Here is a 138,280-nt window from a genome sequence, read left to right as displayed (position 1 = left end):
TGTTGCTTCTATGAAGGCCATAATAGACGACATCACCAAACAGCTCCATAGTCACATACACAGCAAAGGAGAGATGTTGTTTACACCTAGTGATGTCAGTGGTATTGAGTGACATCACAGCACAGTGCTAAGGCTCCTGGGCCTGGACACAGCAGCGGCTGCAATATCTCAACGGAGAATACGTTTATATATATGTGTGTGTGTGCGCGTATATATATATATATATATATATATATATATATATATATATATATTTCTCCGCCGAAATCACTTTTAAACCCATTTCCACCTTTTTTTCCCTTCTCTTCCTCTTACTTTTTTTTCACGTTTTTTTACGTTTTTCTCCTTTTCGCCTCTTTTCTGGGCGTATTATTCTTCTTTTTCTTCTTTTTTTTCGTCTAATGCATACCCCATCAGTGCAGCAATGCTTATTCAATACCGCCAGCAGATGGAGACACTGGGGGATAATTTTCTAAGGATTTATACTGATTTTTCCTGTCTGAATTTGTCGCACAGAAAGTTGCAGGCCAAATATGTGTGACATTTCTGCGACTTTAGCTTCTAGAGCATTTTTACAACATTATACATAGGTGCTGAATACATAAAAAGCGACTGTTCAGCGACAGACAAGTCGCATCGGCTGAAAGTAGGCCAGAATGTCAGTCCATGTTGGAGCAGGTTTAGATACAGTCTAAAGCATAGATCTCAAAGTCTGTGCACAGAATTTAGCAAGGGCCTCGCACCTTCTGATGCATCAGGTAGGTGCACTATAGCATAGCCTAACCCTCTGTACTTTGGTCTATATTGATGCGGGACATAGACAGCCAGCTGATGACCAATCCATTAGTGCAATGGATGGCTGGAAGCATTTGTCTTTGCCTTTGCAATACCACAGAAGCAATGCATGGTCAATGTACAGCAATGACACACCTGTGTGAACAGCCAGGAGACCCCCCCATGTTATGTTACATAGTTACATAGTTAGTACGGTCGAAAAAAGACATATGTCCATCAAGTTCAACCAGGGAATTAAGGGGTAGGGGTGTGGCGCGATATTGGGGAAGGGATGAGATTTTATATTTCTTCATAAGCATTAATCTTATTTTGTCAATTAGGAACATTCAGCACCCACCCGCTATCAAGGCAGCTGCCTATCATGTCATGCCCTACCTGCACAGGTGTGCTGGCTACTCAAATGATCCAATTAAGGAGGCCATTTAGTCAGCAGCAGCAGAAGTCCTGTGCCTGGACGCTCCAACAGCGGCCAGACACAAGCAGAAGCAGCAGAAGCAGCAGCAGCACCACCTTTTGTTTTTTGGCTGCAGCAGCAGCAGCAGCAGCAGCAAGGCCCACAGGGCTGGCTAGCTGGCTAGCCAGCAAGCAGGTAGCAATGAAAGTAGGAATCTTTCTTTTTAACCCTGTAAGGGGGTGGTGCACTGTACCCGAAGATACTGCCATATCGGGTCAATGCATAGGGCGACGGAAGCAAGCTTCGAAATCGGCCCCCGTTCTCAAAAATCCATTTAATATATGGTCCCCAGATAGGGGACGTATCAGATATTAAACTGATAAGAACAGATACTACACTTGATCTTAGCCAAAAGGCCGAGAAGCGATAACCGTGAAAGGGGCGGGCCCAACAAGGTCCCCTTCATGGGCACTATCACTGCTTGCTGTCAGGGAGGCTGCCAGACAATTTTCCATGCACACTCTGGGCTGGGGGGCAGTCAACCACCAGTACACACAGCAGAACCTAAACCCATACCATTATTGCTAAGCAGCAAGACAGGGGCCCATTGCACTCCCACGGGGCCTTTTTAAATGCAATCCATAACCCGGATTTGCCAGGAACCCTTCTTACTCCTCCTACTTGCATGTGACACTGGGCTTAGGATCTGCATAGGAAACACACACACAAGCACACACCTACCTTTGTTGCCTGCAGATGCCTCCTTGGCTGTCCCCAAACGGTATCAAACCAACACCCACGGGAAGCTGTAAGCATAGAGGACATGCCTGCACCCCATTGGACTTACCTGTGTGGGTTAAATCCGGGTTATTTGACAACCTATGGCGGTGATGGTTCTGCTCAGGCAGAGCAGTGCTGATGCTCCTCATAAAGCTGTCGCTGCTGTGAAGGTTCTAGGTGACATCACAATCCCTATGGTTACATACACGACAAAGCTGGGTTGTTGTTGTTTACACTCTGCAAGGCCTGTGGAAGTGAGTGACATCATAGCACTGTAGTTCTGAGGGTTCTAGATGGATGCAACAATCTCCTGTTGCTTCTATGAAGGCCATAATAGACGACATCACCAAACAGCTCCATAGTCACATACACAGCAAAGGAGAGATGTTGTTTACACCTAGTGATGTCAGTGGTATTGAGTGACATCACAGCACAGTGCTAAGGCTCCTGGGCCTGGACACAGCAGCGGCTGCAATATCTCAACGGAGAATACGTTTATATATATGTGTGTGTGTGCGCGTATATATATATATATATATATATATATATATATATATATATATATTTCTCCGCCGAAATCACTTTTAAACCCATTTCCACCTTTTTTTCCCTTCTCTTCCTCTTACTTTTTTTTCACGTTTTTTTACGTTTTTCTCCTTTTCGCCTCTTTTCTGGGCGTATTATTCTTCTTTTTCTTCTTTTTTTTCGTCTAATGCATACCCCATCAGTGCAGCAATGCTTATTCAATACCGCCAGCAGATGGAGACACTGGGGGATAATTTTCTAAGGATTTATACTGATTTTTCCTGTCTGAATTTGTCGCACAGAAAGTTGCAGGCCAAATATGTGTGACATTTCTGCGACTTTAGCTTCTAGAGCATTTTTACAACATTATACATAGGTGCTGAATACATAAAAAGCGACTGTTCAGCGACAGACAAGTCGCATCGGCTGAAAGTAGGCCAGAATGTCAGTCCATGTTGGAGCAGGTTTAGATACAGTCTAAAGCATAGATCTCAAAGTCTGTGCACAGAATTTAGCAAGGGCCTCGCACCTTCTGATGCATCAGGTAGGTGCACTATAGCATAGCCTAACCCTCTGTACTTTGGTCTATATTGATGCGGGACATAGACAGCCAGCTGATGACCAATCCATTAGTGCAATGGATGGCTGGAAGCATTTGTCTTTGCCTTTGCAATACCACAGAAGCAATGCATGGTCAATGTACAGCAATGACACACCTGTGTGAACAGCCAGGAGACCCCCCCATGTTATGTTACATAGTTACATAGTTAGTACGGTCGAAAAAAGACATATGTCCATCAAGTTCAACCAGGGAATTAAGGGGTAGGGGTGTGGCGCGATATTGGGGAAGGGATGAGATTTTATATTTCTTCATAAGCATTAATCTTATTTTGTCAATTAGGAACATTCAGCACCCACCCGCTATCAAGGCAGCTGCCTATCATGTCATGCCCTACCTGCACAGGTGTGCTGGCTACTCAAATGATCCAATTAAGGAGGCCATTTAGTCAGCAGCAGCAGAAGTCCTGTGCCTGGACGCTCCAACAGCGGCCAGACACAAGCAGAAGCAGCAGAAGCAGCAGCAGCACCACCTTTTGTTTTTTGGCTGCAGCAGCAGCAGCAGCAGCAGCAAGGCCCACAGGGCTGGCTAGCTGGCTAGCCAGCAAGCAGGTAGCAATGAAAGTAGGAATCTTTCTTTTTAACCCTGTAAGGGGGTGGTGCACTGTACCCGAAGATACTGCCATATCGGGTCAATGCATAGGGCGACGGAAGCAAGCTTCGAAATCGGCCCCCGTTCTCAAAAATCCATTTAATATATGGTCCCCAGATAGGGGACGTATCAGATATTAAACTGATAAGAACAGATACTACACTTGATCTTAGCCAAAAGGCCGAGAAGCGATAACCGTGAAAGGGGCGGGCCCAACAAGGTCCCCTTCATGGGCACTATCACTGCTTGCTGTCAGGGAGGCTGCCAGACAATTTTCCATGCACACTCTGGGCTGGGGGGCAGTCAACCACCAGTACACACAGCAGAACCTAAACCCATACCATTATTGCTAAGCAGCAAGACAGGGGCCCATTGCACTCCCACGGGGCCTTTTTAAATGCAATCCATAACCCGGATTTGCCAGGAACCCTTCTTACTCCTCCTACTTGCATGTGACACTGGGCTTAGGATCTGCATAGGAAACACACACACAAGCACACACCTACCTTTGTTGCCTGCAGATGCCTCCTTGGCTGTCCCCAAACGGTATCAAACCAACACCCACGGGAAGCTGTAAGCATAGAGGACATGCCTGCACCCCATTGGACTTACCTGTGTGGGTTAAATCCGGGTTATTTGACAACCTATGGCGGTGATGGTTCTGCTCAGGCAGAGCAGTGCTGATGCTCCTCATAAAGCTGTCGCTGCTGTGAAGGTTCTAGGTGACATCACAATCCCTATGGTTACATACACGACAAAGCTGGGTTGTTGTTGTTTACACTCTGCAAGGCCTGTGGAAGTGAATGACATCATAGCACTGTAGTTCTGAGGGTTCTAGATGGATGCAACAATCTCCTGTTGCTTCTATGAAGGCCATAATAGACGACATCACCAAACAGCTCCATAGTCACATACACAGCAAAGGAGAGATGTTGTTTACACCTAGTGATGTCAGTGGTATTGAGTGACATCACAGCACAGTGCTAAGGCTCCTGGGCCTGGACACAGCAGCGGCTGCAATATCTCAACGGAGAATACGTTTATATATATGTGTGTGTGTGCGCGTATATATATATATATATATATATATATATATATATATATATATTTCTCCGCCGAAATCACTTTTAAACCCATTTCCACCTTTTTTTCCCTTCTCTTCCTCTTACTTTTTTTTCACGTTTTTTTACGTTTTTCTCCTTTTCGCCTCTTTTCTGGGCGTATTATTCTTCTTTTTCTTCTTTTTTTTCGTCTAATGCATACCCCATCAGTGCAGCAATGCTTATTCAATACCGCCAGCAGATGGAGACACTGGGGGATAATTTTCTAAGGATTTATACTGATTTTTCCTGTCTGAATTTGTCGCACAGAAAGTTGCAGGCCAAATATGTGTGACATTTCTGCGACTTTAGCTTCTAGAGCATTTTTACAACATTATACATAGGTGCTGAATACATAAAAAGCGACTGTTAAGCGACAGACAAGTCGCATCGGCTGAAAGTAGGCCAGAATGTCAGTCCATGTTGGAGCAGGTTTAGATACAGTCTAAAGCATAGATCTCAAAGTCTGTGCACAGAATTTAGCAAGGGCCTCGCACCTTCTGATGCATCAGGTAGGTGCACTATAGCATAGCCTAACCCTCTGTACTTTGGTCTATATTGATGCGGGACATAGACAGCCAGCTGATGACCAATCCATTAGTGCAATGGATGGCTGGAAGCATTTGTCTTTGCCTTTGCAATACCACAGAAGCAATGCATGGTCAATGTACAGCAATGACACACCTGTGTGAACAGCCAGGAGACCCCCCCATGTTATGTTACATAGTTACATAGTTAGTACGGTCGAAAAAAGACATATGTCCATCAAGTTCAACCAGGGAATTAAGGGGTAGGGGTGTGGCGCGATATTGGGGAAGGGATGAGATTTTATATTTCTTCATAAGCATTAATCTTATTTTGTCAATTAGGAACATTCAGCACCCACCCGCTATCAAGGCAGCTGCCTATCATGTCATGCCCTACCTGCACAGGTGTGCTGGCTACTCAAATGATCCAATTAAGGAGGCCATTTAGTCAGCAGCAGCAGAAGTCCTGTGCCTGGACGCTCCAACAGCGGCCAGACACAAGCAGAAGCAGCAGAAGCAGCAGCAGCACCACCTTTTGTTTTTTGGCTGCAGCAGCAGCAGCAGCAGCAGCAAGGCCCACAGGGCTGGCTAGCTGGCTAGCCAGCAAGCAGGTAGCAATGAAAGTAGGAATCTTTCTTTTTAACCCTGTAAGGGGGTGGTGCACTGTACCCGAAGATACTGCCATATCGGGTCAATGCATAGGGCGACGGAAGCAAGCTTCGAAATCGGCCCCCGTTCTCAAAAATCCATTTAATATATGGTCCCCAGATAGGGGACGTATCAGATATTAAACTGATAAGAACAGATACTACACTTGATCTTAGCCAAAAGGCCGAGAAGCGATAACCGTGAAAGGGGCGGGCCCAACAAGGTCCCCTTCATGGGCACTATCACTGCTTGCTGTCAGGGAGGCTGCCAGACAATTTTCCATGCACACTCTGGGCTGGGGGGCAGTCAACCACCAGTACACACAGCAGAACCTAAACCCATACCATTATTGCTAAGCAGCAAGACAGGGGCCCATTGCACTCCCACGGGGCCTTTTTAAATGCAATCCATAACCCGGATTTGCCAGGAACCCTTCTTACTCCTCCTACTTGCATGTGACACTGGGCTTAGGATCTGCATAGGAAACACACACACAAGCACACACCTACCTTTGTTGCCTGCAGATGCCTCCTTGGCTGTCCCCAAACGGTATCAAACCAACACCCACGGGAAGCTGTAAGCATAGAGGACATGCCTGCACCCCATTGGACTTACCTGTGTGGGTTAAATCCGGGTTATTTGACAACCTATGGCGGTGATGGTTCTGCTCAGGCAGAGCAGTGCTGATGCTCCTCATAAAGCTGTCGCTGCTGTGAAGGTTCTAGGTGACATCACAATCCCTATGGTTACATACACGACAAAGCTGGGTTGTTGTTGTTTACACTCTGCAAGGCCTGTGGAAGTGAGTGACATCATAGCACTGTAGTTCTGAGGGTTCTAGATGGATGCAACAATCTCCTGTTGCTTCTATGAAGGCCATAATAGACGACATCACCAAACAGCTCCATAGTCACATACACAGCAAAGGAGAGATGTTGTTTACACCTAGTGATGTCAGTGGTATTGAGTGACATCACAGCACAGTGCTAAGGCTCCTGGGCCTGGACACAGCAGCGGCTGCAATATCTCAACGGAGAATACGTTTATATATATGTGTGTGTGTGCGCGTATATATATATATATATATATATATATATATATATTTCTCCGCCGAAATCACTTTTAAACCCATTTCCACCTTTTTTTCCCTTCTCTTCCTCTTACTTTTTTTTCACGTTTTTTTACGTTTTTCTCCTTTTCGCCTCTTTTCTGGGCGTATTATTCTTCTTTTTCTTCTTTTTTTTCGTCTAATGCATACCCCATCAGTGCAGCAATGCTTATTCAATACCGCCAGCAGATGGAGACACTGGGGGATAATTTTCTAAGGATTTATACTGATTTTTCCTGTCTGAATTTGTCGCACAGAAAGTTGCAGGCCAAATATGTGTGACATTTCTGCGACTTTAGCTTCTAGAGCATTTTTACAACATTATACATAGGTGCTGAATACATAAAAAGCGACTGTTCAGCGACAGACAAGTCGCATCGGCTGAAAGTAGGCCAGAATGTCAGTCCATGTTGGAGCAGGTTTAGATACAGTCTAAAGCATAGATCTCAAAGTCTGTGCACAGAATTTAGCAAGGGCCTCGCACCTTCTGATGCATCAGGTAGGTGCACTATAGCATAGCCTAACCCTCTGTACTTTGGTCTATATTGATGCGGGACATAGACAGCCAGCTGATGACCAATCCATTAGTGCAATGGATGGCTGGAAGCATTTGTCTTTGCCTTTGCAATACCACAGAAGCAATGCATGGTCAATGTACAGCAATGACACACCTGTGTGAACAGCCAGGAGACCCCCCCATGTTATGTTACATAGTTACATAGTTAGTACGGTCGAAAAAAGACATATGTCCATCAAGTTCAACCAGGGAATTAAGGGGTAGGGGTGTGGCGCGATATTGGGGAAGGGATGAGATTTTATATTTCTTCATAAGCATTAATCTTATTTTGTCAATTAGGAACATTCAGCACCCACCCGCTATCAAGGCAGCTGCCTATCATGTCATGCCCTACCTGCACAGGTGTGCTGGCTACTCAAATGATCCAATTAAGGAGGCCATTTAGTCAGCAGCAGCAGAAGTCCTGTGCCTGGACGCTCCAACAGCGGCCAGACACAAGCAGAAGCAGCAGAAGCAGCAGCAGCACCACCTTTTGTTTTTTGGCTGCAGCAGCAGCAGCAGCAGCAGCAAGGCCCACAGGGCTGGCTAGCTGGCTAGCCAGCAAGCAGGTAGCAATGAAAGTAGGAATCTTTCTTTTTAACCCTGTAAGGGGGTGGTGCACTGTACCCGAAGATACTGCCATATCGGGTCAATGCATAGGGCGACGGAAGCAAGCTTCGAAATCGGCCCCCGTTCTCAAAAATCCATTTAATATATGGTCCCCAGATAGGGGACGTATCAGATATTAAACTGATAAGAACAGATACTACACTTGATCTTAGCCAAAAGGCCGAGAAGCGATAACCGTGAAAGGGGCGGGCCCAACAAGGTCCCCTTCATGGGCACTATCACTGCTTGCTGTCAGGGAGGCTGCCAGACAATTTTCCATGCACACTCTGGGCTGGGGGGCAGTCAACCACCAGTACACACAGCAGAACCTAAACCCATACCATTATTGCTAAGCAGCAAGACAGGGGCCCATTGCACTCCCACGGGGCCTTTTTAAATGCAATCCATAACCCGGATTTGCCAGGAACCCTTCTTACTCCTCCTACTTGCATGTGACACTGGGCTTAGGATCTGCATAGGAAACACACACACAAGCACACACCTACCTTTGTTGCCTGCAGATGCCTCCTTGGCTGTCCCCAAACGGTATCAAACCAACACCCACGGGAAGCTGTAAGCATAGAGGACATGCCTGCACCCCATTGGACTTACCTGTGTGGGTTAAATCCGGGTTATTTGACAACCTATGGCGGTGATGGTTCTGCTCAGGCAGAGCAGTGCTGATGCTCCTCATAAAGCTGTCGCTGCTGTGAAGGTTCTAGGTGACATCACAATCCCTATGGTTACATACACGACAAAGCTGGGTTGTTGTTGTTTACACTCTGCAAGGCCTGTGGAAGTGAGTGACATCATAGCACTGTAGTTCTGAGGGTTCTAGATGGATGCAACAATCTCCTGTTGCTTCTATGAAGGCCATAATAGACGACATCACCAAACAGCTCCATAGTCACATACACAGCAAAGGAGAGATGTTGTTTACACCTAGTGATGTCAGTGGTATTGAGTGACATCACAGCACAGTGCTAAGGCTCCTGGGCCTGGACACAGCAGCGGCTGCAATATCTCAACGGAGAATACGTTTATATATATGTGTGTGTGTGCGCGTATATATATATATATATATATATATATATATATATTTCTCCGCCGAAATCACTTTTAAACCCATTTCCACCTTTTTTTCCCTTCTCTTCCTCTTACTTTTTTTTCACGTTTTTTTACGTTTTTCTCCTTTTCGCCTCTTTTCTGGGCGTATTATTCTTCTTTTTCTTCTTTTTTTTCGTCTAATGCATACCCCATCAGTGCAGCAATGCTTATTCAATACCGCCAGCAGATGGAGACACTGGGGGATAATTTTCTAAGGATTTATACTGATTTTTCCTGTCTGAATTTGTCGCACAGAAAGTTGCAGGCCAAATATGTGTGACATTTCTGCGACTTTAGCTTCTAGAGCATTTTTACAACATTATACATAGGTGCTGAATACATAAAAAGCGACTGTTCAGCGACAGACAAGTCGCATCGGCTGAAAGTAGGCCAGAATGTCAGTCCATGTTGGAGCAGGTTTAGATACAGTCTAAAGCATAGATCTCAAAGTCTGTGCACAGAATTTAGCAAGGGCCTCGCACCTTCTGATGCATCAGGTAGGTGCACTATAGCATAGCCTAACCCTCTGTACTTTGGTCTATATTGATGCGGGACATAGACAGCCAGCTGATGACCAATCCATTAGTGCAATGGATGGCTGGAAGCATTTGTCTTTGCCTTTGCAATACCACAGAAGCAATGCATGGTCAATGTACAGCAATGACACACCTGTGTGAACAGCCAGGAGACCCCCCCATGTTATGTTACATAGTTACATAGTTAGTACGGTCGAAAAAAGACATATGTCCATCAAGTTCAACCAGGGAATTAAGGGGTAGGGGTGTGGCGCGATATTGGGGAAGGGATGAGATTTTATATTTCTTCATAAGCATTAATCTTATTTTGTCAATTAGGAACATTCAGCACCCACCCGCTATCAAGGCAGCTGCCTATCATGTCATGCCCTACCTGCACAGGTGTGCTGGCTACTCAAATGATCCAATTAAGGAGGCCATTTAGTCAGCAGCAGCAGAAGTCCTGTGCCTGGACGCTCCAACAGCGGCCAGACACAAGCAGAAGCAGCAGAAGCAGCAGCAGCACCACCTTTTGTTTTTTGGCTGCAGCAGCAGCAGCAGCAGCAGCAAGGCCCACAGGGCTGGCTAGCTGGCTAGCCAGCAAGCAGGTAGCAATGAAAGTAGGAATCTTTCTTTTTAACCCTGTAAGGGGGTGGTGCACTGTACCCGAAGATACTGCCATATCGGGTCAATGCATAGGGCGACGGAAGCAAGCTTCGAAATCGGCCCCCGTTCTCAAAAATCCATTTAATATATGGTCCCCAGATAGGGGACGTATCAGATATTAAACTGATAAGAACAGATACTACACTTGATCTTAGCCAAAAGGCCGAGAAGCGATAACCGTGAAAGGGGCGGGCCCAACAAGGTCCCCTTCATGGGCACTATCACTGCTTGCTGTCAGGGAGGCTGCCAGACAATTTTCCATGCACACTCTGGGCTGGGGGGCAGTCAACCACCAGTACACACAGCAGAACCTAAACCCATACCATTATTGCTAAGCAGCAAGACAGGGGCCCATTGCACTCCCACGGGGCCTTTTTAAATGCAATCCATAACCCGGATTTGCCAGGAACCCTTCTTACTCCTCCTACTTGCATGTGACACTGGGCTTAGGATCTGCATAGGAAACACACACACAAGCACACACCTACCTTTGTTGCCTGCAGATGCCTCCTTGGCTGTCCCCAAACGGTATCAAACCAACACCCACGGGAAGCTGTAAGCATAGAGGACATGCCTGCACCCCATTGGACTTACCTGTGTGGGTTAAATCCGGGTTATTTGACAACCTATGGCGGTGATGGTTCTGCTCAGGCAGAGCAGTGCTGATGCTCCTCATAAAGCTGTCGCTGCTGTGAAGGTTCTAGGTGACATCACAATCCCTATGGTTACATACACGACAAAGCTGGGTTGTTGTTGTTTACACTCTGCAAGGCCTGTGGAAGTGAGTGACATCATAGCACTGTAGTTCTGAGGGTTCTAGATGGATGCAACAATCTCCTGTTGCTTCTATGAAGGCCATAATAGACGACATCACCAAACAGCTCCATAGTCACATACACAGCAAAGGAGAGATGTTGTTTACACCTAGTGATGTCAGTGGTATTGAGTGACATCACAGCACAGTGCTAAGGCTCCTGGGCCTGGACACAGCAGCGGCTGCAATATCTCAACGGAGAATACGTTTATATATATGTGTGTGTGTGCGCGTATATATATATATATATATATATATATATATATATATATTTCTCCGCCGAAATCACTTTTAAACCCATTTCCACCTTTTTTTCCCTTCTCTTCCTCTTACTTTTTTTTCACATTTTTTTACGTTTTTCTCCTTTTCGCCTCTTTTCTGGGCGTATTATTCTTCTTTTTCTTCTTTTTTTTCGTCTAATGCATACCCCATCAGTGCAGCAATGCTTATTCAATACCGCCAGCAGATGGAGACACTGGGGGATAATTTTCTAAGGATTTATACTGATTTTTCCTGTCTGAATTTGTCGCACAGAAAGTTGCAGGCCAAATATGTGTGACATTTCTGCGACTTTAGCTTCTAGAGCATTTTTACAACATTATACATAGGTGCTGAATACATAAAAAGCGACTGTTCAGCGACAGACAAGTCGCATCGGCTGAAAGTAGGCCAGAATGTCAGTCCATGTTGGAGCAGGTTTAGATACAGTCTAAAGCATAGATCTCAAAGTCTGTGCACAGAATTTAGCAAGGGCCTCGCACCTTCTGATGCATCAGGTAGGTGCACTATAGCATAGCCTAACCCTCTGTACTTTGGTCTATATTGATGCGGGACATAGACAGCCAGCTGATGACCAATCCATTAGTGCAATGGATGGCTGGAAGCATTTGTCTTTGCCTTTGCAATACCACAGAAGCAATGCATGGTCAATGTACAGCAATGACACACCTGTGTGAACAGCCAGGAGACCCCCCCATGTTATGTTACATAGTTACATAGTTAGTACGGTCGAAAAAAGACATATGTCCATCAAGTTCAACCAGGGAATTAAGGGGTAGGGGTGTGGCGCGATATTGGGGAAGGGATGAGATTTTATATTTCTTCATAAGCATTAATCTTATTTTGTCAATTAGGAACATTCAGCACCCACCCGCTATCAAGGCAGCTGCCTATCATGTCATGCCCTACCTGCACAGGTGTGCTGGCTACTCAAATGATCCAATTAAGGAGGCCATTTAGTCAGCAGCAGCAGAAGTCCTGTGCCTGGACGCTCCAACAGCGGCCAGACACAAGCAGAAGCAGCAGAAGCAGCAGCAGCACCACCTTTTGTTTTTTGGCTGCAGCAGCAGCAGCAGCAGCAGCAAGGCCCACAGGGCTGGCTAGCTGGCTAGCCAGCAAGCAGGTAGCAATGAAAGTAGGAATCTTTCTTTTTAACCCTGTAAGGGGGTGGTGCACTGTACCCGAAGATACTGCCATATCGGGTCAATGCATAGGGCGACGGAAGCAAGCTTCGAAATCGGCCCCCGTTCTCAAAAATCCATTTAATATATGGTCCCCAGATAGGGGACGTATCAGATATTAAACTGATAAGAACAGATACTACACTTGATCTTAGCCAAAAGGCCGAGAAGCGATAACCGTGAAAGGGGCGGGCCCAACAAGGTCCCCTTCATGGGCACTATCACTGCTTGCTGTCAGGGAGGCTGCCAGACAATTTTCCATGCACACTCTGGGCTGGGGGGCAGTCAACCACCACCACCAGTACACACAGCAGAACCTAAACCCATACCATTATTGCTAAGCAGCAAGACAGGGGCCCATTGCACTCCCACGGGGCCTTTTTAAATGCAATCCATAACCCGGATTTGCCAGGAACCCTTCTTACTCCTCCTACTTGCATGTGACACTGGGCTTAGGATCTGCATAGGAAACACACACACAAGCACACACCTACCTTTGTTGCCTGCAGATGCCTCCTTGGCTGTCCCCAAACGGTATCAAACCAACACCCACGGGAAGCTGTAAGCATAGAGGACATGCCTGCACCCCATTGGACTTACCTGTGTGGGTTAAATCCGGGTTATTTGACAACCTATGGCGGTGATGGTTCTGCTCAGGCAGAGCAGTGCTGATGCTCCTCATAAAGCTGTCGCTGCTGTGAAGGTTCTAGGTGACATCACAATCCCTATGGTTACATACACGACAAAGCTGGGTTGTTGTTGTTTACACTCTGCAAGGCCTGTGGAAGTGAGTGACATCATAGCACTGTAGTTCTGAGGGTTCTAGATGGATGCAACAATCTCCTGTTGCTTCTATGAAGGCCATAATAGACGACATCACCAAACAGCTCCATAGTCACATACACAGCAAAGGAGAGATGTTGTTTACACCTAGTGATGTCAGTGGTATTGAGTGACATCACAGCACAGTGCTAAGGCTCCTGGGCCTGGACACAGCAGCGGCTGCAATATCTCAACGGAGAATACGTTTATATATATGTGTGTGTGTGCGCGTATATATATATATATATATATATATATATATATATATATATATATTTCTCCGCCGAAATCACTTTTAAACCCATTTCCACCTTTTTTTCCCTTCTCTTCCTCTTACTTTTTTTTCACGTTTTTTTACGTTTTTCTCCTTTTCGCCTCTTTTCTGGGCGTATTATTCTTCTTTTTCTTCTTTTTTTTCGTCTAATGCATACCCCATCAGTGCAGCAATGCTTATTCAATACCGCCAGCAGATGGAGACACTGGGGGATAATTTTCTAAGGATTTATACTGATTTTTCCTGTCTGAATTTGTCGCACAGAAAGTTGCAGGCCAAATATGTGTGACATTTCTGCGACTTTAGCTTCTAGAGCATTTTTACAACATTATACATAGGTGCTGAATACATAAAAAGCGACTGTTCAGCGACAGACAAGTCGCATCGGCTGAAAGTAGGCCAGAATGTCAGTCCATGTTGGAGCAGGTTTAGATACAGTCTAAAGCATAGATCTCAAAGTCTGTGCACAGAATTTATCAAGGGCCTCGCACCTTCTGATGCATCAGGTAGGTGCACTATAGCATAGCCTAACCCTCTGTACTTTGGTCTATATTGATGCGGGACATAGACAGCCAGCTGATGACCAATCCATTAGTGCAATGGATGGCTGGAAGCATTTGTCTTTGCCTTTGCAATACCACAGAAGCAATGCATGGTCAATGTACAGCAATGACACACCTGTGTGAACAGCCAGGAGACCCCCCCATGTTATGTTACATAGTTACATAGTTAGTACGGTCGAAAAAAGACATATGTCCATCAAGTTCAACCAGGGAATTAAGGGGTAGGGGTGTGGCGCGATATTGGGGAAGGGATGAGATTTTATATTTCTTCATAAGCATTAATCTTATTTTGTCAATTAGGAACATTCAGCACCCACCCGCTATCAAGGCAGCTGCCTATCATGTCATGCCCTACCTGCACAGGTGTGCTGGCTACTCAAATGATCCAATTAAGGAGGCCATTTAGTCAGCAGCAGCAGAAGTCCTGTGCCTGGACGCTCCAACAGCGGCCAGACACAAGCAGAAGCAGCAGAAGCAGCAGCAGCACCACCTTTTGTTTTTTGGCTGCAGCAGCAGCAGCAGCAAGGCCCACAGGGCTGGCTAGCTGGCTAGCCAGCAAGCAGGTAGCAATGAAAGTAGGAATCTTTCTTTTTAACCCTGTAAGGGGGTGGTGCACTGTACCCGAAGATACTGCCATATCGGGTCAATGCATAGGGCGACGGAAGCAAGCTTCGAAATCGGCCCCCGTTCTCAAAAATCCATTTAATATATGGTCCCCAGATAGGGGACGTATCAGATATTAAACTGATAAGAACAGATACTACACTTGATCTTAGCCAAAAGGCCGAGAAGCGATAACCGTGAAAGGGGCGGGCCCAACAAGGTCCCCTTCATGGGCACTATCACTGCTTGCTGTCAGGGAGGCTGCCAGACAATTTTCCATGCACACTCTGGGCTGGGGGGCAGTCAACCACCAGTACACACAGCAGAACCTAAACCCATACCATTATTGCTAAGCAGCAAGACAGGGGCCCATTGCACTCCCACGGGGCCTTTTTAAATGCAATCCATAACCCGGATTTGCCAGGAACCCTTCTTACTCCTCCTACTTGCATGTGACACTGGGCTTAGGATCTGCATAGGAAACACACACACAAGCACACACCTACCTTTGTTGCCTGCAGATGCCTCCTTGGCTGTCCCCAAACGGTATCAAACCAACACCCACGGGAAGCTGTAAGCATAGAGGACATGCCTGCACCCCATTGGACTTACCTGTGTGGGTTAAATCCGGGTTATTTGACAACCTATGGCGGTGATGGTTCTGCTCAGGCAGAGCAGTGCTGATGCTCCTCATAAAGCTGTCGCTGCTGTGAAGGTTCTAGGTGACATCACAATCCCTATGGTTACATACACGACAAAGCTGGGTTGTTGTTGTTTACACTCTGCAAGGCCTGTGGAAGTGAGTGACATCATAGCACTGTAGTTCTGAGGGTTCTAGATGGATGCAACAATCTCCTGTTGCTTCTATGAAGGCCATAATAGACGACATCACCAAACAGCTCCATAGTCACATACACAGCAAAGGAGAGATGTTGTTTACACCTAGTGATGTCAGTGGTATTGAGTGACATCACAGCACAGTGCTAAGGCTCCTGGGCCTGGACACAGCAGCGGCTGCAATATCTCAACGGAGAATACGTTTATATATATGTGTGTGTGTGCGCGTATATATATATATATATATATATATATATATTTCTCCGCCGAAATCACTTTTAAACCCATTTCCACCTTTTTTTCCCTTCTCTTCCTCTTACTTTTTTTTCACGTTTTTTTACGTTTTTCTCCTTTTCGCCTCTTTTCTGGGCGTATTATTCTTCTTTTTCTTCTTTTTTTTCGTCTAATGCATACCCCATCAGTGCAGCAATGCTTATTCAATACCGCCAGCAGATGGAGACACTGGGGGATAATTTTCTAAGGATTTATACTGATTTTTCCTGTCTGAATTTGTCGCACAGAAAGTTGCAGGCCAAATATGTGTGACATTTCTGCGACTTTAGCTTCTAGAGCATTTTTACAACATTATACATAGGTGCTGAATACATAAAAAGCGACTGTTCAGCGACAGACAAGTCGCATCGGCTGAAAGTAGGCCAGAATGTCAGTCCATGTTGGAGCAGGTTTAGATACAGTCTAAAGCATAGATCTCAAAGTCTGTGCACAGAATTTAGCAAGGGCCTCGCACCTTCTGATGCATCAGGTAGGTGCACTATAGCATAGCCTAACCCTCTGTACTTTGGTCTATATTGATGCGGGACATAGACAGCCAGCTGATGACCAATCCATTAGTGCAATGGATGGCTGGAAGCATTTGTCTTTGCCTTTGCAATACCACAGAAGCAATGCATGGTCAATGTACAGCAATGACACACCTGTGTGAACAGCCAGGAGACCCCCCCATGTTATGTTACATAGTTACATAGTTAGTACGGTCGAAAAAAGACATATGTCCATCAAGTTCAACCAGGGAATTAAGGGGTAGGGGTGTGGCGCGATATTGGGGAAGGGATGAGATTTTATATTTCTTCATAAGCATTAATCTTATTTTGTCAATTAGGAACATTCAGCACCCACCCGCTATCAAGGCAGCTGCCTATCATGTCATGCCCTACCTGCACAGGTGTGCTGGCTACTCAAATGATCCAATTAAGGAGGCCATTTAGTCAGCAGCAGCAGAAGTCCTGTGCCTGGACGCTCCAACAGCGGCCAGACACAAGCAGAAGCAGCAGAAGCAGCAGCAGCACCACCTTTTGTTTTTTGGCTGCAGCAGCAGCAGCAGCAGCAGCAAGGCCCACAGGGCTGGCTAGCTGGCTAGCCAGCAAGCAGGTAGCAATGAAAGTAGGAATCTTTCTTTTTAACCCTGTAAGGGGGTGGTGCACTGTACCCGAAGATACTGCCATATCGGGTCAATGCATAGGGCGACGGAAGCAAGCTTCGAAATCGGCCCCCGTTCTCAAAAATCCATTTAATATATGGTCCCCAGATAGGGGACGTATCAGATATTAAACTGATAAGAACAGATACTACACTTGATCTTAGCCAAAAGGCCGAGAAGCGATAACCGTGAAAGGGGCGGGCCCAACAAGGTCCCCTTCATGGGCACTATCACTGCTTGCTGTCAGGGAGGCTGCCAGACAATTTTCCATGCACACTCTGGGCTGGGGGGCAGTCAACCACCAGTACACACAGCAGAACCTAAACCCATACCATTATTGCTAAGCAGCAAGACAGGGGCCCATTGCACTCCCACGGGGCCTTTTTAAATGCAATCCATAACCCGGATTTGCCAGGAACCCTTCTTACTCCTCCTACTTGCATGTGACACTGGGCTTAGGATCTGCATAGGAAACACACACACAAGCACACACCTACCTTTGTTGCCTGCAGATGCCTCCTTGGCTGTCCCCAAACGGTATCAAACCAACACCCACGGGAAGCTGTAAGCATAGAGGACATGCCTGCACCCCATTGGACTTACCTGTGTGGGTTAAATCCGGGTTATTTGACAACCTATGGCGGTGATGGTTCTGCTCAGGCAGAGCAGTGCTGATGCTCCTCATAAAGCTGTCGCTGCTGTGAAGGTTCTAGGTGACATCACAATCCCTATGGTTACATACACGACAAAGCTGGGTTGTTGTTGTTTACACTCTGCAAGGCCTGTGGAAGTGAGTGACATCATAGCACTGTAGTTCTGAGGGTTCTAGATGGATGCAACAATCTCCTGTTGCTTCTATGAAGGCCATAATAGACGACATCACCAAACAGCTCCATAGTCACATACACAGCAAAGGAGAGATGTTGTTTACACCTAGTGATGTCAGTGGTATTGAGTGACATCACAGCACAGTGCTAAGGCTCCTGGGCCTGGACACAGCAGCGGCTGCAATATCTCAACGGAGAATACGTTTATATATATGTGTGTGTGTGCGCGTATATATATATATATATATATATATATATATATATATATATATATTTCTCCGCCGAAATCACTTTTAAACCCATTTCCACCTTTTTTTCCCTTCTCTTCCTCTTACTTTTTTTTCACGTTTTTTTACGTTTTTCTCCTTTTCGCCTCTTTTCTGGGCGTATTATTCTTCTTTTTCTTCTTTTTTTTCGTCTAATGCATACCCCATCAGTGCAGCAATGCTTATTCAATACCGCCAGCAGATGGAGACACTGGGGGATAATTTTCTAAGGATTTATACTGATTTTTCCTGTCTGAATTTGTCGCACAGAAAGTTGCAGGCCAAATATGTGTGACATTTCTGCGACTTTAGCTTCTAGAGCATTTTTACAACATTATACATAGGTGCTGAATACATAAAAAGCGACTGTTCAGCGACAGACAAGTCGCATCGGCTGAAAGTAGGCCAGAATGTCAGTCCATGTTGGAGCAGGTTTAGATACAGTCTAAAGCATAGATCTCAAAGTCTGTGCACAGAATTTATCAAGGGCCTCGCACCTTCTGATGCATCAGGTAGGTGCACTATAGCATAGCCTAACCCTCTGTACTTTGGTCTATATTGATGCGGGACATAGACAGCCAGCTGATGACCAATCCATTAGTGCAATGGATGGCTGGAAGCATTTGTCTTTGCCTTTGCAATACCACAGAAGCAATGCATGGTCAATGTACAGCAATGACACACCTGTGTGAACAGCCAGGAGACCCCCCCATGTTATGTTACATAGTTACATAGTTAGTACGGTCGAAAAAAGACATATGTCCATCAAGTTCAACCAGGGAATTAAGGGGTAGGGGTGTGGCGCGATATTGGGGAAGGGATGAGATTTTATATTTCTTCATAAGCATTAATCTTATTTTGTCAATTAGGAACATTCAGCACCCACCCGCTATCAAGGCAGCTGCCTATCATGTCATGCCCTACCTGCACAGGTGTGCTGGCTACTCAAATGATCCAATTAAGGAGGCCATTTAGTCAGCAGCAGCAGAAGTCCTGTGCCTGGACGCTCCAACAGCGGCCAGACACAAGCAGAAGCAGCAGAAGCAGCAGCAGCACCACCTTTTGTTTTTTGGCTGCAGCAGCAGCAGCAGCAAGGCCCACAGGGCTGGCTAGCTGGCTAGCCAGCAAGCAGGTAGCAATGAAAGTAGGAATCTTTCTTTTTAACCCTGTAAGGGGGTGGTGCACTGTACCCGAAGATACTGCCATATCGGGTCAATGCATAGGGCGACGGAAGCAAGCTTCGAAATCGGCCCCCGTTCTCAAAAATCCATTTAATATATGGTCCCCAGATAGGGGACGTATCAGATATTAAACTGATAAGAACAGATACTACACTTGATCTTAGCCAAAAGGCCGAGAAGCGATAACCGTGAAAGGGGCGGGCCCAACAAGGTCCCCTTCATGGGCACTATCACTGCTTGCTGTCAGGGAGGCTGCCAGACAATTTTCCATGCACACTCTGGGCTGGGGGGCAGTCAACCACCAGTACACACAGCAGAACCTAAACCCATACCATTATTGCTAAGCAGCAAGACAGGGGCCCATTGCACTCCCACGGGGCCTTTTTAAATGCAATCCATAACCCGGATTTGCCAGGAACCCTTCTTACTCCTCCTACTTGCATGTGACACTGGGCTTAGGATCTGCATAGGAAACACACACACAAGCACACACCTACCTTTGTTGCCTGCAGATGCCTCCTTGGCTGTCCCCAAACGGTATCAAACCAACACCCACGGGAAGCTGTAAGCATAGAGGACATGCCTGCACCCCATTGGACTTACCTGTGTGGGTTAAATCCGGGTTATTTGACAACCTATGGCGGTGATGGTTCTGCTCAGGCAGAGCAGTGCTGATGCTCCTCATAAAGCTGTCGCTGCTGTGAAGGTTCTAGGTGACATCACAATCCCTATGGTTACATACACGACAAAGCTGGGTTGTTGTTGTTTACACTCTGCAAGGCCTGTGGAAGTGAGTGACATCATAGCACTGTAGTTCTGAGGGTTCTAGATGGATGCAACAATCTCCTGTTGCTTCTATGAAGGCCATAATAGACGACATCACCAAACAGCTCCATAGTCACATACACAGCAAAGGAGAGATGTTGTTTACACCTAGTGATGTCAGTGGTATTGAGTGACATCACAGCACAGTGCTAAGGCTCCTGGGCCTGGACACAGCAGCGGCTGCAATATCTCAACGGAGAATACGTTTATATATATGTGTGTGTGTGCGCGTATATATATATATATATATATATATATATATATATATATTCTCCGCCGAAATCACTTTTAAACCCATTTCCACCTTTTTTTCCCTTCTCTTCCTCTTACTTTTTTTTCACGTTTTTTTACGTTTTTCTCCTTTTCGCCTCTTTTCTGGGCGTATTATTCTTCTTTTTCTTCTTTTTTTTCGTCTAATGCATACCCCATCAGTGCAGCAATGCTTATTCAATACCGCCAGCAGATGGAGACACTGGGGGATAATTTTCTAAGGATTTATACTGATTTTTCCTGTCTGAATTTGTCGCACAGAAAGTTGCAGGCCAAATATGTGTGACATTTCTGCGACTTTAGCTTCTAGAGCATTTTTACAACATTATACATAGGTGCTGAATACATAAAAAGCGACTGTTCAGCGACAGACAAGTCGCATCGGCTGAAAGTAGGCCAGAATGTCAGTCCATGTTGGAGCAGGTTTAGATACAGTCTAAAGCATAGATCTCAAAGTCTGTGCACAGAATTTAGCAAGGGCCTCGCACCTTCTGATGCATCAGGTAGGTGCACTATAGCATAGCCTAACCCTCTGTACTTTGGTCTATATTGATGCGGGACATAGACAGCCAGCTGATGACCAATCCATTAGTGCAATGGATGGCTGGAAGCATTTGTCTTTGCCTTTGCAATACCACAGAAGCAATGCATGGTCAATGTACAGCAATGACACACCTGTGTGAACAGCCAGGAGACCCCCCCATGTTATGTTACATAGTTACATAGTTAGTACGGTCGAAAAAAGACATATGTCCATCAAGTTCAACCAGGGAATTAAGGGGTAGGGGTGTGGCGCGATATTGGGGAAGGGATGAGATTTTATATTTCTTCATAAGCATTAATCTTATTTTGTCAATTAGGAACATTCAGCACCCACCCGCTATCAAGGCAGCTGCCTATCATGTCATGCCCTACCTGCACAGGTGTGCTGGCTACTCAAATGATCCAATTAAGGAGGCCATTTAGTCAGCAGCAGCAGAAGTCCTGTGCCTGGACGCTCCAACAGCGGCCAGACACAAGCAGAAGCAGCAGAAGCAGCAGCAGCACCACCTTTTGTTTTTTGGCTGCAGCAGCAGCAGCAGCAGCAGCAAGGCCCACAGGGCTGGCTAGCTGGCTAGCCAGCAAGCAGGTAGCAATGAAAGTAGGAATCTTTCTTTTTAACCCTGTAAGGGGGTGGTGCACTGTACCCGAAGATACTGCCATATCGGGTCAATGCATAGGGCGACGGAAGCAAGCTTCGAAATCGGCCCCCGTTCTCAAAAATCCATTTAATATATGGTCCCCAGATAGGGGACGTATCAGATATTAAACTGATAAGAACAGATACTACACTTGATCTTAGCCAAAAGGCCGAGAAGCGATAACCGTGAAAGGGGCGGGCCCAACAAGGTCCCCTTCATGGGCACTATCACTGCTTGCTGTCAGGGAGGCTGCCAGACAATTTTCCATGCACACTCTGGGCTGGGGGGCAGTCAACCACCAGTACACACAGCAGAACCTAAACCCATACCATTATTGCTAAGCAGCAAGACAGGGGCCCATTGCACTCCCACGGGGCCTTTTTAAATGCAATCCATAACCCGGATTTGCCAGGAACCCTTCTTACTCCTCCTACTTGCATGTGACACTGGGCTTAGGATCTGCATAGGAAACACACACACAAGCACACACCTACCTTTGTTGCCTGCAGATGCCTCCTTGGCTGTCCCCAAACGGTATCAAACCAACACCCACGGGAAGCTGTAAGCATAGAGGACATGCCTGCACCCCATTGGACTTACCTGTGTGGGTTAAATCCGGGTTATTTGACAACCTATGGCGGTGATGGTTCTGCTCAGGCAGAGCAGTGCTGATGCTCCTCATAAAGCTGTCGCTGCTGTGAAGGTTCTAGGTGACATCACAATCCCTATGGTTACATACACGACAAAGCTGGGTTGTTGTTGTTTACACTCTGCAAGGCCTGTGGAAGTGAGTGACATCATAGCACTGTAGTTCTGAGGGTTCTAGATGGATGCAACAATCTCCTGTTGCTTCTATGAAGGCCATAATAGACGACATCACCAAACAGCTCCATAGTCACATACACAGCAAAGGAGAGATGTTGTTTACACCTAGTGATGTCAGTGGTATTGAGTGACATCACAGCACAGTGCTAAGGCTCCTGGGCCTGGACACAGCAGCGGCTGCAATATCTCAACGGAGAATACGTTTATATATATGTGTGTGTGTGCGCGTATATATATATATATATATATATATATATATATATATATATATATATATTTCTCCGCCGAAATCACTTTTAAACCCATTTCCACCTTTTTTTCCCTTCTCTTCCTCTTACTTTTTTTTCACGTTTTTTTACGTTTTTCTCCTTTTCGCCTCTTTTCTGGGCGTATTATTCTTCTTTTTCTTCTTTTTTTTCGTCTAATGCATACCCCATCAGTGCAGCAATGCTTATTCAATACCGCCAGCAGATGGAGACACTGGGGGATAATTTTCTAAGGATTTATACTGATTTTTCCTGTCTGAATTTGTCGCACAGAAAGTTGCAGGCCAAATATGTGTGACATTTCTGCGACTTTAGCTTCTAGAGCATTTTTACAACATTATACATAGGTGCTGAATACATAAAAAGCGACTGTTCAGCGACAGACAAGTCGCATCGGCTGAAAGTAGGCCAGAATGTCAGTCCATGTTGGAGCAGGTTTAGATACAGTCTAAAGCATAGATCTCAAAGTCTGTGCACAGAATTTAGCAAGGGCCTCGCACCTTCTGATGCATCAGGTAGGTGCACTATAGCATAGCCTAACCCTCTGTACTTTGGTCTATATTGATGCGGGACATAGACAGCCAGCTGATGACCAATCCATTAGTGCAATGGATGGCTGGAAGCATTTGTCTTTGCCTTTGCAATACCACAGAAGCAATGCATGGTCAATGTACAGCAATGACACACCTGTGTGAACAGCCAGGAGACCCCCCCATGTTATGTTACATAGTTACATAGTTAGTACGGTCGAAAAAAGACATATGTCCATCAAGTTCAACCAGGGAATTAAGGGGTAGGGGTGTGGCGCGATATTGGGGAAGGGATGAGATTTTATATTTCTTCATAAGCATTAATCTTATTTTGTCAATTAGGAACATTCAGCACCCACCCGCTATCAAGGCAGCTGCCTATCATGTCATGCCCTACCTGCACAGGTGTGCTGGCTACTCAAATGATCCAATTAAGGAGGCCATTTAGTCAGCAGCAGCAGAAGTCCTGTGCCTGGACGCTCCAACAGCGGCCAGACACAAGCAGAAGCAGCAGAAGCAGCAGCAGCACCACCTTTTGTTTTTTGGCTGCAGCAGCAGCAGCAGCAGCAGCAAGGCCCACAGGGCTGGCTAGCTGGCTAGCCAGCAAGCAGGTAGCAATGAAAGTAGGAATCTTTCTTTTTAACCCTGTAAGGGGGTGGTGCACTGTACCCGAAGATACTGCCATATCGGGTCAATGCATAGGGCGACGGAAGCAAGCTTCGAAATCGGCCCCCGTTCTCAAAAATCCATTTAATATATGGTCCCCAGATAGGGGACGTATCAGATATTAAACTGATAAGAACAGATACTACACTTGATCTTAGCCAAAAGGCCGAGAAGCGATAACCGTGAAAGGGGCGGGCCCAACAAGGTCCCCTTCATGGGCACTATCACTGCTTGCTGTCAGGGAGGCTGCCAGACAATTTTCCATGCACACTCTGGGCTGGGGGGCAGTCAACCACCAGTACACACAGCAGAACCTAAACCCATACCATTATTGCTAAGCAGCAAGACAGGGGCCCATTGCACTCCCACGGGGCCTTTTTAAATGCAATCCATAACCCGGATTTGCCAGGAACCCTTCTTACTCCTCCTACTTGCATGTGACACTGGGCTTAGGATCTGCATAGGAAACACACACACAAGCACACACCTACCTTTGTTGCCTGCAGATGCCTCCTTGGCTGTCCCCAAACGGTATCAAACCAACACCCACGGGAAGCTGTAAGCATAGAGGACATGCCTGCACCCCATTGGACTTACCTGTGTGGGTTAAATCCGGGTTATTTGACAACCTATGGCGGTGATGGTTCTGCTCAGGCAGAGCAGTGCTGATGCTCCTCATAAAGCTGTCGCTGCTGTGAAGGTTCTAGGTGACATCACAATCCCTATGGTTACATACACGACAAAGCTGGGTTGTTGTTGTTTACACTCTGCAAGGCCTGTGGAAGTGAGTGACATCATAGCACTGTAGTTCTGAGGGTTCTAGATGGATGCAACAATCTCCTGTTGCTTCTATGAAGGCCATAATAGACGACATCACCAAACAGCTCCATAGTCACATACACAGCAAAGGAGAGATGTTGTTTACACCTAGTGATGTCAGTGGTATTGAGTGACATCACAGCACAGTGCTAAGGCTCCTGGGCCTGGACACAGCAGCGGCTGCAATATCTCAACGGAGAATACGTTTATATATATGTGTGTGTGTGCGCGTATATATATATATATATATATATATATATATATATATATTTCTCCGCCGAAATCACTTTTAAACCCATTTCCACCTTTTTTTCCCTTCTCTTCCTCTTACTTTTTTTTCACGTTTTTTTACGTTTTTCTCCTTTTCGCCTCTTTTCTGGGCGTATTATTCTTCTTTTTCTTCTTTTTTTTCGTCTAATGCATACCCCATCAGTGCAGCAATGCTTATTCAATACCGCCAGCAGATGGAGACACTGGGGGATAATTTTCTAAGGATTTATACTGATTTTTCCTGTCTGAATTTGTCGCACAGAAAGTTGCAGGCCAAATATGTGTGACATTTCTGCGACTTTAGCTTCTAGAGCATTTTTACAACATTATACATAGGTGCTGAATACATAAAAAGCGACTGTTCAGCGACAGACAAGTCGCATCGGCTGAAAGTAGGCCAGAATGTCAGTCCATGTTGGAGCAGGTTTAGATACAGTCTAAAGCATAGATCTCAAAGTCTGTGCACAGAATTTAGCAAGGGCCTCGCACCTTCTGATGCATCAGGTAGGTGCACTATAGCATAGCCTAACCCTCTGTACTTTGGTCTATATTGATGCGGGACATAGACAGCCAGCTGATGACCAATCCATTAGTGCAATGGATGGCTGGAAGCATTTGTCTTTGCCTTTGCAATACCACAGAAGCAATGCATGGTCAATGTACAGCAATGACACACCTGTGTGAACAGCCAGGAGACCCCCCCATGTTATGTTACATAGTTACATAGTTAGTACGGTCGAAAAAAGACATATGTCCATCAAGTTCAACCAGGGAATTAAGGGGTAGGGGTGTGGCGCGATATTGGGGAAGGGATGAGATTTTATATTTCTTCATAAGCATTAATCTTATTTTGTCAATTAGGAACATTCAGCACCCACCCGCTATCAAGGCAGCTGCCTATCATGTCATGCCCTACCTGCACAGGTGTGCTGGCTACTCAAATGATCCAATTAAGGAGGCCATTTAGTCAGCAGCAGCAGAAGTCCTGTGCCTGGACGCTCCAACAGCGGCCAGACACAAGCAGAAGCAGCAGAAGCAGCAGCAGCACCACCTTTTGTTTTTTGGCTGCAGCAGCAGCAGCAGCAGCAGCAAGGCCCACAGGGCTGGCTAGCTGGCTAGCCAGCAAGCAGGTAGCAATGAAAGTAGGAATCTTTCTTTTTAACCCTGTAAGGGGGTGGTGCACTGTACCCGAAGATACTGCCATATCGGGTCAATGCATAGGGCGACGGAAGCAAGCTTCGAAATCGGCCCCCGTTCTCAAAAATCCATTTAATATATGGTCCCCAGATAGGGGACGTATCAGATATTAAACTGATAAGAACAGATACTACACTTGATCTTAGCCAAAAGGCCGAGAAGCGATAACCGTGAAAGGGGCGGGCCCAACAAGGTCCCCTTCATGGGCACTATCACTGCTTGCTGTCAGGGAGGCTGCCAGACAATTTTCCATGCACACTCTGGGCTGGGGGGCAGTCAACCACCAGTACACACAGCAGAACCTAAACCCATACCATTATTGCTAAGCAGCAAGACAGGGGCCCATTGCACTCCCACGGGGCCTTTTTAAATGCAATCCATAACCCGGATTTGCCAGGAACCCTTCTTACTCCTCCTACTTGCATGTGACACTGGGCTTAGGATCTGCATAGGAAACACACACACAAGCACACACCTACCTTTGTTGCCTGCAGATGCCTCCTTGGCTGTCCCCAAACGGTATCAAACCAACACCCACGGGAAGCTGTAAGCATAGAGGACATGCCTGCACCCCATTGGACTTACCTGTGTGGGTTAAATCCGGGTTATTTGACAACCTATGGCGGTGATGGTTCTGCTCAGGCAGAGCAGTGCTGATGCTCCTCATAAAGCTGTCGCTGCTGTGAAGGTTCTAGGTGACATCACAATCCCTATGGTTACATACACGACAAAGCTGGGTTGTTGTTGTTTACACTCTGCAAGGCCTGTGGAAGTGAGTGACATCATAGCACTGTAGTTCTGAGGGTTCTAGATGGATGCAACAATCTCCTGTTGCTTCTATGAAGGCCATAATAGACGACATCACCAAACAGCTCCATAGTCACATACACAGCAAAGGAGAGATGTTGTTTACACCTAGTGATGTCAGTGGTATTGAGTGACATCACAGCACAGTGCTAAGGCTCCTGGGCCTGGACACAGCAGCGGCTGCAATATCTCAACGGAGAATACGTTTATATATATGTGTGTGTGTGCGCGTATATATATATATATATATATATATATATATATATATATATATATTTCTCCGCCGAAATCACTTTTAAACCCATTTCCACCTTTTTTTCCCTTCTCTTCCTCTTACTTTTTTTTCACGTTTTTTTACGTTTTTCTCCTTTTCGCCTCTTTTCTGGGCGTATTATTCTTCTTTTTCTTCTTTTTTTTCGTCTAATGCATACCCCATCAGTGCAGCAATGCTTATTCAATACCGCCAGCAGATGGAGACACTGGGGGATAATTTTCTAAGGATTTATACTGATTTTTCCTGTCTGAATTTGTCGCACAGAAAGTTGCAGGCCAAATATGTGTGACATTTCTGCGACTTTAGCTTCTAGAGCATTTTTACAACATTATACATAGGTGCTGAATACATAAAAAGCGACTGTTCAGCGACAGACAAGTCGCATCGGCTGAAAGTAGGCCAGAATGTCAGTCCATGTTGGAGCAGGTTTAGATACAGTCTAAAGCATAGATCTCAAAGTCTGTGCACAGAATTTAGCAAGGGCCTCGCACCTTCTGATGCATCAGGTAGGTGCACTATAGCATAGCCTAACCCTCTGTACTTTGGTCTATATTGATGCGGGACATAGACAGCCAGCTGATGACCAATCCATTAGTGCAATGGATGGCTGGAAGCATTTGTCTTTGCCTTTGCAATACCACAGAAGCAATGCATGGTCAATGTACAGCAATGACACACCTGTGTGAACAGCCAGGAGACCCCCCCATGTTATGTTACATAGTTACATAGTTAGTACGGTCGAAAAAAGACATATGTCCATCAAGTTCAACCAGGGAATTAAGGGGTAGGGGTGTGGCGCGATATTGGGGAAGGGATGAGATTTTATATTTCTTCATAAGCATTAATCTTATTTTGTCAATTAGGAACATTCAGCACCCACCCGCTATCAAGGCAGCTGCCTATCATGTCATGCCCTACCTGCACAGGTGTGCTGGCTACTCAAATGATCCAATTAAGGAGGCCATTTAGTCAGCAGCAGCAGAAGTCCTGTGCCTGGACGCTCCAACAGCGGCCAGACACAAGCAGAAGCAGCAGAAGCAGCAGCAGCACCACCTTTTGTTTTTTGGCTGCAGCAGCAGCAGCAGCAGCAGCAAGGCCCACAGGGCTGGCTAGCTGGCTAGCCAGCAAGCAGGTAGCAATGAAAGTAGGAATCTTTCTTTTTAACCCTGTAAGGGGGTGGTGCACTGTACCCGAAGATACTGCCATATCGGGTCAATGCATAGGGCGACGGAAGCAAGCTTCGAAATCGGCCCCCGTTCTCAAAAATCCATTTAATATATGGTCCCCAGATAGGGGACGTATCAGATATTAAACTGATAAGAACAGATACTACACTTGATCTTAGCCAAAAGGCCGAGAAGCGATAACCGTGAAAGGGGCGGGCCCAACAAGGTCCCCTTCATGGGCACTATCACTGCTTGCTGTCAGGGAGGCTGCCAGACAATTTTCCATGCACACTCTGGGCTGGGGGGCAGTCAACCACCAGTACACACAGCAGAACCTAAACCCATACCATTATTGCTAAGCAGCAAGACAGGGGCCCATTGCACTCCCACGGGGCCTTTTTAAATGCAATCCATAACCCGGATTTGCCAGGAACCCTTCTTACTCCTCCTACTTGCATGTGACACTGGGCTTAGGATCTGCATAGGAAACACACACACAAGCACACACCTACCTTTGTTGCCTGCAGATGCCTCCTTGGCTGTCCCCAAACGGTATCAAACCAACACCCACGGGAAGCTGTAAGCATAGAGGACATGCCTGCACCCCATTGGACTTACCTGTGTGGGTTAAATCCGGGTTATTTGACAACCTATGGCGGTGATGGTTCTGCTCAGGCAGAGCAGTGCTGATGCTCCTCATAAAGCTGTCGCTGCTGTGAAGGTTCTAGGTGACATCACAATCCCTATGGTTACATACACGACAAAGCTGGGTTGTTGTTGTTTACACTCTGCAAGGCCTGTGGAAGTGAGTGACATCATAGCACTGTAGTTCTGAGGGTTCTAGATGGATGCAACAATCTCCTGTTGCTTCTATGAAGGCCATAATAGACGACATCACCAAACAGCTCCATAGTCACATACACAGCAAAGGAGAGATGTTGTTTACACCTAGTGATGTCAGTGGTATTGAGTGACATCACAGCACAGTGCTAAGGCTCCTGGGCCTGGACACAGCAGCGGCTGCAATATCTCAACGGAGAATACGTTTATATATATGTGTGTGTGTGCGCGTATATATATATATATATATATATATATATATATATATATATATATATTTCTCCGCCGAAATCACTTTTAAACCCATTTCCACCTTTTTTTCCCTTCTCTTCCTCTTACTTTTTTTTCACGTTTTTTTACGTTTTTCTCCTTTTCGCCTCTTTTCTGGGCGTATTATTCTTCTTTTTCTTCTTTTTTTTCGTCTAATGCATACCCCATCAGTGCAGCAATGCTTATTCAATACCGCCAGCAGATGGAGACACTGGGGGATAATTTTCTAAGGATTTATACTGATTTTTCCTGTCTGAATTTGTCGCACAGAAAGTTGCAGGCCAAATATGTGTGACATTTCTGCGACTTTAGCTTCTAGAGCATTTTTACAACATTATACATAGGTGCTGAATACATAAAAAGCGACTGTTCAGCGACAGACAAGTCGCATCGGCTGAAAGTAGGCCAGAATGTCAGTCCATGTTGGAGCAGGTTTAGATACAGTCTAAAGCATAGATCTCAAAGTCTGTGCACAGAATTTAGCAAGGGCCTCGCACCTTCTGATGCATCAGGTAGGTGCACTATAGCATAGCCTAACCCTCTGTACTTTGGTCTATATTGATGCGGGACATAGACAGCCAGCTGATGACCAATCCATTAGTGCAATGGATGGCTGGAAGCATTTGTCTTTGCCTTTGCAATACCACAGAAGCAATGCATGGTCAATGTACAGCAATGACACACCTGTGTGAACAGCCAGGAGACCCCCCCATGTTATGTTACATAGTTACATAGTTAGTACGGTCGAAAAAAGACATATGTCCATCAAGTTCAACCAGGGAATTAAGGGGTAGGGGTGTGGCGCGATATTGGGGAAGGGATGAGATTTTATATTTCTTCATAAGCATTAATCTTATTTTGTCAATTAGGAACATTCAGCACCCACCCGCTATCAAGGCAGCTGCCTATCATGTCATGCCCTACCTGCACAGGTGTGCTGGCTACTCAAATGATCCAATTAAGGAGGCCATTTAGTCAGCAGCAGCAGAAGTCCTGTGCCTGGACGCTCCAACAGCGGCCAGACACAAGCAGAAGCAGCAGAAGCAGCAGCAGCACCACCTTTTGTTTTTTGGCTGCAGCAGCAGCAGCAGCAGCAGCAAGGCCCACAGGGCTGGCTAGCTGGCTAGCCAGCAAGCAGGTAGCAATGAAAGTAGGAATCTTTCTTTTTAACCCTGTAAGGGGGTGGTGCACTGTACCCGAAGATACTGCCATATCGGGTCAATGCATAGGGCGACGGAAGCAAGCTTCGAAATCGGCCCCCGTTCTCAAAAATCCATTTAATATATGGTCCCCAGATAGGGGACGTATCAGATATTAAACTGATAAGAACAGATACTACACTTGATCTTAGCCAAAAGGCCGAGAAGCGATAACCGTGAAAGGGGCGGGCCCAACAAGGTCCCCTTCATGGGCACTATCACTGCTTGCTGTCAGGGAGGCTGCCAGACAATTTTCCATGCACACTCTGGGCTGGGGGGCAGTCAACCACCAGTACACACAGCAGAACCTAAACCCATACCATTATTGCTAAGCAGCAAGACAGGGGCCCATTGCACTCCCACGGGGCCTTTTTAAATGCAATCCATAACCCGGATTTGCCAGGAACCCTTCTTACTCCTCCTACTTGCATGTGACACTGGGCTTAGGATCTGCATAGGAAACACACACACAAGCACACACCTACCTTTGTTGCCTGCAGATGCCTCCTTGGCTGTCCCCAAACGGTATCAAACCAACACCCACGGGAAGCTGTAAGCATAGAGGACATGCCTGCACCCCATTGGACTTACCTGTGTGGGTTAAATCCGGGTTATTTGACAACCTATGGCGGTGATGGTTCTGCTCAGGCAGAGCAGTGCTGATGCTCCTCATAAAGCTGTCGCTGCTGTGAAGGTTCTAGGTGACATCACAATCCCTATGGTTACATACACGACAAAGCTGGGTTGTTGTTGTTTACACTCTGCAAGGCCTGTGGAAGTGAGTGACATCATAGCACTGTAGTTCTGAGGGTTCTAGATGGATGCAACAATCTCCTGTTGCTTCTATGAAGGCCATAATAGACGACATCACCAAACAGCTCCATAGTCACATACACAGCAAAGGAGAGATGTTGTTTACACCTAGTGATGTCAGTGGTATTGAGTGACATCACAGCACAGTGCTAAGGCTCCTGGGCCTGGACACAGCAGCGGCTGCAATATCTCAACGGAGAATACGTTTATATATATGTGTGTGTGTGCGCGTATATATATATATATATATATATATATATATATATATATATATATTTCTCCACCGAAATCACTTTTAAACCCATTTCCACCTTTTTTTCCCTTCTCTTCCTCTTACTTTTTTTTCACGTTTTTTTACGTTTTTCTCCTTTTCGCCTCTTTTCTGGGCGTATTATTCTTCTTTTTCTTCTTTTTTTTCGTCTAATGCATACCCCATCAGTGCAGCAATGCTTATTCAATACCGCCAGCAGATGGAGACACTGGGGGATAATTTTCTAAGGATTTATACTGATTTTTCCTGTCTGAATTTGTCGCACAGAAAGTTGCAGGCCAAATATGTGTGACATTTCTGCGACTTTAGCTTCTAGAGCATTTTTACAACATTATACATAGGTGCTGAATACATAAAAAGCGACTGTTCAGCGACAGACAAGTCGCATCGGCTGAAAGTAGGCCAGAATGTCAGTCCATGTTGGAGCAGGTTTAGATACAGTCTAAAGCATAGATCTCAAAGTCTGTGCACAGAATTTAGCAAGGGCCTCGCACCTTCTGATGCATCAGGTAGGTGCACTATAGCATAGCCTAACCCTCTGTACTTTGGTCTATATTGATGCGGGACATAGACAGCCAGCTGATGACCAATCCATTAGTGCAATGGATGGCTGGAAGCATTTGTCTTTGCCTTTGCAATACCACAGAAGCAATGCATGGTCAATGTACAGCAATGACACACCTGTGTGAACAGCCAGGAGACCCCCCCATGTTATGTTACATAGTTACATAGTTAGTACGGTCGAAAAAAGACATATGTCCATCAAGTTCAACCAGGGAATTAAGGGGTAGGGGTGTGGCGCGATATTGGGGAAGGGATGAGATTTTATATTTCTTCATAAGCATTAATCTTATTTTGTCAATTAGGAACATTCAGCACCCACCCGCTATCAAGGCAGCTGCCTATCATGTCATGCCCTACCTGCACAGGTGTGCTGGCTACTCAAATGATCCAATTAAGGAGGCCATTTAGTCAGCAGCAGCAGAAGTCCTGTGCCTGGACGCTCCAACAGCGGCCAGACACAAGCAGAAGCAGCAGAAGCAGCAGCAGCACCACCTTTTGTTTTTTGGCTGCAGCAGCAGCAGCAGCAGCAGCAAGGCCCACAGGGCTGGCTAGCTGGCTAGCCAGCAAGCAGGTAGCAATGAAAGTAGGAATCTTTCTTTTTAACCCTGTAAGGGGGTGGTGCACTGTACCCGAAGATACTGCCATATCGGGTCAATGCATAGGGCGACGGAAGCAAGCTTCGAAATCGGCCCCCGTTCTCAAAAATCCATTTAATATATGGTCCCCAGATAGGGGACGTATCAGATATTAAACTGATAAGAACAGATACTACACTTGATCTTAGCCAAAAGGCCGAGAAGCGATAACCGTGAAAGGGGCGGGCCCAACAAGGTCCCCTTCATGGGCACTATCACTGCTTGCTGTCAGGGAGGCTGCCAGACAATTTTCCATGCACACTCTGGGCTGGGGGGCAGTCAACCACCAGTACACACAGCAGAACCTAAACCCATACCATTATTGCTAAGCAGCAAGACAGGGGCCCATTGCACTCCCACGGGGCCTTTTTAAATGCAATCCATAACCCGGATTTGCCAGGAACCCTTCTTACTCCTCCTACTTGCATGTGACACTGGGCTTAGGAGGATCTGCATAGGAAACACACACACAAGCACACACCTACCTTTGTTGCCTGCAGATGCCTCCTTGGCTGTCCCCAAACGGTATCAAACCAACACCCACGGGAAGCTGTAAGCATAGAGGACATGCCTGCACCCCATTGGACTTACCTGTGTGGGTTAAATCCGGGTTATTTGACAACCTATGGCGGTGATGGTTCTGCTCAGGCAGAGCAGTGCTGATGCTCCTCATAAAGCTGTCGCTGCTGTGAAGGTTCTAGGTGACATCACAATCCCTATGGTTACATACACGACAAAGCTGGGTTGTTGTTGTTTACACTCTGCAAGGCCTGTGGAAGTGAGTGACATCATAGCACTGTAGTTCTGAGGGTTCTAGATGGATGCAACAATCTCCTGTTGCTTCTATGAAGGCCATAATAGACGACATCACCAAACAGCTCCATAGTCACATACACAGCAAAGGAGAGATGTTGTTTACACCTAGTGATGTCAGTGGTATTGAGTGACATCACAGCACAGTGCTAAGGCTCCTGGGCCTGGACACAGCAGCGGCTGCAATATCTCAACGGAGAATACGTTTATATATATGTGTGTGTGTGCGCGTATATATATATATATATATATATATATATATATATATATATATATTTCTCCGCCGAAATCACTTTTAAACCCATTTCCACCTTTTTTTCCCTTCTCTTCCTCTTACTTTTTTTTCACGTTTTTTTACGTTTTTCTCCTTTTCGCCTCTTTTCTGGGCGTATTATTCTTCTTTTTCTTCTTTTTTTTCGTCTAATGCATACCCCATCAGTGCAGCAATGCTTATTCAATACCGCCAGCAGATGGAGACACTGGGGGATAATTTTCTAAGGATTTATACTGATTTTTCCTGTCTGAATTTGTCGCACAGAAAGTTGCAGGCCAAATATGTGTGACATTTCTGCGACTTTAGCTTCTAGAGCATTTTTACAACATTATACATAGGTGCTGAATACATAAAAAGCGACTGTTCAGCGACAGACAAGTCGCATCGGCTGAAAGTAGGCCAGAATGTCAGTCCATGTTGGAGCAGGTTTAGATACAGTCTAAAGCATAGATCTCAAAGTCTGTGCACAGAATTTAGCAAGGGCCTCGCACCTTCTGATGCATCAGGTAGGTGCACTATAGCATAGCCTAACCCTCTGTACTTTGGTCTATATTGATGCGGGACATAGACAGCCAGCTGATGACCAATCCATTAGTGCAATGGATGGCTGGAAGCATTTGTCTTTGCCTTTGCAATACCACAGAAGCAATGCATGGTCAATGTACAGCAATGACACACCTGTGTGAACAGCCAGGAGACCCCCCCATGTTATGTTACATAGTTACATAGTTAGTACGGTCGAAAAAAGACATATGTCCATCAAGTTCAACCAGGGAATTAAGGGGTAGGGGTGTGGCGCGATATTGGGGAAGGGATGAGATTTTATATTTCTTCATAAGCATTAATCTTATTTTGTCAATTAGGAACATTCAGCACCCACCCGCTATCAAGGCAGCTGCCTATCATGTCATGCCCTACCTGCACAGGTGTGCTGGCTACTCAAATGATCCAATTAAGGAGGCCATTTAGTCAGCAGCAGCAGAAGTCCTGTGCCTGGACGCTCCAACAGCGGCCAGACACAAGCAGAAGCAGCAGAAGCAGCAGCAGCACACCACCTTTTGTTTTTTGGCTGCAGCAGCAGCAGCAGCAGCAGCAGCAGCAAGGCCCACAGGGCTGGCTAGCTGGCTAGCCAGCAAGCAGGTAGCAATGAAAGTAGGAATCTTTCTTTTTAACCCTGTAAGGGGGTGGTGCACTGTACCCGAAGATACTGCCATATCGGGTCAATGCATAGGGCGACGGAAGCAAGCTTCGAAATCGGCCCCCGTTCTCAAAAATCCATTTAATATATGGTCCCCAGATAGGGGACGTATCAGATATTAAACTGATAAGAACAGATACTACACTTGATCTTAGAAAGGCCGAGAAGCGATAACCGTGAAAGGGGCGGGCCCAACAAGGTCCCCTTCATGGGCACTATCACTGCTTGCTGTCAGGGAGGCTGCCAGACAATTTTCCATGCACACTCTGGGCTGGGGGGCAGTCAACCACCAGTACACACAGCAGAACCTAAACCCATACCATTATTGCTAAGCAGCAAGACAGGGGCCCATTGCACTCCCACGGGGCCTTTTTAAATGCAATCCATAACCCGGATTTGCCAGGAACCCTTCTTACTCCTCCTACTTGCATGTGACACTGGGCTTAGGATCTGCATAGGAAACACACACACAAGCACACACCTACCTTTGTTGCCTGCAGATGCCTCCTTGGCTGTCCCCAAACGGTATCAAACCAACACCCACGGGAAGCTGTAAGCATAGAGGACATGCCTGCACCCCATTGGACTTACCTGTGTGGGTTAAATCCGGGTTATTTGACAACCTATGGCGGTGATGGTTCTGCTCAGGCAGAGCAGTGCTGATGCTCCTCATAAAGCTGTCGCTGCTGTGAAGGTTCTAGGTGACATCACAATCCCTATGGTTACATACACGACAAAGCTGGGTTGTTGTTGTTTACACTCTGCAAGGCCTGTGGAAGTGAGTGACATCATAGCACTGTAGTTCTGAGGGTTCTAGATGGATGCAACAATCTCCTGTTGCTTCTATGAAGGCCATAATAGACGACATCACCAAACAGCTCCATAGTCACATACACAGCAAAGGAGAGATGTTGTTTACACCTAGTGATGTCAGTGGTATTGAGTGACATCACAGCACAGTGCTAAGGCTCCTGGGCCTGGACACAGCAGCGGCTGCAATATCTCAACGGAGAATACGTTTATATATATGTGTGTGTGTGCGCGTATATATATATATATATATATATATATATATATATATATATATATATATTCTCCGCCGAAATCACTTTTAAACCCATTTCCACCTTTTTTTCCCTTCTCTTCCTCTTACTTTTTTTTCACGTTTTTTTACGTTTTTCTCCTTTTCGCCTCTTTTCTGGGCGTATTATTCTTCTTTTTCTTCTTTTTTTTCGTCTAATGCATACCCCATCAGTGCAGCAATGCTTATTCAATACCGCCAGCAGATGGAGACACTGGGGGATAATTTTCTAAGGATTTATACTGATTTTTCCTGTCTGAATTTGTCGCACAGAAAGTTGCAGGCCAAATATGTGTGACATTTCTGCGACTTTAGCTTCTAGAGCATTTTTACAACATTATACATAGGTGCTGAATACATAAAACAGCGACAGACAAGTCGCATCGGCTGAAAGTAGGCCAGAATGTCAGTCCATGTTGGAGCAGGTTTAGATACAGTCTAAAGCATAGATCTCAAAGTCTGTGCACAGAATTTAGCAAGGGCCTCGCACCTTCTGATGCATCAGGTAGGTGCACTATAGCATAGCCTAACCCTCTGTACTTTGGTCTATATTGATGCGGGACATAGACAGCCAGCTGATGACCAATCCATTAGTGCAATGGATGGCTGGAAGCATTTGTCTTTGCCTTTGCAATACCACAGAAGCAATGCATGGTCAATGTACAGCAATGACACACCTGTGTGAACAGCCAGGAGACCCCCCCATGTTATGTTACATAGTTACATAGTTAGTACGGTCGAAAAAAGACATATGTCCATCAAGTTCAACCAGGGAATTAAGGGGTAGGGGTGTGGCGCGATATTGGGGAAGGGATGAGATTTTATATTTCTTCATAAGCATTAATCTTATTTTGTCAATTAGGAACATTCAGCACCCACCCGCTATCAAGGCAGCTGCCTATCATGTCATGCCCTACCTGCACAGGTGTGCTGGCTACTCAAATGATCCAATTAAGGAGGCCATTTAGTCAGCAGCAGCAGAAGTCCTGTGCCTGGACGCTCCAACAGCGGCCAGACACAAGCAGAAGCAGCAGAAGCAGCAGCAGCACCACCTTTTGTTTTTTGGCTGCAGCAGCAGCAGCAGCAGCAGCAAGGCCCACAGGGCTGGCTAGCTGGCTAGCCAGCAAGCAGGTAGCAATGAAAGTAGGAATCTTTCTTTTTAACCCTGTAAGGGGGTGGTGCACTGTACCCGAAGATACTGCCATATCGGGTCAATGCATAGGGCGACGGAAGCAAGCTTCGAAATCGGCCCCCGTTCTCAAAAATCCATTTAATATATGGTCCCCAGATAGGGGACGTATCAGATATTAAACTGATAAGAACAGATACTACACTTGATCTTAGCCAAAAGGCCGAGAAGCGATAACCGTGAAAGGGGCGGGCCCAACAAGGTCCCCTTCATGGGCACTATCACTGCTTGCTGTCAGGGAGGCTGCCAGACAATTTTCCATGCACACTCTGGGCTGGGGGGCAGTCAACCACCAGTACACACAGCAGAACCTAAACCCATACCATTATTGCTAAGCAGCAAGACAGGGGCCCATTGCACTCCCACGGGGCCTTTTTAAATGCAATCCATAACCCGGATTTGCCAGGAACCCTTCTTACTCCTCCTACTTGCATGTGACACTGGGCTTAGGATCTGCATAGGAAACACACACACAAGCACACACCTACCTTTGTTGCCTGCAGATGCCTCCTTGGCTGTCCCCAAACGGTATCAAACCAACACCCACGGGAAGCTGTAAGCATAGAGGACATGCCTGCACCCCATTGGACTTACCTGTGTGGGTTAAATCCGGGTTATTTGACAACCTATGGCGGTGATGGTTCTGCTCAGGCAGAGCAGTGCTGATGCTCCTCATAAAGCTGTCGCTGCTGTGAAGGTTCTAGGTGACATCACAATCCCTATGGTTACATACACGACAAAGCTGGGTTGTTGTTGTTTACACTCTGCAAGGCCTGTGGAAGTGAGTGACATCATAGCACTGTAGTTCTGAGGGTTCTAGATGGATGCAACAATCTCCTGTTGCTTCTATGAAGGCCATAATAGACGACATCACCAAACAGCTCCATAGTCACATACACAGCAAAGGAGAGATGTTGTTTACACCTAGTGATGTCAGTGGTATTGAGTGACATCACAGCACAGTGCTAAGGCTCCTGGGCCTGGACACAGCAGCGGCTGCAATATCTCAACGGAGAATACGTTTATATATATGTGTGTGTGTGCGCGTATATATATATATATATATATATATATATATATATATATATTTCTCCGCCGAAATCACTTTTAAACCCATTTCCACCTTTTTTTCCCTTCTCTTCCTCTTACTTTTTTTTCACGTTTTTTTACGTTTTTCTCCTTTTCGCCTCTTTTCTGGGCGTATTATTCTTCTTTTTCTTCTTTTTTTTCGTCTAATGCATACCCCATCAGTGCAGCAATGCTTATTCAATACCGCCAGCAGATGGAGACACTGGGGGATAATTTTCTAAGGATTTATACTGATTTTTCCTGTCTGAATTTGTCGCACAGAAAGTTGCAGGCCAAATATGTGTGACATTTCTGCGACTTTAGCTTCTAGAGAGCATTTTTACAACATTATACATAGGTGCTGAATACATAAAAAGCGACTGTTCAGCGACAGACAAGTCGCATCGGCTGAAAGTAGGCCAGAATGTCAGTCCATGTTGGAGCAGGTTTAGATACAGTCTAAAGCATAGATCTCAAAGTCTGTGCACAGAATTTAGCAAGGGCCTCGCACCTTCTGATGCATCAGGTAGGTGCACTATAGCATAGCCTAACCCTCTGTACTTTGGTCTATATTGATGCGGGACATAGACAGCCAGCTGATGACCAATCCATTAGTGCAATGGATGGCTGGAAGCATTTGTCTTTGCCTTTGCAATACCACAGAAGCAATGCATGGTCAATGTACAGCAATGACACACCTGTGTGAACAGCCAGGAGACCCCCCCATGTTATGTTACATAGTTACATAGTTAGTACGGTCGAAAAAAGACATATGTCCATCAAGTTCAACCAGGGAATTAAGGGGTAGGGGTGTGGCGCGATATTGGGGAAGGGATGAGATTTTATATTTCTTCATAAGCATTAATCTTATTTTGTCAATTAGGAACATTCAGCACCCACCCGCTATCAAGGCAGCTGCCTATCATGTCATGCCCTACCTGCACAGGTGTGCTGGCTACTCAAATGATCCAATTAAGGAGGCCATTTAGTCAGCAGCAGCAGAAGTCCTGTGCCTGGACGCTCCAACAGCGGCCAGACACAAGCAGAAGCAGCAGAAGCAGCAGCAGCACCACCTTTTGTTTTTTGGCTGCAGCAGCAGCAGCAGCAGCAGCAAGGCCCACAGGGCTGGCTAGCTGGCTAGCCAGCAAGCAGGTAGCAATGAAAGTAGGAATCTTTCTTTTTAACCCTGTAAGGGGGTGGTGCACTGTACCCGAAGATACTGCCATATCGGGTCAATGCATAGGGCGACGGAAGCAAGCTTCGAAATCGGCCCCCGTTCTCAAAAATCCATTTAATATATGGTCCCCAGATAGGGGACGTATCAGATATTAAACTGATAAGAACAGATACTACACTTGATCTTAGCCAAAAGGCCGAGAAGCGATAACCGTGAAAGGGGCGGGCCCAACAAGGTCCCCTTCATGGGCACTATCACTGCTTGCTGTCAGGGAGGCTGCCAGACAATTTTCCATGCACACTCTGGGCTGGGGGGCAGTCAACCACCAGTACACACAGCAGAACCTAAACCCATACCATTATTGCTAAGCAGCAAGACAGGGGCCCATTGCACTCCCACGGGGCCTTTTTAAATGCAATCCATAACCCGGATTTGCCAGGAACCCTTCTTACTCCTCCTACTTGCATGTGACACTGGGCTTAGGATCTGCATAGGAAACACACACACAAGCACACACCTACCTTTGTTGCCTGCAGATGCCTCCTTGGCTGTCCCCAAACGGTATCAAACCAACACCCACGGGAAGCTGTAAGCATAGAGGACATGCCTGCACCCCATTGGACTTACCTGTGTGGGTTAAATCCGGGTTATTTGACAACCTATGGCGGTGATGGTTCTGCTCAGGCAGAGCAGTGCTGATGCTCCTCATAAAGCTGTCGCTGCTGTGAAGGTTCTAGGTGACATCACAATCCCTATGGTTACATACACGACAAAGCTGGGTTGTTGTTGTTTACACTCTGCAAGGCCTGTGGAAGTGAGTGACATCATAGCACTGTAGTTCTGAGGGTTCTAGATGGATGCAACAATCTCCTGTTGCTTCTATGAAGGCCATAATAGACGACATCACCAAACAGCTCCATAGTCACATACACAGCAAAGGAGAGATGTTGTTTACACCTAGTGATGTCAGTGGTATTGAGTGACATCACAGCACAGTGCTAAGGCTCCTGGGCCTGGACACAGCAGCGGCTGCAATATCTCAACGGAGAATACGTTTATATATATGTGTGTGTGTGCGCGTATATATATATATATATATATATATATATATATATATATATATATTTCTCCGCCGAAATCACTTTTAAACCCATTTCCACCTTTTTTTCCCTTCTCTTCCTCTTACTTTTTTTTCACGTTTTTTTACGTTTTTCTCCTTTTCGCCTCTTTTCTGGGCGTATTATTCTTCTTTTTCTTCTTTTTTTTCGTCTAATGCATACCCCATCAGTGCAGCAATGCTTATTCAATACCGCCAGCAGATGGAGACACTGGGGGATAATTTTCTAAGGATTTATACTGATTTTTCCTGTCTGAATTTGTCGCACAGAAAGTTGCAGGCCAAATATGTGTGACATTTCTGCGACTTTAGCTTCTAGAGCATTTTTACAACATTATACATAGGTGCTGAATACATAAAAAGCGACTGTTCAGCGACAGACAAGTCGCATCGGCTTAAAGTAGGCCAGAATGTCAGTCCATGTTGGAGCAGGTTTAGATACAGTCTAAAGCATAGATCTCAAAGTCTGTGCACAGAATTTAGCAAGGGCCTCGCACCTTCTGATGCATCAGGTAGGTGCACTATAGCATAGCCTAACCCTCTGTACTTTGGTCTATATTGATGCGGGACATAGACAGCCAGCTGATGACCAATCCATTAGTGCAATGGATGGCTGGAAGCATTTGTCTTTGCCTTTGCAATACCACAGAAGCAATGCATGGTCAATGTACAGCAATGACACACCTGTGTGAACAGCCAGGAGACCCCCCCATGTTATGTTACATAGTTACATAGTTAGTACGGTCGAAAAAAGACATATGTCCATCAAGTTCAACCAGGGAATTAAGGGGTAGGGGTGTGGCGCGATATTGGGGAAGGGATGAGATTTTATATTTCTTCATAAGCATTAATCTTATTTTGTCAATTAGGAACATTCAGCACCCACCCGCTATCAAGGCAGCTGCCTATCATGTCATGCCCTACCTGCACAGGTGTGCTGGCTACTCAAATGATCCAATTAAGGAGGCCATTTAGTCAGCAGCAGCAGAAGTCCTGTGCCTGGACGCTCCAACAGCGGCCAGACACAAGCAGAAGCAGCAGAAGCAGCAGCAGCACCACCTTTTGTTTTTTGGCTGCAGCAGCAGCAGCAGCAGCAGCAGCAAGGCCCACAGGGCTGGCTAGCTGGCTAGCCAGCAAGCAGGTAGCAATGAAAGTAGGAATCTTTCTTTTTAACCCTGTAAGGGGGTGGTGCACTGTACCCGAAGATACTGCCATATCGGGTCAATGCATAGGGCGACGGAAGCAAGCTTCGAAATCGGCCCCCGTTCTCAAAAATCCATTTAATATATGGTCCCCAGATAGGGGACGTATCAGATATTAAACTGATAAGAACAGATACTACACTTGATCTTAGCCAAAAGGCCGAGAAGCGATAACCGTGAAAGGGGCGGGCCCAACAAGGTCCCCTTCATGGGCACTATCACTGCTTGCTGTCAGGGAGGCTGCCAGACAATTTTCCATGCACACTCTGGGCTGGGGGGCAGTCAACCACCAGTACACACAGCAGAACCTAAACCCATACCATTATTGCTAAGCAGCAAGACAGGGGCCCATTGCACTCCCACGGGGCCTTTTTAAATGCAATCCATAACCCGGATTTGCCAGGAACCCTTCTTACTCCTCCTACTTGCATGTGACACTGGGCTTAGGATCTGCATAGGAAACACACACACAAGCACACACCTACCTTTGTTGCCTGCAGATGCCTCCTTGGCTGTCCCCAAACGGTATCAAACCAACACCCACGGGAAGCTGTAAGCATAGAGGACATGCCTGCACCCCATTGGACTTACCTGTGTGGGTTAAATCCGGGTTATTTGACAACCTATGGCGGTGATGGTTCTGCTCAGGCAGAGCAGTGCTGATGCTCCTCATAAAGCTGTCGCTGCTGTGAAGGTTCTAGGTGACATCACAATCCCTATGGTTACATACACGACAAAGCTGGGTTGTTGTTGTTTACACTCTGCAAGGCCTGTGGAAGTGAGTGACATCATAGCACTGTAGTTCTGAGGGTTCTAGATGGATGCAACAATCTCCTGTTGCTTCTATGAAGGCCATAATAGACGACATCACCAAACAGCTCCATAGTCACATACACAGCAAAGGAGAGATGTTGTTTACACCTAGTGATGTCAGTGGTATTGAGTGACATCACAGCACAGTGCTAAGGCTCCTGGGCCTGGACACAGCAGCGGCTGCAATATCTCAACGGAGAATACGTTTATATATATGTGTGTGTGTGCGCGTATATATATATATATATATATATATATATATATATATTTCTCCGCCGAAATCACTTTTAAACCCATTTCCACCTTTTTTTCCCTTCTCTTCCTCTTACTTTTTTTTCACGTTTTTTTACGTTTTTCTCCTTTTCGCCTCTTTTCTGGGCGTATTATTCTTCTTTTTCTTCTTTTTTTTCGTCTAATGCATACCCCATCAGTGCAGCAATGCTTATTCAATACCGCCAGCAGATGGAGACACTGGGGGATAATTTTCTAAGGATTTATACTGATTTTTCCTGTCTGAATTTGTCGCACAGAAAGTTGCAGGCCAAATATGTGTGACATTTCTGCGACTTTAGCTTCTAGAGCATTTTTACAACATTATACATAGGTGCTGAATACATAAAAAGCGACTGTTCAGCGACAGACAAGTCGCATCGGCTGAAAGTAGGCCAGAATGTCAGTCCATGTTGGAGCAGGTTTAGATACAGTCTAAAGCATAGATCTCAAAGTCTGTGCACAGAATTTAGCAAGGGCCTCGCACCTTCTGATGCATCAGGTAGGTGCACTATAGCATAGCCTAACCCTCTGTACTTTGGTCTATATTGATGCGGGACATAGACAGCCAGCTGATGACCAATCCATTAGTGCAATGGATGGCTGGAAGCATTTGTCTTTGCCTTTGCAATACCACAGAAGCAATGCATGGTCAATGTACAGCAATGACACACCTGTGTGAACAGCCAGGAGACCCCCCCATGTTATGTTACATAGTTACATAGTTAGTACGGTCGAAAAAAGACATATGTCCATCAAGTTCAACCAGGGAATTAAGGGGTAGGGGTGTGGCGCGATATTGGGGAAGGGATGAGATTTTATATTTCTTCATAAGCATTAATCTTATTTTGTCAATTAGGAACATTCAGCACCCACCCGCTATCAAGGCAGCTGCCTATCATGTCATGCCCTACCTGCACAGGTGTGCTGGCTACTCAAATGATCCAATTAAGGAGGCCATTTAGTCAGCAGCAGCAGAAGTCCTGTGCCTGGACGCTCCAACAGCGGCCAGACACAAGCAGAAGCAGCAGAAGCAGCAGCAGCACCACCTTTTGTTTTTTGGCTGCAGCAGCAGCAGCAGCAGCAGCAAGGCCCACAGGGCTGGCTAGCTGGCTAGCCAGCAAGCAGGTAGCAATGAAAGTAGGAATCTTTCTTTTTAACCCTGTAAGGGGGTGGTGCACTGTACCCGAAGATACTGCCATATCGGGTCAATGCATAGGGCGACGGAAGCAAGCTTCGAAATCGGCCCCCGTTCTCAAAAATCCATTTAATATATGGTCCCCAGATAGGGGACGTATCAGATATTAAACTGATAAGAACAGATACTACACTTGATCTTAGCCAAAAGGCCGAGAAGCGATAACCGTGAAAGGGGCGGGCCCAACAAGGTCCCCTTCATGGGCACTATCACTGCTTGCTGTCAGGGAGGCTGCCAGACAATTTTCCATGCACACTCTGGGCTGGGGGGCAGTCAACCACCAGTACACACAGCAGAACCTAAACCCATACCATTATTGCTAAGCAGCAAGACAGGGGCCCATTGCACTCCCACGGGGCCTTTTTAAATGCAATCCATAACCCGGATTTGCCAGGAACCCTTCTTACTCCTCCTACTTGCATGTGACACTGGGCTTAGGATCTGCATAGGAAACACACACACAAGCACACACCTACCTTTGTTGCCTGCAGATGCCTCCTTGGCTGTCCCCAAACGGTATCAAACCAACACCCACGGGAAGCTGTAAGCATAGAGGACATGCCTGCACCCCATTGGACTTACCTGTGTGGGTTAAATCCGGGTTATTTGACAACCTATGGCGGTGATGGTTCTGCTCAGGCAGAGCAGTGCTGATGCTCCTCATAAAGCTGTCGCTGCTGTGAAGGTTCTAGGTGACATCACAATCCCTATGGTTACATACACGACAAAGCTGGGTTGTTGTTGTTTACACTCTGCAAGGCCTGTGGAAGTGAGTGACATCATAGCACTGTAGTTCTGAGGGTTCTAGATGGATGCAACAATCTCCTGTTGCTTCTATGAAGGCCATAATAGACGACATCACCAAACAGCTCCATAGTCACATACACAGCAAAGGAGAGATGTTGTTTACACCTAGTGATGTCAGTGGTATTGAGTGACATCACAGCACAGTGCTAAGGCTCCTGGGCCTGGACACAGCAGCGGCTGCAATATCTCAACGGAGAATACGTTTATATATATGTGTGTGTGTGCGCGTATATATATATATATATATATATATATATATATATATATATATATATATTTCTCCGCCGAAATCACTTTTAAACCCATTTCCACCTTTTTTTCCCTTCTCTTCCTCTTACTTTTTTTCACGTTTTTTTACGTTTTTCTCCTTTTCGCCTCTTTTCTGGGCGTATTATTCTTCTTTTTCTTCTTTTTTTTCGTCTAATGCATACCCCATCAGTGCAGCAATGCTTATTCAATACCGCCAGCAGATGGAGACACTGGGGGATAATTTTCTAAGGATTTATACTGATTTTTCCTGTCTGAATTTGTCGCACAGAAAGTTGCAGGCCAAATATGTGTGACATTTCTGCGACTTTAGCTTCTAGAGCATTTTTACAACATTATACATAGGTGCTGAATACATAAAAAGCGACTGTTCAGCGACAGACAAGTCGCATCGGCTTAAAGTAGGCCAGAATGTCAGTCCATGTTGGAGCAGGTTTAGATACAGTCTAAAGCATAGATCTCAAAGTCTGTGCACAGAATTTAGCAAGGGCCTCGCACCTTCTGATGCATCAGGTAGGTGCACTATAGCATAGCCTAACCCTCTGTACTTTGGTCTATATTGATGCGGGACATAGACAGCCAGCTGATGACCAATCCATTAGTGCAATGGATGGCTGGAAGCATTTGTCTTTGCCTTTGCAATACCACAGAAGCAATGCATGGTCAATGTACAGCAATGACACACCTGTGTGAACAGCCAGGAGACCCCCCCATGTTATGTTACATAGTTACATAGTTAGTACGGTCGAAAAAAGACATATGTCCATCAAGTTCAACCAGGGAATTAAGGGGTAGGGGTGTGGCGCGATATTGGGGAAGGGATGAGATTTTATATTTCTTCATAAGCATTAATCTTATTTTGTCAATTAGGAACATTCAGCACCCACCCGCTATCAAGGCAGCTGCCTATCATGTCATGCCCTACCTGCACAGGTGTGCTGGCTACTCAAATGATCCAATTAAGGAGGCCATTTAGTCAGCAGCAGCAGAAGTCCTGTGCCTGGACGCTCCAACAGCGGCCAGACACAAGCAGAAGCAGCAGAAGCAGCAGCAGCACCACCTTTTGTTTTTTGGCTGCAGCAGCAGCAGCAGCAGCAGCAAGGCCCACAGGGCTGGCTAGCTGGCTAGCCAGCAAGCAGGTAGCAATGAAAGTAGGAATCTTTCTTTTTAACCCTGTAAGGGGGTGGTGCACTGTACCCGAAGATACTGCCATATCGGGTCAATGCATAGGGCGACGGAAGCAAGCTTCGAAATCGGCCCCCGTTCTCAAAAATCCATTTAATATATGGTCCCCAGATAGGGGACGTATCAGATATTAAACTGATAAGAACAGATACTACACTTGATCTTAGCCAAAAGGCCGAGAAGCGATAACCGTGAAAGGGGCGGGCCCAACAAGGTCCCCTTCATGGGCACTATCACTGCTTGCTGTCAGGGAGGCTGCCAGACAATTTTCCATGCACACTCTGGGCTGGGGGGCAGTCAACCACCAGTACACACAGCAGAACCTAAACCCATACCATTATTGCTAAGCAGCAAGACAGGGGCCCATTGCACTCCCACGGGGCCTTTTTAAATGCAATCCATAACCCGGATTTGCCAGGAACCCTTCTTACTCCTCCTACTTGCATGTGACACTGGGCTTAGGATCTGCATAGGAAACACACACACAAGCACACACCTACCTTTGTTGCCTGCAGATGCCTCCTTGGCTGTCCCCAAACGGTATCAAACCAACACCCACGGGAAGCTGTAAGCATAGAGGACATGCCTGCACCCCATTGGACTTACCTGTGTGGGTTAAATCCGGGTTATTTGACAACCTATGGCGGTGATGGTTCTGCTCAGGCAGAGCAGTGCTGATGCTCCTCATAAAGCTGTCGCTGCTGTGAAGGTTCTAGGTGACATCACAATCCCTATGGTTACATACACGACAAAGCTGGGTTGTTGTTGTTTACACTCTGCAAGGCCTGTGGAAGTGAGTGACATCATAGCACTGTAGTTCTGAGGGTTCTAGATGGATGCAACAATCTCCTGTTGCTTCTATGAAGGCCATAATAGACGACATCACCAAACAGCTCCATAGTCACATACACAGCAAAGGAGAGATGTTGTTTACACCTAGTGATGTCAGTGGTATTGAGTGACATCACAGCACAGTGCTAAGGCTCCTGGGCCTGGACACAGCAGCGGCTGCAATATCTCAACGGAGAATACGTTTATATATATGTGTGTGTGTGCGCGTATATATATATATATATATATATATATATATATATATATATATATTTCTCCGCCGAAATCACTTTTAAACCCATTTCCACCTTTTTTTCCCTTCTCTTCCTCTTACTTTTTTTTCACGTTTTTTTACGTTTTTCTCCTTTTCGCCTCTTTTCTGGGCGTATTATTCTTCTTTTTCTTCTTTTTTTTCGTCTAATGCATACCCCATCAGTGCAGCAATGCTTATTCAATACCGCCAGCAGATGGAGACACTGGGGGATAATTTTCTAAGGATTTATACTGATTTTTCCTGTCTGAATTTGTCGCACAGAAAGTTGCAGGCCAAATATGTGTGACATTTCTGCGACTTTAGCTTCTAGAGCATTTTTACAACATTATACATAGGTGCTGAATACATAAAAAGCGACTGTTCAGCGACAGACAAGTCGCATCGGCTGAAAGTAGGCCAGAATGTCAGTCCATGTTGGAGCAGGTTTAGATACAGTCTAAAGCATAGATCTCAAAGTCTGTGCACAGAATTTAGCAAGGGCCTCGCACCTTCTGATGCATCAGGTAGGTGCACTATAGCATAGCCTAACCCTCTGTACTTTGGTCTATATTGATGCGGGACATAGACAGCCAGCTGATGACCAATCCATTAGTGCAATGGATGGCTGGAAGCATTTGTCTTTGCCTTTGCAATACCACAGAAGCAATGCATGGTCAATGTACAGCAATGACACACCTGTGTGAACAGCCAGGAGACCCCCCCATGTTATGTTACATAGTTACATAGTTAGTACGGTCGAAAAAAGACATATGTCCATCAAGTTCAACCAGGGAATTAAGGGGTAGGGGTGTGGCGCGATATTGGGGAAGGGATGAGATTTTATATTTCTTCATAAGCATTAATCTTATTTTGTCAATTAGGAACATTCAGCACCCACCCGCTATCAAGGCAGCTGCCTATCATGGCATGCCCTACCTGCACAGGTGTGCTGGCTACTCAAATGATCCAATTAAGGAGGCCATTTAGTCAGCAGCAGCAGAAGTCCTGTGCCTGGACGCTCCAACAGCGGCCAGACACAAGCAGAAGCAGCAGAAGCAGCAGCAGCACCACCTTTTGTTTTTTGGCTGCAGCAGCAGCAGCAGCAGCAGCAAGGCCCACAGGGCTGGCTAGCTGGCTAGCCAGCAAGCAGGTAGCAATGAAAGTAGGAATCTTTCTTTTTAACCCTGTAAGGGGGTGGTGCACTGTACCCGAAGATACTGCCATATCGGGTCAATGCATAGGGCGACGGAAGCAAGCTTCGAAATCGGCCCCCGTTCTCAAAAATCCATTTAATATATGGTCCCCAGATAGGGGACGTATCAGATATTAAACTGATAAGAACAGATACTACACTTGATCTTAGCCAAAAGGCCGAGAAGCGATAACCGTGAAAGGGGCGGGCCCAACAAGGTCCCCTTCATGGGCACTATCACTGCTTGCTGTCAGGGAGGCTGCCAGACAATTTTCCATGCACACTCTGGGCTGGGGGGCAGTCAACCACCAGTACACACAGCAGAACCTAAACCCATACCATTATTGCTAAGCAGCAAGACAGGGGCCCATTGCACTCCCACGGGGCCTTTTTAAATGCAATCCATAACCCGGATTTGCCAGGAACCCTTCTTACTCCTCCTACTTGCATGTGACACTGGGCTTAGGATCTGCATAGGAAACACACACACAAGCACACACCTACCTTTGTTGCCTGCAGATGCCTCCTTGGCTGTCCCCAAACGGTATCAAACCAACACCCACGGGAAGCTGTAAGCATAGAGGACATGCCTGCACCCCATTGGACTTACCTGTGTGGGTTAAATCCGGGTTATTTGACAACCTATGGCGGTGATGGTTCTGCTCAGGCAGAGCAGTGCTGATGCTCCTCATAAAGCTGTCGCTGCTGTGAAGGTTCTAGGTGACATCACAATCCCTATGGTTACATACACGACAAAGCTGGGTTGTTGTTGTTTACACTCTGCAAGGCCTGTGGAAGTGAGTGACATCATAGCACTGTAGTTCTGAGGGTTCTAGATGGATGCAACAATCTCCTGTTGCTTCTATGAAGGCCATAATAGACGACATCACCAAACAGCTCCATAGTCACATACACAGCAAAGGAGAGATGTTGTTTACACCTAGTGATGTCAGTGGTATTGAGTGACATCACAGCACAGTGCTAAGGCTCCTGGGCCTGGACACAGCAGCGGCTGCAATATCTCAACGGAGAATACGTTTATATATATGTGTGTGTGTGCGCGTATATATATATATATATATATATATATATATATATATATATATATTCTCCGCCGAAATCACTTTTAAACCCATTTCCACCTTTTTTTCCCTTCTCTTCCTCTTACTTTTTTTTCACGTTTTTTTACGTTTTTCTCCTTTTCGCCTCTTTTCTGGGCGTATTATTCTTCTTTTTCTTCTTTTTTTTCGTCTAATGCATACCCCATCAGTGCAGCAATGCTTATTCAATACCGCCAGCAGATGGAGACACTGGGGGATAATTTTCTAAGGATTTATACTGATTTTTCCTGTCTGAATTTGTCGCACAGAAAGTTGCAGGCCAAATATGTGTGACATTTCTGCGACTTTAGCTTCTAGAGCATTTTTACAACATTATACATAGGTGCTGAATACATAAAAAGCGACTGTTCAGCGACAGACAAGTCGCATCGGCTGAAAGTAGGCCAGAATGTCAGTCCATGTTGGAGCAGGTTTAGATACAGTCTAAAGCATAGATCTCAAAGTCTGTGCACAGAATTTAGCAAGGGCCTCGCACCTTCTGATGCATCAGGTAGGTGCACTATAGCATAGCCTAACCCTCTGTACTTTGGTCTATATTGATGCGGGACATAGACAGCCAGCTGATGACCAATCCATTAGTGCAATGGATGGCTGGAAGCATTTGTCTTTGCCTTTGCAATACCACAGAAGCAATGCATGGTCAATGTACAGCAATGACACACCTGTGTGAACAGCCAGGAGACCCCCCCATGTTATGTTACATAGTTACATAGTTAGTACGGTCGAAAAAAGACATATGTCCATCAAGTTCAACCAGGGAATTAAGGGGTAGGGGTGTGGCGCGATATTGGGGAAGGGATGAGATTTTATATTTCTTCATAAGCATTAATCTTATTTTGTCAATTAGGAACATTCAGCACCCACCCGCTATCAAGGCAGCTGCCTATCATGTCATGCCCTACCTGCACAGGTGTGCTGGCTACTCAAATGATCCAATTAAGGAGGCCATTTAGTCAGCAGCAGCAGAAGTCCTGTGCCTGGACGCTCCAACAGCGGCCAGACACAAGCAGAAGCAGCAGAAGCAGCAGCAGCACCACCTTTTGTTTTTTGGCTGCAGCAGCAGCAGCAGCAGCAGCAAGGCCCACAGGGCTGGCTAGCTGGCTAGCCAGCAAGCAGGTAGCAATGAAAGTAGGAATCTTTCTTTTTAACCCTGTAAGGGGGTGGTGCACTGTACCCGAAGATACTGCCATATCGGGTCAATGCATAGGGCGACGGAAGCAAGCTTCGAAATCGGCCCCCGTTCTCAAAAATCCATTTAATATATGGTCCCCAGATAGGGGACGTATCAGATATTAAACTGATAAGAACAGATACTACACTTGATCTTAGCCAAAAGGCCGAGAAGCGATAACCGTGAAAGGGGCGGGCCCAACAAGGTCCCCTTCATGGGCACTATCACTGCTTGCTGTCAGGGAGGCTGCCAGACAATTTTCCATGCACACTCTGGGCTGGGGGGCAGTCAACCACCAGTACACACAGCAGAACCTAAACCCATACCATTATTGCTAAGCAGCAAGACAGGGGCCCATTGCACTCCCACGGGGCCTTTTTAAATGCAATCCATAACCCGGATTTGCCAGGAACCCTTCTTACTCCTCCTACTTGCATGTGACACTGGGCTTAGGATCTGCATAGGAAACACACACACAAGCACACACCTACCTTTGTTGCCTGCAGATGCCTCCTTGGCTGTCCCCAAACGGTATCAAACCAACACCCACGGGAAGCTGTAAGCATAGAGGACATGCCTGCACCCCATTGGACTTACCTGTGTGGGTTAAATCCGGGTTATTTGACAACCTATGGCGGTGATGGTTCTGCTCAGGCAGAGCAGTGCTGATGCTCCTCATAAAGCTGTCGCTGCTGTGAAGGTTCTAGGTGACATCACAATCCCTATGGTTACATACACGACAAAGCTGGGTTGTTGTTGTTTACACTCTGCAAGGCCTGTGGAAGTGAGTGACATCATAGCACTGTAGTTCTGAGGGTTCTAGATGGATGCAACAATCTCCTGTTGCTTCTATGAAGGCCATAATAGACGACATCACCAAACAGCTCCATAGTCACATACACAGCAAAGGAGAGATGTTGTTTACACCTAGTGATGTCAGTGGTATTGAGTGACATCACAGCACAGTGCTAAGGCTCCTGGGCCTGGACACAGCAGCGGCTGCAATATCTCAACGGAGAATACGTTTATATATATGTGTGTGTGTGCGCGTATATATATATATATATATATATATATATATATATATATATATATATATTTCTCCGCCGAAATCACTTTTAAACCCATTTCCACCTTTTTTTCCCTTCTCTTCCTCTTACTTTTTTTTCACGTTTTTTTACGTTTTTCTCCTTTTCGCCTCTTTTCTGGGCGTATTATTCTTCTTTTTCTTCTTTTTTTTCGTCTAATGCATACCCCATCAGTGCAGCAATGCTTATTCAATACCGCCAGCAGATGGAGACACTGGGGGATAATTTTCTAAGGATTTATACTGATTTTTCCTGTCTGAATTTGTCGCACAGAAAGTTGCAGGCCAAATATGTGTGACATTTCTGCGACTTTAGCTTCTAGAGCATTTTTACAACATTATACATAGGTGCTGAATACATAAAAAGCGACTGTTCAGCGACAGACAAGTCGCATCGGCTGAAAGTAGGCCAGAATGTCAGTCCATGTTGGAGCAGGTTTAGATACAGTCTAAAGCATAGATCTCAAAGTCTGTGCACAGAATTTAGCAAGGGCCTCGCACCTTCTGATGCATCAGGTAGGTGCACTATAGCATAGCCTAACCCTCTGTACTTTGGTCTATATTGATGCGGGACATAGACAGCCAGCTGATGACCAATCCATTAGTGCAATGGATGGCTGGAAGCATTTGTCTTTGCCTTTGCAATACCACAGAAGCAATGCATGGTCAATGTACAGCAATGACACACCTGTGTGAACAGCCAGGAGACCCCCCCATGTTATGTTACATAGTTACATAGTTAGTACGGTCGAAAAAAGACATATGTCCATCAAGTTCAACCAGGGAATTAAGGGGTAGGGGTGTGGCGCGATATTGGGGAAGGGATGAGATTTTATATTTCTTCATAAGCATTAATCTTATTTTGTCAATTAGGAACATTCAGCACCCACCCGCTATCAAGGCAGCTGCCTATCATGTCATGCCCTACCTGCACAGGTGTGCTGGCTACTCAAATGATCCAATTAAGGAGGCCATTTAGTCAGCAGCAGCAGAAGTCCTGTGCCTGGACGCTCCAACAGCGGCCAGACACAAGCAGAAGCAGCAGAAGCAGCAGCAGCACCACCTTTTGTTTTTTGGCTGCAGCAGCAGCAGCAGCAGCAGCAGCAAGGCCCACAGGGCTGGCTAGCTGGCTAGCCAGCAAGCAGGTAGCAATGAAAGTAGGAATCTTTCTTTTTAACCCTGTAAGGGGGTGGTGCACTGTACCCGAAGATACTGCCATATCGGGTCAATGCATAGGGCGACGGAAGCAAGCTTCGAAATCGGCCCCCGTTCTCAAAAATCCATTTAATATATGGTCCCCAGATAGGGGACGTATCAGATATTAAACTGATAAGAACAGATACTACACTTGATCTTAGCCAAAAGGCCGAGAAGCGATAACCGTGAAAGGGGCGGGCCCAACAAGGTCCCCTTCATGGGCACTATCACTGCTTGCTGTCAGGGAGGCTGCCAGACAATTTTCCATGCACACTCTGGGCTGGGGGGCAGTCAACCACCAGTACACACAGCAGAACCTAAACCCATACCATTATTGCTAAGCAGCAAGACAGGGGCCCATTGCACTCCCACGGGGCCTTTTTAAATGCAATCCATAACCCGGATTTGCCAGGAACCCTTCTTACTCCTCCTACTTGCATGTGACACTGGGCTTAGGATCTGCATAGGAAACACACACACAAGCACACACCTACCTTTGTTGCCTGCAGATGCCTCCTTGGCTGTCCCCAAACGGTATCAAACCAACACCCACGGGAAGCTGTAAGCATAGAGGACATGCCTGCACCCCATTGGACTTACCTGTGTGGGTTAAATCCGGGTTATTTGACAACCTATGGCGGTGATGGTTCTGCTCAGGCAGAGCAGTGCTGATGCTCCTCATAAAGCTGTCGCTGCTGTGAAGGTTCTAGGTGACATCACAATCCCTATGGTTACATACACGACAAAGCTGGGTTGTTGTTGTTTACACTCTGCAAGGCCTGTGGAAGTGAGTGACATCATAGCACTGTAGTTCTGAGGGTTCTAGATGGATGCAACAATCTCCTGTTGCTTCTATGAAGGCCATAATAGACGACATCACCAAACAGCTCCATAGTCACACACACAGCAAAGGAGAGATGTTGTTTACACCTAGTGATGTCAGTGGTATTGAGTGACATCACAGCACAGTGCTAAGGCTCCTGGGCCTGGACACAGCAGCGGCTGCAATATCTCAACGGAGAATACGTTTATATATATGTGTGTGTGTGCGCGTATATATATATATATATATATATATATATATATATATATATATATATTTCTCCGCCGAAATCACTTTTAAACCCATTTCCACCTTTTTTTCCCTTCTCTTCCTCTTACTTTTTTTTCACGTTTTTTTACGTTTTTCTCCTTTTCGCCTCTTTTCTGGGCGTATTATTCTTCTTTTTCTTCTTTTTTTTCGTCTAATGCATACCCCATCAGTGCAGCAATGCTTATTCAATACCGCCAGCAGATGGAGACACTGGGGGATAATTTTCTAAGGATTTATACTGATTTTTCCTGTCTGAATTTGTCGCACAGAAAGTTGCAGGCCAAATATGTGTGACATTTCTGCGACTTTAGCTTCTAGAGCATTTTTACAACATTATACATAGGTGCTGAATACATAAAAAGCGACTGTTCAGCGACAGACAAGTCGCATCGGCTGAAAGTAGGCCAGAATGTCAGTCCATGTTGGAGCAGGTTTAGATACAGTCTAAAGCATAGATCTCAAAGTCTGTGCACAGAATTTAGCAAGGGCCTCGCACCTTCTGATGCATCAGGTAGGTGCACTATAGCATAGCCTAACCCTCTGTACTTTGGTCTATATTGATGCGGGACATAGACAGCCAGCTGATGACCAATCCATTAGTGCAATGGATGGCTGGAAGCATTTGTCTTTGCCTTTGCAATACCACAGAAGCAATGCATGGTCAATGTACAGCAATGACACACCTGTGTGAACAGCCAGGAGACCCCCCCATGTTATGTTACATAGTTACATAGTTAGTACGGTCGAAAAAAGACATATGTCCATCAAGTTCAACCAGGGAATTAAGGGGTAGGGGTGTGGCGCGATATTGGGGAAGGGATGAGATTTTATATTTCTTCATAAGCATTAATCTTATTTTGTCAATTAGGAACATTCAGCACCCACCCGCTATCAAGGCAGCTGCCTATCATGTCATGCCCTACCTGCACAGGTGTGCTGGCTACTCAAATGATCCAATTAAGGAGGCCATTTAGTCAGCAGCAGCAGAAGTCCTGTGCCTGGACGCTCCAACAGCGGCCAGACACAAGCAGAAGCAGCAGAAGCAGCAGCAGCACCACCTTTTGTTTTTTGGCTGCAGCAGCAGCAGCAGCAAGGCCCACAGGGCTGGCTAGCTGGCTAGCCAGCAAGCAGGTAGCAATGAAAGTAGGAATCTTTCTTTTTAACCCTGTAAGGGGGTGGTGCACTGTACCCGAAGATACTGCCATATCGGGTCAATGCATAGGGCGACGGAAGCAAGCTTCGAAATCGGCCCCCGTTCTCAAAAATCCATTTAATATATGGTCCCCAGATAGGGGACGTATCAGATATTAAACTGATAAGAACAGATACTACACTTGATCTTAGCCAAAAGGCCGAGAAGCGATAACCGTGAAAGGGGCGGGCCCAACAAGGTCCCCTTCATGGGCACTATCACTGCTTGCTGTCAGGGAGGCTGCCAGACAATTTTCCATGCACACTCTGGGCTGGGGGGCAGTCAACCACCAGTACACACAGCAGAACCTAAACCCATACCATTATTGCTAAGCAGCAAGACAGGGGCCCATTGCACTCCCACGGGGCCTTTTTAAATGCAATCCATAACCCGGATTTGCCAGGAACCCTTCTTACTCCTCCTACTTGCATGTGACACTGGGCTTAGGATCTGCATAGGAAACACACACACAAGCACACACCTACCTTTGTTGCCTGCAGATGCCTCCTTGGCTGTCCCCAAACGGTATCAAACCAACACCCACGGGAAGCTGTAAGCATAGAGGACATGCCTGCACCCCATTGGACTTACCTGTGTGGGTTAAATCCGGGTTATTTGACAACCTATGGCGGTGATGGTTCTGCTCAGGCAGAGCAGTGCTGATGCTCCTCATAAAGCTGTCGCTGCTGTGAAGGTTCTAGGTGACATCACAATCCCTATGGTTACATACACGACAAAGCTGGGTTGTTGTTGTTTACACTCTGCAAGGCCTGTGGAAGTGAGTGACATCATAGCACTGTAGTTCTGAGGGTTCTAGATGGATGCAACAATCTCCTGTTGCTTCTATGAAGGCCATAATAGACGACATCACCAAACAGCTCCATAGTCACATACACAGCAAAGGAGAGATGTTGTTTACACCTAGTGATGTCAGTGGTATTGAGTGACATCACAGCACAGTGCTAAGGCTCCTGGGCCTGGACACAGCAGCGGCTGCAATATCTCAACGGAGAATACGTTTATATATATGTGTGTGTGTGCGCGTATATATATATATATATATATATATATATATATATATATATATATATATCTCCGCCGAAATCACTTTTAAACCCATTTCCACCTTTTTTTCCCTTCTCTTCCTCTTACTTTTTTTTCACGTTTTTTTACGTTTTTCTCCTTTTCGCCTCTTTTCTGGGCGTATTATTCTTCTTTTTCTTCTTTTTTTTCGTCTAATGCATACCCCATCAGTGCAGCAATGCTTATTCAATACCGCCAGCAGATGGAGACACTGGGGGATAATTTTCTAAGGATTTATACTGATTTTTCCTGTCTGAATTTGTCGCACAGAAAGTTGCAGGCCAAATATGTGTGACATTTCTGCGACTTTAGCTTCTAGAGCATTTTTACAACATTATACATAGGTGCTGAATACATAAAAAGCGACTGTTCAGCGACAGACAAGTCGCATCGGCTGAAAGTAGGCCAGAATGTCAGTCCATGTTGGAGCAGGTTTAGATACAGTCTAAAGCATAGATCTCAAAGTCTGTGCACAGAATTTAGCAAGGGCCTCGCACCTTCTGATGCATCAGGTAGGTGCACTATAGCATAGCCTAACCCTCTGTACTTTGGTCTATATTGATGCGGGACATAGACAGCCAGCTGATGACCAATCCATTAGTGCAATGGATGGCTGGAAGCATTTGTCTTTGCCTTTGCAATACCACAGAAGCAATGCATGGTCAATGTACAGCAATGACACACCTGTGTGAACAGCCAGGAGACCCCCCCATGTTATGTTACATAGTTACATAGTTAGTACGGTCGAAAAAAGACATATGTCCATCAAGTTCAACCAGGGAATTAAGGGGTAGGGGTGTGGCGCGATATTGGGGAAGGGATGAGATTTTATATTTCTTCATAAGCATTAATCTTATTTTGTCAATTAGGAACATTCAGCACCCACCCGCTATCAAGGCAGCTGCCTATCATGTCATGCCCTACCTGCACAGGTGTGCTGGCTACTCAAATGATCCAATTAAGGAGGCCATTTAGTCAGCAGCAGCAGAAGTCCTGTGCCTGGACGCTCCAACAGCGGCCAGACACAAGCAGAAGCAGCAGAAGCAGCAGCAGCACCACCTTTTGTTTTTTGGCTGCAGCAGCAGCAGCAGCAGCAGCAAGGCCCACAGGGCTGGCTAGCTGGCTAGCCAGCAAGCAGGTAGCAATGAAAGTAGGAATCTTTCTTTTTAACCCTGTAAGGGGGTGGTGCACTGTACCCGAAGATACTGCCATATCGGGTCAATGCATAGGGCGACGGAAGCAAGCTTCGAAATCGGCCCCCGTTCTCAAAAATCCATTTAATATATGGTCCCCAGATAGGGGACGTATCAGATATTAAACTGATAAGAACAGATACTACACTTGATCTTAGCCAAAAGGCCGAGAAGCGATAACCGTGAAAGGGGCGGGCCCAACAAGGTCCCCTTCATGGGCACTATCACTGCTTGCTGTCAGGGAGGCTGCCAGACAATTTTCCATGCACACTCTGGGCTGGGGGGCAGTCAACCACCAGTACACACAGCAGAACCTAAACCCATACCATTATTGCTAAGCAGCAAGACAGGGGCCCATTGCACTCCCACGGGGCCTTTTTAAATGCAATCCATAACCCGGATTTGCCAGGAACCCTTCTTACTCCTCCTACTTGCATGTGACACTGGGCTTAGGATCTGCATAGGAAACACACACACAAGCACACACCTACCTTTGTTGCCTGCAGATGCCTCCTTGGCTGTCCCCAAACGGTATCAAACCAACACCCACGGGAAGCTGTAAGCATAGAGGACATGCCTGCACCCCATTGGACTTACCTGTGTGGGTTAAATCCGGGTTATTTGACAACCTATGGCGGTGATGGTTCTGCTCAGGCAGAGCAGTGCTGATGCTCCTCATAAAGCTGTCGCTGCTGTGAAGGTTCTAGGTGACATCACAATCCCTATGGTTACATACACGACAAAGCTGGGTTGTTGTTGTTTACACTCTGCAAGGCCTGTGGAAGTGAGTGACATCATAGCACTGTAGTTCTGAGGGTTCTAGATGGATGCAACAATCTCCTGTTGCTTCTATGAAGGCCATAATAGACGACATCACCAAACAGCTCCATAGTCACATACACAGCAAAGGAGAGATGTTGTTTACACCTAGTGATGTCAGTGGTATTGAGTGACATCACAGCACAGTGCTAAGGCTCCTGGGCCTGGACACAGCAGCGGCTGCAATATCTCAACGGAGAATACGTTTATATATATGTGTGTGTGTGCGCGTATATATATATATATATATATATATATATATATATATATATATATATATATATATTCTCCGCCGAAATCACTTTTAAACCCATTTCCACCTTTTTTTCCCTTCTCTTCCTCTTACTTTTTTTTCACGTTTTTTTACGTTTTTCTCCTTTTCGCCTCTTTTCTGGGCGTATTATTCTTCTTTTTCTTCTTTTTTTTCGTCTAATGCATACCCCATCAGTGCAGCAATGCTTATTCAATACCGCCAGCAGATGGAGACACTGGGGGATAATTTTCTAAGGATTTATACTGATTTTTCCTGTCTGAATTTGTCGCACAGAAAGTTGCAGGCCAAATATGTGTGACATTTCTGCGACTTTAGCTTCTAGAGCATTTTTACAACATTATACATAGGTGCTGAATACATAAAAAGCGACTGTTCAGCGACAGACAAGTCGCATCGGCTGAAAGTAGGCCAGAATGTCAGTCCATGTTGGAGCAGGTTTAGATACAGTCTAAAGCATAGATCTCAAAGTCTGTGCACAGAATTTAGCAAGGGCCTCGCACCTTCTGATGCATCAGGTAGGTGCACTATAGCATAGCCTAACCCTCTGTACTTTGGTCTATATTGATGCGGGACATAGACAGCCAGCTGATGACCAATCCATTAGTGCAATGGATGGCTGGAAGCATTTGTCTTTGCCTTTGCAATACCACAGAAGCAATGCATGGTCAATGTACAGCAATGACACACCTGTGTGAACAGCCAGGAGACCCCCCCATGTTATGTTACATAGTTACATAGTTAGTACGGTCGAAAAAAGACATATGTCCATCAAGTTCAACCAGGGAATTAAGGGGTAGGGGTGTGGCGCGATATTGGGGAAGGGATGAGATTTTATATTTCTTCATAAGCATTAATCTTATTTTGTCAATTAGGAACATTCAGCACCCACCCGCTATCAAGGCAGCTGCCTATCATGTCATGCCCTACCTGCACAGGTGTGCTGGCTACTCAAATGATCCAATTAAGGAGGCCATTTAGTCAGCAGCAGCAGAAGTCCTGTGCCTGGACGCTCCAACAGCGGCCAGACACAAGCAGAAGCAGCAGAAGCAGCAGCAGCACCACCTTTTGTTTTTTGGCTGCAGCAGCAGCAGCAGCAGCAGCAAGGCCCACAGGGCTGGCTAGCTGGCTAGCCAGCAAGCAGGTAGCAATGAAAGTAGGAATCTTTCTTTTTAACCCTGTAAGGGGGTGGTGCACTGTACCCGAAGATACTGCCATATCGGGTCAATGCATAGGGCGACGGAAGCAAGCTTCGAAATCGGCCCCCGTTCTCAAAAATCCATTTAATATATGGTCCCCAGATAGGGGACGTATCAGATATTAAACTGATAAGAACAGATACTACACTTGATCTTAGCCAAAAGGCCGAGAAGCGATAACCGTGAAAGGGGCGGGCCCAACAAGGTCCCCTTCATGGGCACTATCACTGCTTGCTGTCAGGGAGGCTGCCAGACAATTTTCCATGCACACTCTGGGCTGGGGGGCAGTCAACCACCAGTACACACAGCAGAACCTAAACCCATACCATTATTGCTAAGCAGCAAGACAGGGGCCCATTGCACTCCCACGGGGCCTTTTTAAATGCAATCCATAACCCGGATTTGCCAGGAACCCTTCTTACTCCTCCTACTTGCATGTGACACTGGGCTTAGGATCTGCATAGGAAACACACACACAAGCACACACCTACCTTTGTTGCCTGCAGATGCCTCCTTGGCTGTCCCCAAACGGTATCAAACCAACACCCACGGGAAGCTGTAAGCATAGAGGACATGCCTGCACCCCATTGGACTTACCTGTGTGGGTTAAATCCGGGTTATTTGACAACCTATGGCGGTGATGGTTCTGCTCAGGCAGAGCAGTGCTGATGCTCCTCATAAAGCTGTCGCTGCTGTGAAGGTTCTAGGTGACATCACAATCCCTATGGTTACATACACGACAAAGCTGGGTTGTTGTTGTTTACACTCTGCAAGGCCTGTGGAAGTGAGTGACATCATAGCACTGTAGTTCTGAGGGTTCTAGATGGATGCAACAATCTCCTGTTGCTTCTATGAAGGCCATAATAGACGACATCACCAAACAGCTCCATAGTCACATACACAGCAAAGGAGAGATGTTGTTTACACCTAGTGATGTCAGTGGTATTGAGTGACATCACAGCACAGTGCTAAGGCTCCTGGGCCTGGACACAGCAGCGGCTGCAATATCTCAACGGAGAATACGTTTATATATATGTGTGTGTGTGCGCGTATATATATATATATATATATATATATATATATATATATATATATATATATTTCTCCGCCGAAATCACTTTTAAACCCATTTCCACCTTTTTTTCCCTTCTCTTCCTCTTACTTTTTTTTCACGTTTTTTTACGTTTTTCTCCTTTTCGCCTCTTTTCTGGGCGTATTATTCTTCTTTTTCTTCTTTTTTTTCGTCTAATGCATACCCCATCAGTGCAGCAATGCTTATTCAATACCGCCAGCAGATGGAGACACTGGGGGATAATTTTCTAAGGATTTATACTGATTTTTCCTGTCTGAATTTGTCGCACAGAAAGTTGCAGGCCAAATATGTGTGACATTTCTGCGACTTTAGCTTCTAGAGCATTTTTACAACATTATACATAGGTGCTGAATACATAAAAAGCGACTGTTCAGCGACAGACAAGTCGCATCGGCTGAAAGTAGGCCAGAATGTCAGTCCATGTTGGAGCAGGTTTAGATACAGTCTAAAGCATAGATCTCAAAGTCTGTGCACAGAATTTAGCAAGGGCCTCGCACCTTCTGATGCATCAGGTAGGTGCACTATAGCATAGCCTAACCCTCTGTACTTTGGTCTATATTGATGCGGGACATAGACAGCCAGCTGATGACCAATCCATTAGTGCAATGGATGGCTGGAAGCATTTGTCTTTGCCTTTGCAATACCACAGAAGCAATGCATGGTCAATGTACAGCAATGACACACCTGTGTGAACAGCCAGGAGACCCCCCCATGTTATGTTACATAGTTACATAGTTAGTACGGTCGAAAAAAGACATATGTCCATCAAGTTCAACCAGGGAATTAAGGGGTAGGGGTGTGGCGCGATATTGGGGAAGGGATGAGATTTTATATTTCTTCATAAGCATTAATCTTATTTTGTCAATTAGGAACATTCAGCACCCACCCGCTATCAAGGCAGCTGCCTATCATGTCATGCCCTACCTGCACAGGTGTGCTGGCTACTCAAATGATCCAATTAAGGAGGCCATTTAGTCAGCAGCAGCAGAAGTCCTGTGCCTGGACGCTCCAACAGCGGCCAGACACAAGCAGAAGCAGCAGAAGCAGCAGCAGCACCACCTTTTGTTTTTTGGCTGCAGCAGCAGCAGCAGCAGCAGCAAGGCCCACAGGGCTGGCTAGCTGGCTAGCCAGCAAGCAGGTAGCAATGAAAGTAGGAATCTTTCTTTTTAACCCTGTAAGGGGGTGGTGCACTGTACCCGAAGATACTGCCATATCGGGTCAATGCATAGGGCGACGGAAGCAAGCTTCGAAATCGGCCCCCGTTCTCAAAAATCCATTTAATATATGGTCCCCAGATAGGGGACGTATCAGATATTAAACTGATAAGAACAGATACTACACTTGATCTTAGCCAAAAGGCCGAGAAGCGATAACCGTGAAAGGGGCGGGCCCAACAAGGTCCCCTTCATGGGCACTATCACTGCTTGCTGTCAGGGAGGCTGCCAGACAATTTTCCATGCACACTCTGGGCTGGGGGGCAGTCAACCACCAGTACACACAGCAGAACCTAAACCCATACCATTATTGCTAAGCAGCAAGACAGGGGCCCATTGCACTCCCACGGGGCCTTTTTAAATGCAATCCATAACCCGGATTTGCCAGGAACCCTTCTTACTCCTCCTACTTGCATGTGACACTGGGCTTAGGATCTGCATAGGAAACACACACACAAGCACACACCTACCTTTGTTGCCTGCAGATGCCTCCTTGGCTGTCCCCAAACGGTATCAAACCAACACCCACGGGAAGCTGTAAGCATAGAGGACATGCCTGCACCCCATTGGACTTACCTGTGTGGGTTAAATCCGGGTTATTTGACAACCTATGGCGGTGATGGTTCTGCTCAGGCAGAGCAGTGCTGATGCTCCTCATAAAGCTGTCGCTGCTGTGAAGGTTCTAGGTGACATCACAATCCCTATGGTTACATACACGACAAAGCTGGGTTGTTGTTGTTTACACTCTGCAAGGCCTGTGGAAGTGAGTGACATCATAGCACTGTAGTTCTGAGGGTTCTAGATGGATGCAACAATCTCCTGTTGCTTCTATGAAGGCCATAATAGACGACATCACCAAACAGCTCCATAGTCACATACACAGCAAAGGAGAGATGTTGTTTACACCTAGTGATGTCAGTGGTATTGAGTGACATCACAGCACAGTGCTAAGGCTCCTGGGCCTGGACACAGCAGCGGCTGCAATATCTCAACGGAGAATACGTTTATATATATGTGTGTGTGTGCGCGTATATATATATATATATATATATATATATATATATATATATATATTTCTCCGCCGAAATCACTTTTAAACCCATTTCCACCTTTTTTTCCCTTCTCTTCCTCTTACTTTTTTTTCACGTTTTTTTACGTTTTTCTCCTTTTCGCCTCTTTTCTGGGCGTATTATTCTTCTTTTTCTTCTTTTTTTTCGTCTAATGCATACCCCATCAGTGCAGCAATGCTTATTCAATACCGCCAGCAGATGGAGACACTGGGGGATAATTTTCTAAGGATTTATACTGATTTTTCCTGTCTGAATTTGTCGCACAGAAAGTTGCAGGCCAAATATGTGTGACATTTCTGCGACTTTAGCTTCTAGAGCATTTTTACAACATTATACATAGGTGCTGAATACATAAAAAGCGACTGTTCAGCGACAGACAAGTCGCATCGGCTGAAAGTAGGCCAGAATGTCAGTCCATGTTGGAGCAGGTTTAGATACAGTCTAAAGCATAGATCTCAAAGTCTGTGCACAGAATTTAGCAAGGGCCTCGCACCTTCTGATGCATCAGGTAGGTGCACTATAGCATAGCCTAACCCTCTGTACTTTGGTCTATATTGATGCGGGACATAGACAGCCAGCTGATGACCAATCCATTAGTGCAATGGATGGCTGGAAGCATTTGTCTTTGCCTTTGCAATACCACAGAAGCAATGCATGGTCAATGTACAGCAATGACACACCTGTGTGAACAGCCAGGAGACCCCCCCATGTTATGTTACATAGTTACATAGTTAGTACGGTCGAAAAAAGACATATGTCCATCAAGTTCAACCAGGGAATTAAGGGGTAGGGGTGTGGCGCGATATTGGGGAAGGGATGAGATTTTATATTTCTTCATAAGCATTAATCTTATTTTGTCAATTAGGAACATTCAGCACCCACCCGCTATCAAGGCAGCTGCCTATCATGTCATGCCCTACCTGCACAGGTGTGCTGGCTACTCAAATGATCCAATTAAGGAGGCCATTTAGTCAGCAGCAGCAGAAGTCCTGTGCCTGGACGCTCCAACAGCGGCCAGACACAAGCAGAAGCAGCAGAAGCAGCAGAAGCAGCAGCAGCACCACCTTTTGTTTTTTGGCTGCAGCAGCAGCAGCAGCAGCAGCAAGGCCCACAGGGCTGGCTAGCTGGCTAGCCAGCAAGCAGGTAGCAATGAAAGTAGGAATCTTTCTTTTTAACCCTGTAAGGGGGTGGTGCACTGTACCCGAAGATACTGCCATATCGGGTCAATGCATAGGGCGACGGAAGCAAGCTTCGAAATCGGCCCCCGTTCTCAAAAATCCATTTAATATATGGTCCCCAGATAGGGGACGTATCAGATATTAAACTGATAAGAACAGATACTACACTTGATCTTAGCCAAAAGGCCGAGAAGCGATAACCGTGAAAGGGGCGGGCCCAACAAGGTCCCCTTCATGGGCACTATCACTGCTTGCTGTCAGGGAGGCTGCCAGACAATTTTCCATGCACACTCTGGGCTGGGGGGCAGTCAACCACCAGTACACACAGCAGAACCTAAACCCATACCATTATTGCTAAGCAGCAAGACAGGGGCCCATTGCACTCCCACGGGGCCTTTTTAAATGCAATCCATAACCCGGATTTGCCAGGAACCCTTCTTACTCCTCCTACTTGCATGTGACACTGGGCTTAGGATCTGCATAGGAAACACACACACAAGCACACACCTACCTTTGTTGCCTGCAGATGCCTCCTTGGCTGTCCCCAAACGGTATCAAACCAACACCCACGGGAAGCTGTAAGCATAGAGGACATGCCTGCACCCCATTGGACTTACCTGTGTGGGTTAAATCCGGGTTATTTGACAACCTATGGCGGTGATGGTTCTGCTCAGGCAGAGCAGTGCTGATGCTCCTCATAAAGCTGTCGCTGCTGTGAAGGTTCTAGGTGACATCACAATCCCTATGGTTACATACACGACAAAGCTGGGTTGTTGTTGTTTACACTCTGCAAGGCCTGTGGAAGTGAGTGACATCATAGCACTGTAGTTCTGAGGGTTCTAGATGGATGCAACAATCTCCTGTTGCTTCTATGAAGGCCATAATAGACGACATCACCAAACAGCTCCATAGTCACATACACAGCAAAGGAGAGATGTTGTTTACACCTAGTGATGTCAGTGGTATTGAGTGACATCACAGCACAGTGCTAAGGCTCCTGGGCCTGGACACAGCAGCGGCTGCAATATCTCAACGGAGAATACGTTTATATATATGTGTGTGTGTGCGCGTATATATATATATATATATATATATATATATATATTTCTCCGCCGAAATCACTTTTAAACCCATTTCCACCTTTTTTTCCCTTCTCTTCCTCTTACTTTTTTTTCACGTTTTTTTACGTTTTTCTCCTTTTCGCCTCTTTTCTGGGCGTATTATTCTTCTTTTTCTTCTTTTTTTTCGTCTAATGCATACCCCATCAGTGCAGCAATGCTTATTCAATACCGCCAGCAGATGGAGACACTGGGGGATAATTTTCTAAGGATTTATACTGATTTTTCCTGTCTGAATTTGTCGCACAGAAAGTTGCAGGCCAAATATGTGTGACATTTCTGCGACTTTAGCTTCTAGAGCATTTTTACAACATTATACATAGGTGCTGAATACATAAAAAGCGACTGTTCAGCGACAGACAAGTCGCATCGGCTGAAAGTAGGCCAGAATGTCAGTCCATGTTGGAGCAGGTTTAGATACAGTCTAAAGCATAGATCTCAAAGTCTGTGCACAGAATTTAGCAAGGGCCTCGCACCTTCTGATGCATCAGGTAGGTGCACTATAGCATAGCCTAACCCTCTGTACTTTGGTCTATATTGATGCGGGACATAGACAGCCAGCTGATGACCAATCCATTAGTGCAATGGATGGCTGGAAGCATTTGTCTTTGCCTTTGCAATACCACAGAAGCAATGCATGGTCAATGTACAGCAATGACACACCTGTGTGAACAGCCAGGAGACCCCCCCATGTTATGTTACATAGTTACATAGTTAGTACGGTCGAAAAAAGACATATGTCCATCAAGTTCAACCAGGGAATTAAGGGGTAGGGGTGTGGCGCGATATTGGGGAAGGGATGAGATTTTATATTTCTTCATAAGCATTAATCTTATTTTGTCAATTAGGAACATTCAGCACCCACCCGCTATCAAGGCAGCTGCCTATCATGTCATGCCCTACCTGCACAGGTGTGCTGGCTACTCAAATGATCCAATTAAGGAGGCCATTTAGTCAGCAGCAGCAGAAGTCCTGTGCCTGGACGCTCCAACAGCGGCCAGACACAAGCAGAAGCAGCAGAAGCAGCAGCAGCACCACCTTTTGTTTTTTGGCTGCAGCAGCAGCAGCAGCAGCAGCAAGGCCCACAGGGCTGGCTAGCTGGCTAGCCAGCAAGCAGGTAGCAATGAAAGTAGGAATCTTTCTTTTTAACCCTGTAAGGGGGTGGTGCACTGTACCCGAAGATACTGCCATATCGGGTCAATGCATAGGGCGACGGAAGCAAGCTTCGAAATCGGCCCCCGTTCTCAAAAATCCATTTAATATATGGTCCCCAGATAGGGGACGTATCAGATATTAAACTGATAAGAACAGATACTACACTTGATCTTAGCCAAAAGGCCGAGAAGCGATAACCGTGAAAGGGGCGGGCCCAACAAGGTCCCCTTCATGGGCACTATCACTGCTTGCTGTCAGGGAGGCTGCCAGACAATTTTCCATGCACACTCTGGGCTGGGGGGCAGTCAACCACCAGTACACACAGCAGAACCTAAACCCATACCATTATTGCTAAGCAGCAAGACAGGGGCCCATTGCACTCCCACGGGGCCTTTTTAAATGCAATCCATAACCCGGATTTGCCAGGAACCCTTCTTACTCCTCCTACTTGCATGTGACACTGGGCTTAGGATCTGCATAGGAAACACACACACAAGCACACACCTACCTTTGTTGCCTGCAGATGCCTCCTTGGCTGTCCCCAAACGGTATCAAACCAACACCCACGGGAAGCTGTAAGCATAGAGGACATGCCTGCACCCCATTGGACTTACCTGTGTGGGTTAAATCCGGGTTATTTGACAACCTATGGCGGTGATGGTTCTGCTCAGGCAGAGCAGTGCTGATGCTCCTCATAAAGCTGTCGCTGCTGTGAAGGTTCTAGGTGACATCACAATCCCTATGGTTACATACACGACAAAGCTGGGTTGTTGTTGTTTACACTCTGCAAGGCCTGTGGAAGTGAGTGACATCATAGCACTGTAGTTCTGAGGGTTCTAGATGGATGCAACAATCTCCTGTTGCTTCTATGAAGGCCATAATAGACGACATCACCAAACAGCTCCATAGTCACATACACAGCAAAGGAGAGATGTTGTTTACACCTAGTGATGTCAGTGGTATTGAGTGACATCACAGCACAGTGCTAAGGCTCCTGGGCCTGGACACAGCAGCGGCTGCAATATCTCAACGGAGAATACGTTTATATATATGTGTGTGTGTGCGCGTATATATATATATATATATATATATATATATATATATATATATATATTTCTCCGCCGAAATCACTTTTAAACCCATTTCCACCTTTTTTTCCCTTCTCTTCCTCTTACTTTTTTTTCACGTTTTTTTACGTTTTTCTCCTTTTCGCCTCTTTTCTGGGCGTATTATTCTTCTTTTTCTTCTTTTTTTTCGTCTAATGCATACCCCATCAGTGCAGCAATGCTTATTCAATACCGCCAGCAGATGGAGACACTGGGGGATAATTTTCTAAGGATTTATACTGATTTTTCCTGTCTGAATTTGTCACACAGAAAGTTGCAGGCCAAATATGTGTGACATTTCTGCGACTTTAGCTTCTAGAGCATTTTTACAACATTATACATAGGTGCTGAATACATAAAAAGCGACTGTTCAGCGACAGACAAGTCGCATCGGCTGAAAGTAGGCCAGAATGTCAGTCCATGTTGGAGCAGGTTTAGATACAGTCTAAAGCATAGATCTCAAAGTCTGTGCACAGAATTTAGCAAGGGCCTCGCACCTTCTGATGCATCAGGTAGGTGCACTATAGCATAGCCTAACCCTCTGTACTTTGGTCTATATTGATGCGGGACATAGACAGCCAGCTGATGACCAATCCATTAGTGCAATGGATGGCTGGAAGCATTTGTCTTTGCCTTTGCAATACCACAGAAGCAATGCATGGTCAATGTACAGCAATGACACACCTGTGTGAACAGCCAGGAGACCCCCCCATGTTATGTTACATAGTTACATAGTTAGTACGGTCGAAAAAAGACATATGTCCATCAAGTTCAACCAGGGAATTAAGGGGTAGGGGTGTGGCGCGATATTGGGGAAGGGATGAGATTTTATATTTCTTCATAAGCATTAATCTTATTTTGTCAATTAGGAACATTCAGCACCCACCCGCTATCAAGGCAGCTGCCTATCATGTCATGCCCTACCTGCACAGGTGTGCTGGCTACTCAAATGATCCAATTAAGGAGGCCATTTAGTCAGCAGCAGCAGAAGTCCTGTGCCTGGACGCTCCAACAGCGGCCAGACACAAGCAGAAGCAGCAGAAGCAGCAGCAGCACCACCTTTTGTTTTTTGGCTGCAGCAGCAGCAGCAGCAGCAGCAAGGCCCACAGGGCTGGCTAGCTGGCTAGCCAGCAAGCAGGTAGCAATGAAAGTAGGAATCTTTCTTTTTAACCCTGTAAGGGGGTGGTGCACTGTACCCGAAGATACTGCCATATCGGGTCAATGCATAGGGCGACGGAAGCAAGCTTCGAAATCGGCCCCCGTTCTCAAAAATCCATTTAATATATGGTCCCCAGATAGGGGACGTATCAGATATTAAACTGATAAGAACAGATACTACACTTGATCTTAGCCAAAAGGCCGAGAAGCGATAACCGTGAAAGGGGCGGGCCCAACAAGGTCCCCTTCATGGGCACTATCACTGCTTGCTGTCAGGGAGGCTGCCAGACAATTTTCCATGCACACTCTGGGCTGGGGGGCAGTCAACCACCAGTACACACAGCAGAACCTAAACCCATACCATTATTGCTAAGCAGCAAGACAGGGGCCCATTGCACTCCCACGGGGCCTTTTTAAATGCAATCCATAACCCGGATTTGCCAGGAACCCTTCTTACTCCTCCTACTTGCATGTGACACTGGGCTTAGGATCTGCATAGGAAACACACACACAAGCACACACCTACCTTTGTTGCCTGCAGATGCCTCCTTGGCTGTCCCCAAACGGTATCAAACCAACACCCACGGGAAGCTGTAAGCATAGAGGACATGCCTGCACCCCATTGGACTTACCTGTGTGGGTTAAATCCGGGTTATTTGACAACCTATGGCGGTGATGGTTCTGCTCAGGCAGAGCAGTGCTGATGCTCCTCATAAAGCTGTCGCTGCTGTGAAGGTTCTAGGTGACATCACAATCCCTATGGTTACATACACGACAAAGCTGGGTTGTTGTTGTTTACACTCTGCAAGGCCTGTGGAAGTGAGTGACATCATAGCACTGTAGTTCTGAGGGTTCTAGATGGATGCAACAATCTCCTGTTGCTTCTATGAAGGCCATAATAGACGACATCACCAAACAGCTCCATAGTCACATACACAGCAAAGGAGAGATGTTGTTTACACCTAGTGATGTCAGTGGTATTGAGTGACATCACAGCACAGTGCTAAGGCTCCTGGGCCTGGACACAGCAGCGGCTGCAATATCTCAACGGAGAATACGTTTATATATATGTGTGTGTGTGCGCGTATATATATATATATATATATATATATATATATATATATATATCTCCGCCGAAATCACTTTTAAACCCATTTCCACCTTTTTTTCCCTTCTCTTCCTCTTACTTTTTTTTCACGTTTTTTTACGTTTTTCTCCTTTTCGCCTCTTTTCTGGGCGTATTATTCTTCTTTTTCTTCTTTTTTTTCGTCTAATGCATACCCCATCAGTGCAGCAATGCTTATTCAATACCGCCAGCAGATGGAGACACTGGGGGATAATTTTCTAAGGATTTATACTGATTTTTCCTGTCTGAATTTGTCGCACAGAAAGTTGCAGGCCAAATATGTGTGACATTTCTGCGACTTTAGCTTCTAGAGCATTTTTACAACATTATACATAGGTGCTGAATACATAAAAAGCGACTGTTCAGCGACAGACAAGTCGCATCGGCTGAAAGTAGGCCAGAATGTCAGTCCATGTTGGAGCAGGTTTAGATACAGTCTAAAGCATAGATCTCAAAGTCTGTGCACAGAATTTAGCAAGGGCCTCGCACCTTCTGATGCATCAGGTAGGTGCACTATAGCATAGCCTAACCCTCTGTACTTTGGTCTATATTGATGCGGGACATAGACAGCCAGCTGATGACCAATCCATTAGTGCAATGGATGGCTGGAAGCATTTGTCTTTGCCTTTGCAATACCACAGAAGCAATGCATGGTCAATGTACAGCAATGACACACCTGTGTGAACAGCCAGGAGACCCCCCCATGTTATGTTACATAGTTACATAGTTAGTACGGTCGAAAAAAGACATATGTCCATCAAGTTCAACCAGGGAATTAAGGGGTAGGGGTGTGGCGCGATATTGGGGAAGGGATGAGATTTTATATTTCTTCATAAGCATTAATCTTATTTTGTCAATTAGGAACATTCAGCACCCACCCGCTATCAAGGCAGCTGCCTATCATGTCATGCCCTACCTGCACAGGTGTGCTGGCTACTCAAATGATCCAATTAAGGAGGCCATTTAGTCAGCAGCAGCAGAAGTCCTGTGCCTGGACGCTCCAACAGCGGCCAGACACAAGCAGAAGCAGCAGAAGCAGCAGCAGCACCACCTTTTGTTTTTTGGCTGCAGCAGCAGCAGCAGCAGCAGCAAGGCCCACAGGGCTGGCTAGCTGGCTAGCCAGCAAGCAGGTAGCAATGAAAGTAGGAATCTTTCTTTTTAACCCTGTAAGGGGGTGGTGCACTGTACCCGAAGATACTGCCATATCGGGTCAATGCATAGGGCGACGGAAGCAAGCTTCGAAATCGGCCCCCGTTCTCAAAAATCCATTTAATATATGGTCCCCAGATAGGGGACGTATCAGATATTAAACTGATAAGAACAGATACTACACTTGATCTTAGCCAAAAGGCCGAGAAGCGATAACCGTGAAAGGGGCGGGCCCAACAAGGTCCCCTTCATGGGCACTATCACTGCTTGCTGTCAGGGAGGCTGCCAGACAATTTTCCATGCACACTCTGGGCTGGGGGGCAGTCAACCACCAGTACACACAGCAGAACCTAAACCCATACCATTATTGCTAAGCAGCAAGACAGGGGCCCATTGCACTCCCACGGGGCCTTTTTAAATGCAATCCATAACCCGGATTTGCCAGGAACCCTTCTTACTCCTCCTACTTGCATGTGACACTGGGCTTAGGATCTGCATAGGAAACACACACACAAGCACACACCTACCTTTGTTGCCTGCAGATGCCTCCTTGGCTGTCCCCAAACGGTATCAAAGCAACACCCACGGGAAGCTGTAAGCATAGAGGACATGCCTGCACCCCATTGGACTTACCTGTGTGGGTTAAATCCGGGTTATTTGACAACCTATGGCGGTGATGGTTCTGCTCAGGCAGAGCAGTGCTGATGCTCCTCATAAAGCTGTCGCTGCTGTGAAGGTTCTAGGTGACATCACAATCCCTATGGTTACATACACGACAAAGCTGGGTTGTTGTTGTTTACACTCTGCAAGGCCTGTGGAAGTGAGTGACATCATAGCACTGTAGTTCTGAGGGTTCTAGATGGATGCAACAATCTCCTGTTGCTTCTATGAAGGCCATAATAGACGACATCACCAAACAGCTCCATAGTCACATACACAGCAAAGGAGAGATGTTGTTTACACCTAGTGATGTCAGTGGTATTGAGTGACATCACAGCACAGTGCTAAGGCTCCTGGGCCTGGACACAGCAGCGGCTGCAATATCTCAACGGAGAATACGTTTATATATATGTGTGTGTGTGCGCGTATATATATATATATATATATATATATATATATATATATATATATTTCTCCGCCGAAATCACTTTTAAACCCATTTCCACCTTTTTTTCCCTTCTCTTCCTCTTACTTTTTTTTCACGTTTTTTTACGTTTTTCTCCTTTTCGCCTCTTTTCTGGGCGTATTATTCTTCTTTTTCTTCTTTTTTTTCGTCTAATGCATACCCCATCAGTGCAGCAATGCTTATTCAATACCGCCAGCAGATGGAGACACTGGGGGATAATTTTCTAAGGATTTATACTGATTTTTCCTGTCTGAATTTGTCGCACAGAAAGTTGCAGGCCAAATATGTGTGACATTTCTGCGACTTTAGCTTCTAGAGCATTTTTACAACATTATACATAGGTGCTGAATACATAAAAAGCGACTGTTCAGCGACAGACAAGTCGCATCGGCTGAAAGTAGGCCAGAATGTCAGTCCATGTTGGAGCAGGTTTAGATACAGTCTAAAGCATAGATCTCAAAGTCTGTGCACAGAATTTAGCAAGGGCCTCGCACCTTCTGATGCATCAGGTAGGTGCACTATAGCATAGCCTAACCCTCTGTACTTTGGTCTATATTGATGCGGGACATAGACAGCCAGCTGATGACCAATCCATTAGTGCAATGGATGGCTGGAAGCATTTGTCTTTGCCTTTGCAATACCACAGAAGCAATGCATGGTCAATGTACAGCAATGACACACCTGTGTGAACAGCCAGGAGACCCCCCCATGTTATGTTACATAGTTACATAGTTAGTACGGTCGAAAAAAGACATATGTCCATCAAGTTCAACCAGGGAATTAAGGGGTAGGGGTGTGGCGCGATATTGGGGAAGGGATGAGATTTTATATTTCTTCATAAGCATTAATCTTATTTTGTCAATTAGGAACATTCAGCACCCACCCGCTATCAAGGCAGCTGCCTATCATGTCATGCCCTACCTGCACAGGTGTGCTGGCTACTCAAATGATCCAATTAAGGAGGCCATTTAGTCAGCAGCAGCAGAAGTCCTGTGCCTGGACGCTCCAACAGCGGCCAGACACAAGCAGAAGCAGCAGAAGCAGCAGCAGCACCACCTTTTGTTTTTTGGCTGCAGCAGCAGCAGCAGCAGCAGCAAGGCCCACAGGGCTGGCTAGCTGGCTAGCCAGCAAGCAGGTAGCAATGAAAGTAGGAATCTTTCTTTTTAACCCTGTAAGGGGGTGGTGCACTGTACCCGAAGATACTGCCATATCGGGTCAATGCATAGGGCGACGGAAGCAAGCTTCGAAATCGGCCCCCGTTCTCAAAAATCCATTTAATATATGGTCCCCAGATAGGGGACGTATCAGATATTAAACTGATAAGAACAGATACTACACTTGATCTTAGCCAAAAGGCCGAGAAGCGATAACCGTGAAAGGGGCGGGCCCAACAAGGTCCCCTTCATGGGCACTATCACTGCTTGCTGTCAGGGAGGCTGCCAGACAATTTTCCATGCACACTCTGGGCTGGGGGGCAGTCAACCACCAGTACACACAGCAGAACCTAAACCCATACCATTATTGCTAAGCAGCAAGACAGGGGCCCATTGCACTCCCACGGGGCCTTTTTAAATGCAATCCATAACCCGGATTTGCCAGGAACCCTTCTTACTCCTCCTACTTGCATGTGACACTGGGCTTAGGATCTGCATAGGAAACACACACACAAGCACACACCTACCTTTGTTGCCTGCAGATGCCTCCTTGGCTGTCCCCAAACGGTATCAAACCAACACCCACGGGAAGCTGTAAGCATAGAGGACATGCCTGCACCCCATTGGACTTACCTGTGTGGGTTAAATCCGGGTTATTTGACAACCTATGGCGGTGATGGTTCTGCTCAGGCAGAGCAGTGCTGATGCTCCTCATAAAGCTGTCGCTGCTGTGAAGGTTCTAGGTGACATCACAATCCCTATGGTTACATACACGACAAAGCTGGGTTGTTGTTGTTTACACTCTGCAAGGCCTGTGGAAGTGAGTGACATCATAGCACTGTAGTTCTGAGGGTTCTAGATGGATGCAACAATCTCCTGTTGCTTCTATGAAGGCCATAATAGACGACATCACCAAACAGCTCCATAGTCACATACACAGCAAAGGAGAGATGTTGTTTACACCTAGTGATGTCAGTGGTATTGAGTGACATCACAGCACAGTGCTAAGGCTCCTGGGCCTGGACACAGCAGCGGCTGCAATATCTCAACGGAGAATACGTTTATATATATGTGTGTGTGTGCGCGTATATATATATATATATATATATATATATATATATATATATATATATTCTCCGCCGAAATCACTTTTAAACCCATTTCCACCTTTTTTTCCCTTCTCTTCCTCTTACTTTTTTTTCACGTTTTTTTACGTTTTTCTCCTTTTCGCCTCTTTTCTGGGCGTATTATTCTTCTTTTTCTTCTTTTTTTTCGTCTAATGCATACCCCATCAGTGCAGCAATGCTTATTCAATACCGCCAGCAGATGGAGACACTGGGGGATAATTTTCTAAGGATTTATACTGATTTTTCCTGTCTGAATTTGTCGCACAGAAAGTTGCAGGCCAAATATGTGTGACATTTCTGCGACTTTAGCTTCTAGAGCATTTTTACAACATTATACATAGGTGCTGAATACATAAAAAGCGACTGTTCAGCGACAGACAAGTCGCATCGGCTGAAAGTAGGCCAGAATGTCAGTCCATGTTGGAGCAGGTTTAGATACAGTCTAAAGCATAGATCTCAAAGTCTGTGCACAGAATTTAGCAAGGGCCTCGCACCTTCTGATGCATCAGGTAGGTGCACTATAGCATAGCCTAACCCTCTGTACTTTGGTCTATATTGATGCGGGACATAGACAGCCAGCTGATGACCAATCCATTAGTGCAATGGATGGCTGGAAGCATTTGTCTTTGCCTTTGCAATACCACAGAAGCAATGCATGGTCAATGTACAGCAATGACACACCTGTGTGAACAGCCAGGAGACCCCCCCATGTTATGTTACATAGTTACATAGTTAGTACGGTCGAAAAAAGACATATGTCCATCAAGTTCAACCAGGGAATTAAGGGGTAGGGGTGTGGCGCGATATTGGGGAAGGGATGAGATTTTATATTTCTTCATAAGCATTAATCTTATTTTGTCAATTAGGAACATTCAGCACCCACCCGCTATCAAGGCAGCTGCCTATCATGTCATGCCCTACCTGCACAGGTGTGCTGGCTACTCAAATGATCCAATTAAGGAGGCCATTTAGTCAGCAGCAGCAGAAGTCCTGTGCCTGGACGCTCCAACAGCGGCCAGACACAAGCAGAAGCAGCAGAAGCAGCAGCAGCACCACCTTTTGTTTTTTGGCTGCAGCAGCAGCAGCAGCAGCAGCAAGGCCCACAGGGCTGGCTAGCTGGCTAGCCAGCAAGCAGGTAGCAATGAAAGTAGGAATCTTTCTTTTTAACCCTGTAAGGGGGTGGTGCACTGTACCCGAAGATACTGCCATATCGGGTCAATGCATAGGGCGACGGAAGCAAGCTTCGAAATCGGCCCCCGTTCTCAAAAATCCATTTAATATATGGTCCCCAGATAGGGGACGTATCAGATATTAAACTGATAAGAACAGATACTACACTTGATCTTAGCCAAAAGGCCGAGAAGCGATAACCGTGAAAGGGGCGGGCCCAACAAGGTCCCCTTCATGGGCACTATCACTGCTTGCTGTCAGGGAGGCTGCCAGACAATTTTCCATGCACACTCTGGGCTGGGGGGCAGTCAACCACCAGTACACACAGCAGAACCTAAACCCATACCATTATTGCTAAGCAGCAAGACAGGGGCCCATTGCACTCCCACGGGGCCTTTTTAAATGCAATCCATAACCCGGATTTGCCAGGAACCCTTCTTACTCCTCCTACTTGCATGTGACACTGGGCTTAGGATCTGCATAGGAAACACACACACAAGCACACACCTACCTTTGTTGCCTGCAGATGCCTCCTTGGCTGTCCCCAAACGGTATCAAACCAACACCCACGGGAAGCTGTAAGCATAGAGGACATGCCTGCACCCCATTGGACTTACCTGTGTGGGTTAAATCCGGGTTATTTGACAACCTATGGCGGTGATGGTTCTGCTCAGGCAGAGCAGTGCTGATGCTCCTCATAAAGCTGTCGCTGCTGTGAAGGTTCTAGGTGACATCACAATCCCTATGGTTACATACACGACAAAGCTGGGTTGTTGTTGTTTACACTCTGCAAGGCCTGTGGAAGTGAGTGACATCATAGCACTGTAGTTCTGAGGGTTCTAGATGGATGCAACAATCTCCTGTTGCTTCTATGAAGGCCATAATAGACGACATCACCAAACAGCTCCATAGTCACATACACAGCAAAGGAGAGATGTTGTTTACACCTAGTGATGTCAGTGGTATTGAGTGACATCACAGCACAGTGCTAAGGCTCCTGGGCCTGGACACAGCAGCGGCTGCAATATCTCAACGGAGAATACGTTTATATATATGTGTGTGTGTGCGCGTATATATATATATATATATATATATATATATATATATATATATATTCTCCGCCGAAATCACTTTTAAACCCATTTCCACCTTTTTTTCCCTTCTCTTCCTCTTACTTTTTTTTCACGTTTTTTTACGTTTTTCTCCTTTTCGCCTCTTTTCTGGGCGTATTATTCTTCTTTTTCTTCTTTTTTTTCGTCTAATGCATACCCCATCAGTGCAGCAATGCTTATTCAATACCGCCAGCAGATGGAGACACTGGGGGATAATTTTCTAAGGATTTATACTGATTTTTCCTGTCTGAATTTGTCGCACAGAAAGTTGCAGGCCAAATATGTGTGACATTTCTGCGACTTTAGCTTCTAGAGCATTTTTACAACATTATACATAGGTGCTGAATACATAAAAAGCGACTGTTCAGCGACAGACAAGTCGCATCGGCTGAAAGTAGGCCAGAATGTCAGTCCATGTTGGAGCAGGTTTAGATACAGTCTAAAGCATAGATCTCAAAGTCTGTGCACAGAATTTAGCAAGGGCCTCGCACCTTCTGATGCATCAGGTAGGTGCACTATAGCATAGCCTAACCCTCTGTACTTTGGTCTATATTGATGCGGGACATAGACAGCCAGCTGATGACCAATCCATTAGTGCAATGGATGGCTGGAAGCATTTGTCTTTGCCTTTGCAATACCACAGAAGCAATGCATGGTCAATGTACAGCAATGACACACCTGTGTGAACAGCCAGGAGACCCCCCCATGTTATGTTACATAGTTACATAGTTAGTACGGTCGAAAAAAGACATATGTCCATCAAGTTCAACCAGGGAATTAAGGGGTAGGGGTGTGGCGCGATATTGGGGAAGGGATGAGATTTTATATTTCTTCATAAGCATTAATCTTATTTTGTCAATTAGGAACATTCAGCACCCACCCGCTATCAAGGCAGCTGCCTATCATGTCATGCCCTACCTGCACAGGTGTGCTGGCTACTCAAATGATCCAATTAAGGAGGCCATTTAGTCAGCAGCAGCAGAAGTCCTGTGCCTGGACGCTCCAACAGCGGCCAGACACAAGCAGAAGCAGCAGAAGCAGCAGCAGCACCACCTTTTGTTTTTTGGCTGCAGCAGCAGCAGCAGCAGCAGCAAGGCCCACAGGGCTGGCTAGCTGGCTAGCCAGCAAGCAGGTAGCAATGAAAGTAGGAATCTTTCTTTTTAACCCTGTAAGGGGGTGGTGCACTGTACCCGAAGATACTGCCATATCGGGTCAATGCATAGGGCGACGGAAGCAAGCTTCGAAATCGGCCCCCGTTCTCAAAAATCCATTTAATATATGGTCCCCAGATAGGGGACGTATCAGATATTAAACTGATAAGAACAGATACTACACTTGATCTTAGCCAAAAGGCCGAGAAGCGATAACCGTGAAAGGGGCGGGCCCAACAAGGTCCCCTTCATGGGCACTATCACTGCTTGCTGTCAGGGAGGCTGCCAGACAATTTTCCATGCACACTCTGGGCTGGGGGGCAGTCAACCACCAGTACACACAGCAGAACCTAAACCCATACCATTATTGCTAAGCAGCAAGACAGGGGCCCATTGCACTCCCACGGGGCCTTTTTAAATGCAATCCATAACCCGGATTTGCCAGGAACCCTTCTTACTCCTCCTACTTGCATGTGACACTGGGCTTAGGATCTGCATAGGAAACACACACACAAGCACACACCTACCTTTGTTGCCTGCAGATGCCTCCTTGGCTGTCCCCAAACGGTATCAAACCAACACCCACGGGAAGCTGTAAGCATAGAGGACATGCCTGCACCCCATTGGACTTACCTGTGTGGGTTAAATCCGGGTTATTTGACAACCTATGGCGGTGATGGTTCTGCTCAGGCAGAGCAGTGCTGATGCTCCTCATAAAGCTGTCGCTGCTGTGAAGGTTCTAGGTGACATCACAATCCCTATGGTTACATACACGACAAAGCTGGGTTGTTGTTGTTTACACTCTGCAAGGCCTGTGGAAGTGAGTGACATCATAGCACTGTAGTTCTGAGGGTTCTAGATGGATGCAACAATCTCCTGTTGCTTCTATGAAGGCCATAATAGACGACATCACCAAACAGCTCCATAGTCACATACACAGCAAAGGAGAGATGTTGTTTACACCTAGTGATGTCAGTGGTATTGAGTGACATCACAGCACAGTGCTAAGGCTCCTGGGCCTGGACACAGCAGCGGCTGCAATATCTCAACGGAGAATACGTTTATATATATGTGTGTGTGTGCGCGTATATATATATATATATATATATATATATATATATATATATATTTCTCCGCCGAAATCACTTTTAAACCCATTTCCACCTTTTTTTCCCTTCTCTTCCTCTTACTTTTTTTTCACGTTTTTTTACGTTTTTCTCCTTTTCGCCTCTTTTCTGGGCGTATTATTCTTCTTTTTCTTCTTTTTTTTCGTCTAATGCATACCCCATCAGTGCAGCAATGCTTATTCAATACCGCCAGCAGATGGAGACACTGGGGGATAATTTTCTAAGGATTTATACTGATTTTTCCTGTCTGAATTTGTCGCACAGAAAGTTGCAGGCCAAATATGTGTGACATTTCTGCGACTTTAGCTTCTAGAGCATTTTTACAACATTATACATAGGTGCTGAATACATAAAAAGCGACTGTTCAGCGACAGACAAGTCGCATCGGCTGAAAGTAGGCCAGAATGTCAGTCCATGTTGGAGCAGGTTTAGATACAGTCTAAAGCATAGATCTCAAAGTCTGTGCACAGAATTTAGCAAGGGCCTCGCACCTTCTGATGCATCAGGTAGGTGCACTATAGCATAGCCTAACCCTCTGTACTTTGGTCTATATTGATGCGGGACATAGACAGCCAGCTGATGACCAATCCATTAGTGCAATGGATGGCTGGAAGCATTTGTCTTTGCCTTTGCAATACCACAGAAGCAATGCATGGTCAATGTACAGCAATGACACACCTGTGTGAACAGCCAGGAGACCCCCCCATGTTATGTTACATAGTTACATAGTTAGTACGGTCGAAAAAAGACATATGTCCATCAAGTTCAACCAGGGAATTAAGGGGTAGGGGTGTGGCGCGATATTGGGGAAGGGATGAGATTTTATATTTCTTCATAAGCATTAATCTTATTTTGTCAATTAGGAACATTCAGCACCCACCCGCTATCAAGGCAGCTGCCTATCATGTCATGCCCTACCTGCACAGGTGTGCTGGCTACTCAAATGATCCAATTAAGGAGGCCATTTAGTCAGCAGCAGCAGAAGTCCTGTGCCTGGACGCTCCAACAGCGGCCAGACACAAGCAGAAGCAGCAGAAGCAGCAGCAGCACCACCTTTTGTTTTTTGGCTGCAGCAGCAGCAGCAGCAGCAGCAGCAAGGCCCACAGGGCTGGCTAGCTGGCTAGCCAGCAAGCAGGTAGCAATGAAAGTAGGAATCTTTCTTTTTAACCCTGTAAGGGGGTGGTGCACTGTACCCGAAGATACTGCCATATCGGGTCAATGCATAGGGCGACGGAAGCAAGCTTCGAAATCGGCCCCCGTTCTCAAAAATCCATTTAATATATGGTCCCCAGATAGGGGACGTATCAGATATTAAACTGATAAGAACAGATACTACACTTGATCTTAGCCAAAAGGCCGAGAAGCGATAACCGTGAAAGGGGCGGGCCCAACAAGGTCCCCTTCATGGGCACTATCACTGCTTGCTGTCAGGGAGGCTGCCAGACAATTTTCCATGCACACTCTGGGCTGGGGGGCAGTCAACCACCAGTACACACAGCAGAACCTAAACCCATACCATTATTGCTAAGCAGCAAGACAGGGGCCCATTGCACTCCCACGGGGCCTTTTTAAATGCAATCCATAACCCGGATTTGCCAGGAACCCTTCTTACTCCTCCTACTTGCATGTGACACTGGGCTTAGGATCTGCATAGGAAACACACACACAAGCACACACCTACCTTTGTTGCCTGCAGATGCCTCCTTGGCTGTCCCCAAACGGTATCAAACCAACACCCACGGGAAGCTGTAAGCATAGTGGACATGCCTGCACCCCATTGGACTTACCTGTGTGGGTTAAATCCGGGTTATTTGACAACCTATGGCGGTGATGGTTCTGCTCAGGCAGAGCAGTGCTGATGCTCCTCATAAAGCTGTCGCTGCTGTGAAGGTTCTAGGTGACATCACAATCCCTATGGTTACATACACGACAAAGCTGGGTTGTTGTTGTTTACACTCTGCAAGGCCTGTGGAAGTGAGTGACATCATAGCACTGTAGTTCTGAGGGTTCTAGATGGATGCAACAATCTCCTGTTGCTTCTATGAAGGCCATAATAGACGACATCACCAAACAGCTCCATAGTCACATACACAGCAAAGGAGAGATGTTGTTTACACCTAGTGATGTCAGTGGTATTGAGTGACATCACAGCACAGTGCTAAGGCTCCTGGGCCTGGACACAGCAGCGGCTGCAATATCTCAACGGAGAATACGTTTATATATATGTGTGTGTGTGCGCGTATATATATATATATATATATATATATATATATATATATATATATATATTCTCCGCCGAAATCACTTTTAAACCCATTTCCACCTTTTTTTCCCTTCTCTTCCTCTTACTTTTTTTTCACGTTTTTTTACGTTTTTCTCCTTTTCGCCTCTTTTCTGGGCGTATTATTCTTCTTTTTCTTCTTTTTTTTCGTCTAATGCATACCCCATCAGTGCAGCAATGCTTATTCAATACCGCCAGCAGATGGAGACACTGGGGGATAATTTTCTAAGGATTTATACTGATTTTTCCTGTCTGAATTTGTCGCACAGAAAGTTGCAGGCCAAATATGTGTGACATTTCTGCGACTTTAGCTTCTAGAGCATTTTTACAACATTATACATAGGTGCTGAATACATAAAAAGCGACTGTTCAGCGACAGACAAGTCGCATCGGCTGAAAGTAGGCCAGAATGTCAGTCCATGTTGGAGCAGGTTTAGATACAGTCTAAAGCATAGATCTCAAAGTCTGTGCACAGAATTTAGCAAGGGCCTCGCACCTTCTGATGCATCAGGTAGGTGCACTATAGCATAGCCTAACCCTCTGTACTTTGGTCTATATTGATGCGGGACATAGACAGCCAGCTGATGACCAATCCATTAGTGCAATGGATGGCTGGAAGCATTTGTCTTTGCCTTTGCAATACCACAGAAGCAATGCATGGTCAATGTACAGCAATGACACACCTGTGTGAACAGCCAGGAGACCCCCCCATGTTATGTTACATAGTTACATAGTTAGTACGGTCGAAAAAAGACATATGTCCATCAAGTTCAACCAGGGAATTAAGGGGTAGGGGTGTGGCGCGATATTGGGGAAGGGATGAGATTTTATATTTCTTCATAAGCATTAATCTTATTTTGTCAATTAGGAACATTCAGCACCCACCCGCTATCAAGGCAGCTGCCTATCATGTCATGCCCTACCTGCACAGGTGTGCTGGCTACTCAAATGATCCAATTAAGGTGGCCATTTAGTCAGCAGCAGCAGAAGTCCTGTGCCTGGACGCTCCAACAGCGGCCAGACACAAGCAGAAGCAGCAGAAGCAGCAGCAGCACCACCTTTTGTTTTTTGGCTGCAGCAGCAGCAGCAGCAGCAGCAAGGCCCACAGGGCTGGCTAGCTGGCTAGCCAGCAAGCAGGTAGCAATGAAAGTAGGAATCTTTCTTTTTAACCCTGTAAGGGGGTGGTGCACTGTACCCGAAGATACTGCCATATCGGGTCAATGCATAGGGCGACGGAAGCAAGCTTCAAAATCGGCCCCCGTTCTCAAAAATCCATTTAATATATGGTCCCCAGATAGGGGACGTATCAGATATTAAACTGATAAGAACAGATTTTTTTTTTTTTTTTTTTTTTTTTATCTAAAGCCGAGGAACGTGCTTTCGATTCACCCAAAGTGCAAGAAAAAGTGCAAACGTGTTACACTAAAAAAAACGTGCACAAAGGATGCGGTCTATCGCAAGCCCTTCTCCGATAGGAGAGAGGCCCCCCAACAAACCTTACCCTTCGCCTCCGGACCAAAAGGTACCTGCGAGGTTCCAGGTTCGATGTCCCTTTTCGCCGAAGCTACTAGGGGACCACAAATGCTCCCGGCATCCCCCTTGGCGTTAGCCAAGGTATCTGCCCGCAGAGCCGATTACGGTAGGTACCCTGCCAAGCAGGAGTACCCGGGGTGTTTGCAGGGAGGTGCGGAACCTAATGGCCACACACACCTCCCCTAGACCGCCAGGAGGGACACCCAGAAGGGCTACCGCATCCTGACAAATCCTGTGAACACACAACACGCAAAAAGTGACACAGTGACGAAAAATAAATAAATAAGTGAATGTGTGCAGATATACTGCCCGGACATCCGGCCGGATCTATAAAAATTTCTCTGATCCTAGCCAGAAGGCCGGGAATCAAGAGGTGAGTGCCACAAGGTGAAGAGATTATGGTGCCCGTGCTTCAACTCAGTGAGTCTATCCTCCCAGTGAGTTTCGGCACCTCGGGGTCACCACTCCCCGAGGCACAAAAGTACCTCGGCTCTAGACCCTCTCAGCCTCATGGCGAGACCCGGAGGGAACAGGTCACATCGGGGCAGCCGTCGAGCTGATTCCTCAGAACCAGCCCCGGAAAGCCCTGGTACACCTGCATCCTCCATGCAGCACCCATCCCCGCCAGCATGAAAACTGATAAGAACAGATACTACACTTGATCTTAGCCAAAAGGCCGAGAAGCGATAACCGTGAAAGGGGCGGGCCCAACAAGGTCCCCTTCATGGGCACTATCACTGCTTGCTGTCAGGGAGGCTGCCAGACAATTTTCCATGCACACTCTGGGCTGGGGGGCAGTCAACCACCAGTACACACAGCAGAACCTAAACCCATACCATTATTGCTAAGCAGCAAGACAGGGGCCCATTGCACTCCCACGGGGCCTTTTTAAATGCAATCCATAACCCGGATTTGCCAGGAACCCTTCTTACTCCTCCTACTTGCATGTGACACTGGGCTTAGGATCTGCATAGGAAACACACACACAAGCACACACCTACCTTTGTTGCCTGCAGATGCCTCCTTGGCTGTCCCCAAACGGTATCAAACCAACACCCACGGGAAGCTGTAAGCATAGAGGACATGCCTGCACCCCATTGGACTTACCTGTGTGGGTTAAATCCGGGTTATTTGACAACCTATGGCGGTGATGGTTCTGCTCAGGCAGAGCAGTGCTGATGCTCCTCATAAAGCTGTCGCTGCTGTGAAGGTTCTAGGTGACATCACAATCCCTATGGTTACATACACGACAAAGCTGGGTTGTTGTTGTTTACACTCTGCAAGGCCTGTGGAAGTGAGTGACATCATAGCACTGTAGTTCTGAGGGTTCTAGATGGATGCAACAATCTCCTGTTGCTTCTATGAAGGCCATAATAGACGACATCACCAAACAGCTCCATAGTCACATACACAGCAAAGGAGAGATGTTGTTTACACCTAGTGATGTCAGTGGTATTGAGTGACATCACAGCACAGTGCTAAGGCTCCTGGGCCTGGACACAGCAGCGGCTGCAATATCTCAACGGAGAATACGTTTATATATATGTGTGTGTGTGCGCGTATATATATATATATATATATATATATATATATATATATATATATATTTCTCCGCCGAAATCACTTTTAAACCCATTTCCACCTTTTTTTCCCTTCTCTTCCTCTTACTTTTTTTTCACGTTTTTTTACGTTTTTCTCCTTTTCGCCTCTTTTCTGGGCGTATTATTCTTCTTTTTCTTCTTTTTTTTCGTCTAATGCATACCCCATCAGTGCAGCAATGCTTATTCAATACCGCCAGCAGATGGAGACACTGGGGGATAATTTTCTAAGGATTTATACTGATTTTTCCTGTCTGAATTTGTCGCACAGAAAGTTGCAGGCCAAATATGTGTGACATTTCTGCGACTTTAGCTTCTAGAGCATTTTTACAACATTATACATAGGTGCTGAATACATAAAAAGCGACTGTTCAGCGACAGACAAGTCGCATCGGCTGAAAGTAGGCCAGAATGTCAGTCCATGTTGGAGCAGGTTTAGATACAGTCTAAAGCATAGATCTCAAAGTCTGTGCACAGAATTTAGCAAGGGCCTCGCACCTTCTGATGCATCAGGTAGGTGCACTATAGCATAGCCTAACCCTCTGTACTTTGGTCTATATTGATGCGGGACATAGACAGCCAGCTGATGACCAATCCATTAGTGCAATGGATGGCTGGAAGCATTTGTCTTTGCCTTTGCAATACCACAGAAGCAATGCATGGTCAATGTACAGCAATGACACACCTGTGTGAACAGCCAGGAGACCCCCCCATGTTATGTTACATAGTTACATAGTTAGTACGGTCGAAAAAAGACATATGTCCATCAAGTTCAACCAGGGAATTAAGGGGTAGGGGTGTGGCGCGATATTGGGGAAGGGATGAGATTTTATATTTCTTCATAAGCATTAATCTTATTTTGTCAATTAGGAACATTCAGCACCCACCCGCTATCAAGGCAGCTGCCTATCATGTCATGCCCTACCTGCACAGGTGTGCTGGCTACTCAAATGATCCAATTAAGGTGGCCATTTAGTCAGCAGCAGCAGAAGTCCTGTGCCTGGACGCTCCAACAGCGGCCAGACACAAGCAGAAGCAGCAGAAGCAGCAGCAGCACCACCTTTTGTTTTTTGGCTGCAGCAGCAGCAGCAGCAGCAGCAAGGCCCACAGGGCTGGCTAGCTGGCTAGCCAGCAAGCAGGTAGCAATGAAAGTAGGAATCTTTCTTTTTAACCCTGTAAGGGGGTGGTGCACTGTACCCGAAGATACTGCCATATCGGGTCAATGCATAGGGCGACGGAAGCAAGCTTCGAAATCGGCCCCCGTTCTCAAAAATCCATTTAATATATGGTCCCCAGATAGGGGACGTATCAGATATTAAACTGATAAGAACAGATACTACACTTGATCTTAGCCAAAAGGCCGAGAAGCGATAACCGTGAAAGGGGCGGGCCCAACAAGGTCCCCTTCATGGGCACTATCACTGCTTGCTGTCAGGGAGGCTGCCAGACAATTTTCCATGCACACTCTGGGCTGGGGGGCAGTCAACCACCAGTACACACAGCAGAACCTAAACCCATACCATTATTGCTAAGCAGCAAGACAGGGGCCCATTGCACTCCCACGGGGCCTTTTTAAATGCAATCCATAACCCGGATTTGCCAGGAACCCTTCTTACTCCTCCTACTTGCATGTGACACTGGGCTTAGGATCTGCATAGGAAACACACACACAAGCACACACCTACCTTTGTTGCCTGCAGATGCCTCCTTGGCTGTCCCCAAACGGTATCAAACCAACACCCACGGGAAGCTGTAAGCATAGAGGACATGCCTGCACCCCATTGGACTTACCTGTGTGGGTTAAATCCGGGTTATTTGACAACCTATGGCGGTGATGGTTCTGCTCAGGCAGAGCAGTGCTGATGCTCCTCATAAAGCTGTCGCTGCTGTGAAGGTTCTAGGTGACATCACAATCCCTATGGTTACATACACGACAAAGCTGGGTTGTTGTTGTTTACACTCTGCAAGGCCTGTGGAAGTGAGTGACATCATAGCACTGTAGTTCTGAGGGTTCTAGATGGATGCAACAATCTCCTGTTGCTTCTATGAAGGCCATAATAGACGACATCACCAAACAGCTCCATAGTCACATACACAGCAAAGGAGAGATGTTGTTTACACCTAGTGATGTCAGTGGTATTGAGTGACATCACAGCACAGTGCTAAGGCTCCTGGGCCTGGACACAGCAGCGGCTGCAATATCTCAACGGAGAATACGTTTATATATATGTGTGTGTGTGCGCGTATATATATATATATATATATATATATATATATATATATATATATATATATTTCTCCGCCGAAATCACTTTTAAACCCATTTCCACCTTTTTTTCCCTTCTCTTCCTCTTACTTTTTTTTCACGTTTTTTTACGTTTTTCTCCTTTTCGCCTCTTTTCTGGGCGTATTATTCTTCTTTTTCTTCTTTTTTTTCGTCTAATGCATACCCCATCAGTGCAGCAATGCTTATTCAATACCGCCAGCAGATGGAGACACTGGGGGATAATTTTCTAAGGATTTATACTGATTTTTCCTGTCTGAATTTGTCGCACAGAAAGTTGCAGGCCAAATATGTGTGACATTTCTGCGACTTTAGCTTCTAGAGCATTTTTACAACATTATACATAGGTGCTGAATACATAAAAAGCGACTGTTCAGCGACAGACAAGTCGCATCGGCTGAAAGTAGGCCAGAATGTCAGTCCATGTTGGAGCAGGTTTAGATACAGTCTAAAGCATAGATCTCAAAGTCTGTGCACAGAATTTAGCAAGGGCCTCGCACCTTCTGATGCATCAGGTAGGTGCACTATAGCATAGCCTAACCCTCTGTACTTTGGTCTATATTGATGCGGGACATAGACAGCCAGCTGATGACCAATCCATTAGTGCAATGGATGGCTGGAAGCATTTGTCTTTGCCTTTGCAATACCACAGAAGCAATGCATGGTCAATGTACAGCAATGACACACCTGTGTGAACAGCCAGGAGACCCCCCCATGTTATGTTACATAGTTACATAGTTAGTACGGTCGAAAAAAGACATATGTCCATCAAGTTCAACCAGGGAATTAAGGGGTAGGGGTGTGGCGCGATATTGGGGAAGGGATGAGATTTTATATTTCTTCATAAGCATTAATCTTATTTTGTCAATTAGGAACATTCAGCACCCACCCGCTATCAAGGCAGCTGCCTATCATGTCATGCCCTACCTGCACAGGTGTGCTGGCTACTCAAATGATCCAATTAAGGAGGCCATTTAGTCAGCAGCAGCAGAAGTCCTGTGCCTGGACGCTCCAACAGCGGCCAGACACAAGCAGAAGCAGCAGAAGCAGCAGCAGCACCACCTTTTGTTTTTTGGCTGCAGCAGCAGCAGCAGCAGCAGCAAGGCCCACAGGGCTGGCTAGCTGGCTAGCCAGCAAGCAGGTAGCAATGAAAGTAGGAATCTTTCTTTTTAACCCTGTAAGGGGGTGGTGCACTGTACCCGAAGATACTGCCATATCGGGTCAATGCATAGGGCGACGGAAGCAAGCTTCGAAATCGGCCCCCGTTCTCAAAAATCCATTTAATATATGGTCCCCAGATAGGGGACGTATCAGATATTAAACTGATAAGAACAGATACTACACTTGATCTTAGCCAAAAGGCCGAGAAGCGATAACCGTGAAAGGGGCGGGCCCAACAAGGTCCCCTTCATGGGCACTATCACTGCTTGCTGTCAGGGAGGCTGCCAGACAATTTTCCATGCACACTCTGGGCTGGGGGGCAGTCAACCACCAGTACACACAGCAGAACCTAAACCCATACCATTATTGCTAAGCAGCAAGACAGGGGCCCATTGCACTCCCACGGGGCCTTTTTAAATGCAATCCATAACCCGGATTTGCCAGGAACCCTTCTTACTCCTCCTACTTGCATGTGACACTGGGCTTAGGATCTGCATAGGAAACACACACACAAGCACACACCTACCTTTGTTGCCTGCAGATGCCTCCTTGGCTGTCCCCAAACGGTATCAAACCAACACCCACGGGAAGCTGTAAGCATAGAGGACATGCCTGCACCCCATTGGACTTACCTGTGTGGGTTAAATCCGGGTTATTTGACAACCTATGGCGGTGATGGTTCTGCTCAGGCAGAGCAGTGCTGATGCTCCTCATAAAGCTGTCGCTGCTGTGAAGGTTCTAGGTGACATCACAATCCCTATGGTTACATACACGACAAAGCTGGGTTGTTGTTGTTTACACTCTGCAAGGCCTGTGGAAGTGAGTGACATCATAGCACTGTAGTTCTGAGGGTTCTAGATGGATGCAACAATCTCCTGTTGCTTCTATGAAGGCCATAATAGACGACATCACCAAACAGCTCCATAGTCACATACACAGCAAAGGAGAGATGTTGTTTACACCTAGTGATGTCAGTGGTATTGAGTGACATCACAGCACAGTGCTAAGGCTCCTGGGCCTGGACACAGCAGCGGCTGCAATATCTCAACGGAGAATACGTTTATATATATGTGTGTGTGTGCGCGTATATATATATATATATATATATATATATATATATATTTCTCCGCCGAAATCACTTTTAAACCCATTTCCACCTTTTTTTCCCTTCTCTTCCTCTTACTTTTTTTTCACGTTTTTTTACGTTTTTCTCCTTTTCGCCTCTTTTCTGGGCGTATTATTCTTCTTTTTCTTCTTTTTTTTCGTCTAATGCATACCCCATCAGTGCAGCAATGCTTATTCAATACCGCCAGCAGATGGAGACACTGGGGGATAATTTTCTAAGGATTTATACTGATTTTTCCTGTCTGAATTTGTCGCACAGAAAGTTGCAGGCCAAATATGTGTGACATTTCTGCGACTTTAGCTTCTAGAGCATTTTTACAACATTATACATAGGTGCTGAATACATAAAAAGCGACTGTTCAGCGACAGACAAGTCGCATCGGCTGAAAGTAGGCCAGAATGTCAGTCCATGTTGGAGCAGGTTTAGATACAGTCTAAAGCATAGATCTCAAAGTCTGTGCACAGAATTTAGCAAGGGCCTCGCACCTTCTGATGCATCAGGTAGGTGCACTATAGCATAGCCTAACCCTCTGTACTTTGGTCTATATTGATGCGGGACATAGACAGCCAGCTGATGACCAATCCATTAGTGCAATGGATGGCTGGAAGCATTTGTCTTTGCCTTTGCAATACCACAGAAGCAATGCATGGTCAATGTACAGCAATGACACACCTGTGTGAACAGCCAGGAGACCCCCCCATGTTATGTTACATAGTTACATAGTTAGTACGGTCGAAAAAAGACATATGTCCATCAAGTTCAACCAGGGAATTAAGGGGTAGGGGTGTGGCGCGATATTGGGGAAGGGATGAGATTTTATATTTCTTCATAAGCATTAATCTTATTTTGTCAATTAGGAACATTCAGCACCCACCCGCTATCAAGGCAGCTGCCTATCATGTCATGCCCTACCTGCACAGGTGTGCTGGCTACTCAAATGATCCAATTAAGGAGGCCATTTAGTCAGCAGCAGCAGAAGTCCTGTGCCTGGACGCTCCAACAGCGGCCAGACACAAGCAGAAGCAGCAGAAGCAGCAGCAGCACCACCTTTTGTTTTTTGGCTGCAGCAGCAGCAGCAGCAGCAGCAAGGCCCACAGGGCTGGCTAGCTGGCTAGCCAGCAAGCAGGTAGCAATGAAAGTAGGAATCTTTCTTTTTAACCCTGTAAGGGGGTGGTGCACTGTACCCGAAGATACTGCCATATCGGGTCAATGCATAGGGCGACGGAAGCAAGCTTCGAAATCGGCCCCCGTTCTCAAAAATCCATTTAATATATGGTCCCCAGATAGGGGACGTATCAGATATTAAACTGATAAGAACAGATACTACACTTGATCTTAGCCAAAAGGCCGAGAAGCGATAACCGTGAAAGGGGCGGGCCCAACAAGGTCCCCTTCATGGGCACTATCACTGCTTGCTGTCAGGGAGGCTGCCAGACAATTTTCCATGCACACTCTGGGCTGGGGGGCAGTCAACCACCAGTACACACAGCAGAACCTAAACCCATACCATTATTGCTAAGCAGCAAGACAGGGGCCCATTGCACTCCCACGGGGCCTTTTTAAATGCAATCCATAACCCGGATTTGCCAGGAACCCTTCTTACTCCTCCTACTTGCATGTGACACTGGGCTTAGGATCTGCATAGGAAACACACACACAAGCACACACCTACCTTTGTTGCCTGCAGATGCCTCCTTGGCTGTCCCCAAACGGTATCAAACCAACACCCACGGGAAGCTGTAAGCATAGAGGACATGCCTGCACCCCATTGGACTTACCTGTGTGGGTTAAATCCGGGTTATTTGACAACCTATGGCGGTGATGGTTCTGCTCAGGCAGAGCAGTGCTGATGCTCCTCATAAAGCTGTCGCTGCTGTGAAGGTTCTAGGTGACATCACAATCCCTATGGTTACATACACGACAAAGCTGGGTTGTTGTTGTTTACACTCTGCAAGGCCTGTGGAAGTGAGTGACATCATAGCACTGTAGTTCTGAGGGTTCTAGATGGATGCAACAATCTCCTGTTGCTTCTATGAAGGCCATAATAGACGACATCACCAAACAGCTCCATAGTCACATACACAGCAAAGGAGAGATGTTGTTTACACCTAGTGATGTCAGTGGTATTGAGTGACATCACAGCACAGTGCTAAGGCTCCTGGGCCTGGACACAGCAGCGGCTGCAATATCTCAACGGAGAATACGTTTATATATATGTGTGTGTGTGCGCGTATATATATATATATATATATATATATATATATATATATTTCTCCGCCGAAATCACTTTTAAACCCATTTCCACCTTTTTTTCCCTTCTCTTCCTCTTACTTTTTTTTCACGTTTTTTTACGTTTTTCTCCTTTTCGCCTCTTTTCTGGGCGTATTATTCTTCTTTTTCTTCTTTTTTTTCGTCTAATGCATACCCCATCAGTGCAGCAATGCTTATTCAATACCGCCAGCAGATGGAGACACTGGGGGATAATTTTCTAAGGATTTATACTGATTTTTCCTGTCTGAATTTGTCGCACAGAAAGTTGCAGGCCAAATATGTGTGACATTTCTGCGACTTTAGCTTCTAGAGCATTTTTACAACATTATACATAGGTGCTGAATACATAAAAAGCGACTGTTCAGCGACAGACAAGTCGCATCGGCTGAAAGTAGGCCAGAATGTCAGTCCATGTTGGAGCAGGTTTAGATACAGTCTAAAGCATAGATCTCAAAGTCTGTGCACAGAATTTAGCAAGGGCCTCGCACCTTCTGATGCATCAGGTAGGTGCACTATAGCATAGCCTAACCCTCTGTACTTTGGTCTATATTGATGCGGGACATAGACAGCCAGCTGATGACCAATCCATTAGTGCAATGGATGGCTGGAAGCATTTGTCTTTGCCTTTGCAATACCACAGAAGCAATGCATGGTCAATGTACAGCAATGACACACCTGTGTGAACAGCCAGGAGACCCCCCCATGTTATGTTACATAGTTACATAGTTAGTACGGTCGAAAAAAGACATATGTCCATCAAGTTCAACCAGGGAATTAAGGGGTAGGGGTGTGGCGCGATATTGGGGAAGGGATGAGATTTTATATTTCTTCATAAGCATTAATCTTATTTTGTCAATTAGGAACATTCAGCACCCACCCGCTATCAAGGCAGCTGCCTATCATGTCATGCCCTACCTGCACAGGTGTGCTGGCTACTCAAATGATCCAATTAAGGAGGCCATTTAGTCAGCAGCAGCAGAAGTCCTGTGCCTGGACGCTCCAACAGCGGCCAGACACAAGCAGAAGCAGCAGAAGCAGCAGCAGCACCACCTTTTGTTTTTTGGCTGCAGCAGCAGCAGCAGCAGCAGCAAGGCCCACAGGGCTGGCTAGCTGGCTAGCCAGCAAGCAGGTAGCAATGAAAGTAGGAATCTTTCTTTTTAACCCTGTAAGGGGGTGGTGCACTGTACCCGAAGATACTGCCATATCGGGTCAATGCATAGGGCGACGGAAGCAAGCTTCGAAATCGGCCCCCGTTCTCAAAAATCCATTTAATATATGGTCCCCAGATAGGGGACGTATCAGATATTAAACTGATAAGAACAGATACTACACTTGATCTTAGCCAAAAGGCCGAGAAGCGATAACCGTGAAAGGGGCGGGCCCAACAAGGTCCCCTTCATGGGCACTATCACTGCTTGCTGTCAGGGAGGCTGCCAGACAATTTTCCATGCACACTCTGGGCTGGGGGGCAGTCAACCACCAGTACACACAGCAGAACCTAAACCCATACCATTATTGCTAAGCAGCAAGACAGGGGCCCATTGCACTCCCACGGGGCCTTTTTAAATGCAATCCATAACCCGGATTTGCCAGGAACCCTTCTTACTCCTCCTACTTGCATGTGACACTGGGCTTAGGATCTGCATAGGAAACACACACACAAGCACACACCTACCTTTGTTGCCTGCAGATGCCTCCTTGGCTGTCCCCAAACGGTATCAAACCAACACCCACGGGAAGCTGTAAGCATAGAGGACATGCCTGCACCCCATTGGACTTACCTGTGTGGGTTAAATCCGGGTTATTTGACAACCTATGGCGGTGATGGTTCTGCTCAGGCAGAGCAGTGCTGATGCTCCTCATAAAGCTGTCGCTGCTGTGAAGGTTCTAGGTGACATCACAATCCCTATGGTTACATACACAACAAAGCTGGGTTGTTGTTGTTTACACTCTGCAAGGCCTGTGGAAGTGAGTGACATCATAGCACTGTAGTTCTGAGGGTTCTAGATGGATGCAACAATCTCCTGTTGCTTCTATGAAGGCCATAATAGACGACATCACCAAACAGCTCCATAGTCACATACACAGCAAAGGAGAGATGTTGTTTACACCTAGTGATGTCAGTGGTATTGAGTGACATCACAGCACAGTGCTAAGGCTCCTGGGCCTGGACACAGCAGCGGCTGCAATATCTCAACGGAGAATACGTTTATATATATGTGTGTGTGTGCGCGTATATATATATATATATATATATATATATATATATATATTTCTCCGCCGAAATCACTTTTAAACCCATTTCCACCTTTTTTTCCCTTCTCTTCCTCTTACTTTTTTTTCACGTTTTTTTACGTTTTTCTCCTTTTCGCCTCTTTTCTGGGCGTATTATTCTTCTTTTTCTTCTTTTTTTTCGTCTAATGCATACCCCATCAGTGCAGCAATGCTTATTCAATACTGCCAGCAGATGGAGACACTGGGGGATAATTTTCTAAGGATTTATACTGATTTTTCCTGTCTGAATTTGTCGCACAGAAAGTTGCAGGCCAAATATGTGTGACATTTCTGCGACTTTAGCTTCTAGAGCATTTTTACAACATTATACATAGGTGCTGAATACATAAAAAGCGACTGTTCAGCGACAGACAAGTCGCATCGGCTGAAAGTAGGCCAGAATGTCAGTCCATGTTGGAGCAGGTTTAGATACAGTCTAAAGCATAGATCTCAAAGTCTGTGCACAGAATTTAGCAAGGGCCTCGCACCTTCTGATGCATCAGGTAGGTGCACTATAGCATAGCCTAACCCTCTGTACTTTGGTCTATATTGATGCGGGACATAGACAGCCAGCTGATGACCAATCCATTAGTGCAATGGATGGCTGGAAGCATTTGTCTTTGCCTTTGCAATACCACAGAAGCAATGCATGGTCAATGTACAGCAATGACACACCTGTGTGAACAGCCAGGAGACCCCCCCATGTTATGTTACATAGTTACATAGTTAGTACGGTCGAAAAAAGACATATGTCCATCAAGTTCAACCAGGGAATTAAGGGGTAGGGGTGTGGCGCGATATTGGGGAAGGGATGAGATTTTATATTTCTTCATAAGCATTAATCTTATTTTGTCAATTAGGAACATTCAGCACCCACCCGCTATCAAGGCAGCTGCCTATCATGTCATGCCCTACCTGCACAGGTGTGCTGGCTACTCAAATGATCCAATTAAGGAGGCCATTTAGTCAGCAGCAGCAGAAGTCCTGTGCCTGGACGCTCCAACAGCGGCCAGACACAAGCAGAAGCAGCAGAAGCAGCAGCAGCACCACCTTTTGTTTTTTGGCTGCAGCAGCAGCAGCAGCAGCAGCAAGGCCCACAGGGCTGGCTAGCTGGCTAGCCAGCAAGCAGGTAGCAATGAAAGTAGGAATCTTTCTTTTTAACCCTGTAAGGGGGTGGTGCACTGTACCCGAAGATACTGCCATATCGGGTCAATGCATAGGGCGACGGAAGCAAGCTTCGAAATCGGCCCCCGTTCTCAAAAATCCATTTAATATATGGTCCCCAGATAGGGGACGTATCAGATATTAAACTGATAAGAACAGATACTACACTTGATCTTAGCCAAAAGGCCGAGAAGCGATAACCGTGAAAGGGGCGGGCCCAACAAGGTCCCCTTCATGGGCACTATCACTGCTTGCTGTCAGGGAGGCTGCCAGACAATTTTCCATGCACACTCTGGGCTGGGGGGCAGTCAACCACCAGTACACACAGCAGAACCTAAACCCATACCATTATTGCTAAGCAGCAAGACAGGGGCCCATTGCACTCCCACGGGGCCTTTTTAAATGCAATCCATAACCCGGATTTGCCAGGAACCCTTCTTACTCCTCCTACTTGCATGTGACACTGGGCTTAGGATCTGCATAGGAAACACACACACAAGCACACACCTACCTTTGTTGCCTGCAGATGCCTCCTTGGCTGTCCCCAAACGGTATCAAACCAACACCCACGGGAAGCTGTAAGCATAGAGGACATGCCTGCACCCCATTGGACTTACCTGTGTGGGTTAAATCCGGGTTATTTGACAACCTATGGCGGTGATGGTTCTGCTCAGGCAGAGCAGTGCTGATGCTCCTCATAAAGCTGTCGCTGCTGTGAAGGTTCTAGGTGACATCACAATCCCTATGGTTACATACACGACAAAGCTGGGTTGTTGTTGTTTACACTCTGCAAGGCCTGTGGAAGTGAGTGACATCATAGCACTGTAGTTCTGAGGGTTCTAGATGGATGCAACAATCTCCTGTTGCTTCTATGAAGGCCATAATAGACGACATCACCAAACAGCTCCATAGTCACATACACAGCAAAGGAGAGATGTTGTTTACACCTAGTGATGTCAGTGGTATTGAGTGACATCACAGCACAGTGCTAAGGCTCCTGGGCCTGGACACAGCAGCGGCTGCAATATCTCAACGGAGAATACGTTTATATATATGTGTGTGTGTGCGCGTATATATATATATATATATATATATATATATATATATATTTCTCCGCCGAAATCACTTTTAAACCCATTTCCACCTTTTTTTCCCTTCTCTTCCTCTTACTTTTTTTTCACGTTTTTTTACGTTTTTCTCCTTTTCGCCTCTTTTCTGGGCGTATTATTCTTCTTTTTCTTCTTTTTTTTCGTCTAATGCATACCCCATCAGTGCAGCAATGCTTATTCAATACCGCCAGCAGATGGAGACACTGGGGGATAATTTTCTAAGGATTTATACTGATTTTTCCTGTCTGAATTTGTCGCACAGAAAGTTGCAGGCCAAATATGTGTGACATTTCTGCGACTTTAGCTTCTAGAGCATTTTTACAACATTATACATAGGTGCTGAATACATAAAAAGCGACTGTTCAGCGACAGACAAGTCGCATCGGCTGAAAGTAGGCCAGAATGTCAGTCCATGTTGGAGCAGGTTTAGATACAGTCTAAAGCATAGATCTCAAAGTCTGTGCACAGAATTTAGCAAGGGCCTCGCACCTTCTGATGCATCAGGTAGGTGCACTATAGCATAGCCTAACCCTCTGTACTTTGGTCTATATTGATGCGGGACATAGACAGCCAGCTGATGACCAATCCATTAGTGCAATGGATGGCTGGAAGCATTTGTCTTTGCCTTTGCAATACCACAGAAGCAATGCATGGTCAATGTACAGCAATGACACACCTGTGTGAACAGCCAGGAGACCCCCCCATGTTATGTTACATAGTTACATAGTTAGTACGGTCGAAAAAAGACATATGTCCATCAAGTTCAACCAGGGAATTAAGGGGTAGGGGTGTGGCGCGATATTGGGGAAGGGATGAGATTTTATATTTCTTCATAAGCATTAATCTTATTTTGTCAATTAGGAACATTCAGCACCCACCCGCTATCAAGGCAGCTGCCTATCATGTCATGCCCTACCTGCACAGGTGTGCTGGCTACTCAAATGATCCAATTAAGGAGGCCATTTAGTCAGCAGCAGCAGAAGTCCTGTGCCTGGACGCTCCAACAGCGGCCAGACACAAGCAGAAGCAGCAGAAGCAGCAGCAGCACCACCTTTTGTTTTTTGGCTGCAGCAGCAGCAGCAGCAGCAGCAAGGCCCACAGGGCTGGCTAGCTGGCTAGCCAGCAAGCAGGTAGCAATGAAAGTAGGAATCTTTCTTTTTAACCCTGTAAGGGGGTGGTGCACTGTACCCGAAGATACTGCCATATCGGGTCAATGCATAGGGCGACGGAAGCAAGCTTCGAAATCGGCCCCCGTTCTCAAAAATCCATTTAATATATGGTCCCCAGATAGGGGACGTATCAGATATTAAACTGATAAGAACAGATACTACACTTGATCTTAGCCAAAAGGCCGAGAAGCGATAACCGTGAAAGGGGTGGGCCCAACAAGGTCCCCTTCATGGGCACTATCACTGCTTGCTGTCAGGGAGGCTGCCAGACAATTTTCCATGCACACTCTGGGCTGGGGGGCAGTCAACCACCAGTACACACAGCAGAACCTAAACCCATACCATTATTGCTAAGCAGCAAGACAGGGGCCCATTGCACTCCCACGGGGCCTTTTTAAATGCAATCCATAACCCGGATTTGCCAGGAACCCTTCTTACTCCTCCTACTTGCATGTGACACTGGGCTTAGGATCTGCATAGGAAACACACACACAAGCACACACCTACCTTTGTTGCCTGCAGATGCCTCCTTGGCTGTCCCCAAACGGTATCAAACCAACACCCACGGGAAGCTGTAAGCATAGAGGACATGCCTGCACCCCATTGGACTTACCTGTGTGGGTTAAATCCGGGTTATTTGACAACCTATGGCGGTGATGGTTCTGCTCAGGCAGAGCAGTGCTGATGCTCCTCATAAAGCTGTCGCTGCTGTGAAGGTTCTAGGTGACATCACAATCCCTATGGTTACATACACGACAAAGCTGGGTTGTTGTTGTTTACACTCTGCAAGGCCTGTGGAAGTGAGTGACATCATAGCACTGTAGTTCTGAGGGTTCTAGATGGATGCAACAATCTCCTGTTGCTTCTATGAAGGCCATAATAGACGACATCACCAAACAGCTCCATAGTCACATACACAGCAAAGGAGAGATGTTGTTTACACCTAGTGATGTCAGTGGTATTGAGTGACATCACAGCACAGTGCTAAGGCTCCTGGGCCTGGACACAGCAGCGGCTGCAATATCTCAACGGAGAATACGTTTATATATATGTGTGTGTGTGCGCGTATATATATATATATATATATATATATATATATATATATTTCTCCGCCGAAATCACTTTTAAACCCATTTCCACCTTTTTTTCCCTTCTCTTCCTCTTACTTTTTTTTCACGTTTTTTTACGTTTTTCTCCTTTTCGCCTCTTTTCTGGGCGTATTATTCTTCTTTTTCTTCTTTTTTTTCGTCTAATGCATACCCCATCAGTGCAGCAATGCTTATTCAATACCGCCAGCAGATGGAGACACTGGGGGATAATTTTCTAAGGATTTATACTGATTTTTCCTGTCTGAATTTGTCGCACAGAAAGTTGCAGGCCAAATATGTGTGACATTTCTGCGACTTTAGCTTCTAGAGCATTTTTACAACATTATACATAGGTGCTGAATACATAAAAAGCGACTGTTCAGCGACAGACAAGTCGCATCGGCTGAAAGTAGGCCAGAATGTCAGTCCATGTTGGAGCAGGTTTAGATACAGTCTAAAGCATAGATCTCAAAGTCTGTGCACAGAATTTAGCAAGGGCCTCGCACCTTCTGATGCATCAGGTAGGTGCACTATAGCATAGCCTAACCCTCTGTACTTTGGTCTATATTGATGCGGGACATAGACAGCCAGCTGATGACCAATCCATTAGTGCAATGGATGGCTGGAAGCATTTGTCTTTGCCTTTGCAATACCACAGAAGCAATGCATGGTCAATGTACAGCAATGACACACCTGTGTGAACAGCCAGGAGACCCCCCCATGTTATGTTACATAGTTACATAGTTAGTACGGTCGAAAAAAGACATATGTCCATCAAGTTCAACCAGGGAATTAAGGGGTAGGGGTGTGGCGCGATATTGGGGAAGGGATGAGATTTTATATTTCTTCATAAGCATTAATCTTATTTTGTCAATTAGGAACATTCAGCACCCACCCGCTATCAAGGCAGCTGCCTATCATGTCATGCCCTACCTGCACAGGTGTGCTGGCTACTCAAATGATCCAATTAAGGAGGCCATTTAGTCAGCAGCAGCAGAAGTCCTGTGCCTGGACGCTCCAACAGCGGCCAGACACAAGCAGAAGCAGCAGAAGCAGCAGCAGCACCACCTTTTGTTTTTTGGCTGCAGCAGCAGCAGCAGCAGCAGCAAGGTCCACAGGGCTGGCTAGCTGGCTAGCCAGCAAGCAGGTAGCAATGAAAGTAGGAATCTTTCTTTTTAACCCTGTAAGGGGGTGGTGCACTGTACCCGAAGATACTGCCATATCGGGTCAATGCATAGGGCGACGGAAGCAAGCTTCGAAATCGGCCCCCGTTCTCAAAAATCCATTTAATATATGGTCCCCAGATAGGGGACGTATCAGATATTAAACTGATAAGAACAGATACTACACTTGATCTTAGCCAAAAGGCCGAGAAGCGATAACCGTGAAAGGGGCGGGCCCAACAAGGTCCCCTTCATGGGCACTATCACTGCTTGCTGTCAGGGAGGCTGCCAGACAATTTTCCATGCACACTCTGGGCTGGGGGGCAGTCAACCACCAGTACACACAGCAGAACCTAAACCCATACCATTATTGCTAAGCAGCAAGACAGGGGCCCATTGCACTCCCACGGGGCCTTTTTAAATGCAATCCATAACCCGGATTTGCCAGGAACCCTTCTTACTCCTCCTACTTGCATGTGACACTGGGCTTAGGATCTGCATAGGAAACACACACACAAGCACACACCTACCTTTGTTGCCTGCAGATGCCTCCTTGGCTGTCCCCAAACGGTATCAAACCAACACCCACGGGAAGCTGTAAGCATAGAGGACATGCCTGCACCCCATTGGACTTACCTGTGTGGGTTGAATCCGGGTTATTTGACAACCTATGGCGGTGATGGTTCTGCTCAGGCAGAGCAGTGCTGATGCTCCTCATAAAGCTGTCGCTGCTGTGAAGGTTCTAGGTGACATCACAATCCCTATGGTTACATACACGACAAAGCTGGGTTGTTGTTGTTTACACTCTGCAAGGCCTGTGGAAGTGAGTGACATCATAGCACTGTAGTTCTGAGGGTTCTAGATGGATGCAACAATCTCCTGTTGCTTCTATGAAGGCCATAATAGACGACATCACCAAACAGCTCCATAGTCACATACACAGCAAAGGAGAGATGTTGTTTACACCTAGTGATGTCAGTGGTATTGAGTGACATCACAGCACAGTGCTAAGGCTCCTGGGCCTGGACACAGCAGCGGCTGCAATATCTCAACGGAGAATACGTTTATATATATGTGTGTGTGTGCGCGTATATATATATATATATATATATATATATATATATTTCTCCGCCGAAATCACTTTTAAACCCATTTCCACCTTTTTTTCCCTTCTCTTCCTCTTACTTTTTTTTCACGTTTTTTTACGTTTTTCTCCTTTTCGCCTCTTTTCTGGGCGTATTATTCTTCTTTTTCTTCTTTTTTTTCGTCTAATGCATACCCCATCAGTGCAGCAATGCTTATTCAATACCGCCAGCAGATGGAGACACTGGGGGATAATTTTCTAAGGATTTATACTGATTTTTCCTGTCTGAATTTGTCGCACAGAAAGTTGCAGGCCAAATATGTGTGACATTTCTGCGACTTTAGCTTCTAGAGCATTTTTACAACATTATACATAGGTGCTGAATACATAAAAAGCGACTGTTCAGCGACAGACAAGTCGCATCGGCTGAAAGTAGGCCAGAATGTCAGTCCATGTTGGAGCAGGTTTAGATACAGTCTAAAGCATAGATCTCAAAGTCTGTGCACAGAATTTAGCAAGGGCCTCGCACCTTCTGATGCATCAGGTAGGTGCACTATAGCATAGCCTAACCCTCTGTACTTTGGTCTATATTGATGCGGGACATAGACAGCCAGCTGATGACCAATCCATTAGTGCAATGGATGGCTGGAAGCATTTGTCTTTGCCTTTGCAATACCACAGAAGCAATGCATGGTCAATGTACAGCAATGACACACCTGTGTGAACAGCCAGGAGACCCCCCCATGTTATGTTACATAGTTACATAGTTAGTACGGTCGAAAAAAGACATATGTCCATCAAGTTCAACCAGGGAATTAAGGGGTAGGGGTGTGGCGCGATATTGGGGAAGGGATGAGATTTTATATTTCTTCATAAGCATTAATCTTATTTTGTCAATTAGGAACATTCAGCACCCACCCGCTATCAAGGCAGCTGCCTATCATGTCATGCCCTACCTGCACAGGTGTGCTGGCTACTCAAATGATCCAATTAAGGAGGCCATTTAGTCAGCAGCAGCAGAAGTCCTGTGCCTGGACGCTCCAACAGCGGCCAGACACAAGCAGAAGCAGCAGAAGCAGCAGCAGCACCACCTTTTGTTTTTTGGCTGCAGCAGCAGCAGCAGCAGCAGCAAGGCCCACAGGGCTGGCTAGCTGGCTAGCCAGCAAGCAGGTAGCAATGAAAGTAGGAATCTTTCTTTTTAACCCTGTAAGGGGGTGGTGCACTGTACCCGAAGATACTGCCATATCGGGTCAATGCATAGGGCGACGGAAGCAAGCTTCGAAATCGGCCCCCGTTCTCAAAAATCCATTTAATATATGGTCCCCAGATAGGGGACGTATCAGATATTAAACTGATAAGAACAGATACTACACTTGATCTTAGCCAAAAGGCCGAGAAGCGATAACCGTGAAAGGGGCGGGCCCAACAAGGTCCCCTTCATGGGCACTATCACTGCTTGCTGTCAGGGAGGCTGCCAGACAATTTTCCATGCACACTCTGGGCTGGGGGGCAGTCAACCACCAGTACACACAGCAGAACCTAAACCCATACCATTATTGCTAAGCAGCAAGACAGGGGCCCATTGCACTCCCACGGGGCCTTTTTAAATGCAATCCATAACCCGGATTTGCCAGGAACCCTTCTTACTCCTCCTACTTGCATGTGACACTGGGCTTAGGATCTGCATAGGAAACACACACACAAGCACACACCTACCTTTGTTGCCTGCAGATGCCTCCTTGGCTGTCCCCAAACGGTATCAAACCAACACCCACGGGAAGCTGTAAGCATAGAGGACATGCCTGCACCCCATTGGACTTACCTGTGTGGGTTAAATCCGGGTTATTTGACAACCTATGGCGGTGATGGTTCTGCTCAGGCAGAGCAGTGCTGATGCTCCTCATAAAGCTGTCGCTGCTGTGAAGGTTCTAGGTGACATCACAATCCCTATGGTTACATACACGACAAAGCTGGGTTGTTGTTGTTTACACTCTGCAAGGCCTGTGGAAGTGAGTGACATCATAGCACTGTAGTTCTGAGGGTTCTAGATGGATGCAACAATCTCCTGTTGCTTCTATGAAGGCCATAATAGACGACATCACCAAACAGCTCCATAGTCACATACACAGCAAAGGAGAGATGTTGTTTACACCTAGTGATGTCAGTGGTATTGAGTGACATCACAGCACAGTGCTAAGGCTCCTGGGCCTGGACACAGCAGCGGCTGCAATATCTCAACGGAGAATACGTTTATATATATGTGTGTGTGTGCGCGTATATATATATATATATATATATATATATATATATTTCTCCGCCGAAATCACTTTTAAACCCATTTCCACCTTTTTTTCCCTTCTCTTCCTCTTACTTTTTTTTCACGTTTTTTTACGTTTTTCTCCTTTTCGCCTCTTTTCTGGGCGTATTATTCTTCTTTTTCTTCTTTTTTTTCGTCTAATGCATACCCCATCAGTGCAGCAATGCTTATTCAATACCGCCAGCAGATGGAGACACTGGGGGATAATTTTCTAAGGATTTATACTGATTTTTCCTGTCTGAATTTGTCGCACAGAAAGTTGCAGGCCAAATATGTGTGACATTTCTGCGACTTTAGCTTCTAGAGCATTTTTACAACATTATACATAGGTGCTGAATACATAAAAAGCGACTGTTCAGCGACAGACAAGTCGCATCGGCTGAAAGTAGGCCAGAATGTCAGTCCATGTTGGAGCAGGTTTAGATACAGTCTAAAGCATAGATCTCAAAGTCTGTGCACAGAATTTAGCAAGGGCCTCGCACCTTCTGATGCATCAGGTAGGTGCACTATAGCATAGCCTAACCCTCTGTACTTTGGTCTATATTGATGCGGGACATAGACAGCCAGCTGATGACCAATCCATTAGTGCAATGGATGGCTGGAAGCATTTGTCTTTGCCTTTGCAATACCACAGAAGCAATGCATGGTCAATGTACAGCAATGACACACCTGTGTGAACAGCCAGGAGACCCCCCCATGTTATGTTACATAGTTACATAGTTAGTACGGTCGAAAAAAGACATATGTCCATCAAGTTCAACCAGGGAATTAAGGGGTAGGGGTGTGGCGCGATATTGGGGAAGGGATGAGATTTTATATTTCTTCATAAGCATTAATCTTATTTTGTCAATTAGGAACATTCAGCACCCACCCGCTATCAAGGCAGCTGCCTATCATGTCATGCCCTACCTGCACAGGTGTGCTGGCTACTCAAATGATCCAATTAAGGAGGCCATTTAGTCAGCAGCAGCAGAAGTCCTGTGCCTGGACGCTCCAACAGCGGCCAGACACAAGCAGAAGCAGCAGAAGCAGCAGCAGCACCACCTTTTGTTTTTTGGCTGCAGCAGCAGCAGCAGCAGCAGCAAGGCCCACAGGGCTGGCTAGCTGGCTAGCCAGCAAGCAGGTAGCAATGAAAGTAGGAATCTTTCTTTTTAACCCTGTAAGGGGGTGGTGCACTGTACCCGAAGATACTGCCATATCGGGTCAATGCATAGGGCGACGGAAGCAAGCTTCGAAATCGGCCCCCGTTCTCAAAAATCCATTTAATATATGGTCCCCAGATAGGGGACGTATCAGATATTAAACTGATAAGAACAGATACTACACTTGATCTTAGCCAAAAGGCCGAGAAGCGATAACCGTGAAAGGGGCGGGCCCAACAAGGTCCCCTTCATGGGCACTATCACTGCTTGCTGTCAGGGAGGCTGCCAGACAATTTTCCATGCACACTCTGGGCTGGGGGGCAGTCAACCACCAGTACACACAGCAGAACCTAAACCCATACCATTATTGCTAAGCAGCAAGACAGGGGCCCATTGCACTCCCACGGGGCCTTTTTAAATGCAATCCATAACCCGGATTTGCCAGGAACCCTTCTTACTCCTCCTACTTGCATGTGACACTGGGCTTAGGATCTGCATAGGAAACACACACACAAGCACACACCTACCTTTGTTGCCTGCAGATGCCTCCTTGGCTGTCCCCAAACGGTATCAAACCAACACCCACGGGAAGCTGTAAGCATAGAGGACATGCCTGCACCCCATTGGACTTACCTGTGTGGGTTAAATCCGGGTTATTTGACAACCTATGGCGGTGATGGTTCTGCTCAGGCAGAGCAGTGCTGATGCTCCTCATAAAGCTGTCGCTGCTGTGAAGGTTCTAGGTGACATCACAATCCCTATGGTTACATACACGACAAAGCTGGGTTGTTGTTTACACTCTGCAAGGCCTGTGGAAGTGAGTGACATCATAGCACTGTAGTTCTGAGGGTTCTAGATGGATGCAACAATCTCCTGTTGCTTCTATGAAGGCCATAATAGACGACATCACCAAACAGCTCCATAGTCACATACACAGCAAAGGAGAGATGTTGTTTACACCTAGTGATGTCAGTGGTATTGAGTGACATCACAGCACAGTGCTAAGGCTCCTGGGCCTGGACACAGCAGCGGCTGCAATATCTCAACGGAGAATACGTTTATATATATGTGTGTGTGTGCGCGTATATATATATATATATATATATATATATATATATATATATATATATTTCTCCGCCGAAATCACTTTTAAACCCATTTCCACCTTTTTTTCCCTTCTCTTCCTCTTACTTTTTTTTCACGTTTTTTTACGTTTTTCTCCTTTTCGCCTCTTTTCTGGGCGTATTATTCTTCTTTTTCTTCTTTTTTTTCGTCTAATGCATACCCCATCAGTGCAGCAATGCTTATTCAATACCGCCAGCAGATGGAGACACTGGGGGATAATTTTCTAAGGATTTATACTGATTTTTCCTGTCTGAATTTGTCGCACAGAAAGTTGCAGGCCAAATATGTGTGACATTTCTGCGACTTTAGCTTCTAGAGCATTTTTACAACATTATACATAGGTGCTGAATACATAAAAAGCGACTGTTCAGCGACAGACAAGTCGCATCGGCTGAAAGTAGGCCAGAATGTCAGTCCATGTTGGAGCAGGTTTAGATACAGTCTAAAGCATAGATCTCAAAGTCTGTGCACAGAATTTAGCAAGGGCCTCGCACCTTCTGATGCATCAGGTAGGTGCACTATAGCATAGCCTAACCCTCTGTACTTTGGTCTATATTGATGCGGGACATAGACAGCCAGCTGATGACCAATCCATTAGTGCAATGGATGGCTGGAAGCATTTGTCTTTGCCTTTGCAATACCACAGAAGCAATGCATGGTCAATGTACAGCAATGACACACCTGTGTGAACAGCCAGGAGACCCCCCCATGTTATGTTACATAGTTACATAGTTAGTACGGTCGAAAAAAGACATATGTCCATCAAGTTCAACCAGGGAATTAAGGGGTAGGGGTGTGGCGCGATATTGGGGAAGGGATGAGATTTTATATTTCTTCATAAGCATTAATCTTATTTTGTCAATTAGGAACATTCAGCACCCACCCGCTATCAAGGCAGCTGCCTATCATGTCATGCCCTACCTGCACAGGTGTGCTGGCTACTCAAATGATCCAATTAAGGAGGCCATTTAGTCAGCAGCAGCAGAAGTCCTGTGCCTGGACGCTCCAACAGCGGCCAGACACAAGCAGAAGCAGCAGAAGCAGCAGCAGCACCACCTTTTGTTTTTTGGCTGCAGCAGCAGCAGCAGCAGCAGCAAGGCCCACAGGGCTGGCTAGCTGGCTAGCCAGCAAGCAGGTAGCAATGAAAGTAGGAATCTTTCTTTTTAACCCTGTAAGGGGGTGGTGCACTGTACCCGAAGATACTGCCATATCGGGTCAATGCATAGGGCGACGGAAGCAAGCTTCGAAATCGGCCCCCGTTCTCAAAAATCCATTTAATATATGGTCCCCAGATAGGGGACGTATCAGATATTAAACTGATAAGAACAGATACTACACTTGATCTTAGCCAAAAGGCCGAGAAGCGATAACCGTGAAAGGGGCGGGCCCAACAAGGTCCCCTTCATGGGCACTATCACTGCTTGCTGTCAGGGAGGCTGCCAGACAATTTTCCATGCACACTCTGGGCTGGGGGGCAGTCAACCACCAGTACACACAGCAGAACCTAAACCCATACCATTATTGCTAAGCAGCAAGACAGGGGCCCATTGCACTCCCACGGGGCCTTTTTAAATGCAATCCATAACCCGGATTTGCCAGGAACCCTTCTTACTCCTCCTACTTGCATGTGACACTGGGCTTAGGATCTGCATAGGAAACACACACACAAGCACACACCTACCTTTGTTGCCTGCAGATGCCTCCTTGGCTGTCCCCAAACGGTATCAAACCAACACCCACGGGAAGCTGTAAGCATAGAGGACATGCCTGCACCCCATTGGACTTACCTGTGTGGGTTAAATCCGGGTTATTTGACAACCTATGGCGGTGATGGTTCTGCTCAGGCAGAGCAGTGCTGATGCTCCTCATAAAGCTGTCGCTGCTGTGAAGGTTCTAGGTGACATCACAATCCCTATGGTTACATACACGACAAAGCTGGGTTGTTGTTGTTTACACTCTGCAAGGCCTGTGGAAGTGAGTGACATCATAGCACTGTAGTTCTGAGGGTTCTAGATGGATGCAACAATCTCCTGTTGCTTCTATGAAGGCCATAATAGACGACATCACCAAACAGCTCCATAGTCACATACACAGCAAAGGAGAGATGTTGTTTACACCTAGTGATGTCAGTGGTATTGAGTGACATCACAGCACAGTGCTAAGGCTCCTGGGCCTGGACACAGCAGCGGCTGCAATATCTCAACGGAGAATACGTTTATATATATGTGTGTGTGTGCGCGTATATATATATATATATATATATATATATATATATATATATATTTCTCCGCCGAAATCACTTTTAAACCCATTTCCACCTTTTTTTCCCTTCTCTTCCTCTTACTTTTTTTTCACGTTTTTTTACGTTTTTCTCCTTTTCGCCTCTTTTCTGGGCGTATTATTCTTCTTTTTCTTCTTTTTTTTCGTCTAATGCATACCCCATCAGTGCAGCAATGCTTATTCAATACCGCCAGCAGATGGAGACACTGGGGGATAATTTTCTAAGGATTTATACTGATTTTTCCTGTCTGAATTTGTCGCACAGAAAGTTGCAGGCCAAATATGTGTGACATTTCTGCGACTTTAGCTTCTAGAGCATTTTTACAACATTATACATAGGTGCTGAATACATAAAAAGCGACTGTTCAGCGACAGACAAGTCGCATCGGCTGAAAGTAGGCCAGAATGTCAGTCCATGTTGGAGCAGGTTTAGATACAGTCTAAAGCATAGATCTCAAAGTCTGTGCACAGAATTTAGCAAGGGCCTCGCACCTTCTGATGCATCAGGTAGGTGCACTATAGCATAGCCTAACCCTCTGTACTTTGGTCTATATTGATGCGGGACATAGACAGCCAGCTGATGACCAATCCATTAGTGCAATGGATGGCTGGAAGCATTTGTCTTTGCCTTTGCAATACCACAGAAGCAATGCATGGTCAATGTACAGCAATGACACACCTGTGTGAACAGCCAGGAGACCCCCCCATGTTATGTTACATAGTTACATAGTTAGTACGGTCGAAAAAAGACATATGTCCATCAAGTTCAACCAGGGAATTAAGGGGTAGGGGTGTGGCGCGATATTGGGGAAGGGATGAGATTTTATATTTCTTCATAAGCATTAATCTTATTTTGTCAATTAGGAACATTCAGCACCCACCCGCTATCAAGGCAGCTGCCTATCATGTCATGCCCTACCTGCACAGGTGTGCTGGCTACTCAAATGATCCAATTAAGGAGGCCATTTAGTCAGCAGCAGCAGAAGTCCTGTGCCTGGACGCTCCAACAGCGGCCAGACACAAGCAGAAGCAGCAGAAGCAGCAGCAGCACCACCTTTTGTTTTTTGGCTGCAGCAGCAGCAGCAGCAGCAGCAAGGCCCACAGGGCTGGCTAGCTGGCTAGCCAGCAAGCAGGTAGCAATGAAAGTAGGAATCTTTCTTTTTAACCCTGTAAGGGGGTGGTGCACTGTACCCGAAGATACTGCCATATCGGGTCAATGCATAGGGCGACGGAAGCAAGCTTCGAAATCGGCCCCCGTTCTCAAAAATCCATTTAATATATGGTCCCCAGATAGGGGACGTATCAGATATTAAACTGATAAGAACAGATACTACACTTGATCTTAGCCAAAAGGCCGAGAAGCGATAACCGTGAAAGGGGCGGGCCCAACAAGGTCCCCTTCATGGGCACTATCACTGCTTGCTGTCAGGGAGGCTGCCAGACAATTTTCCATGCACACTCTGGGCTGGGGGGCAGTCAACCACCAGTACACACAGCAGAACCTAAACCCATACCATTATTGCTAAGCAGCAAGACAGGGGCCCATTGCACTCCCACGGGGCCTTTTTAAATGCAATCCATAACCCGGATTTGCCAGGAACCCTTCTTACTCCTCCTACTTGCATGTGACACTGGGCTTAGGATCTGCATAGGAAACACACACACAAGCACACACCTACCTTTGTTGCCTGCAGATGCCTCCTTGGCTGTCCCCAAACGGTATCAAACCAACACCCACGGGAAGCTGTAAGCATAGAGGACATGCCTGCACCCCATTGGACTTACCTGTGTGGGTTAAATCCGGGTTATTTGACAACCTATGGCGGTGATGGTTCTGCTCAGGCAGAGCAGTGCTGATGCTCCTCATAAAGCTGTCGCTGCTGTGAAGGTTCTAGGTGACATCACAATCCCTATGGTTACATACACGACAAAGCTGGGTTGTTGTTGTTTACACTCTGCAAGGCCTGTGGAAGTGAGTGACATCATAGCACTGTAGTTCTGAGGGTTCTAGATGGATGCAACAATCTCCTGTTGCTTCTATGAAGGCCATAATAGACGACATCACCAAACAGCTCCATAGTCACATACACAGCAAAGGAGAGATGTTGTTTACACCTAGTGATGTCAGTGGTATTGAGTGACATCACAGCACAGTGCTAAGGCTCCTGGGCCTGGACACAGCAGCGGCTGCAATATCTCAACGGAGAATACGTTTATATATATGTGTGTGTGTGCGCGTATATATATATATATATATATATATATATATATATATATATATATTTCTCCGCCGAAATCACTTTTAAACCCATTTCCACCTTTTTTTCCCTTCTCTTCCTCTTACTTTTTTTTCACGTTTTTTTACGTTTTTCTCCTTTTCGCCTCTTTTCTGGGCGTATTATTCTTCTTTTTCTTCTTTTTTTTCGTCTAATGCATACCCCATCAGTGCAGCAATGCTTATTCAATACCGCCAGCAGATGGAGACACTGGGGGATAATTTTCTAAGGATTTATACTGATTTTTCCTGTCTGAATTTGTCGCACAGAAAGTTGCAGGCCAAATATGTGTGACATTTCTGCGACTTTAGCTTCTAGAGCATTTTTACAACATTATACATAGGTGCTGAATACATAAAAAGCGACTGTTCAGCGACAGACAAGTCGCATCGGCTGAAAGTAGGCCAGAATGTCAGTCCATGTTGGAGCAGGTTTAGATACAGTCTAAAGCATAGATCTCAAAGTCTGTGCACAGAATTTAGCAAGGGCCTCGCACCTTCTGATGCATCAGGTAGGTGCACTATAGCATAGCCTAACCCTCTGTACTTTGGTCTATATTGATGCGGGACATAGACAGCCAGCTGATGACCAATCCATTAGTGCAATGGATGGCTGGAAGCATTTGTCTTTGCCTTTGCAATACCACAGAAGCAATGCATGGTCAATGTACAGCAATGACACACCTGTGTGAACAGCCAGGAGACCCCCCCCATGTTATGTTACATAGTTACATAGTTAGTACGGTCGAAAAAAGACATATGTCCATCAAGTTCAACCAGGGAATTAAGGGGTAGGGGTGTGGCGCGATATTGGGGAAGGGATGAGATTTTATATTTCTTCATAAGCATTAATCTTATTTTGTCAATTAGGAACATTCAGCACCCACCCGCTATCAAGGCAGCTGCCTATCATGTCATGCCCTACCTGCACAGGTGTGCTGGCTACTCAAATGATCCAATTAAGGAGGCCATTTAGTCAGCAGCAGCAGAAGTCCTGTGCCTGGACGCTCCAACAGCGGCCAGACACAAGCAGAAGCAGCAGAAGCAGCAGCAGCACCACCTTTTGTTTTTTGGCTGCAGCAGCAGCAGCAGCAGCAGCAAGGCCCACAGGGCTGGCTAGCTGGCTAGCCAGCAAGCAGGTAGCAATGAAAGTAGGAATCTTTCTTTTTAACCCTGTAAGGGGGTGGTGCACTGTACCCGAAGATACTGCCATATCGGGTCAATGCATAGGGCGACGGAAGCAAGCTTCGAAATCGGCCCCCGTTCTCAAAAATCCATTTAATATATGGTCCCCAGATAGGGGACGTATCAGATATTAAACTGATAAGAACAGATACTACACTTGATCTTAGCCAAAAGGCCGAGAAGCGATAACCGTGAAAGGGGCGGGCCCAACAAGGTCCCCTTCATGGGCACTATCACTGCTTGCTGTCAGGGAGGCTGCCAGACAATTTTCCATGCACACTCTGGGCTGGGGGGCAGTCAACCACCAGTACACACAGCAGAACCTAAACCCATACCATTATTGCTAAGCAGCAAGACAGGGGCCCATTGCACTCCCACGGGGCCTTTTTAAATGCAATCCATAACCCGGATTTGCCAGGAACCCTTCTTACTCCTCCTACTTGCATGTGACACTGGGCTTAGGATCTGCATAGGAAACACACACACAAGCACACACCTACCTTTGTTGCCTGCAGATGCCTCCTTGGCTGTCCCCAAACGGTATCAAACCAACACCCACGGGAAGCTGTAAGCATAGAGGACATGCCTGCACCCCATTGGACTTACCTGTGTGGGTTAAATCCGGGTTATTTGACAACCTATGGCGGTGATGGTTCTGCTCAGGCAGAGCAGTGCTGATGCTCCTCATAAAGCTGTCGCTGCTGTGAAGGTTCTAGGTGACATCACAATCCCTATGGTTACATACACGACAAAGCTGGGTTGTTGTTGTTTACACTCTGCAAGGCCTGTGGAAGTGAGTGACATCATAGCACTGTAGTTCTGAGGGTTCTAGATGGATGCAACAATCTCCTGTTGCTTCTATGAAGGCCATAATAGACGACATCACCAAACAGCTCCATAGTCACATACACAGCAAAGGAGAGATGTTGTTTACACCTAGTGATGTCAGTGGTATTGAGTGACATCACAGCACAGTGCTAAGGCTCCTGGGCCTGGACACAGCAGCGGCTGCAATATCTCAACGGAGAATACGTTTATATATATGTGTGTGTGTGCGCGTATATATATATATATATATATATATATATATATATTTCTCCGCCGAAATCACTTTTAAACCCATTTCCACCTTTTTTTCCCTTCTCTTCCTCTTACTTTTTTTTCACGTTTTTTTACGTTTTTCTCCTTTTCGCCTCTTTTCTGGGCGTATTATTCTTCTTTTTCTTCTTTTTTTTCGTCTAATGCATACCCCATCAGTGCAGCAATGCTTATTCAATACCGCCAGCAGATGGAGACACTGGGGGATAATTTTCTAAGGATTTATACTGATTTTTCCTGTCTGAATTTGTCGCACAGAAAGTTGCAGGCCAAATATGTGTGACATTTCTGCGACTTTAGCTTCTAGAGCATTTTTACAACATTATACATAGGTGCTGAATACATAAAAAGCGACTGTTCAGCGACAGACAAGTCGCATCGGCTGAAAGTAGGCCAGAATGTCAGTCCATGTTGGAGCAGGTTTAGATACAGTCTAAAGCATAGATCTCAAAGTCTGTGCACAGAATTTAGCAAGGGCCTCGCACCTTCTGATGCATCAGGTAGGTGCACTATAGCATAGCCTAACCCTCTGTACTTTGGTCTATATTGATGCGGGACATAGACAGCCAGCTGATGACCAATCCATTAGTGCAATGGATGGCTGGAAGCATTTGTCTTTGCCTTTGCAATACCACAGAAACAATGCATGGTCAATGTACAGCAATGACACACCTGTGTGAACAGCCAGGAGACCCCCCCCATGTTATGTTACATAGTTACATAGTTAGTACGGTCGAAAAAAGACATATGTCCATCAAGTTCAACCAGGGAATTAAGGGGTAGGGGTGTGGCGCGATATTGGGGAAGGGATGAGATTTTATATTTCTTCATAAGCATTAATCTTATTTTGTCAATTAGGAACATTCAGCACCCACCCGCTATCAAGGCAGCTGCCTATCATGTCATGCCCTACCTGCACAGGTGTGCTGGCTACTCAAATGATCCAATTAAGGAGGCCATTTAGTCAGCAGCAGCAGAAGTCCTGTGCCTGGACGCTCCAACAGCGGCCAGACACAAGCAGAAGCAGCAGAAGCAGCAGCAGCACCACCTTTTGTTTTTTGGCTGCAGCAGCAGCAGCAGCAAGGCCCACAGGGCTGGCTAGCTGGCTAGCCAGCAAGCAGGTAGCAATGAAAGTAGGAATCTTTCTTTTTAACCCTGTAAGGGGGTGGTGCACTGTACCCGAAGATACTGCCATATCGGGTCAATGCATAGGGCGACGGAAGCAAGCTTCGAAATCGGCCCCCGTTCTCAAAAATCCATTTAATATATGGTCCCCAGATAGGGGACGTATCAGATATTAAACTGATAAGAACAGATTTTTTTTTTTTACATTTTTATTGAAAAAACTCAAAAACTTAAATACATCACAAGAAAATTTTTACAATACTTCAAATACTGTTTTCCATAAATGTAAATTCCACATAGCTAATGCTTTTTTCTGCCCAAATCTCTTTTTATCAATTAAATAGTACAAGTAAACTTCACTGTATATCATCTTCAAACATTCTTTTTCACAAATAAAATCTCTTTTGAAGACAAGGATATTACGAACTTTCCATAATACATTTTTTGTACAGTTGATAAAAATCCACAAAATTCTCTCTTTTTCTTTCGTAACTCCATCACTTTTGCCATATAAAACAACTTCATGATTTAAAACTTTTAGACCTGTTAGGAATTTCAATAAAGAACCAATTAGTCTAAAAACCTTTTGTGCAAAATAACAATTCCAGAAAAGGTGCAAAACAGTTTCATCTATATTGCAATTTTCCCGGGGACAGACACATACAGCATTTAGACCTCTTCTATATTGGAAAAATCTTACCGGAAGACACTCATGGATAATCATCCATGCTAAATCCTTGTGCTCATTAAAAAGATATGGCTCGTTTACCTTTTTCCATATTTGTACACACCTATTATAAGAAAAATTAGAGACCATACATATTTCTTCTTGCAAATTTAACTGTACTTCTATCTTGCGAGCATCCCTCAAGGTTAACAAGTCAAAGTCTTTAAGGTTATACATACGTATTATTTTTTCTAAGATGGCATAATGTTTAGGCGGAGTTAAAAGTACAGGAGAAGATAATGATAAAAACACCCATTTTCTTCTTCTAAAAATATGTCCCGCAGAGTACTTTAAAAAACAGGACCATACACTTTTCATAAAAAGTCCCCTAAAACACCAACTAAAAAACCTTAAGTATAAAAATTTTCTAATACAGGGAACCTGTTTTCCTCCATTTTTTTGTGACTTATACATAATATCTCTTTTTAATTTTTCTGCTTTAGAACTCCATAGAAACTCAAAGAGAATCCTCTGAAGTTGCCTAGACATAAGTTCATTAGGAGGATAAATCATATTTAAATAGAGCATAATGGGTATTAGCATAGCCTTAATCACCAAAATTTTACCTTCTAAAGATAATTTCCTAAGGGACCAAAAGTCTACTTTCTTCTTTACCTTTTCTTTTACCATTAGCCAACTTTCCTCACCATTGTTATTTTTATCAAAGATGACTCCAAGGATTTTTATTTTTTCTGACTGTAATTTTAGGTTTGGTATTTGCACGTTTTCCCATTTACCTATATAAAAACAGTCACATTTAGATAAATTAAGTTTAAAAGCAGAAGCTTTACAAAAGAAATCAGTAACATCAACAACTCTTTGTAAAGAGAAGGAACTTTCACAAAAAACATTAATATCATCCATATAGCCACACACTTTAAGGGTGGCATTATTACCTCCAGGAACTGGCACTCCTTTTATTATTTTATCATTCCTTATTAAGTTTAACAGAGGTTCTATTGCACATATAAACAGTATAGGAGACAGAGGGCAGCCTTGCTTTACCCCTGATGATAAATTAATAAAATCTGTAAGGAAACCATTTATTAAAATCCTGCTAAAAGAACCTTTATATAAGAGAGCAATTTGCTTAATAAGTATGTTAGGAAAACCCATGCGTTGTAAAACCATCCATAAAAAACAATGTGATACTCTATCGAACGCTTTATGAAAATCTAGAGATAGAATGGCTATATTTTGATTCCGCTCTTGCTGATACCATATGACGTCCCTAATAGCATTTAAAGGTTCAGCTACACTCCTTCCTGGGACACCACATACCTGATCCACATGGATGACCTTGTGCAAAAATGGCTTCATTCTGTTAACAAAAATTTTTGACATAATCTTATAATCAACATTAAGAAGCGTAATTGGTCTCCAATTTTCTAAGCTGTTCCTATCCCCCTTTTTGGGGATCAGAGACACTATACCACTCCTCCAAGATAAAGGTAGAACATCAGAATTAAAAGCCTCCTTAAAAATATTAAGCAAATCATCTTTAAAAATTTCCCAAAAGGTTTTATAAAACTCTACAGGAAGTCCATCAGAACCTGGTGTTTTACCTGTGGATAAACTTTTAGCAGCAATTTCTAATTCTTGGCATCTTACTTCTGTGCAAAGTGCATCTTGGTCCTCCTTACTTAAACCACAATCTAAAGTGCTTAGGAGAAAATTAGCAGCAGATATATCAATGGGTTTCTCATTAAACAGATCTTGATAAAAGGATTTAGCTTTGGATAACATTCCTACATTAGTAGTTTCATCCTCAATGTTAATCATTAACTTTTTTGTTTCCATTACCTTTTTAAAAAAGAATCTTGTACACTTTTCATCCTTCTCTTTACATTCAACTTTGGAGTTAAAAATTATTTCTTTCCCTTTGTTAGTTATAGCCTTCTGAATATCACTTTTAACACTTAAAATCAGATCGTCTACATATACACCCAGCTCTTTGAGTTGATAATAGGTTTGTAGTTTTGTGTTAAGATCTCTATACCATTTCAATTTCTCTTTTGTTTTTTTAACACCCATCTTAATAAAATACTCTTTAAATTTTACCTTGCAGAATTCCCACCATGCTAAAAGAGAATTAAAATTAGTCCTTGAGTTCTGCAATTTTTTAAAAAGATAGATAAAATTACATTTAATTTCTTCATCTTCAAGCAAAGAGACATTCAGACGCCAGACTCCTTTGGCTCTGCAAACCCCATCAAACTTACATGTAGCAGATAAAATCTTATGATCTGAAAAAAAGGTAGAAGTCAATTGCATGTTCCCATAAAATGCAAATCCAGAAGCAAAAATATAATCAATCCTTGACATAAAAAGGCTATTCCCCCAGGTATACCCAGGGTCATTAGGGAAAGAGGTTCTCCACAAATCTTTTAAATTAAAATCAACTATAAAATCCTTTAGTTGTTTTTCAGTCTTATCTTTCCTTTGTTCAGATCCTCCAGCCCGCTCCTCTCCTGCCATTATACAATTAAAATCACCAGCGATGATAAGCGGGGATGAACCCGGTAAATAAAACTGAATTTTCTCTAATAAATCAGATCTTTCATCCTTATCTGGAGAGGCATATACATTTAAAAGTCTCATATTCATGTCATTATAAATAATATGAACGAGCAGGGCTCTACCGGGTACAATGTCTGTGAAGGAGGTAACTTTATACTCACTGCTCTTGAACAGTATGCCAACACCAGTCACTTTCCTCTCATTATCCCCTGACCACACAGACGGGCCAAGAGTCCATTCAGATCTCAAAGATGAATAATTGATATCATAATCAAAGGCACATTCCTGTAAAAATAAAATGTCTGTAGGCAAAGAAGACAAGAAAGAAAATAAAGCAGCCCTCCTCTCTGGGCTCTTCAAACTCCTCACATTGAAGGAGGAGATATTAACACTTGGTAGCTCCTGGGTCATTCATTATCCTCAGACAAAGAACCCCAATCTGTAGGTGGTGACACAAATTCCTCAATATTAACAGGGTCGGATGCTGTTATAACCTTTTGGCAGACAATCTCCACGTTCCCCTCGTCCGCACTAACTCGACCACTCCTTTTGATGTTAAGGCCCTTTTCCTCTTTCCGGTCTCTGCTTTTCCTCTTTCGCCGTTCTTCTACATCCATCTCCTCTGTATCCCTTCTGGGCGGTCCAGGACCCTCAACTTCCATGAGAGGAGAACCCCTCACTTCTGTCTCAGGTCCCACGACCTTCCCCGGGGACACAATGCTTTTGGAGACATGAGCCACAGCAGGTATCACAGGAATTCCGGTAGCAGAAGACTCAGGCATCACTTTCAGGGTGTGGGTCTTAGGCACAGGCACAGCATCCATGGAGCTCTTCCTCATCGAGGGACCAGCCGACGTAGCCACAATATTGGCCCAGGAGCGTTGAGGACAATCCTTAAAAGCGTGTCCTTTCTGCTTACACACATTACACAGAATCTCATTTTGACAGTCCAAAGTGGTGTGGCCTTTTTGGCCACATCTTTTGCAAATAACCACTTCCTCTTTGCAAGATTCTTGTGTATGACCATATTCATGGCATTTCCTGCAATAATACGGCATCCCAGGGTAGAATAAATAGCCACGTTTACGCCCAATTAAAAAATTTGCAGGTGGGCGACACAGACCTCCAATTCCTCTCACATCTTCTCTGAACTTAACAGCAAACTTATGCTTTCCAGTCCAAAAGTCCATTGCATTCATTATTTTATGAGAGTATTTGACTTCCGCACAATATTGGTTTAAAAATAAGACAATGTCTCTTATATCCACGTATGGATCGTGCATAGTAACCACCAGTGGAACATCACCATTAGAATATAGAGCAATGAAAACAAGTCCTTTCATATCCTCCTCATTGGCAAGCTCCCGAACTTTCTCAAACATATGGTCACATGCAGATGCGGAAGTCAAGGTAAGAATGAAAAGTCCTTTACCTGGGTCTTTTAGGCAAAACACATCTTCTCTCTGAATGTGCAATAAATCCAGCATAATTCTCTTGACAAAAAATTCCAAAGTCATCTTCTCCTTTTTCTCCTCATCCACTTCAATACGGAAGGTGTTCTTAATCCGAGTTTCAGTATGCGCAGCAAACCTAAGGGTCGCCATGGGGGATCGCCTTCCCGTTCTTTGTAAGTCCTCCTCCTATAGCAGCATGAGGCTTAAGACGGCTAAAAAACCGCCGATGCCTCAAGGCCGAAGGTTCGACGAACTCAGAGCCCCTTGACAAGATACAAGATCTTAGCCAAAAGGCCGAGAAGCGATAACCGTGAAAGGGGCGGGCCCAACAAGGTCCCCTTCATGGGCACTATCACTGCTTGCTGTCAGGGAGGCTGCCAGACAATTTTCCATGCACACTCTGGGCTGGGGGGCAGTCAACCACCAGTACACACAGCAGAACCTAAACCCATACCATTATTGCTAAGCAGCAAGACAGGGGCCCATTGCACTCCCACGGGGCCTTTTTAAATGCAATCCATAACCCGGATTTGCCAGGAACCCTTCTTACTCCTCCTACTTGCATGTGACACTGGGCTTAGGATCTGCATAGGAAACACACACACAAGCACACACCTACCTTTGTTGCCTGCAGATGCCTCCTTGGCTGTCCCCAAACGGTATCAAACCAACACCCACGGGAAGCTGTAAGCATAGAGGACATGCCTGCACCCCATTGGACTTACCTGTGTGGGTTAAATCCGGGTTATTTGACAACCTATGGCGGTGATGGTTCTGCTCAGGCAGAGCAGTGCTGATGCTCCTCATAAAGCTGTCGCTGCTGTGAAGGTTCTAGGTGACATCACAATCCCTATGGTTACATACACGACAAAGCTGGGTTGTTGTTGTTTACACTCTGCAAGGCCTGTGGAAGTGAGTGACATCATAGCACTGTAGTTCTGAGGGTTCTAGATGGATGCAACAATCTCCTGTTGCTTCTATGAAGGCCATAATAGACGACATCACCAAACAGCTCCATAGTCACATACACAGCAAAGGAGAGATGTTGTTTACACCTAGTGATGTCAGTGGTATTGAGTGACATCACAGCACAGTGCTAAGGCTCCTGGGCCTGGACACAGCAGCGGCTGCAATATCTCAACGGAGAATACGTTTATATATATGTGTGTGTGTGCGCGTATATATATATATATATATATATATATATATATATATATATATATATTTCTCCGCCGAAATCACTTTTAAACCCATTTCCACCTTTTTTTCCCTTCTCTTCCTCTTACTTTTTTTTCACGTTTTTTTACGTTTTTCTCCTTTTCGCCTCTTTTCTGGGCGTATTATTCTTCTTTTTCTTCTTTTTTTTCGTCTAATGCATACCCCATCAGTGCAGCAATGCTTATTGTTACGCCGAGCGCTCCGGGTCCCCGCTCCTCCCCGGAGCGCTCGCTACACTTCCCTCACTGCAGCGCCCCGGTCGGTTCCACGGACCCGGGGCGCTGCGTTACCACCTCCGGCCGGGATGCGATTCGCGATGCGGGTAGCGCCCGCTCGCGATGCGCACCCCGGCTCCCGTACCTTACTCGCTCCCCGTCAGTTCTGTCCCGGCGCGCGCGGCCCCGCTCCCTAGGGCGCGCGCGCGCCGGGTCTTTGCGATTTAAAGGGCCACTGCACCGCTGATTGGTGCAGTGGTTCCAATTAGTGTTTACACCTGTGCACTTCCCTATATCACCTCACTTCCCCTTCACTCCCTCGCCGGATCTTGTTGCCCTAGTGCCAGTGAAAGCGTTCCTTGTGTGTTCCTTGCCTGTGATTCCAGACCTTCTGCCGTTGCCCCTGACTACGATCCTTGCTGCCTGCCCCGACCTTCTGCTACGTCCGACTTTGCTTCTGTCTACTCCCTTGTACCGCGCCTATCTTCAGCAGCCAGAGAGGTTGAGCCGTTGCTAGGGGATACGACCTGGTCACTACCGCCGCAGCAAGACCATCCCGCTTTGCGGCGGGCTCTGGTGAAAACCAGTAGTGACTTAGAACCGATCCTCTAGCACGGTCCACGCCAATCCCTCTCTGGCACAGAGGATCCACTACCTGCCAGCCGGCATCGTGACAGTAGATCCGGCCATGGATCCCGCTGAAGTTCCTCTGCCAGTTGTCGCTGACCTCACCACGGTGGTCGCCCAGCAGTCACAACAGATTGCGCAACAAGGCCAACAGCTGTCTCAACTGACTGTTATGCTACAACAGTTACTACCACAGCTCCAGCAATCATCTCCTCCGCCAGCTCCTGTACCTCCTCCGCAGCGAGTGGCCGCTTCTGGAATACGACTATCCTTGCCGGATAAATTTGATGGGGACTCTAAGTTTTGCCGTGGCTTTCTTTCCCAATGTTCATTACACTTGGAGATGATGTCGGACCAGTTCCCCACTGAAAGGTCTAAGGTGGCTTTCGTAGTCAGCCTGCTGTCTGGAAAAGCCCTGGCTTGGGCCACACCGCTCTGGGACCGCAATGACCCCGTCACTGCCTCTATACACTCCTTCTTCTCGGAAATTCGAAGTGTCTTTGAGGAACCTGCCCGAGCCTCTTCTGCTGAGACTGCCCTGTTGAACCTGGTCCAGGGTAATTCTTCCGTTGGCGAGTATGCCGTACAGTTCCGTACCCTTGCTTCAGAATTATCCTGGAATAATGAGGCACTCTGCGCGACCTTTAAAAAAGGCCTATCCAGCAACATTAAAGATGTTCTGGCCGCACGAGAAATCCCTGCTAACCTACATGAACTCATCCATCTTGCCACTCGCATTGACATGCGTTTTTCCGAACGGCGTCAGGAGCTCCGCCAGGATATGGACTCTGTTCGCACGAGGCGTTTCTTCTCCCCGGCTCCTCTCTCCTCTGGTCCCCTGCAATCTGTTCCTGTGCCTCCCGCCGTGGAGGCTATGCAGGTCGACCGGTCTCGCCTGACACCCCAAGAGAGGACACGACGCCGCATGGAGAATCTCTGCCTGTACTGTGCTAGTACCGAACACTTCCTGAAGGATTGTCCTATCCGTCCTCCCCGCCTGGAAAGACGTCCGCTGACTCCGCACAAAGGTGAGACAGTCCTTGATGTCTACTCTGCTTCTCCACGTCTTACAGTGCCTGTGCGGATGTCTGCCTCTGCCTTCTCCTTCTCTGCTGTGGCCTTCTTGGACTCTGGATCTGCAGGAAATTTCATCTTAGCCTCTCTCGTCAACAGGTTCAACATCCCGGTGACCAGTCTCGCCAGACCCCTCTACATCAATTGTGTAAACAATGAAAGATTGGACTGTACTATACGTTTCCGCACGGAGCCCCTTCTAATGTGCATCGGATCTCATCACGAGAGGATTGAACTGTTGGTCCTCCCCAATTGCACTTCTGAAATCCTTCTTGGACTTCCCTGGCTTCAACTCCATTCCCCAATCCTGGATTGGTCCACTGGGGAGATCAAGAGTTGGGGGCCCTCTTGTTCCAAGGACTGCTTAAAACCGGTTCCCAGTAAACCTTGCCGTGTCCCTGTGCTTCCTCATGTAACCGGTCTCCCTAAGGCCTATATGGACTTTGCGGACGTTTTTTGCAAAAAACAAGCTGAGACTCTACCTCCTCACAGGCCTTATGATTGTCCCATTGACCTCCTCCCGGGCACTACTCCACCCCGGGGCAGAATCTATCCTCTGTCCGTCCCAGAGACTCTTGCCATGTCTGAATACGTCCAAGAAAATTTAAAAAAGGGCTTTATCCGTAAATCCTCCTCTCCTGCCGGAGCCGGATTTTTCTTTGTGTCCAAAAAAGATGGCTCTCTACGTCCTTGCATTGACTACCGCGGTCTTAATAAAATCACGGTTAAGAACCGCTACCCCCTACCCCTCATCTCTGAACTCTTTGATCGTCTCCAAGGTGCCCATATTTTTACCAAACTGGACTTAAGAGGTGCTTATAATCTCATCCGCATCAGAGAGGGGGATGAATGGAAAACGGCATTTAACACCAGAGATGGACACTTTGAGTATCTGGTCATGCCCTTTGGTCTATGCAACGCCCCTGCCGTCTTCCAAGACTTTGTTAATGAAATTTTTCGTGATCTACTATACTCCTGTGTTGTTGTATATCTGGACGATATCCTGATTTTTTCTGCCAATCTTGAAGAACACCGCCAGCATGTCCGTATGGTTCTTCAGAGACTTCGTGATAATCAACTCTATGCCAAAATAGAGAAATGTCTGTTTGAATGCCAATCTCTTCCTTTTCTAGGATACTTGGTCTCTGGCCAGGGACTACAAATGGACCCAGATAAACTCTCTGCCGTCTTAGATTGGCCACGCCCCTCCGGACTCCGTGCCATCCAACGTTTTTTGGGGTTCGCCAATTATTACAGGCAATTTATTCCACATTTTTCTACCATTGTGGCTCCTATTGTGGCTTTAACAAAAAAAAATGCCGATCCCAAGTCTTGGCCTCCTCAAGCGGAAGACGCCTTTAAACGACTCAAGTCTGCCTTTTCTTCGGCTCCCGTGCTCTCCAGACCTGACCCATCTAAACCCTTCCTATTGGAGGTTGATGCCTCCTCAGTGGGAGCTGGAGCTGTCCTTCTACAAAAAAACTCTTCCGGGCATGCTGTTACTTGTGGTTTTTTTTCCAGGACCTTCTCTCCGGCGGAGAGGAACTACTCCATCGGGGATCGAGAGCTTCTAGCCATTAAATTAGCACTTGAGGAATGGAGGCATCTGCTGGAGGGATCAAGATTTCCAGTTATTATTTACACCGATCACAAGAACCTCTCCTACCTCCAGTCTGCCCAACGGCTGAATCCTCGTCAGGCCAGGTGGTCTCTGTTCTTTGCCCGATTTAATTTTGAAATTCACTTTCGGCCTGCTGATAAAAACATTAGGGCCGATGCTCTCTCTCGTTCCTCAGATGCCTCTGAAATTGAACTCTCTCCTCAACACATCATTCCTCCTGACTGCCTGATTTCCACTTCTCCAGCCTCCATCAGGCAAACTCCTCCAGGAAAGACCTTTGTTTCTCCACGCCAACGCCTTGGGATCCTTAAATGGGGTCACTCCTCCCATCTCGCAGGTCATGCGGGCATCAAGAAATCTGTGCAACTCATCTCTCGCTTTTATTGGTGGCCGACTCTAGAGACTGATGTGGTGGACTTTGTGCGAGCCTGCACTATCTGTGCCCGGGATAAGACTCCTCGCCAGAAGCCCGCTGGTTTTCTTCATCCTCTACCTGTCCCCGAACAACCTTGGTCTCTGATTGGTATGGATTTTATTACTGACTTACCCCCATCCCATGGCAACACTGTTATTTGGGTGGTCGTTGATCGATTCTCCAAAATGGCACATTTCATCCCTCTTCCTGGTCTTCCTTCAGCGCCTCAGTTGGCTAAACAATTTTTTGTACACATTTTTCGTCTTCACGGGTTGCCTACACAGATCGTCTCGGATAGAGGCGTCCAATTTGTGTCTAAATTCTGGAGGGCTCTCTGTAAACAACTCAAGATTAAATTAAATTTTTCTTCTGCATACCATCCTCAATCCAATGGACAAGTAGAGAGAATTAACCAGATCTTGGGTGACTATTTACGACATTTTGTTTCCTCCCGCCAGGATGACTGGGCAGATCTTCTACCTTGGGCCGAATTCTCGTATAATTTCAGAATCTCTGAATCTTCCTCCAAATCTCCGTTTTTCGTGGTGTACGGCCGTCACCCTCTTCCCCCCCTCCCTACCCCCTTGCCCTCTGGTCTGCCCGCTGTGGATGAAATTTCTCGTGATCTTTCCACCATATGGAAAGAGACCCAAAATTCTCTCTTACAGGCTTCTTCTCGCATGAAGAGATTCGCAGATAAGAAAAGAAGAGCTCCTCCCATTTTTTCCCCTGGAGACAAGGTATGGCTCTCCGCTAAATATGTCCGTTTCCGTGTCCCGAGCTATAAGTTGGGACCACGCTATCTTGGTCCTTTTAAAGTTTTGTGTCAAATTAATCCTGTCTCTTACAAACTTCTTCTTCCTCCTTCTCTTCGTATCCCTAATGCCTTTCACGTCTCTCTTCTTAAACCTCTCATCCTCAACCGTTTTTCTCCTAAATCTGTTCCTCCCACTCCTGTTTCCGGCTCCTCGGACATCTTCTCTGTTAAAGAGATTTTGGCCTCTAAAAAGGTCAGGGGAAGAACTTTTTTTTTAGTGGATTGGGAGGGTTGTGGTCCAGAAGAGAGGTCCTGGGAACCTGAGGACAATATCCTGGACAAAAGTCTGATCCTCAGGTTCTCAGGCCCCAAGAAGAGGGGGAGACCCAAGGGGGGGGGTACTGTTACGCCGAGCGCTCCGGGTCCCCGCTCCTCCCCGGAGCGCTCGCTACACTTCCCTCACTGCAGCGCCCCGGTCGGTTCCACGGACCCGGGGCGCTGCGTTACCACCTCCGGCCGGGATGCGATTCGCGATGCGGGTAGCGCCCGCTCGCGATGCGCACCCCGGCTCCCGTACCTTACTCGCTCCCCGTCAGTTCTGTCCCGGCGCGCGCGGCCCCGCTCCCTAGGGCGCGCGCGCGCCGGGTCTTTGCGATTTAAAGGGCCACTGCACCGCTGATTGGTGCAGTGGTTCCAATTAGTGTTTACACCTGTGCACTTCCCTATATCACCTCACTTCCCCTTCACTCCCTCGCCGGATCTTGTTGCCCTAGTGCCAGTGAAAGCGTTCCTTGTGTGTTCCTTGCCTGTGATTCCAGACCTTCTGCCGTTGCCCCTGACTACGATCCTTGCTGCCTGCCCCGACCTTCTGCTACGTCCGACTTTGCTTCTGTCTACTCCCTTGTACCGCGCCTATCTTCAGCAGCCAGAGAGGTTGAGCCGTTGCTAGGGGATACGACCTGGTCACTACCGCCGCAGCAAGACCATCCCGCTTTGCGGCGGGCTCTGGTGAAAACCAGTAGTGACTTAGAACCGATCCTCTAGCACGGTCCACGCCAATCCCTCTCTGGCACAGAGGATCCACTACCTGCCAGCCGGCATCGTGACACTTATTCAATACCGCCAGCAGATGGAGACACTGGGGGATAATTTTCTAAGGATTTATACTGATTTTTCCTGTCTGAATTTGTCGCACAGAAAGTTGCAGGCCAAATATGTGTGACATTTCTGCGACTTTAGCTTCTAGAGCATTTTTACAACATTATACATAGGTGCTGAATACATAAAAAGCGACTGTTCAGCGACAGACAAGTCGCATCGGCTGAAAGTAGGCCAGAATGTCAGTCCATGTTGGAGCAGGTTTAGATACAGTCTAAAGCATAGATCTCAAAGTCTGTGCACAGAATTTAGCAAGGGCCTCGCACCTTCTGATGCATCAGGTAGGTGCACTATAGCATAGCCTAACCCTCTGTACTTTGGTCTATATTGATGCGGGACATAGACAGCCAGCTGATGACCAATCCATTAGTGCAATGGATGGCTGGAAGCATTTGTCTTTGCCTTTGCAATACCACAGAAGCAATGCATGGTCAATGTACAGCAATGACACACCTGTGTGAACAGCCAGGAGACCCCCCCATGTTATGTTACATAGTTACATAGTTAGTACGGTCGAAAAAAGACATATGTCCATCAAGTTCAACCAGGGAATTAAGGGGTAGGGGTGTGGCGCGATATTGGGGAAGGGATGAGATTTTATATTTCTTCATAAGCATTAATCTTATTTTGTCAATTAGGAACATTCAGCACCCACCCGCTATCAAGGCAGCTGCCTATCATGTCATGCCCTACCTGCACAGGTGTGCTGGCTACTCAAATGATCCAATTAAGGAGGCCATTTAGTCAGCAGCAGCAGAAGTCCTGTGCCTGGACGCTCCAACAGCGGCCAGACACAAGCAGAAGCAGCAGAAGCAGCAGCAGCACCACCTTTTGTTTTTTGGCTGCAGCAGCAGCAGCAGCAGCAGCAAGGCCCACAGGGCTGGCTAGCTGGCTAGCCAGCAAGCAGGTAGCAATGAAAGTAGGAATCTTTCTTTTTAACCCTGTAAGGGGGTGGTGCACTGTACCCGAAGATACTGCCATATCGGGTCAATGCATAGGGCGACGGAAGCAAGCTTCGAAATCGGCCCCCGTTCTCAAAAATCCATTTAATATATGGTCCCCAGATAGGGGACGTATCAGATATTAAACTGATAAGAACAGATACTACACTTGATCTTAGCCAAAAGGCCGAGAAGCGATAACCGTGAAAGGGGCGGGCCCAACAAGGTCCCCTTCATGGGCACTATCACTGCTTGCTGTCAGGGAGGCTGCCAGACAATTTTCCATGCACACTCTGGGCTGGGGGGCAGTCAACCACCAGTACACACAGCAGAACCTAAACCCATACCATTATTGCTAAGCAGCAAGACAGGGGCCCATTGCACTCCCACGGGGCCTTTTTAAATGCAATCCATAACCCGGATTTGCCAGGAACCCTTCTTACTCCTCCTACTTGCATGTGACACTGGGCTTAGGATCTGCATAGGAAACACACACACAAGCACACACCTACCTTTGTTGCCTGCAGATGCCTCCTTGGCTGTCCCCAAACGGTATCAAACCAACACCCACGGGAAGCTGTAAGCATAGAGGACATGCCTGCACCCCATTGGACTTACCTGTGTGGGTTAAATCCGGGTTATTTGACAACCTATGGCGGTGATGGTTCTGCTCAGGCAGAGCAGTGCTGATGCTCCTCATAAAGCTGTCGCTGCTGTGAAGGTTCTAGGTGACATCACAATCCCTATGGTTACATACACGACAAAGCTGGGTTGTTGTTGTTTACACTCTGCAAGGCCTGTGGAAGTGAGTGACATCATAGCACTGTAGTTCTGAGGGTTCTAGATGGATGCAACAATCTCCTGTTGCTTCTATGAAGGCCATAATAGACGACATCACCAAACAGCTCCATAGTCACATACACAGCAAAGGAGAGATGTTGTTTACACCTAGTGATGTCAGTGGTATTGAGTGACATCACAGCACAGTGCTAAGGCTCCTGGGCCTGGACACAGCAGCGGCTGCAATATCTCAACGGAGAATACGTTTATATATATGTGTGTGTGTGCGCGTATATATATATATATATATATATATATATATATATATTTCTCCGCCGAAATCACTTTTAAACCCATTTCCACCTTTTTTTCCCTTCTCTTCCTCTTACTTTTTTTTCACGTTTTTTTACGTTTTTCTCCTTTTCGCCTCTTTTCTGGGCGTATTATTCTTCTTTTTCTTCTTTTTTTTCGTCTAATGCATACCCCATCAGTGCAGCAATGCTTATTCAATACCGCCAGCAGATGGAGACACTGGGGGATAATTTTCTAAGGATTTATACTGATTTTTCCTGTCTGAATTTGTCGCACAGAAAGTTGCAGGCCAAATATGTGTGACATTTCTGCGACTTTAGCTTCTAGAGCATTTTTACAACATTATACATAGGTGCTGAATACATAAAAAGCGACTGTTCAGCGACAGACAAGTCGCATCGGCTGAAAGTAGGCCAGAATGTCAGTCCATGTTGGAGCAGGTTTAGATACAGTCTAAAGCATAGATCTCAAAGTCTGTGCACAGAATTTAGCAAGGGCCTCGCACCTTCTGATGCATCAGGTAGGTGCACTATAGCATAGCCTAACCCTCTGTACTTTGGTCTATATTGATGCGGGACATAGACAGCCAGCTGATGACCAATCCATTAGTGCAATGGATGGCTGGAAGCATTTGTCTTTGCCTTTGCAATACCACAGAAGCAATGCATGGTCAATGTACAGCAATGACACACCTGTGTGAACAGCCAGGAGACCCCCCCCATGTTATGTTACATAGTTACATAGTTAGTACGGTCGAAAAAAGACATATGTCCATCAAGTTCAACCAGGGAATTAAGGGGTAGGGGTGTGGCGCGATATTGGGGAAGGGATGAGATTTTATATTTCTTCATAAGCATTAATCTTATTTTGTCAATTAGGAACATTCAGCACCCACCCGCTATCAAGGCAGCTGCCTATCATGTCATGCCCTACCTGCACAGGTGTGCTGGCTACTCAAATGATCCAATTAAGGAGGCCATTTAGTCAGCAGCAGCAGAAGTCCTGTGCCTGGACGCTCCAACAGCGGCCAGACACAAGCAGAAGCAGCAGAAGCAGCAGCAGCACCACCTTTTGTTTTTTGGCTGCAGCAGCAGCAGCAGCAGCAGCAAGGCCCACAGGGCTGGCTAGCTGGCTAGCCAGCAAGCAGGTAGCAATGAAAGTAGGAATCTTTCTTTTTAACCCTGTAAGGGGGTGGTGCACTGTACCCGAAGATACTGCCATATCGGGTCAATGCATAGGGCGACGGAAGCAAGCTTCGAAATCGGCCCCCGTTCTCAAAAATCCATTTAATATATGGTCCCCAGATAGGGGACGTATCAGATATTAAACTGATAAGAACAGATACTACACTTGATCTTAGCCAAAAGGCCGAGAAGCGATAACCGTGAAAGGGGCGGGCCCAACAAGGTCCCCTTCATGGGCACTATCACTGCTTGCTGTCAGGGAGGCTGCCAGACAATTTTCCATGCACACTCTGGGCTGGGGGGCAGTCAACCACCAGTACACACAGCAGAACCTAAACCCATACCATTATTGCTAAGCAGCAAGACAGGGGCCCATTGCACTCCCACGGGGCCTTTTTAAATGCAATCCATAACCCGGATTTGCCAGGAACCCTTCTTACTCCTCCTACTTGCATGTGACACTGGGCTTAGGATCTGCATAGGAAACACACACACAAGCACACACCTACCTTTGTTGCCTGCAGATGCCTCCTTGGCTGTCCCCAAACGGTATCAAACCAACACCCACGGGAAGCTGTAAGCATAGAGGACATGCCTGCACCCCATTGGACTTACCTGTGTGGGTTAAATCCGGGTTATTTGACAACCTATGGCGGTGATGGTTCTGCTCAGGCAGAGCAGTGCTGATGCTCCTCATAAAGCTGTCGCTGCTGTGAAGGTTCTAGGTGACATCACAATCCCTATGGTTACATACACGACAAAGCTGGGTTGTTGTTGTTTACACTCTGCAAGGCCTGTGGAAGTGAGTGACATCATAGCACTGTAGTTCTGAGGGTTCTAGATGGATGCAACAATCTCCTGTTGCTTCTATGAAGGCCATAATAGACGACATCACCAAACAGCTCCATAGTCACATACACAGCAAAGGAGAGATGTTGTTTACACCTAGTAATGTCAGTGGTATTGAGTGACATCACAGCACAGTGCTAAGGCTCCTGGGCCTGGACACAGCAGCGGCTGCAATATCTCAACGGAGAATACGTTTATATATATGTGTGTGTGTGCGCGTATATATATATATATATATATATATATATATATTTCTCCGCCGAAATCACTTTTAAACCCATTTCCACCTTTTTTTCCCTTCTCTTCCTCTTACTTTTTTTTCACGTTTTTTTACGTTTTTCTCCTTTTCGCCTCTTTTCTGGGCGTATTATTCTTCTTTTTCTTCTTTTTTTTCGTCTAATGCATACCCCATCAGTGCAGCAATGCTTATTCAATACCGCCAGCAGATGGAGACACTGGGGGATAATTTTCTAAGGATTTATACTGATTTTTCCTGTCTGAATTTGTCGCACAGAAAGTTGCAGGCCAAATATGTGTGACATTTCTGCGACTTTAGCTTCTAGAGCATTTTTACAACATTATACATAGGTGCTGAATACATAAAAAGCGACTGTTCAGCGACAGACAAGTCGCATCGGCTGAAAGTAGGCCAGAATGTCAGTCCATGTTGGAGCAGGTTTAGATACAGTCTAAAGCATAGATCTCAAAGTCTGTGCACAGAATTTAGCAAGGGCCTCGCACCTTCTGATGCATCAGGTAGGTGCACTATAGCATAGCCTAACCCTCTGTACTTTGGTCTATATTGATGCGGGACATAGACAGCCAGCTGATGACCAATCCATTAGTGCAATGGATGGCTGGAAGCATTTGTCTTTGCCTTTGCAATACCACAGAAGCAATGCATGGTCAATGTACAGCAATGACACACCTGTGTGAACAGCCAGGAGACCCCCCCATGTTATGTTACATAGTTACATAGTTAGTACGGTCGAAAAAAGACATATGTCCATCAAGTTCAACCAGGGAATTAAGGGGTAGGGGTGTGGCGCGATATTGGGGAAGGGATGAGATTTTATATTTCTTCATAAGCATTAATCTTATTTTGTCAATTAGGAACATTCAGCACCCACCCGCTATCAAGGCAGCTGCCTATCATGTCATGCCCTACCTGCACAGGTGTGCTGGCTACTCAAATGATCCAATTAAGGAGGCCATTTAGTCAGCAGCAGCAGAAGTCCTGTGCCTGGACGCTCCAACAGCGGCCAGACACAAGCAGAAGCAGCAGAAGCAGCAGCAGCACCACCTTTTGTTTTTTGGCTGCAGCAGCAGCAGCAGCAGCAGCAAGGCCCACAGGGCTGGCTAGCTGGCTAGCCAGCAAGCAGGTAGCAATGAAAGTAGGAATCTTTCTTTTTAACCCTGTAAGGGGGTGGTGCACTGTACCCGAAGATACTGCCATATCGGGTCAATGCATAGGGCGACGGAAGCAAGCTTCGAAATCGGCCCCCGTTCTCAAAAATCCATTTAATATATGGTCCCCAGATAGGGGACGTATCAGATATTAAACTGATAAGAACAGATACTACACTTGATCTTAGCCAAAAGGCCGAGAAGCGATAACCGTGAAAGGGGCGGGCCCAACAAGGTCCCCTTCATGGGCACTATCACTGCTTGCTGTCAGGGAGGCTGCCAGACAATTTTCCATGCACACTCTGGGCTGGGGGGCAGTCAACCACCAGTACACACAGCAGAACCTAAACCCATACCATTATTGCTAAGCAGCAAGACAGGGGCCCATTGCACTCCCACGGGGCCTTTTTAAATGCAATCCATAACCCGGATTTGCCAGGAACCCTTCTTACTCCTCCTACTTGCATGTGACACTGGGCTTAGGATCTGCATAGGAAACACACACACAAGCACACACCTACCTTTGTTGCCTGCAGATGCCTCCTTGGCTGTCCCCAAACGGTATCAAACCAACACCCACGGGAAGCTGTAAGCATAGAGGACATGCCTGCACCCCATTGGACTTACCTGTGTGGGTTAAATCCGGGTTATTTGACAACCTATGGCGGTGATGGTTCTGCTCAGGCAGAGCAGTGCTGATGCTCCTCATAAAGCTGTCGCTGCTGTGAAGGTTCTAGGTGACATCACAATCCCTATGGTTACATACACGACAAAGCTGGGTTGTTGTTGTTTACACTCTGCAAGGCCTGTGGAAGTGAGTGACATCATAGCACTGTAGTTCTGAGGGTTCAAGATGGATGCAACAATCTCCTGTTGCTTCTATGAAGGCCATAATAGACGACATCACCAAACAGCTCCATAGTCACATACACAGCAAAGGAGAGATGTTGTTTACACCTAGTGATGTCAGTGGTATTGAGTGACATCACAGCACAGTGCTAAGGCTCCTGGGCCTGGACACAGCAGCGGCTGCAATATCTCAACGGAGAATACGTTTATATATATGTGTGTGTGTGCGCGTATATATATATATATATATATATATATATATATATATATATATATTTCTCCGCCGAAATCACTTTTAAACCCATTTCCACCTTTTTTTCCCTTCTCTTCCTCTTACTTTTTTTTCACGTTTTTTTACGTTTTTCTCCTTTTCGCCTCTTTTCTGGGCGTATTATTCTTCTTTTTCTTCTTTTTTTTCGTCTAATGCATACCCCATCAGTGCAGCAATGCTTATTCAATACCGCCAGCAGATGGAGACACTGGGGGATAATTTTCTAAGGATTTATACTGATTTTTCCTGTCTGAATTTGTCGCACAGAAAGTTGCAGGCCAAATATGTGTGACATTTCTGCGACTTTAGCTTCTAGAGCATTTTTACAACATTATACATAGGTGCTGAATACATAAAAAGCGACTGTTCAGCGACAGACAAGTCGCATCGGCTGAAAGTAGGCCAGAATGTCAGTCCATGTTGGAGCAGGTTTAGATACAGTCTAAAGCATAGATCTCAAAGTCTGTGCACAGAATTTAGCAAGGGCCTCGCACCTTCTGATGCATCAGGTAGGTGCACTATAGCATAGCCTAACCCTCTGTACTTTGGTCTATATTGATGCGGGACATAGACAGCCAGCTGATGACCAATCCATTAGTGCAATGGATGGCTGGAAGCATTTGTCTTTGCCTTTGCAATACCACAGAAGCAATGCATGGTCAATGTACAGCAATGACACACCTGTGTGAACAGCCAGGAGACCCCCCCATGTTATGTTACATAGTTACATAGTTAGTACGGTCGAAAAAAGACATATGTCCATCAAGTTCAACCAGGGAATTAAGGGGTAGGGGTGTGGCGCGATATTGGGGAAGGGATGAGATTTTATATTTCTTCATAAGCATTAATCTTATTTTGTCAATTAGGAACATTCAGCACCCACCCGCTATCAAGGCAGCTGCCTATCATGTCATGCCCTACCTGCACAGGTGTGCTGGCTACTCAAATGATCCAATTAAGGAGGCCATTTAGTCAGCAGCAGCAGAAGTCCTGTGCCTGGACGCTCCAACAGCGGCCAGACACAAGCAGAAGCAGCAGAAGCAGCAGCAGCACCACCTTTTGTTTTTTGGCTGCAGCAGCAGCAGCAGCAGCAGCAAGGCCCACAGGGCTGGCTAGCTGGCTAGCCAGCAAGCAGGTAGCAATGAAAGTAGGAATCTTTCTTTTTAACCCTGTAAGGGGGTGGTGCACTGTACCCGAAGATACTGCCATATCGGGTCAATGCATAGGGCGACGGAAGCAAGCTTCGAAATCGGCCCCCGTTCTCAAAAATCCATTTAATATATGGTCCCCAGATAGGGGACGTATCAGATATTAAACTGATAAGAACAGATACTACACTTGATCTTAGCCAAAAGGCCGAGAAGCGATAACCGTGAAAGGGGCGGGCCCAACAAGGTCCCCTTCATGGGCACTATCACTGCTTGCTGTCAGGGAGGCTGCCAGACAATTTTCCATGCACACTCTGGGCTGGGGGGCAGTCAACCACCAGTACACACAGCAGAACCTAAACCCATACCATTATTGCTAAGCAGCAAGACAGGGGCCCATTGCACTCCCACGGGGCCTTTTTAAATGCAATCCATAACCCGGATTTGCCAGGAACCCTTCTTACTCCTCCTACTTGCATGTGACACTGGGCTTAGGATCTGCATAGGAAACACACACACAAGCACACACCTACCTTTGTTGCCTGCAGATGCCTCCTTGGCTGTCCCCAAACGGTATCAAACCAACACCCACGGGAAGCTGTAAGCATAGAGGACATGCCTGCACCCCATTGGACTTACCTGTGTGGGTTAAATCCGGGTTATTTGACAACCTATGGCGGTGATGGTTCTGCTCAGGCAGAGCAGTGCTGATGCTCCTCATAAAGCTGTCGCTGCTGTGAAGGTTCTAGGTGACATCACAATCCCTATGGTTACATACACGACAAAGCTGGGTTGTTGTTGTTTACACTCTGCAAGGCCTGTGGAAGTGAGTGACATCATAGCACTGTAGTTCTGAGGGTTCTAGATGGATGCAACAATCTCCTGTTGCTTCTATGAAGGCCATAATAGACGACATCACCAAACAGCTCCATAGTCACATACACAGCAAAGGAGAGATGTTGTTTACACCTAGTGATGTCAGTGGTATTGAGTGACATCACAGCACAGTGCTAAGGCTCCTGGGCCTGGACACAGCAGCGGCTGCAATATCTCAACGGAGAATACGTTTATATATATGTGTGTGTGTGCGCGTATATATATATATATATATATATATATATATATATATATATATATATTTCTCCGCCGAAATCACTTTTAAACCCATTTCCACCTTTTTTTCCCTTCTCTTCCTCTTACTTTTTTTTCACGTTTTTTTACGTTTTTCTCCTTTTCGCCTCTTTTCTGGGCGTATTATTCTTCTTTTTCTTCTTTTTTTTCGTCTAATGCATACCCCATCAGTGCAGCAATGCTTATTCAATACCGCCAGCAGATGGAGACACTGGGGGATAATTTTCTAAGGATTTATACTGATTTTTCCTGTCTGAATTTGTCGCACAGAAAGTTGCAGGCCAAATATGTGTGACATTTCTGCGACTTTAGCTTCTAGAGCATTTTTACAACATTATACATAGGTGCTGAATACATAAAAAGCGACTGTTCAGCGACAGACAAGTCGCATCGGCTGAAAGTAGGCCAGAATGTCAGTCCATGTTGGAGCAGGTTTAGATACAGTCTAAAGCATAGATCTCAAAGTCTGTGCACAGAATTTAGCAAGGGCCTCGCACCTTCTGATGCATCAGGTAGGTGCACTATAGCATAGCCTAACCCTCTGTACTTTGGTCTATATTGATGCGGGACATAGACAGCCAGCTGATGACCAATCCATTAGTGCAATGGATGGCTGGAAGCATTTGTCTTTGCCTTTGCAATACCACAGAAGCAATGCATGGTCAATGTACAGCAATGACACACCTGTGTGAACAGCCAGGAGACCCCCCCATGTTATGTTACATAGTTACATAGTTAGTACGGTCGAAAAAAGACATATGTCCATCAAGTTCAACCAGGGAATTAAGGGGTAGGGGTGTGGCGCGATATTGGGGAAGGGATGAGATTTTATATTTCTTCATAAGCATTAATCTTATTTTGTCAATTAGGAACATTCAGCACCCACCCGCTATCAAGGCAGCTGCCTATCATGTCATGCCCTACCTGCACAGGTGTGCTGGCTACTCAAATGATCCAATTAAGGAGGCCATTTAGTCAGCAGCAGCAGAAGTCCTGTGCCTGGACGCTCCAACAGCGGCCAGACACAAGCAGAAGCAGCAGAAGCAGCAGCAGCACCACCTTTTGTTTTTTGGCTGCAGCAGCAGCAGCAGCAGCAGCAAGGCCCACAGGGCTGGCTAGCTGGCTAGCCAGCAAGCAGGTAGCAATGAAAGTAGGAATCTTTCTTTTTAACCCTGTAAGGGGGTGGTGCACTGTACCCGAAGATACTGCCATATCGGGTCAATGCATAGGGCGACGGAAGCAAGCTTCGAAATCGGCCCCCGTTCTCAAAAATCCATTTAATATATGGTCCCCAGATAGGGGACGTATCAGATATTAAACTGATAAGAACAGATACTACACTTGATCTTAGCCAAAAGGCCGAGAAGCGATAACCGTGAAAGGGGCGGGCCCAACAAGGTCCCCTTCATGGGCACTATCACTGCTTGCTGTCAGGGAGGCTGCCAGACAATTTTCCATGCACACTCTGGGCTGGGGGGCAGTCAACCACCAGTACACACAGCAGAACCTAAACCCATACCATTATTGCTAAGCAGCAAGACAGGGGCCCATTGCACTCCCACGGGGCCTTTTTAAATGCAATCCATAACCCGGATTTGCCAGGAACCCTTCTTACTCCTCCTACTTGCATGTGACACTGGGCTTAGGATCTGCATAGGAAACACACACACAAGCACACACCTACCTTTGTTGCCTGCAGATGCCTCCTTGGCTGTCCCCAAACGGTATCAAACCAACACCCACGGGAAGCTGTAAGCATAGAGGACATGCCTGCACCCCATTGGACTTACCTGTGTGGGTTAAATCCGGGTTATTTGACAACCTATGGCGGTGATGGTTCTGCTCAGGCAGAGCAGTGCTGATGCTCCTCATAAAGCTGTCGCTGCTGTGAAGGTTCTAGGTGACATCACAATCCCTATGGTTACATACACGACAAAGCTGGGTTGTTGTTGTTTACACTCTGCAAGGCCTGTGGAAGTGAGTGACATCATAGCACTGTAGTTCTGAGGGTTCTAGATGGATGCAACAATCTCCTGTTGCTTCTATGAAGGCCATAATAGACGACATCACCAAACAGCTCCATAGTCACATACACAGCAAAGGAGAGATGTTGTTTACACCTAGTGATGTCAGTGGTATTGAGTGACATCACAGCACAGTGCTAAGGCTCCTGGGCCTGGACACAGCAGCGGCTGCAATATCTCAACGGAGAATACGTTTATATATATGTGTGTGTGTGCGCGTATATATATATATATATATATATATATATATATATATATATATATTTCTCCGCCGAAATCACTTTTAAACCCATTTCCACCTTTTTTTCCCTTCTCTTCCTCTTACTTTTTTTTCACGTTTTTTTACGTTTTTCTCCTTTTCGCCTCTTTTCTGGGCGTATTATTCTTCTTTTTCTTCTTTTTTTTCGTCTAATGCATACCCCATCAGTGCAGCAATGCTTATTCAATACCGCCAGCAGATGGAGACACTGGGGGATAATTTTCTAAGGATTTATACTGATTTTTCCTGTCTGAATTTGTCGCACAGAAAGTTGCAGGCCAAATATGTGTGACATTTCTGCGACTTTAGCTTCTAGAGCATTTTTACAACATTATACATAGGTGCTGAATACATAAAAAGCGACTGTTCAGCGACAGACAAGTCGCATCGGCTGAAAGTAGGCCAGAATGTCAGTCCATGTTGGAGCAGGTTTAGATACAGTCTAAAGCATAGATCTCAAAGTCTGTGCACAGAATTTAGCAAGGGCCTCGCACCTTCTGATGCATCAGGTAGGTGCACTATAGCATAGCCTAACCCTCTGTACTTTGGTCTATATTGATGCGGGACATAGACAGCCAGCTGATGACCAATCCATTAGTGCAATGGATGGCTGGAAGCATTTGTCTTTGCCTTTGCAATACCACAGAAGCAATGCATGGTCAATGTACAGCAATGACACACCTGTGTGAACAGCCAGGAGACCCCCCCATGTTATGTTACATAGTTACATAGTTAGTACGGTCGAAAAAAGACATATGTCCATCAAGTTCAACCAGGGAATTAAGGGGTAGGGGTGTGGCGCGATATTGGGGAAGGGATGAGATTTTATATTTCTTCATAAGCATTAATCTTATTTTGTCAATTAGGAACATTCAGCACCCACCCGCTATCAAGGCAGCTGCCTATCATGTCATGCCCTACCTGCACAGGTGTGCTGGCTACTCAAATGATCCAATTAAGGAGGCCATTTAGTCAGCAGCAGCAGAAGTCCTGTGCCTGGACGCTCCAACAGCGGCCAGACACAAGCAGAAGCAGCAGAAGCAGCAGCAGCACCACCTTTTGTTTTTTGGCTGCAGCAGCAGCAGCAGCAGCAGCAAGGCCCACAGGGCTGGCTAGCTGGCTAGCCAGCAAGCAGGTAGCAATGAAAGTAGGAATCTTTCTTTTTAACCCTGTAAGGGGGTGGTGCACTGTACCCGAAGATACTGCCATATCGGGTCAATGCATAGGGCGACGGAAGCAAGCTTCGAAATCGGCCCCCGTTCTCAAAAATCCATTTAATATATGGTCCCCAGATAGGGGACGTATCAGATATTAAACTGATAAGAACAGATACTACACTTGATCTTAGCCAAAAGGCCGAGAAGCGATAACCGTGAAAGGGGCGGGCCCAACAAGGTCCCCTTCATGGGCACTATCACTGCTTGCTGTCAGGGAGGCTGCCAGACAATTTTCCATGCACACTCTGGGCTGGGGGGCAGT

General features: G+C 46.0%; 56 non-coding genes and 1 pseudogene across 56 annotated transcripts; all 57 read right to left on the bottom strand.

The window, feature by feature from the left end:
* Positions 1-1,426: 1,426 nt before the first annotated feature.
* Positions 1,427-1,617, bottom strand: LOC130348391 (U2 spliceosomal RNA). Its single transcript, XR_008886073.1, has one exon. It is a non-coding gene; the product is annotated as a U2 spliceosomal RNA (small nuclear RNA).
* Positions 1,618-3,706: 2,089 nt separating this feature from the next.
* Positions 3,707-3,897, bottom strand: LOC130348389 (U2 spliceosomal RNA). The gene has a single exon (XR_008886071.1). It is a non-coding gene; the product is annotated as a U2 spliceosomal RNA (small nuclear RNA).
* Positions 3,898-5,984: 2,087 nt separating this feature from the next.
* On the bottom strand, positions 5,985-6,175 carry LOC130348388 (U2 spliceosomal RNA). Its single transcript, XR_008886070.1, has one exon. It is a non-coding gene; the product is annotated as a U2 spliceosomal RNA (small nuclear RNA).
* A 2,079-nt stretch (positions 6,176-8,254) lies between these two features.
* LOC130348387 (U2 spliceosomal RNA) lies at positions 8,255-8,445 on the bottom strand. The gene has a single exon (XR_008886069.1). It is a non-coding gene; the product is annotated as a U2 spliceosomal RNA (small nuclear RNA).
* A 2,079-nt stretch (positions 8,446-10,524) lies between these two features.
* Positions 10,525-10,715, bottom strand: LOC130348386 (U2 spliceosomal RNA). The gene has a single exon (XR_008886068.1). It is a non-coding gene; the product is annotated as a U2 spliceosomal RNA (small nuclear RNA).
* Positions 10,716-12,798: 2,083 nt separating this feature from the next.
* Positions 12,799-12,989, bottom strand: LOC130348385 (U2 spliceosomal RNA). The gene has a single exon (XR_008886067.1). It is a non-coding gene; the product is annotated as a U2 spliceosomal RNA (small nuclear RNA).
* A 2,089-nt stretch (positions 12,990-15,078) lies between these two features.
* LOC130348450 (U2 spliceosomal RNA) lies at positions 15,079-15,269 on the bottom strand. Its single transcript, XR_008886125.1, has one exon. It is a non-coding gene; the product is annotated as a U2 spliceosomal RNA (small nuclear RNA).
* Positions 15,270-17,344: 2,075 nt separating this feature from the next.
* LOC130348448 (U2 spliceosomal RNA) lies at positions 17,345-17,535 on the bottom strand. Its single transcript, XR_008886124.1, has one exon. It is a non-coding gene; the product is annotated as a U2 spliceosomal RNA (small nuclear RNA).
* Positions 17,536-19,618: 2,083 nt separating this feature from the next.
* On the bottom strand, positions 19,619-19,809 carry LOC130348447 (U2 spliceosomal RNA). Its single transcript, XR_008886123.1, has one exon. It is a non-coding gene; the product is annotated as a U2 spliceosomal RNA (small nuclear RNA).
* Positions 19,810-21,891: 2,082 nt separating this feature from the next.
* Positions 21,892-22,082, bottom strand: LOC130348446 (U2 spliceosomal RNA). The gene has a single exon (XR_008886122.1). It is a non-coding gene; the product is annotated as a U2 spliceosomal RNA (small nuclear RNA).
* Positions 22,083-24,175: 2,093 nt separating this feature from the next.
* On the bottom strand, positions 24,176-24,366 carry LOC130348445 (U2 spliceosomal RNA). The gene has a single exon (XR_008886121.1). It is a non-coding gene; the product is annotated as a U2 spliceosomal RNA (small nuclear RNA).
* Positions 24,367-26,449: 2,083 nt separating this feature from the next.
* On the bottom strand, positions 26,450-26,640 carry LOC130348443 (U2 spliceosomal RNA). The gene has a single exon (XR_008886119.1). It is a non-coding gene; the product is annotated as a U2 spliceosomal RNA (small nuclear RNA).
* Positions 26,641-28,729: 2,089 nt separating this feature from the next.
* On the bottom strand, positions 28,730-28,920 carry LOC130348442 (U2 spliceosomal RNA). The gene has a single exon (XR_008886118.1). It is a non-coding gene; the product is annotated as a U2 spliceosomal RNA (small nuclear RNA).
* Positions 28,921-31,011: 2,091 nt separating this feature from the next.
* LOC130348441 (U2 spliceosomal RNA) lies at positions 31,012-31,202 on the bottom strand. Its single transcript, XR_008886117.1, has one exon. It is a non-coding gene; the product is annotated as a U2 spliceosomal RNA (small nuclear RNA).
* A 2,089-nt stretch (positions 31,203-33,291) lies between these two features.
* LOC130348440 (U2 spliceosomal RNA) lies at positions 33,292-33,482 on the bottom strand. Its single transcript, XR_008886116.1, has one exon. It is a non-coding gene; the product is annotated as a U2 spliceosomal RNA (small nuclear RNA).
* A 2,100-nt stretch (positions 33,483-35,582) lies between these two features.
* Positions 35,583-35,770, bottom strand: LOC130348393 (U2 spliceosomal RNA). The gene has a single exon (XR_008886075.1). It is a non-coding gene; the product is annotated as a U2 spliceosomal RNA (small nuclear RNA).
* Positions 35,771-37,852: 2,082 nt separating this feature from the next.
* LOC130348439 (U2 spliceosomal RNA) lies at positions 37,853-38,043 on the bottom strand. Its single transcript, XR_008886115.1, has one exon. It is a non-coding gene; the product is annotated as a U2 spliceosomal RNA (small nuclear RNA).
* A 2,087-nt stretch (positions 38,044-40,130) lies between these two features.
* Positions 40,131-40,321, bottom strand: LOC130348437 (U2 spliceosomal RNA). The gene has a single exon (XR_008886114.1). It is a non-coding gene; the product is annotated as a U2 spliceosomal RNA (small nuclear RNA).
* A 2,092-nt stretch (positions 40,322-42,413) lies between these two features.
* LOC130348436 (U2 spliceosomal RNA) lies at positions 42,414-42,604 on the bottom strand. Its single transcript, XR_008886113.1, has one exon. It is a non-coding gene; the product is annotated as a U2 spliceosomal RNA (small nuclear RNA).
* Positions 42,605-44,685: 2,081 nt separating this feature from the next.
* LOC130348435 (U2 spliceosomal RNA) lies at positions 44,686-44,876 on the bottom strand. Its single transcript, XR_008886112.1, has one exon. It is a non-coding gene; the product is annotated as a U2 spliceosomal RNA (small nuclear RNA).
* A 2,092-nt stretch (positions 44,877-46,968) lies between these two features.
* Positions 46,969-47,159, bottom strand: LOC130348434 (U2 spliceosomal RNA). The gene has a single exon (XR_008886111.1). It is a non-coding gene; the product is annotated as a U2 spliceosomal RNA (small nuclear RNA).
* Positions 47,160-49,248: 2,089 nt separating this feature from the next.
* On the bottom strand, positions 49,249-49,439 carry LOC130348433 (U2 spliceosomal RNA). Its single transcript, XR_008886110.1, has one exon. It is a non-coding gene; the product is annotated as a U2 spliceosomal RNA (small nuclear RNA).
* Positions 49,440-51,527: 2,088 nt separating this feature from the next.
* On the bottom strand, positions 51,528-51,718 carry LOC130348431 (U2 spliceosomal RNA). The gene has a single exon (XR_008886108.1). It is a non-coding gene; the product is annotated as a U2 spliceosomal RNA (small nuclear RNA).
* A 2,096-nt stretch (positions 51,719-53,814) lies between these two features.
* On the bottom strand, positions 53,815-54,005 carry LOC130348430 (U2 spliceosomal RNA). Its single transcript, XR_008886107.1, has one exon. It is a non-coding gene; the product is annotated as a U2 spliceosomal RNA (small nuclear RNA).
* A 2,085-nt stretch (positions 54,006-56,090) lies between these two features.
* Positions 56,091-56,281, bottom strand: LOC130348429 (U2 spliceosomal RNA). Its single transcript, XR_008886106.1, has one exon. It is a non-coding gene; the product is annotated as a U2 spliceosomal RNA (small nuclear RNA).
* Positions 56,282-58,372: 2,091 nt separating this feature from the next.
* On the bottom strand, positions 58,373-58,563 carry LOC130348428 (U2 spliceosomal RNA). Its single transcript, XR_008886105.1, has one exon. It is a non-coding gene; the product is annotated as a U2 spliceosomal RNA (small nuclear RNA).
* Positions 58,564-60,661: 2,098 nt separating this feature from the next.
* Positions 60,662-60,852, bottom strand: LOC130348426 (U2 spliceosomal RNA). Its single transcript, XR_008886104.1, has one exon. It is a non-coding gene; the product is annotated as a U2 spliceosomal RNA (small nuclear RNA).
* Positions 60,853-62,947: 2,095 nt separating this feature from the next.
* On the bottom strand, positions 62,948-63,138 carry LOC130348425 (U2 spliceosomal RNA). The gene has a single exon (XR_008886103.1). It is a non-coding gene; the product is annotated as a U2 spliceosomal RNA (small nuclear RNA).
* A 2,098-nt stretch (positions 63,139-65,236) lies between these two features.
* On the bottom strand, positions 65,237-65,427 carry LOC130348424 (U2 spliceosomal RNA). Its single transcript, XR_008886102.1, has one exon. It is a non-coding gene; the product is annotated as a U2 spliceosomal RNA (small nuclear RNA).
* A 2,079-nt stretch (positions 65,428-67,506) lies between these two features.
* LOC130348423 (U2 spliceosomal RNA) lies at positions 67,507-67,697 on the bottom strand. The gene has a single exon (XR_008886101.1). It is a non-coding gene; the product is annotated as a U2 spliceosomal RNA (small nuclear RNA).
* A 2,091-nt stretch (positions 67,698-69,788) lies between these two features.
* Positions 69,789-69,979, bottom strand: LOC130348422 (U2 spliceosomal RNA). The gene has a single exon (XR_008886100.1). It is a non-coding gene; the product is annotated as a U2 spliceosomal RNA (small nuclear RNA).
* A 2,085-nt stretch (positions 69,980-72,064) lies between these two features.
* On the bottom strand, positions 72,065-72,255 carry LOC130348421 (U2 spliceosomal RNA). Its single transcript, XR_008886099.1, has one exon. It is a non-coding gene; the product is annotated as a U2 spliceosomal RNA (small nuclear RNA).
* A 2,089-nt stretch (positions 72,256-74,344) lies between these two features.
* Positions 74,345-74,535, bottom strand: LOC130348419 (U2 spliceosomal RNA). Its single transcript, XR_008886097.1, has one exon. It is a non-coding gene; the product is annotated as a U2 spliceosomal RNA (small nuclear RNA).
* Positions 74,536-76,625: 2,090 nt separating this feature from the next.
* LOC130348418 (U2 spliceosomal RNA) lies at positions 76,626-76,816 on the bottom strand. Its single transcript, XR_008886096.1, has one exon. It is a non-coding gene; the product is annotated as a U2 spliceosomal RNA (small nuclear RNA).
* Positions 76,817-78,904: 2,088 nt separating this feature from the next.
* LOC130348417 (U2 spliceosomal RNA) lies at positions 78,905-79,095 on the bottom strand. The gene has a single exon (XR_008886095.1). It is a non-coding gene; the product is annotated as a U2 spliceosomal RNA (small nuclear RNA).
* Positions 79,096-81,185: 2,090 nt separating this feature from the next.
* LOC130348415 (U2 spliceosomal RNA) lies at positions 81,186-81,376 on the bottom strand. The gene has a single exon (XR_008886094.1). It is a non-coding gene; the product is annotated as a U2 spliceosomal RNA (small nuclear RNA).
* Positions 81,377-83,468: 2,092 nt separating this feature from the next.
* LOC130348396 (U2 spliceosomal RNA) lies at positions 83,469-83,659 on the bottom strand. Its single transcript, XR_008886077.1, has one exon. It is a non-coding gene; the product is annotated as a U2 spliceosomal RNA (small nuclear RNA).
* A 691-nt stretch (positions 83,660-84,350) lies between these two features.
* Positions 84,351-84,510, bottom strand: LOC130348397 (U2 spliceosomal RNA; annotated as a pseudogene).
* A 2,091-nt stretch (positions 84,511-86,601) lies between these two features.
* On the bottom strand, positions 86,602-86,792 carry LOC130348414 (U2 spliceosomal RNA). Its single transcript, XR_008886093.1, has one exon. It is a non-coding gene; the product is annotated as a U2 spliceosomal RNA (small nuclear RNA).
* Positions 86,793-88,887: 2,095 nt separating this feature from the next.
* Positions 88,888-89,078, bottom strand: LOC130348413 (U2 spliceosomal RNA). Its single transcript, XR_008886092.1, has one exon. It is a non-coding gene; the product is annotated as a U2 spliceosomal RNA (small nuclear RNA).
* A 2,081-nt stretch (positions 89,079-91,159) lies between these two features.
* Positions 91,160-91,350, bottom strand: LOC130348412 (U2 spliceosomal RNA). Its single transcript, XR_008886091.1, has one exon. It is a non-coding gene; the product is annotated as a U2 spliceosomal RNA (small nuclear RNA).
* A 2,083-nt stretch (positions 91,351-93,433) lies between these two features.
* Positions 93,434-93,624, bottom strand: LOC130348411 (U2 spliceosomal RNA). Its single transcript, XR_008886090.1, has one exon. It is a non-coding gene; the product is annotated as a U2 spliceosomal RNA (small nuclear RNA).
* Positions 93,625-95,707: 2,083 nt separating this feature from the next.
* Positions 95,708-95,898, bottom strand: LOC130348410 (U2 spliceosomal RNA). The gene has a single exon (XR_008886089.1). It is a non-coding gene; the product is annotated as a U2 spliceosomal RNA (small nuclear RNA).
* Positions 95,899-97,981: 2,083 nt separating this feature from the next.
* Positions 97,982-98,172, bottom strand: LOC130348409 (U2 spliceosomal RNA). The gene has a single exon (XR_008886088.1). It is a non-coding gene; the product is annotated as a U2 spliceosomal RNA (small nuclear RNA).
* Positions 98,173-100,255: 2,083 nt separating this feature from the next.
* LOC130348407 (U2 spliceosomal RNA) lies at positions 100,256-100,446 on the bottom strand. The gene has a single exon (XR_008886086.1). It is a non-coding gene; the product is annotated as a U2 spliceosomal RNA (small nuclear RNA).
* Positions 100,447-102,525: 2,079 nt separating this feature from the next.
* On the bottom strand, positions 102,526-102,716 carry LOC130348406 (U2 spliceosomal RNA). The gene has a single exon (XR_008886085.1). It is a non-coding gene; the product is annotated as a U2 spliceosomal RNA (small nuclear RNA).
* A 2,079-nt stretch (positions 102,717-104,795) lies between these two features.
* Positions 104,796-104,986, bottom strand: LOC130348404 (U2 spliceosomal RNA). Its single transcript, XR_008886084.1, has one exon. It is a non-coding gene; the product is annotated as a U2 spliceosomal RNA (small nuclear RNA).
* Positions 104,987-107,074: 2,088 nt separating this feature from the next.
* On the bottom strand, positions 107,075-107,265 carry LOC130348403 (U2 spliceosomal RNA). The gene has a single exon (XR_008886083.1). It is a non-coding gene; the product is annotated as a U2 spliceosomal RNA (small nuclear RNA).
* Positions 107,266-109,352: 2,087 nt separating this feature from the next.
* Positions 109,353-109,543, bottom strand: LOC130348402 (U2 spliceosomal RNA). Its single transcript, XR_008886082.1, has one exon. It is a non-coding gene; the product is annotated as a U2 spliceosomal RNA (small nuclear RNA).
* A 2,090-nt stretch (positions 109,544-111,633) lies between these two features.
* LOC130348401 (U2 spliceosomal RNA) lies at positions 111,634-111,824 on the bottom strand. Its single transcript, XR_008886081.1, has one exon. It is a non-coding gene; the product is annotated as a U2 spliceosomal RNA (small nuclear RNA).
* A 2,074-nt stretch (positions 111,825-113,898) lies between these two features.
* LOC130348395 (U2 spliceosomal RNA) lies at positions 113,899-114,096 on the bottom strand. The gene has a single exon (XR_008886076.1). It is a non-coding gene; the product is annotated as a U2 spliceosomal RNA (small nuclear RNA).
* A 12,499-nt stretch (positions 114,097-126,595) lies between these two features.
* Positions 126,596-126,786, bottom strand: LOC130348400 (U2 spliceosomal RNA). The gene has a single exon (XR_008886080.1). It is a non-coding gene; the product is annotated as a U2 spliceosomal RNA (small nuclear RNA).
* A 2,082-nt stretch (positions 126,787-128,868) lies between these two features.
* Positions 128,869-129,059, bottom strand: LOC130348399 (U2 spliceosomal RNA). Its single transcript, XR_008886079.1, has one exon. It is a non-coding gene; the product is annotated as a U2 spliceosomal RNA (small nuclear RNA).
* A 2,077-nt stretch (positions 129,060-131,136) lies between these two features.
* LOC130348398 (U2 spliceosomal RNA) lies at positions 131,137-131,327 on the bottom strand. The gene has a single exon (XR_008886078.1). It is a non-coding gene; the product is annotated as a U2 spliceosomal RNA (small nuclear RNA).
* A 2,089-nt stretch (positions 131,328-133,416) lies between these two features.
* LOC130348390 (U2 spliceosomal RNA) lies at positions 133,417-133,607 on the bottom strand. The gene has a single exon (XR_008886072.1). It is a non-coding gene; the product is annotated as a U2 spliceosomal RNA (small nuclear RNA).
* Positions 133,608-135,698: 2,091 nt separating this feature from the next.
* On the bottom strand, positions 135,699-135,889 carry LOC130348444 (U2 spliceosomal RNA). Its single transcript, XR_008886120.1, has one exon. It is a non-coding gene; the product is annotated as a U2 spliceosomal RNA (small nuclear RNA).
* Positions 135,890-137,978: 2,089 nt separating this feature from the next.
* On the bottom strand, positions 137,979-138,169 carry LOC130348432 (U2 spliceosomal RNA). The gene has a single exon (XR_008886109.1). It is a non-coding gene; the product is annotated as a U2 spliceosomal RNA (small nuclear RNA).
* Between the last annotated feature and the right edge of the window lie 111 nt (positions 138,170-138,280).

Source organism: Hyla sarda, unplaced genomic scaffold, assembly GCF_029499605.1.
Source record: "Hyla sarda isolate aHylSar1 unplaced genomic scaffold, aHylSar1.hap1 scaffold_882, whole genome shotgun sequence".
Lineage (NCBI taxonomy): Eukaryota > Metazoa > Chordata > Amphibia > Anura > Hylidae > Hyla > Hyla sarda.
This window is presented reverse-complemented; position numbering and strand designations above follow the sequence as displayed.